The following is a 124,875-nucleotide window of genomic DNA, read 5'->3' as shown; positions in this document are numbered from 1 at the left end:
TATTCTGGCACCCTTCAACACCATATCTTCAAATGTCAAAGATCCTGCTCCATGAAAAAGGATTAGGTTAGGTTTGTTCTGGGTGGGCCAGACAGCAGATGGAAGACCAGTGGGTGGATACTGTAGAGAGACAGATCTGACTCAACATGGAAAAACTGGCAATGGTCACAGCTATTTGACAGTGAAATGGGCAGTCTTAAGAGAAAGAAAGTGACCTTGTCAATGCCCATTAGCCAAGAGTCTGGACAAGAGCTTTATAAGATGATACAGGGAGGATTATGGGGAAGCAGGGTGATGTAATTGTTAGGTAGGAATTCAGGGTCACCAAGATGATGGAGGCAGGGTATAAGAAAAAGGCCGCTAGAGGACAAGACAGGGAGATGAGTCATCATGTCCCTGTTTATAGTGTCCCATTACCATGACAATTTTCGCCACTGGGGACTCATCACCCATGATAACTCCTACCATAGGTGTGATATTCTAAAATAACCAGTGGGAGCAAGTGGGATAAGTTCTTCAATCAGAGCCACATAGGGAAGAGAATGCCTCACAGCTCAGCATATAAAACATGAATTTCCAGATATGAGGCCCTTGAGCCTTTCTCTATCTCTTGCTTGGCCCACTCCACTCTATCTTAGGAAATGCTACTTTCACCTTCACTATCAATAAATCTGGACCTTACCTGCTACTTCTAGATATCTTGATCAATTCTTAGTTCAGGACATTGGACCCCAGCTGGATATCCAATAATAATATAATGAAAAGAGCCTGGGTTCTGGTTTTAAATTTTGACTCTGGCTTATGCTGGCTAGGTGCCCTTGTGTGAGTTTCTTAACCCCTCGACCTCAGTCTATTTACCTAAAATAAATAAATAAATAAATAAGTATGTCTATCTTCTGGGTCACTGTGATATCTTATAACGATGTTAGCACAAATATTTAACAAATGGCATCTATTTTTATCATTATTACTATTTTTGATTATTGCCTTATTAGGATTTTACAAGAACCACTTATATACATGTTTGGCTTAAAGCATACTTTACCAAAGCTCTGGGAGAAAACAATTTAAAGTTGAATATTAGACATCCTTAAAATAGCCCTTAACCATTTCCATTACTTCAACCTCTCATATTGCCTTCTTCTTTCTTTTTTCTTTCCTTCTAGATCACTCCCAGAGCTCTGGATTCTTTTTACTCTCCCAGGTACAGCATTATCCAGTTCTTCTCAACCCCTATCTGCTTTCCACTTTTTTTTTTTTTTTTGAGAGAGAGAGAGAGAATTTTTAATATTTATTTTTTAGTTCTCGGGGGACACAACATCTTTGTTGGTATGTGGTGCTGAGGATCCAACCCCAGCCGTACGCATGCCAGGCGAGCGCGCTACCGCTTGAGCCACATCCCCAGCCCTCTGCTTTCCACTTGAGCATTCAAGGTACCCAGCTGAATATTAACCTGCATGGAAGCACCAAGGCCCAGCAGAAGCCATAAAAGTTATTTTACTAAGATTCTTCCAGAATATAGTCACCTGTTTTATAGTATTTTTTCTTTCCTCCAAAGTTGTATTCTCTGAGCTTCCACCAGATAGAGAATGATTATATAAGAGCACAAATAAGTGGTATGTCAAATCCTCCCCGCCCCCCACCCACACGCAACCACCATTGACTTTTTGCTTCTTTAGGGAAAAGTTTAAGGTCCAGAAGCTGGAGAGAGACTTAAGGGACTCAACTAAGAGGCTATATATTACTTACCTATGTAAATATAAATTTACAACTGTAACAGTGATCCACTTTATGCTTTGAATGTAACCCTTGCTGCTCTGCCACTGCAATTTATTTTTTAAATTATTTTTTAATAATAACATTATTGTATATTTTAGATCTTTATTTCATTTATTTATATTTTTTTATGTGGTGCTGAGGATGAACCCAGTGCCTCACAATGCTAGGCAATAGCTCTACCACTGACCTACAACCACAGCCCCTGCAATTTATTTTTAAAGTGGAGATGTTTCTTTCTCTTCCTCTCTCCCTGCTCCTCCCTAATCTCTCCCTCTCCCTAATCTCAAGGGAAACAGGATTACCTTTCTTCCCCATCCTAGGCAGAGTTATTTGTCTCTGAGTACACACTCACCACAGGAATCAAGTAATCCAGACTTTGGGGATGTACAGAAGATCTCAGAAATGACTATCTTCAAAATCAACAAGTGAATTATAACTCCAACAAAGAACATGTGGAATGTAGCCTTTGAATCACCTCTTTAAAAGCCCCCTGTTCCTGCTGATGGGCAGAATCACAGTCTTTGGGACAGGAGTCCCTGTGTTTCTCTTTTGCTAGCAAAGCAATAAAATTTTTTCCTTTTTCTCAAAACAGTGTCCTTGTAATTGGATTGGCACTAGGAACAAGGACTAAGATTTCAGCAATATAACCATACTCTCAGACTTCTTAAGATTTTTTTTTTTTTTTTTTTTTTTTAGCTAGCCAGACTGTCTAAATTCACTGAGAATTTGTGATCCATATTGGGCCGATTTGACTCAGAAGAGGCGGGGTGGGCTTGGGAATGGAAACAAGTTAGGTTGTATTGCTCTGTCTTTATTACATGCTGGCTTTGTGGGGTTCAGAGAACAAAAGGAGAGAAGAGTCATATTTATTCTCCTGGTCCCTTCCTGCTAGGCCATGGTTTGTGATCCTCTGTGTGGCTCCAGTTCCCTCCCCATGCCCAATGAGCATGTAGTAGAAGTTTTCCTCTATTGCTAATGGGGTGCTTCACCAGCCCTGGCTGCTTAATTCAACCTACATCCCTATAAATAGTTCTTTCATCAAACACTCTTCAGTTTCCCTTTTGAGTGTGCTAATATTTCCTGCCTCAGACTCCTATTTGATACACTAGAAAGATAATTTTCAAAACAAAGGTAAAATCAAGTCTCATGCAGCTATAAAATGAACACCTGCCAAAATTTTTATTTAACACATTAATTTAATGAGAGAACCAGAAAAAAAAAAAAAGGTACAATCAGTTCAAAGGAGAAGTCAAACAATAGCAATACAGAAAGGAATTTGCAAAGGCTACAAAACTGACTTTTCCCTAGGGAATCAAGGAGGGTGGTCGCTCTTTCTGGTAGATTTATTTGCATTGTTATCAGTTATCTCCAATTTACATAGTTATAAAACTGGAAGAGTTATAAACCCTGGAAAGTTTTGCTTTAAGCAATGTTTAGCATTCCACCAAAGGACAGTTTCTTCCTATATACATTTGACTGCTTTCTTGAAGGGGTACAGTCATTCAAGTCATTACCAGTGCCCATGATGTGGAGGCTATCTATTCACCAGGATTTGTTTTAGGGGAAACACAGGTTTTATTTGGAATAAGTACTTTGATATGCTGCTGGAGTGGAAGGAGCAATCCCAGAGGAAGGCTCACAAAGAGCTCTGCAGGAAGCCAGAGGAGGAATTCACTTTGCAGAGCAAAGGGGAGGAAGAGGGGGCAGATTGCTAAGGCTGGTTCAAGCAGTGAGCACTATTTTAACACCCACATTCAGTGGTTTACTAAAAAAAAAAAAAAAAAAATGTAAAATCTTGTGGAGACTGAATCCCTTGTGCCTTTGTGCAAATTGGAGGAAAAAAGCAGACTTTTTTTTTTTTTTCCAGGAAAATTAGAGCCAATTGGGACAGCATTTGTACCTAAGGCGTATAAGTGGGGGTGAGATGGGGAGTATGAAGTAGTAAAGCCCTAAGAATTTTTAGACACAAACAAGTAGATCTCTGGACTTAGACAAATGGGAATTGGTAATGTTAAAAGATAAAACTCAGGTCTGGGGACATACCTCAGTGGTAAAGCACTTGCCTATCATGTGCAAAGCTCTGGGTTTAAATTCCAGTAAAAAAACAAAAACAAAAAACAAAAAAAAAAAAAACTTAGTCACATTAAAAATTTAAAGATCTTGAACAGACAGAAGCAATTCATGCTTTGGGCAACTCTGGTCTGCTCGGGGTTCCTGGTTCCAATGAAGGGGCATGAAGGGAAGGCAAGAAGATGACGCTGGATCAACAGGCTTATCTGGATCATTCCAGTGGAAGGATCTCAGTTGAGGTTATTTTGCAGTCTGCTTGGTTTATATTGGGTTGGGTTTTAGTTTGCTTATGTAGGAACCCAAAGCCCTGGGGCCCCTTACATATAATGACCTCCAATTAATTATTTTAATAGTGATTTGAACTTAAGCCTGAGGGTTAAGAAATCTCCTAGCAAGGTCTGAATTATATATGTGTGCAAGACCAGAATGCACTTCCCCCAAAAGTATAGATTTGTTGAACTGAAGACCAAATGAAAGATCCAAGAGAGCTCTCCACCCTCCCTATATTGATCTAAAAACAGGGCATGGATTTCGAAAGACAAGGTTTCCTACTCTTTCCCAGGAAGAACAAAGGTTAACCATTAAAGCCAACTTTAGATACTTAACAGCCTGGAGATGGTTCCAGAGGAATTTATATCTACAAGTTTCATTAGCCTTTATCTGCCATTCATTTGCTGTCCTACAAGTTGCTGTCTCTAGACTCAAAGTGCTTTTCTTCTGTCACTACAATTCACTGTTCTTTGTTGAAGATGCTGTATAAACTGTCGTTCAAAGTTACCTCTAAAGAACTATTCATTTTCCCAGGGTTTCTCATGTACATGAATTATACATATTAATAAAACATGTTTTTCTTTTATTAATCTGTTCTTTTAACAGGTATCTATTTTAACTAATATTATTTTTTCCCTACATATGCATCGGGTTGTCCAATGTCTAGTTTCAGCAGAGATTTTCCTTTATTTCTTCCATTTCATGTCTTAAGTTCTTAGTTATTTTTCTGGAGTTCATTTGTTCAATAATTTTCTTAGGTCATGCTATGTGCTGGGCAGACACCATGTTAGGCACTTAGGAATCCAGGTCCCTGTTCTCACAAGATTTCTAAGGGGAAGAGACAAATAATAAATACAGTTATTATCTCAGAAAAGTGCCCAACATTACAAAGAGAAGGATACAAAGTCATTGGGTTATTTATTGTGGAAAACTACAAGTTGCTACTTGGGAAAGGAAATATCAAATTACAAAAGCTCACCTCTTTGAGCCAGCCAGAGCTTTACTTCAGTCTTATTGCTGATTTAGAGGAGTCCCTGTAACTAGATCAACAGAACAGGGCTTCTGTGGTCAGCTACCAGGACTGGCACATGGTTCCCTCTGCAGCTGTAATGGCACTCTGCCTCTCATGGGGTATCTTGATGGCATGGCCCACAAGGGTAGCTTAAGACAAATGTCACCTATCTTGTCAAACTCAGACACGACAAAGACTACAGTGTGCCTCCCAATGTTCTTTATCCACACATTGGAGGAGTTAGGAGTTAGGAAATTGCACAGAGGTAGGTAGGATAATATACATTCCCCGGTGGCCCAAGTTATATCCTATTGATTTCACATACCACTTTACACATGATATTAAGGCATCAGCTATTTAAACTTGCCTGGGACATACAAGTAGAAAGTGGCACAGAGGGACTTGAATGAAGACCTGGCTGCAGAGATCCTTGATGCCTGAAATGTGATCCATGGGCCAGCAGCAACCCAGGCCCTGGCACCTGTTAAAATAGGAGGCTCTGAGCCCCATCCCAGATTGCCTAAAAACCAAACTTGCACCTGAACAAGATCCTCAGCTCATTCTTAGCATGTTAAAATCTTAAGGACTGCTCTTTAAATATAAATATATTTTTTAGTCATAGTTGCACACAATACCTTTATTTTATTCATTTTTATGTGGTGCTGAGGATTGAACCCAGGGCTTTGCATGTGCTAGGTGAGTATTCTACGGCTGAGCCACAACCACAACCCCTAAGGACCGTTTTTAACCACTCTGTTGAGACGTCCCAACTACCCTTAGTTTCCTCAGGTAAGAATCCTGAACTTCAGTTCCACCAGCAATTTGGTGACACCTTGGAATCAAACATTCCCCAAGTCTTCCTGGTGGGGGAAAAATTGCATTATATTGCAGTTAACAGGTCTTTGGATCAATGCATTTTGGGATGTGGGAGCTAGACATGCAATTTTTCTATCTGGTCTAACATATATGATGTAACTTAAGTGTGAGATGGGTACTGTGAACATTTCATCTTCTGCCCAGCAAAGGAAATTGCAGCCTGCCTTCCCACTAGAGGAAATCAAGGAACTGAAATTTTTATGAAAATAACTCCAAGAAAATATCCAAAAGAAAAATCTGCTGTTTTAGATTCTTCCATTTCAGGAGGGGGAAAAAATTAAGAAGAATCAGTACATGGCAATGTCTAGATACCTACTTGATGATTGTAACACTATGAGTTACCTGATCCCAATCCACCTGATCATAATCCATATTATGGTCATGGTCTTAAGGGGTGTGTGTCTAACAAAGAAATAATAAGGTCAATCTTGTTCAAACTGACCCATGTTGCTGAGTACCTTAAATATAAAAGTTGGGTCACACTGTGTTGCCTAGGTTGGTTATGAACTCCTGGGCTCAAGATGCTCCTGCCTCAGCCTCCTAAGTGACTAGGACTACAGGCACATGTCACCTTGTGCACCATGGCACCTGTGTTATGGTGTATATTTTTAGCTAGCGGGAAGGCAATTGGGCTTGCATATTGTAATTTCAACTCCTAGTACTAAATCATGGGTTGACATATTGACGAATGAGGAGATAAAGTTCCAATGACAACAAAAATTAACTATATCTGTGAGAGGAGGAAACAGATCTAGATTTCCATGCTCCCTAACATTTTATGATTCTACATCAATATGTAAAAGTAGGTAACATTTAATGAGCACTTCCAAAATGTCTCATTTACTACCTACAAGAACCTATGAAAGAGATTATCAACCATATTTTACAGATGAAGAGAACGGGACCAAAGATTTGAATGACTTCCCCCAGCTTATATCCTAAGAGGTGAAGCTAACATTTTTCCAACACGCTTCATGCTCTTCTGTGTTGTCAATCATGTCTGGACAGCAAAAGCACCTCTAGCTACTTAGCTCCTATTACTGATGCGGTGGGAGAACCACAGAGATGAGGCATGGTGGGCAGAGCCCTTTTAATACACAGGCCATCCAATGATCTAAAGTAGGTCTCATGACTGCACTTTGTGTCATCTGGGAGCTTCAAGCAGTACTAAAGTCTGGGACTTACCCTCCAAGATTCTGATACGGTCAGTGTAGACAGAATTCTGGGCATCAGGACTGGGGGGGGGGGGTAAAAAAATGTTCCTTAGGTGATTCAAATGTGTAGCCCAGGTTGAGAAGGTCTACTTCAAATGTTATGTAAAAAGGAATTTTCTAGGGTCAAGTTTCACCCCAAAAGTGTCAGATTGTCAACTCCCAATTAGAAAATGATCAAACCACATCTCACAATGACAGACCATCTACTTAAATCCACTGGTTATTTGCAAGTTGAATTCTTACCTAAAAGGCTTTAAGATAATTCAAGCACCACACTCTAACCCTATAGTTTTGAGATCTGGGGGAGATGGTTCAGGTTGAATAGTGAGAAATTACCTGATCTCTCCTAACATGGGTCTGTTTCCATGTCCTGGAACAAGCAGCATAACTGAGATGGTGCTGGGCAAGGGCAAAAGATTGAGGCACTTAAGCTTGGCTGACAGCTACAAAAATTGCACTTGACTCCCTCACTCCAGTGTAATCATCAACCATTACCTGGTTAGATTTGCGCTCTGTGGTGCCTGGCCCTCCCTTGCACTGGGCTGGACCAATTTTCTTGCTCTAGTTTTTTTAGTTTATCCTTTGAGGATTTGACCATGCGTGCCTTTATGACTTTCCGACTAAATAAGGTCTTCTGGTTAAACTCTGCAGACACGGCTTCAACTCCTAATAAAGAGCAGTCCCTAGTTCTAACAGCTAGATGAAATGCCTTTCCCAGTCTGGCAAAATCTGAATTTTAAGGTATAAGAGAAAATGCATACTTGACAGCGACCTTGACCTATAAGAACAGGTGTCCCACTAGCTTTGCAATAGCCACTCTTTTGAGGTCATTCTGAAGTTCATTTTCTTCACTTCTTTGAACCTCCCCTTTTCTTCAATAAAAGTGGTCAGCCCCATCCTTTGATCTTGAGGAACTGCCTTTAGTCATTCATTTTATGCTATACAAGCTGCCAAAATTCTTCTGCATGTTTTCTCAGCCCTGAAGATGTACACATGCAGAATCCAATCACCTACAGCATTGTACTTTTCCCTTCTTTAAAACTAAACTCTCATTCCAACTTGGTCCTCCACAGCATCCTTTCATAGGTTAGTGTCTCATTAAGATGTTTTCATTTAAGTAAAAGGCTTGGTCCTATCCCTAAAAATTGTAAGCCATTTTATGGAGGTCCTCTAAATGAAAGGCTCGGGCAAAGAACATATTTTCTAACTATTTTGCCAAACCAGTTCTGGTGACTAATATAATGACATGCCACATCCCACATGCATTCTAGAAAGCAAGTGACTCAAGCCATAAGAACTTTTATTTTTTATGCCATGGTCTCATTACTGAGTAATACCTTATCTTTCACAGCCATAGCCTTTGAAGCAGATCAATCAATGCAAACTTGCCATTTATAGGTATCTTGAACAAACCACTATAAGGCCATTTTCTGTAACTTATAAAAAAAAAAGGAAATTTAAAACATCAAAAACAGTAGTTTCAAGAGGATTTTTAAAAAAACAACCCTCAATCAAATTTACATTGCACTCCTTTGGGTACTAGTATCTTTGGCTGATCTGGGATTATATGGGCTCTTAAGAATAAATATCAAAAACTTTAGTTTGGCTTGATGAAATAAGAAAGGGAATTCAAATTGTCATTTATGAAGTTGTTTCACAATATAATGTTGTGTCATTAAGGAATGAACATTTTCATAAAAAATTTATTTCACACTTTTATACAAATATCCACAGGTATTTTCTAATCATGAAATAATTTTTACAATGATAGTTAGTACAAAAACGTATCAAATGCAAACAGACCAGTGACTTGACTTGAGATGACATTTTTAACAACTATAAATTTAAACACCACAAACATTCTTGTTTTGTTTTTGAACTACCCTCCCACCCTTCTTTTTAGGACATTCACTTTCATAACAATGTTTAAAAACACCGTCAAAATATTGGATTAATATCCTATAAAGCCAATGTGTCTGTTAGGCTCCATGTTATCCAAATAAGAAACTGAGACTTAAAACACTGTTATGATCTGTTTTAGAGAAATTTTTGTAAATAAAACATCATTTATAAAATTTTTATGAATGAAAATTCCAAGTACAACCAGAATAAAGTTCTTAGTATCTTCAGGGTACAATATTTATGAAAAAAAAATTAAAACTCCAAAGCGACAATGGCATATATAGCTGTATTTTGTTCTCTTAAAAGATTGGAACACTGCTTATGCTATCGCCAAATGAATTAGCACCTGTTTGCTCTTGCTCCCCATATAACTTTAACATTTTAAAGCAGAGAATTTTGTTTAAAATTCCACTTTCATATATATTCAATCTCTATTGAATGTCTAGAGTCATAGCTGTCTTTCCTTCCCACCCCAGCCAGCTTTTACAATTAAAAAACAATTTGAAGATCTTGTTAAAATAGTTGCAAAGTCATCTTGGAAATTTAGATAGGGAAGGACACGAAATATAGAACACCGACTCACTAATTAAATGGTTCCAATAACATTTAAAAAGCTTAAAGCCATGATGTTCCATCTGACTGGGTCACCATTTGGGTAGCAGATACTCATTCAGTAGTCTTATATGGATCCACCATAGGCACTCACCGATTAGTTCAAGTCCTGAATATACAGTATTTGCAGCAGTGAGTAAACAAGCCCTAGAGTTCAATGAACAAACTCATTTTCTTCACAAAGTTCCTGAAAGTTATAGCACTAAATTCAGAAAAATCACACAGGGCTCTAAACTAAAAATAATAATAATATCAGGTGTCAGGTAAGAATTAAACATCTTTGTTACATCAAACATCTTGATTGTTTTTTCTTAAACTTTTTGTGTTGGGGAGGGAGAAGCTGTTATGAAGGAGATGTCATAATTTACAGATAAGTTATTAAAACAACTCTCTGGTATATTTTATAAAGGATTATTTTCTTTTTGCAAGAAATAACTTGGGTCAATCAATGATCTCCCATGTTCCAATTCCGATTGTTTAAATCAACCTGAAGGATCTTTGGCCTGTTAGTCAATAACAAAATGGTTTAAAGAAAAAAATAAATATCACATACAAACAAGTATCACTAGCATTCAAGTCTGTTGCACCTGTGTGTTTTAGTGAAAGGGGAGAAGGGAACCTGTGTGCACTTGGTGTGAGCAAGGAGTCACATCTAGGGAATGGACAGAGAGAATAGGATGGCAACATCACCTTCTATTGCACATTTAACTTTAGACAGCACTTGAAACTGAGACACAGCTGCCTTGATGGCAGAGTCTTGTGCTGCAGGACACTTAACTTGCAGGTTCTCTGATCCTACAGGAAGGATGCTCACAGCAGCAGGCTAGGACGGCCATTCTGGTAGCGCAAGTGAATGTGGGTGCTACCAGGAGGATGTTGCCTGAGTGCACCTGGGCAGGCCCGTCCCCAGAGCATGTGGGTCAGTCACACCAAAAACAAAGGCAACCCAGAAAGTTAAATTAAGGCAGTTAAAGAAAGATCCATTCCAACAGTCTTAAATTTGGCTGTGCAAAACAGAAGCCTCAGGCTGTGTAACAATATCCACAGTGAAAACTGTAGGTTCGTACTGTATGTAGTCAGTCTGAAATTAATCCTCAGGTTCTGAACAGGCTCTTAAATCCATTTGTATTTGAGTTGGAAAAAAAAAAACAAACCAAAAAAACAAATAAACCAAAAAGCATTTTGGGTACTGTGAAGCTTTTCTGGTCCCCTAGGAGTAACTTTCATTTTCATTCCACTTTGTGACCCACTGTTTTTTTTCAAGGTTATCATTGTATTTTTCATCTTTGATCTCTCGCTCTTCTTTACGGATCCTTACAGCATGGTATCGGGGAACGCTATCATCGTACCTAGAGCGCTTAAAGAATCCACACTGGAGAAGGGGGAGAGAAAAACAGACACAAATTAATTAGTCTCAAAAAAACCAACTACATCAAATTGGAATAGCCTAAGCTTTCTGTTCATCTGTATCTACCTTTGGATTAAGGGGAAAAAAGACTATCTTCTTTCAAAAAAGCACTGGTAGGTTGAAAAGAAATAATAGCCAGTAAAAATAAGAGAACAGCCCTAAAACTCAAAGAAAAGTCCATTTTTTATCTGGTCTTTTCATTGTACAACAATGTAGGTTTTTTTCCTTTCCTCCATACTGGGAATTGAACCCAAGGGTGCTTTACCCCTGAGCTATATCCCTAGCCTTTAAAAAATTTTTTTGAGATAGTGTATCGTTAAATTGCCCAGATAGGCCTTGAACTTTCGATCCTCCTGCCTCAGCCTCCTGAGTTGCTAGGATTAGAGGCGTGTGCCAGTGCACCCAGCTGTAAGTTATCTTTTGACTAACAATTTAAGAGTTTGTGAAAGCATGCTTCTATTAAAAAAAAATCATAATATTTGTAAAATATCCAAATTTCAGATTACTAAATGACTTGAAAAACAATTTTTTAGAATGATTTTTAATAGACATAAAACAAAAATTATTTCATGCCCTTCTCCCACTAGTTAGATGGAAATCGGGTCACAAATACTTGACAAATATGAAAATATTGTGTTCCAATGGGTCAATTTAAGAGTCTTTTCCTGTCCACTGAGGCTTCAGTACACATCACATTTCTCATTAGCTAGGAGGAATTTTATATCACCTGGATTTGCTGTTGTTTCCAATTAAGATGTTACCACAGTAAATCATGAAGTAATAGTGTCCCGCAATAAAATCAATCGTGTACCACACAGGACTTAAGAAAAGTAATGGAGTTTGAATTTTGGAGCATTCCCTAATTTTTCTTCTTCTTTTGCAAAAAAATAGCATTTACATTCAAATTGGTAATTAATAGATATTTTATTCACTTTAAAAAATTCATTCTGAATATACCTGAATATTTTTTAATCAGATTGAATTTTTAATGCATAAAAATGTTGGGGTTTTTTTTGAAGGTATGTTTTCAAGTTAAAAATGCAGCTTAGAAGGATGAAGAAGATAACTTAGAATGGTTGATTAATGTGTTTATTACATGATGGCAACAGGAATAGAACATTTATGTTGAAGAATGTTATGTTATAAAAATGTCAGGGCAAGACAAAATCATATGCCTATGAACCATGAGGTTTTATTCTAGTCATTTCTACATGGACTTGTTTAGTATTCTGTGCAGAAAAAAGTCAGTGTATTTACCACAAAATGAAACTGTTGCCTGTTCCATTTTTAAAAAGTAAATTAAGGATAAAATGTAAAGTCAAAAGAGCAATGCTGGGAATTCATTGTGACAGTGCCACATGAAGGAATTATAGGAATCATTCTTTCTTTTTGTGTCCATAGAAATGGAAAAAGGAATCACCCACAATTCCTCCTTCCAACCAGAGAAGCAAAACATGAATTAAAAAATTAACTGAGACTCAAGGCGGAATAAAATCTCTATAAGCATGAAACATGGTCAAACTCCATTACAACATATTGAAATAAAAACTACCCACAACTTTTTTGTACTGGAATTTTGTATATAGAAAGTTACTTTGGCAGATGACTATTTTCTGAAGTTGATCATAAAGCCCATAAGGCTGACAGTCGCTCTTTGTTGTAATGGTCTTTGGCCTGAAGGAGATATGCAGGGAAAGGAAGTTGCATGCTTAGGTAGCATAAAATGATTTCCAAGCAACCATAAAAAGCATTCCAAGCCTGCCCCATCATTTCATAGCAAGGAGAACAAAAAGAGGAAACCTCTTTGTCAAGAGAAACACAAAGTTTCCAACATGCAACAGGTTAATTAGGCAGTCAACACAAGCTTATATCCCTGGGAAATTCCAAAACGAACAAGAAATCAGAGATTTCTTATGCACCTTTGAAATTCCGAGTGGGATGCTACACACTGGATTAACAGCACGGGGCAAACTGGGCTACTATGGAGGTCTAAAACCTCCTTTTATGTGTGCAAAGGTTGCGATTTTCTTCATTGCTGTGGGTGATGTTTAACAAGAACACAAAATAACTCACCTGCAAAAAAAGATTCTTTGTGCATTGAAACAAATAAAAAACAAACCTGTGTATTTTCAAGTGACATAAATAAAATAAATCCAAGCAAGGCAAGCCAGTGTGGACATTTGGAAACATCTGTTAATGGAACACACATAGCAAGCTGTTGCTCTTAAAGTTAGCCACCACAACCATAAGCAGGTCCCACAGCTAGCAATTAAAAAAACATTGATCAATTACCAATTACAGAAGTAGATCAATACTATGCATCAGAAGTAAGCCTCTCTTTATCAGATGGCTGAGCATGGATCTCAGCCTTGTGATATGTGGCATCATAATGATCTTTCTTATTTCTCTTGAAGAAACCACACTATAAGGAAGCAAGGTATTTAGTCAATTTTACAGCTTTGTGGATAAGAGAAGAGCTAAACAAAAGAACATCTCAGATTTTAACCTGCTTTCTATTTATGGCCCCTTGCCAGAGACCTGGTTAACCAGAAGTGAGCTGCCACTGCATATATTATTCTGGGACAGCGTTCAACACATGCTATTATTGAGGGTCTCTGGTCAAATGGTTACATGGAGATGCTAATCCACTAATTTTTTTTATTTGTTGACAAAATCCTAAGGACAAAAATCATTCTAAAAAGGAAAAATCTATGCATGTTTGATTGTAGTTTTGGCTGATTTTTTCTCACAGAATAGAATCCAAAAGGGCAAAAGAGTGACTTTTACAGTCTATTGAGACAAAGGTTAGAAACTAAATTCCCTCAGTAAAACTCAGCACAAATCCAAATAAAATATAGACATACTGTACTTTTCTGCCTTTTGCAGTAAATTTTACGGAACAAATTCCATTTACTTAAGACCTTTGGATCTGTGGGGTGAATCGCAATACAAATTCGAATACACTGTCATGAAAGCATGATTGCTATCATTTTCCCAAATTCTGAACCACCACATAACCCTTAAATGGTAGGAATCTGTGTTCCTCAGGTTAGGACACTCTAAGTATAAAAGTATAATTCCACTTTCTACTATAATTTCCTTCATTCAAGAATGGAGAACTTTTTCTGTTTATTTTTATCTAGTTCATAAGGTCATAGAACTGCTCTTTGGAATAAACTTGGCTGAACAAATCTTTCCTGGAAAATTCTGCCAACTAGTGAAAGTAAAAATCTAGATCCATTTTGTATGATATGACAGCTACTAACTACATGTGACTATTCAAATTTAAGTTTAACATTCAGTAATTCTGTCACAATAGCCATATTACAAGTGCTCAATGGCCACATGTGACTCTTGTCTACCATACTGGACAGTGTCATTCCAGAACATTTCCATTACTAAAGAAAGAGGTGTTGGGCACTGTTGAACTAGAATACTTGAGATTTATCTATGACATCCAATGCAATAGACAGTGAACACACCTAGCCAACTTTCAATAAGTACTAGTAGATAGATAACGAGTAGGAAGAATGAATCAGGATCCAAGAGTCCTGGGTCCTGCCTCCAACATATCAACATATTTTTTGGCGGGGGTGCAGGGGAGAGAGGGTATTTGGGGATTGGATTGAATCCAGGGATACTTTACCACTTAGCTACTTCCCCAGTGCTTTTTATTTTTATTTAAATTTTAGACAGTGTCTCATTAAGTTTCTGAGGCTGGCCTTAAACTTGTGATCCTCCTACTGTGGCCTCCCGAGTCTCTGGGATTACAGGTATAGGCCACCACAGCCAGCAGCAACATTCTTAATATCCCTGATCTAAAAAATGAAAGTGAATGGATCAGCCGAAGACTTTTATATTCTAGCAAAATCCTATGCAAAGCAGATAAAAGTAGAACTTCTCTGTTTAAAGTAGAGGTCTCCATCTGCTTAGTTTAGTTGTGCCACCCATGCAGAGGTACAAAACTCAAATTGAAAGACCACTGAACCAGAATCTTTTCGGGCCATAATATTCTATGGCTTTAAAAATAAATAATTTAGTTTCAGAAAGACTATAAAGTAATAAGAATTACTTTCATGTGGGGATTAGAGAAATTATCTGATAGAGTCCCCTTGAGGGTCTGGATACTTCAGAGCTTAAAACAAAAAAACAAAAAAACCCCAATGAAATCACCAAGTCCAATCTGCTTACTAAACAGCTGAGGCAAATCAGAGGCCCAGAGAGGTGAAATTATTTGCCCAGGATTATAATCACAGAGCATGGTCTCTTAACCCTCAACCCACTGCTTTGTCTTAGTGAGGATTAAAGACTGCCAATAAGATCTGCTCTGAAGATTGTCCTTGTGACCTCTTCAAAAAAAAAACATAAGCCCACACCAAACCCAAAATTTAGTTTCTGAGATAATGATAATTGTCATGGCAACTCCTACATGGGCTGGCTGTACTTACTAGAGAAACACACTGCCCGAGGTGTAAACATCAGGGATAAAACTAGCTAAAGCCCCATCAATAGGAGTCTTGGTATGAACTGACAGTGGCATCAATCACATGTTTAGAGCACCTTAGGAAATTATCTTAGGCTGAACCAGGAAATTACTTGGAAGAATAAAGCAAAAGAGAGATGCCTGACATTTGAAAGTAAACAAATCCTTGAAGCCTTGTCAAGGAAAGGAAAAGGAACCCTTTGATTCTAGAAGGTGATTAGTTCAGCCAAAACTCTCCAGAGCAGATGTGTTTAGGAGTCCAGAATATGGGGCATTTTAGAAATGCACTATGCTGCATACATAATGCCACTGTAATAAAAATATTAATATTCTGCAGTAAAACTGATGAATAAAGGACAAAGACTATACATGGCTTTTCTTCATATCATGTCAGGTTTTCTGGTAAATCAATCCTTAAAAACCTTTTCTGGAATCACAGATAAGGCACTAGAGACCTTTGATATTCACTGGGAATAATACAAAATCTATAGGTTGGTTTGTATCCAACTCATATGCCCTTTTCATGATATAGATTGTTTATTGGTGGGGAGAAAGAGGGACAATATCATATGTATCATATATCATATAGTCAAGAGACCAAATTCTAATGGGCATCACATTGAGCCCAGACCTTGCTTATGTTTGATGTAGGCTACGATGACCCCTTTGAGATGGTGCTATTCATTTCATGTTTTATTTTTTTATTAGCTACACATGACATTACAATCATTCATTTCATGTTTTCTATTTGTACTCTAGCTGCAAATGTAACCAACGCCAATGGCTGCCTTGAATTTTTTTTTTTTAAATAAAAGTTGAAACTAGCTGAAATACAAAATTAGATTAATCTTATATCCAATAATTTATCTTAGATCCAGACTTTGATTTTATGTAAAGAAAATGCTAAAGTAGTAAAATTTAAATTTGTTATTTGCCAAATATGCTAAATTATATGCATGAGACAGCAAAATGTATTATTTGAGAATCTTCTTGTGTGCTAGTCATTGTAAAATCCTCTCAAATTTACTATATGTTGGAAAAATTTCATCATAAAATGTTGGGAAAAAAGGAAGCAATGAAAGAGAAAAATAAGCCATACTCTGATATTAATTCACCCTTTTTAAAATGTGAAATAGTTTGTATCATGAAACTCAAATGCTAGATATGACTTACCTTCCATAGTAAAAACACTAATAGAGCAAGCATCAAAATCCCAGCAAGAATAGCCACAAGAATGATCCACCAAGGTACTCCGGAGTACTGAGCTGCAGTTTTTGAGGGAAACACAGTCACACGAACCTACAGTGTATAAAAGAAGCAAACTGTGGGTTAATGCCAGGGGTCTACAGTTCTACTTCTGATTCTGAACATATTTTGAACAACAGTCTATGGACAGATAAGTTGACTTTCTGGTGAAGATCCTTTTTCTTAATGTAGTGGAATCACAGTGCTCCAAGAGATATTCCCTGAAGATCTTTTAACCAGGGACTAGAAAAGGCTGGCCTATGCTCTAACTACTTTGCCAACTTATCTTTTTAAAAAAATGTTTGTTTTTTTTTAAACAAAGGTAGACAAACTAAAATGAACCATCATGTATTCATTGCCCTGTTTTAACAATTATCAATAAACAGCCAATCTTCTTTCAACTATATAACCTAGTATCTTTTTTTTTTTTTTTTGTCTGGCTAGGTACAGAACCTTCCATTTGCTAACACTGAGCTACATCTCCAGATCTTAACTTGGTACCCTTTTGAGAAAGATCACTTTTTTTTTTTTAAAGTACCCAAGACTGAACCCTGGGATGCTTAACCCCTGAGCCACATTCCCAGCCCTTTTAAGAATTTTTTATTTTGAAACCTCGATAAATTGCTGAGGTTGGCTTTGAATTATCTTGGCCTCCCAAGTCCCTTGAATTACAGGTGAACAGGTTCACACTTTCTTTTAGTTACCTTTTGGCAAGGAAAATAAAAGGGCCAGTTTTCACACAATTAACATACAAGCCTCAGATTCTAAAGATATAAAATACAAATAGAGATGGAACTGCATGAATAATAGATAGCATTTTATCTTTTTCCTATGATATTGAAATGAAAGGCCTTATAAACAATACGATTTCCTGAAATGGCTACAAAACTGTGTGAACAAGCTAGACCCTGGATTCATTCTGAAGCAGTTTAAACTCAACTTTTTTTTTTCTTTTTTGTTTTTTGGTAGTACTGTGGATTGAACCCAGGGGAGCTCTACCACTGAGCTACATCCTCAGACCTTTTTATATTTTATTTTGAGACAGGGTCTCGCTAAGTTGCTGAGGCTGGTCTTGCATTTACAATCCTCCTGCCTTAGTTTACGGAGGGCTGCATCACCATACCTGGCTTAATCTCCGAACATTTGAGAGTTGGCAAACACTTATAAAAATAAACAGTGTTTATCCAGAAACCTAAAGAGTTGTTTTTGGCAATTTTGCAACCACTCAGATGCGCTCATTCACATTTGTCCACTCTGTCTAAAGGAAGTCCAGTAGAATCCAAACGGATTTTTGTGATGCCAAGCACGATTTTTCAAAGCCTAGAAAAGACTGTGATTGCTACAATGATTAGAGAGCTGCTGGCTTAAAAGTTTCCAAACTAAGAGACTATAAAGCAAAGGGTAAACAAAATTCCAGGGAGTACTTAACTTGAAAGACATAGGCTTCAACCCTGAATACTGCTTGAACGTGTAATTATGTCTACACTGGGCTACAATATTTCTATAGTGTACTATAACTCATTTTTTAAAACCTCTTCATTAAAGTACTTCTTTTCCCACTTCCACTAGAAAACAGTTCATCAACCTCATGTGACTTACAGAAAATAAGTAAAAAAGTAGAACTGCTTTTAAGCACTTAATAAACAGGAGGTTACATCTAGAGTTTGCAGTCAACAGTCTACAATAGGCATAACACATTCACAAGCTGCCATTTTTCCTGGTGTGCTCTGGATGAATTTTCCCCCAAGCTTCCAGATCCAAGGTCACATCATGGCTCTTATGTCCCCTCCCCTCATCTCTTAGGTGTCCGGCTTTAAGCCCAAACAACCCTTTTTTGAGATTGCTGGGTCCAGGTCAGGGGCATCAATAGAGGGAAGAAAGAAGAAATGGGGATACTTACTTTTACTTATCATATTTTCTGTTATATTTGGCATCCAGGAAGCTTTGATATTCTCTACCTGCTTCCTTAGGAATAAAGTGGAAATACACACACCCTTAACAAACAATCCCTCCTTTCTTAGCCTGCTTCAACAATTCACTCCTGGTTTAATCACCCAGATCATGAAATCCTTGACTCCGTATCTTATTCAATTTTGCTTCTAGGATGCAGCACAGAGAAGGCACATGTGTCCTTAACAGGTGCTTAACTACATGGACTTAATTTAGTATACACTGGTAAGACATACTGGTAAGGCTGTAAGCCGACTACAACAAAATGATGACTTCCACCAGCCTAGGCTGGACCTCATTTAACCTTGCTCCTTAAGTACCTAGCCCAGGGAAGACAGAGTGTGTCCTTGGGGCAAGATGATCACTGGATAGTCTCATTTATAAGAATAAATTCTGATAAATCTGAAGTGGAGAGTGGGGACAGGTCTGTGGCAAGGGCATCAGCCTATGATAATTACATCATAGTGCCTTTAAAACATCCCAGGATGGGAGAAACCATGTCCATCAATGGCTGCTGTCCAATAGGGTTAAACAAGGTAATTTTTGGTTTTGTAGCCTGGGCCGAGATCCAGCAGAATCACTAAGCCCAGGTCTAGCCATTCTTCAAACCAGAACTGGGAGACTTTAAATATTATACAAACAAAACAAAACATTTCTCTGGGTATCAAAGAGTGAAGATTCAAGTCAGGACCTGGGCTAGCTACACATTTAAAGGACAGATGTGATTTGGAACAGGGAAGGTGAGAGGCCAGGTATTGTTAGTTTACTTTGTCAACTGAAGGGATTTTTTGGCATGATAGTCACTCCAGCTGGGAATGGGAAGATGTGGGGAGCTGGCTGCAGGACCAAGTTAAGGGGAAACCAACTATGGGCTATGATCCTCAGCTCTGAGAAATTTTGTTTTGTCACTGTAACTGTTGCTAATGAACAAGGATAGCTTAAGGTAAGTAGAAGTTACTGTAGAGTGTAATGTCTCCAAAAACAACGTCTCCTTTGGTACCATTAAAATGTATGCATTTTCACTAGGGTGACCTACACATGTGAACCTTATCCATAAGGGGAAAGAGCTCAAGCCCTATTGATACTTTACATTCCACATTAGTGAGCAGTGCAAAGACTACACTAGCTTACCAACTGCCAAAATACGTTTGGTGAATTACTCTATAATGTAATGCTCTCAATTCTTATTGAACATCAGAACAAGAAATCACCTGGTGAAGGGATTTTCATATCTTTTATAAGGCTCTCTATTAAAGATACTATCCACTCTTAGTGAATGTTCCTCATATAAGAACTCATCTTATAAAAGGTATATCTCAGGGCTGAGATTGTGGTTCAGTGGTAGAGTACTTGCCTAGCATGTGTGAGTCACTGGGTTTGATCCTCAACACCGCATAAAATAAATAAAATAAAGGTATTGTGTCTATCTACTAAAAAATACATATATATATGTGAAAATTTTATATATATATATATATATAAAAGATATATATCTCAAGGTCTTCTCTAAACTTAAAAGCAAAAAAGGAAATCTAATTCTCATGAAGAATGGAGTACTTATTATTATTATTTATTATTATTAGGTATCAGGGATTGAACCCAGGTGCACTTAACCACTGACCCACATCCCTAGCCCTGTTTTATATTTTATTTAGAGACAGGATCTTGCTAAGTTGCTTAGCTCCTTGATAAGTTGCTGAGGCTGGCTTTGAACTTGGCCTTCTGAGCCACCAGGATTATAGGTGTGCACCACCATGCCTGGCTGGGGGTACTTACTTTTACTTATAATATTTTCTATTATATTTGGCAGCCAGGAAGCTCTGATACTCTCTACCTACCTCCTTAGGAATGAAGTGGAAGGAAATACACACACCCTTAACAAACAATCCCTCCTTCTTTGGCCTGCTTCAACAATTTTCTCCTGGTTCGATCATCCAGATCATGAAATCCTTGACTCTGTATCTTATTCAAGTTTGCTTCTAGCATGCAGCACAGAGAAGGCACGTGTGTCCTTAACAGGTGCTTAACTGCATGGACTTAATTTAATTGTTAATATGGAACCATCTTATCTAGTTCAACTGTGTGATTTTGGCTCTGATTCTGTTATGACAGTACTAATATAAAAATAAAAATGTTTTATTGAAACATCTTGGGTAATAAAGAAAAGGCTTTTTCTTATTACTTTTTAAAATAGCATTAGAATAAAAGCAGTGAGAAATTGTTTTGATGTTAATGTCAAAAAGAAGACCAAATATACCACCTTTTATGCTTATCTCCAAAGAAAATAATCTTCAGATTGGAAAGGAGAGATGAAACCAAGATGAAGATGAAACTGCATCCCATAATAAGTAAGGGAATAAAGAAGGAAGTACAGTCTGACACTTGAATTAAGCTCAAATCTTCAGGCCCCAAAACTGCACCTTAAAATACTAAAGAAAAGTATAGGCATGATATCTGAGCTATTGTATCTCAGAAATCACAGAAAATAGGGGAGATATCAGAAGACTAGAGATGAGAAAAATGTCTCAATTTTCAAAAGAAATAGGCTTTAGATAAAAGAGACTAGTAATCCATTTACAAATCTACCAATTATTCAACAAAGCAGTATCACGCCAAAACTCCACTTCCCATTGGAGTCTTCCAAGTCCCAAGAACAAAATTCCCAAGGCAGTCTCCTCCTCACTCATGACTCACCATCCAGACTGGACACCAGGTCCCCAATTCCATCACCTGGAAGACTCTTGAGACCTGAGACCTGGTCTCCACTCTATTTGCTGGTCATGTGACCTCAGAGGAGGAACAACTTTCCTTCAATTGTTTCTGTTCTGAATTTGAGATATGAGGGCTTAATAGTGACCAAGTGTTACAGAGTCCGAGGACAGGAGCCCTGAAACCATTTATGAGTTTAATCCAGAACTCTTAAGTTACATCCTCCGAGTCTGCAACCTTGTTGTAAAATGAGCACAATGTCTACCTTGGTATTCTTCTGAAGTCTAAACAAATAAAGTATCTGGTACATTATGGACATTTTATTAATGTCAGTCTCTTCCATCTTAAAGTCTTTACCTTTTTCCAGTTTATTAAAACTGGAAGAGTTATTAAACTCTTGTGATTCTTGGAGTTGCTGATTTAGAGTTGCAGGACACTAACAGTTGCCCTTGGTCAAAGATGCAGATGAAAAATTCTCAGGGGGAGTGTGGCTTATCTGAAAAGTCCTTTAGGATGCCTTATTGATGACAAGATGCAAAAAGGTAGACTGGAGCAACTTGCAGAAATAACTGAAACCCAGGGTAACCATACGTCCTGGTGCACCTGTATCAGCCCTGGTTTATACCACTTGTTCCAGTGTCCTGCCCAGTTTAGCATTTTTCCAATATAAATGCATTCTGGTTTGGATGATAAATTATTAGGATATCCACTATATCTCAGAAGCCAGAATGATCAGGGGAGACTCACTAAATTTCAGCTAGCTAAATAACCAAAGCCAGAGCATTTCCATAAGCAAATCTGCAGACAAATACAACAGTGGCAATTCATAATCTTCCGTTTTGGGGGAGTCTTTTGCAAAGCATTCCCATTCATGATTCCCACCCTGGCACGCAGTCATTTATCTGGAGTCCTTATGGATTCTGGACCCTCGACAAGGAACCCCCCTCACTAGTGGTTCACCACAGAGTTCTGTTCCTTGCCCTGTTCAGTATTTCTATTAATTGCCTGAATGAAGACATAGCAGGCATGTTGCTCTTTTGTTTCTTTTTAAATATTTTTAGTTGTCAATGACCTTTATTTTATTTATTTACATGTGGTGCTGAGAATCAAACCTAGTGCCTCACACGTGCTAGGCAAGCGCCCTACCACTGAGCCACAACCCCAGCCTGCCAGTTTTTTTTTTTAATTTTTTTTTTTTTAGTTATACATGGGCACAATATCTTTATTTTGTTTATTTTTTTTATGCTGAGGATCGAACCCAGTGCCTCACATACGTCACTGAGCCATAACCCCAGCCCAGGTTTTTTTTTTTTTGTAGTTGGACACAATACCTTTATTTTATTTATTTATTTTTTATGTGGTGTTGAGTACTGAACCCGGTACCTCGCTTGTCTAGGTGAGCGCTCTACCCCACAACCCCAGTCCTCCTGCTCAGTTCTGAAAGACAGTTTCCAGGGATAGAAAGTTGACACAGCAAATGAGCAAGATTCAAAATTACTTTACAAATTTAAACAATGGACCAGAAGCAAATCACATAAAATGTGAATACACATCTAAAGACGTGCATTTAGATTTGTTTCAAACTGCTCAGAGACAAGCTGCAGGAAACATAACTTGACAACAAATTCTGATGAAACCACCTGGAAATTTCAGAAGACTACAACATAAAAACTGCAGCTGCCAGAAATTCAAATACACTCCTCAGCAAATGTTTGAAAAATCACATTTTAGGCTGGACTGACAGAAGCATGGTATTGAGGTGGTGGGAGGTAAAGGTTCAGGGTAAGCTGAACAGAGTAGACCGCAGCTCAGCTGCCCTGTCCATGTGGGATCACACTGCCAACAAGGGTGGGCCAGGAAGGGGACAGGCCAGGAACCCATCTGGCTGTGTCCTGCATAACTGAAAAAATGGGTGCATGTCTCTGAAACAGAGTAAGAGACGCCTGTCCAAAGAGGCAGGACAGTTGCCTTTAACTATTGGAAAGGCTGTTACATGGCTGGGATACAGAATTTATTCTAGACTTGTTTCAAGGGGCAAAACTAATGCCTTATTTTACAACATTCAGTTTTGGACTCATATGAAGAGGTCTTTGCAAGTAACCACAACTGGCCACAATTGGCACAGGTTCCAAGAAGGGCTGCAGCATGAGGAATGGCTTAAGACTTGGGTTGCTATAGGGCCACAAGTATATCCACCAGCCAAAGCTCTCAAATCTGCCATAGGTCCTGCTCAATGGTGTACCCCAGATTTACTTCAATGATTCTATACAAATACAGGGTGAGGTGGCAGAACCTTAAGATTATCTTGTTTTGGGCTGGGGATGTGGCTCAAGCGGTAGCGGGCTCGCCTGGCATGCGTGCGGCCCGGGTTCGATCCTCAGCACCACATACAAACAAAGATGCTGTGCCCGCCGAAAACTAAAAATAAATATATATATAAAAAAATTCTCTCTCTCTCTCCCCCCTCTTTCTCTAACCCTGGGTAACAGGGTTATAAGGGATAAAAGACCAAAGAACATGACCCCAGGCTGTGGGCTCTAAGCAGGAGTATAGCCGGGAGCATCTTACCTGGGTGCCTGCATTTGGCAGCTTGATATTCTCAGCGGCATCAGTCACATCAATAGAAGCTCGCACAAGAATGTCCAAGTAGTTCAGTTTGGAATATTCCTGATGGGAGACAGTGAACGTTATTAAAAAAGTGACAGATGTCCTAGGTGGTGGCAAATGACTTTCTGGGGACAACCTCATGGCAGGGGTATACCTCCAGAAATGTGCTGTTCCATAACCTTGAGCGCAAAACAAGGGAGGCCTTGCTGTCCAGCCCACGCAGAGGACACCTGATGTTCACACACCTCACGTTCACACTACAGTTCTAGAGCGGGAGGAGGACATGGTCAGAACCCACCATCCAGGAAAGCCCCACCCGCCCCCATCCTCTGTCTTGTGTTCATAGCTCTGGAAAAACACTCACCAGGGTCTGGTATTTTCTTTCAGTAAATAAAGAAAATTTTCTGCTATCATCAATCTGTTTTTCAGCAATTGCCCGTTTTTTTCTTGAGTTTTGAGACTCCTAAAAAGAATTATATCCAAAGTAATTCCGCTTGATGTAGTTCTTTTTCATTACTATGCAAACATCCCAAATAATGCTGAATTCATATAATCAACAATTAATATTCATCCCTCTCCCAAAGTAAAAAACCAGTGTTATGTCCACCCTGACTTCAGTTCACTGATAGATTCATAGGACTATTTAAGTGTTTTATTCTTACTGTGACCTTTACACTCAGGGAAAGAGAAAGATGCTTCCTTTGTCCCTGTGTCCCTACCAAAATGTGAGCAAGTGGCACCAAACCATGAACCTACTGAGATCAGGGATTAGTCCTGTTGCTGTATCCCTGGCACCCAGCTCAGTACCTAACATATGGTAGACAGCACATCTGGAATGACTACATGAAACTCAAGAACAGAAAAAGAAGCAAAAAGACCTATTATATGATCATTTCAGGAAAGATCCTGAAAAACTAAGCCATGTATCAGTTTTTAAAATCAATTTTCCTTATACAGGCTGGGTTTGCTTTATCTAAAATGCTTAAGACCAGAAGTGTTTCAGATTTGGGAGGAGTTTTTTTGGATTTTGGAGCATTTTGGATTTTCAATTTTTGCATTAGGGATATTCAACCTGTAATAAAGAATAGGAATGACGGGGCCATTTTGTTTGATGAGTAAGGGAGCATGCTATCACTAAAAACACTATAACTAAGAACACGGATCACACCCAGTCGCCCAAGAATTTAAAATGAAAGAAACAGGCAGCATTGACAATGCCAATCTTCATCAAGCTGGAACATAAACAGGCTAGTTATAATAGTGTGCAGCAGGAGAGAGAAGGGTAAAGAGGGGCAGGCTTCGATTTAAAAAAAAGGAAAAAGAAGCTTTCCAAGTCATTTGCTAAGGTGCCAATATCTTTGGTGATGAGTTCCTAATGATCCTCCTTGGGGTTATACTGGCTGGTTCACTCCCCAGGAGTATGTCCTAATCCTCCTTATATCTCATTTTTGGGTTGTATTTAAAAAAAAAAAAAAAGTCATTTGTCCCAATAAGCACTGCCTTACACATCATAATGGTAACTGGTCAGCAAAAATGCCTCAGCCTGACTTGGTTTCTAAACTATAAAAGAGAAATTATGACAACCAAAGAAAAGTCAACGTGCCAGAATGCTAGTTTCTTAAGGAGAGTCATGATTTACCCCTAAAAAGTCAGCTTCTTTTATTTACAAACAGGGAGATGTTAGATAAACCCACCAACATACCTTTAGGTTCAGGAGGTTTATTTCACTTTGTGGCTCACACACTATCTTTTCCAATCCTTTGGATTCTACTTTCACCAAATAAAGCAACCATTTGCCATTGCTAATTTCTTTTGGCCACTGAATATTCAAGGTTGCCGTGCCAAGGTTTTTAAGAGGTTTACCTAAATTAATCACCTGTTGGAAAATAATACACATTATCTCAATGAAATCCTTTCAATGTAAAATTAAGTAGCACCTCCTATTGCCAGAGGAAAAAAATGCTAAAATATCTGTCATAACATAATAAGGTTCCAAAAATGGACTATGGATAGAGTGTGCAAAATGCAGATTTGTGCTTAAATATTACTGTGTCAACAGTTGGGGAGAAAAGGTCAAAGAGATTGCTAATTTAATCCAGGATCAACTGTTGTCTACAACAGCATCAGTGGTGTTTATCTGCCATGTCCTCAACAAGCCTAGGGTAAAGCCCTGTGTGCATTTGTGGACTTCTTTCCCAGCCATACCTGAAGGGAGGTCATAAGCACCTCCAGTTTCTGTCTCAATTATTTATGTAAGGCTAAGAGAAACCAGTGGAGAATTCACTCTCTTCATCCTGCCAGGGGTGGGCTCATTCTTGCTATTCCAGACTTTCACCTCAACATTCACTGTGTTTTTAGGAATGTGATTTGAGCCACACAGATAAAAACCCATGTTTGAGTCATGAATGGATTTCATATGTTCATGCAACTGGACATAGAGTCACTGTGATTGCCTACTTTGAAATGGTCCAGAGATAATCATTAGCCTTCCTTATTGGCATATGCCAAATCTACTAAACTTGCCATCACAAAATTGGGCCTTGTAAGACGTAAGCAAACATTAACATTCTTTCAACCATGAGCAATAAGAAAGATGCCCTGATCAGGGAGGAATAAATAAATTATAACATTCTAAAGATGAACTACTTCGAGATTTTTCTTTTTTTGCGGGGAGGGGGATACCAGGGATTGAACCCAGGGTTGTTAAACCAGAGCCACATCCCCAGTCTTTTATTTAATGTCCCCTCAACTTTTTTTTTTAAAAAAAGAGAGAGAGAGAATTTTTTTAATACTTATTTTTCAGTTTTCAGTGGACACAACATCTTTTTTAAATTTTTATGTGGTGCTGAGGATCAAACCCAGCGCCCCTCGCATGCCAGGTGAGCGTGTTACCACTTGAGCCACATCCCTAGCCCCAACTTTTTTTTTTTTGAGACAGGGTCTCACTAAGGTTTTAGGGTCTCGATAAGTTGCTGGAGCTGGTCTTGAACTTGTCCTTCAGTCTCCCAAGTTGCTAGAATTATAGGTATGCGCCACCATGCCCAGCTGAGGTTTTTGTTTTATAGACTCTGGGGAAAATAAAGTTTTACTTTATACCACATATTAAAATTCTCTAGTCAACTCAGGAGGCTGAGGCAGGAGGACTGTAAGTTCAAAACCATCTCAGCAACTTAATTGGGCCCTAAGCAACTCAGCAAGACCTTTTCCCTAAATAAAAAAATATATAAAAGGGCTGAGGATGTGGCTCAGTGGTTAAATGCCCCTGGGTTGAATCCCTTCACCACCATACCTAACAAACAAAAAAAACGAACTCTCTAAAAAGAACTGTACTGTACTGGATTCTGAGCCAAAGGCCTATGGTGAGTGACAGTTGTTTGCCATTCTGGAGGATAAAGTTTTTACTGTAAGCCAGTTTGCTGTTTAAAAACTGGCAAGTTCATTGTTTAACTGAGTATTTATTATTATTTATTAAAATTACCTATTCAAGACCACATCTAGGATATGTTAGTTCTAGTTCAAGAAAAGGCCCAAATGCTCCAACTTACCCTGAATTCATATTCTATCAAACTTCCTACTTCATCTTCAGATTTCATAGCTTGCTCCCCGACAACTGTACCTCCAAAATACACCTGGGAAGGTTTAGCAACTCTGTTAAATTAAAAAACATCAGTTTTAGTAAGGATTGTAAATGGTTCTTTCAAACATTGATTTGTTATGCTAAACACAAACACTTACCCAGAGACCGATAAAAGCAGTTCAATAACCACTTTTGCTTTAGCTGTAATTGAAGCCAAATTATCTTGATTGCTCGTTCTGAAAATGAAAAGGAAACAATAGGGTTTTATTTTAACAGTCAGTTTTCTCATTTCAATTATACTTCTTTTATGGCTTAGATCGGTGCCAATTCATTGACAGCCAGGGTTTTCATAAAATAATTCTGAATGGGAAGGTTGAAATAAACTTACGTCTCCAACTGCAGGTTAATGTCCAGATCTGTGGTGTCAAAGGTGACCTCAGTTGTACTTAAAATCAAGTAAAAAGTAACCTAAAAAAATAAATAGCTATTAACACAGGCCAAGCATATGGGCACTTAAATGGTATTTAGAACTGTAAAATGCAATATGTAAAGGCATCACGTACACTGGAATTTCTTTTAAAAGGATTTCCGAGCTCACAGTCAGCTTGGGAACCATTCTGGTTGGCAACACAACTCAACTGTTTCTCCTGTAACAGAAAAATGCCCCAGGTCACAGCAGGATCCTGTGCCCCATGGTGTTGATTTTTCCCTCTCAGCTAGTCTCAGAAAATACTTACAGGGAAAGCCCTCAGCTCTCTATAAGCAGAATAGGTCAAAGTGTCCGGAAACGTTGCAATGAGTTTGGCTTCGTGGGCATCATCACCATCTTTTGTGGGATCTCTTGGGTTGGAAGGGCTATTTGTCACTGTTATTTCCAAAGCAATATCTTTCTGATCTTTTAAAACTAGCTCTGGTATGCCTTTTTGACTATTAAAAAAACAACGACAAAAAGGAGAAAGTCATCAATACACACACAGTAACTCTCACTTTTCTTTTGTGGTGCTGAAAATGGAACAAACCCAGGCTTATGCATGCTAACCGAGATCTCTACCACCAAATCCCAGCCCCAGCCTTTTAGTAACCTCCCCCTTATTTATTTATTTAGTTGTTGATGGACATTTATTTTATTCAGTTATTTATATGTAGTGCTGAGAATCAAACCCAGTGCCTCACACATTCTAGGCAAGTGCTCTACCACGAACCACAACCCAGCGCCTTAGTAACCCTTTCTTAACAAAAGGCCACCTAGAAGCCAGAGTCACTTTTGCTAGTGCTATAGGGCGATTCTTACATTGGAAGGTAAGAAAATTTGTCTTGATTTCCTTCTCGGGTACAAAATTTATATTCTAGTTTAAGGTTGCTGTTACATACATTGTCGTCTCCACATCCCTCTTTTAAGAAGTGCACCTGTAGGAAAAGAAAGCCAGACAGGCATCTAAAACGGTTCCCATACAATCCATTTGCCTGAGTGCTGACGACCACGGACAGAATTCAAACACACCTTGCTATATAGTCAATTCCTGCTTGGTCCTTTACCAAAACACTGGCCAGGCGGGCGGGCAGGCAGCCTGGAGCAGCAGAATGTGGGCAGTGAGTGGAACCACAGAAAACCTGGCTGAGCCATAGCTGTGTGGCTTGAGGCCAATACCCAACCTTTCAGAATCGAAGTTTTATAATGGGTCCACTGAAGACACTACCACCCTATGTTCTAGCCCATGTGTAGGAAGAATTATCAAAAACAATGATGGTGCCAGCTAACACATCGTTGATATATTTAAACTCAATCCTCATAATAGATCACTGAGGAAGAAAAGGTCCCAGTATCATGAGCTCCGCAGTGGAGATGAAGGAAGAGAGTTTAAGGTTAGGAAGGCAAGTGGCAGGGTTCCTAGCACAGTGTTTGATAATGAACTCAATAATCACACTGCTCCATAATCAGGAAAACTGTCTTTTTTCCTTTATATTTAACAGAACTATGGATCTGGGAATATACACAAGAAATACTGGCTGATAACAAGTAATAACGTCAAAGCACACAAATTATTCAAAAGTATAAGCCCTAGCAAACAGATCCCACCTCATGAGGATCCCATGAAGTGTCCATCGAGCCATATAATGTATATTTTTCTTTCTAAGATGACCGAGGCTGCATTAGGCCCTAAGTGATTACTTCATTGCGAGTACTTCTTTGCCATGCATAATTTTGATATTCCTTGATTTTGATGTTCTAACAGTACTTTGTTTTCTGTCTTACTGTTCCTAATGGTAAAACCCAATGAGTTTTTCTTTCTACACACAGCTACAAGAGAAAAAATCTTCGAACATAAGCTCTTTCAATGCCAGTCTCAAAAAATTTTAGTGGCCCAAAATCATGAAGACAAATACTCTCTGGCCTCAAATTATATTTCACAAGTTTCTCTATTCATTGCTAATTTTGGAAACAAGTCTTCTTTGCATATATTAAAAAAGGATATAAATACAAAGGAGGGGCTTTTAAAAGCCATCCAGGGTTCCATTGCATTTAGCATCATGAAAATGGCAACACTGGCAAAGCCATACTCGGGGAGACTTACATCTGTGTGAGCCATCTTGGGTTCGTTTGAATTCAGGATTGGAAGAACTTCTGGTAGTGAATTCACTCGCCTGCGAGAGCTGGGCTCCTGGATCTCCACGGAAGCAGTTATGGGGATGGGACGCAGTTTGTCTCTGATGTTTTCCTGCAAAGTGCGCAGCGATAAAGCTAACCATGGTGAAAACGCAAGAGGGTAACTCCTCCTAAATGATGACTGTGTGTTGATTAACAGGCTGCTAGATTCAATTTCAAAAAAGCTATGTGTGTGGCCATAAAACCCAACTGCTCCCCTCTGTAAAAGCCAAAGTGACCATCACAGTCCCCACCTGCAGCCAGAGGGTTTCCTCCATGCAAACCCGCTGCTTCTGCCTGTTCAAAGTCAGTTCTTGAGTGTACTTGGGCTCAGTAGCTTGGTTTCGAAACTGAACTCTGGATGACAGCCCAGATTTCCTTCTTTCTTTTTCAGCTTCCAGGGTGCCCACAATTGCTAGAAAAAGTTAACAAAATTACATTAACTTAAAGCATGCTCGTGTACCATCCGGCTGCAAGGGGGTTGACCTCCTTTTAAAATATTTTAATTCCTCATAATGGTTTTTTATCAGTGTCTTTGCTGCTCTCCATATTTCCTGGTCAGATACATTTCAAAGATTTGTGCTGTTTAGAATCAAGCTGTCTTTTCCTTCGCCCTGTTGTCAGCAATGTCTTGAAGTTAAATTTCCATTGGGCCACCTGGGGGAGCTCCAGAATAAGTCAAAAACTTCCTGCAGCAGCGACCAAGAATCAATCACTTGTGGATGGATTTTGGGAACCTACAGAGTACTAAAGATAACCAAACACACCCCAAACTCCCTCAGGACTCTTTCCCTTCAAAGTGTTTGTGCTTCAAGGACCTCGGGCCTTTGCTATTCAAAAAAGATCTCTGGGAAGCAGCATCTCCTGCCAGCTCAACCGGAACCTGCATTTTAACAGCATCCCCAGGTGATCTTATACATATTAAAGTTTAAGAAGTGCTGATAAAGAACAGTTGTCTAAACAAAAAAATAACATGTATTAGACATAAGAGGTCTTGAGAGTCCGATGAGAACTTTCATTTAAAAAAAAAAAAGGAAAAAAAGGATGCTAAGTGATGTTTCTTGCAGAGGCTGCTGGAGGGCCTGTTTGTCAACAAAATGCAAATGGTTTCCAACATCACCAGGACGGCCCGCCCTCTACTAATGGAACTAAGAGGCAAGCCAGGATTTGGATGATCAAAATCTCATTTCTGGACTTCAGAATGCATTCTTCCTCAGGTCATTGGATGTAGCTGCTAACTATGTTTTTCAGGGCTCAGTACTTAAATTACTTAATTCATTAAGCACTCACTAACCACTGGCAGGGAAAGCAAATCACTGGGTGCAAAGGGCTGGGGAAGGAGAAGGCCGCCGAGGGAAACACTCTACCATAGAAAATAAAGGAATGAACAACTGACATTCCAATACTCACGCAAGGCTAGGAGCCATCTTTTTAAAATTTTTTTAAATTTTAACTTTTTGGTAACAGGGATGAAACAGAGGACCTTTGCCCTACCCAGTCCTTTTATTTTTATGAGAAAAAGGTCTTACTATTTTAAATAGCCCAGGCTGGTCTTGAACTTGTGATCTTCCTGCTCAGTCTTCTGAGTTGCTGGGATTACAGGTGTGCATCACAATGCCCAGCATGGAAGAAACCTTTACAAAAGCATCTATTTTAATAGTCTCTTTGGTAGATGAAGAAAAGGAGGCTGGGGTCATGTAGTGAGGGTCAGAGGCATCATCAGCTCTAAGTCTCTAATATAAACACAAGAGATGGCAGCTTTATCTAGCCACTTAGATGCCCAGGTTTCAACTGTCCCTAGACCTCTGCATGGGTCCCATCCCTTCCTCTGCTGGCTGCATTCCCTCCTTTCCCACCATCCCTGGCCTAACCCTACTCCTTCAGATCTCAGACTGGACATCACTTCCTCTGGTTAGTCTGTGCTGGCCTCTCCTACACCACCCAGAGTACTTCCCATGTCTCCAGTCCTGCTGCCCACTACACTGAGGTTGCCCGACTGTCTTCTGCAGCAGGACCAAGCTCACCACTGCATTCCAACAACTAGCAGAACACCCGATAGAAAAATGATCTGCAGAACAGGTGAAGAGGAGTGAGAGGAACTGCCCCCACATCTACACACACAGTGACATTATTCTTATGCTGAAATGATTGATAGCTATTCAGATATGTAAAATCAAAATTTAGAAACACTGATAGTTTTAATAGTCATTTCTGTGTCCATCTGAAAAATTCTTAAATGTCACAGCTGCCAAATGGAAGGCTCCTCCATTTTAGGCCCTCTGTAGCCCTGACACCATCCATTTATCAGTGACCTGCTACCTTCACAATGAACCAGAACAAAGGCTCACATGCCAACTGCCCGCTCTGCAAAAGCACAGGGATGCATTAAAATCATTTATCTACTAAACCCACGCTAACCCTCCCTAGCCCTCTAGATAGTCCACGTCATCTTAAAATCCATTCATGTCACTTTTGCTGACTTTCTGAGGGGGAAGCCAAGTAGAATGCTCATTAAAGTTCAATTATAAATATCTGTATGTATGGGACATTACATCTGAGAGCTACTGCCAAGTTTAATATCCTGGTCAAACAATAAGCTCACATTTTGGGATACTGGGAGAAGATTCTAGATGTATTAAATAATGCAGCTTTGTGCAAGCCCTATTTAGCCGCTTCTAATACTATGGAAGTACAAGCCATGAAAAATAGTGTGCTCTGAATGCCTTCAAAGAAAGAAGTTCCAACATAATGAGACATCAATAAGCACCTGGTTAATGGGACAGTCAAAGCAAACACTTGGCATCAAATGTCGCATTGAAGCTAGGAGAAAGCTTGTGATTTCTCCTATACAAAAGATTAATTTGGAAGAAGGAGGGCTGATAGGTTTCATATTTGTTAGTGAAACAGAATGGCATGAAAAAAATGGCAATCAGCATGGAATAAAAAATGTTTCCCCATTTCCTCTCCCCGTCCAAGAATCGCTTGCTTCTTGTCTCTCGAATCCATGTCAAACAAAGGAAAAAGGCCTATTTTCCAGGAAGTGTAAGAAAAGTAAGTTAAGGTACTGTATTTGGGTAAAATAACACCAACGAGGACGAGAGGATGAGAGATCCAGAGGAGACATGGTGTATGTCGTCCTGTCATTAAAAGCGGTGCAACGAAGGCTGGCTGCCCCAAAGAGCAGAGAGTTCCCCTGCACACTGAGATACACCACACCAAAGCCCTTCTCACAGTTCTGCCAGTTCCCCTTCAGAGACAGGACAGCAGGAGACAGCCCAGTGGAAAGGGAGATGGGGAAACTACCTGGGGATAGATTAAAATCTGGAAGGAAGAAGGCTAACTAGGCCTACAAAAATGAGAAATGGGTCAAGACGGACATTTAAAAACCTACTATAAACAGTATGTTTATTTAAACTGTTACTTCTCATAATTTATTAAATGTTCCTGCTTTCTTACTGGGTGTATTCAATACTGTTACATGAAACGTTTATATGAAGTTAAATAAGAATGAAAAGTACCCCTAAGAATACAGTTGTGACCTGGTGTGGTGGCACACACCTGTAATCCCAGTGACTCAGGAGGCTGAGGCAAAAGGATCACAAGTTTGAGGTCAGCTTTAGCAACTTGGGCCCTAAACAGCTTAGCAAGACCCTATCTCAAAAATAAAAAATAAAGAGGTTGGGGCTGTGGCTCAATGGTAGAACGCTTGCATAGCATGTGTGAGGCACTGGGTTTGAACCTCAGCACCACATAAATAAAATAAAGATATCGTGTCCATCCAACTAAAAAAATGTATTTAAAAAAAATTTTAAAATAAAAAGTAAAAAGGGCTGGGGATGTGGCTTAGAGGTTAAGCACCTCTGGGTTCAACCCCCAGTACCAAGAAAGAAAGCAGTTATGATCTATGTAAGAAGATTTACCACTGTGCACGCTAGTCCCCCAGTGTGGTTATTTTCTTCTATTTCAAAGAACCACCTTAGTTTATATGAATTAAATTCTGGTACATTAGAAGGGACATCTATTTTTTTTTTTTTAGTTGTTAATGACCTTCATTTATTTATTTATATGTGGCACTGAGAATCAAGCCCAGGGCCTCACACATGCTAGGTAAGCGCTCTACCACTAAGCCACAACCTCAGCCCAGGGGACATCTTTTTAAATGAAAAGAGTAATACTTTCAATAACAAAAAGAAGCTTCAAGCTAGGTATGGTGTGACAAGCCTCTAATCCCAGCAGCTTAGGAGGCTGAGGTAGGAGGATCCCAAGTTCAAAGCCAGCCTCAGCAACTTAGAAAAGACCTATGCAACTTAGTGAGACTTTGTCTCTAAATAAAATACAAAAAAGGGCTGGGTAACATTCCATTGTGTATGTATACCAGTTTCTTTATCCATTCATCTATTAAAGAGCATCTAGGTTGGTTCCACAGTTTAGCTATTGTGAACCAATTTGCTATAAACATTGATGTAGCTGTGTCACTACAGTGTGCTAATTTTAAGTTCTTTGGGTATAGACTGAGCAGTGGGATAGCTGGGTCAAATGGTGGTTCCATTCCAAGTTTTCTAAGAAATCTAAATAATGCTTTCCAGATTAGTTGCACCAATTTGCAGTCCCACCAGCAACATATGAGTGTGCCTTTCCCCCACATCCTCACCAACACTTGTATTCTTGATAATTGCCATTCTGCCTGGCATGAGATGAAATCTTAGAGTAGTTTTGACTTGCATTTCTCTAATTACTAGAGATGTTGAACATTTTTTCATATATTTGTTGACTGATTGTATATCTTCTGAGAAGCATCTGTTCAGTTCATAGGTCTATTTATTGATAGGATTGTTTGTGTTTTTTTGGTGTTAGGTTTTTTTAGTTCTTTGTATATCCTAGAGATTAGTGCTCTATCTGATGTGTGTGTGCCACAAATTTCTTCCCAAAATGTAGGCTCTCTCTTTACCTCATTGATTGTTTCTTTTGCTGAGAGGAAGCTTTTTAGTTTGAATCCATCCCATTTATTAATTCTTGATTTTATTTCTTGTGCTTAAGGAGTCTTCTATACGCACGATGGAACATTACTCAGCATTAAAGAAAATAAAATTATGGCATTTGCAGATAAATTGGATGGAGTTGGAGAATACCATGCTAAGTGAAGTAAGACAATCAAAAAAACAAAGACCAAATGTTCTCTCTGATAAGTGGATGCTGATCCATAAGGGGCGGGGTGGGGGGCATCGTAAGAATGGAGGAACTTTGATTGGGCAAAGGGGAGGGAGGGTAGGGGAAGGAATGGGATGGACATCATTCCCCAGTACATTTATGACTGTACATATGGCGCGATGCTACATTGCACACAACCAGAGAAATGAAAAGTTGCATTGCATTGTGTACTATGAATCAAAATGCATTCTGATATCATATATACCTAATTAGAATAAATAAATGAATAAATTTAAAGGGCTAGGGATGTGGCTCAGTGGTTAAGTGCCTCTGGGTTCATTCCCCACTACCAAATAAATAAATAAATAGATAAAATAAAACAACCAAAAACAACAAAAAAAGAGGCTTCAGAGAATTCATTGCTCAAGGCAGGGAAAAAGATGAGAATAGACTGACCCTGTCCTTCCCAAAGCCTCCCTTGGTGGCGTCCATATTACAGAACACTGAGCTGAGACAGAAATTACCTCATTCTTCTTGTCTTTAGAAAAAGAACTCCCCCCAACTCCCTGTGGTACTAGGCATTAAACCTAGGAACTCACAAATGCTAGGCAAGCACTGGGCTATACCCCCAGCCCTTTTTATTTTTATTTTGAGACAGGCTCTTGCAAAATTGCCAAGGCTAGCCTCGAACTTGTGGTCCTCTTGCCTCAGCCTTCCAAGTAGCTGGGATTATAGGTAAGAGCCACCACACTGGCAGAAAAGTATTTTCTTTAAATTCCCATGCCTTTGCCTTGACTCTAAAGCTGAGTCAGGTGGCTCAAAACTTAGGTGGTGTTGTTACTAAAACATACCAGAGAAGACCTTAGCTACTATTGGTATTTTAGAGCATAATTAGCCAGGTCAAATTTGTGGCAAAAATCCTATTTTGGATTACAAAGAAAGGAGGCAGAATACTACAAAGCCTTTATCACATTTTTGGCAGTGGGGAGTGGGTATCAGGAATTGAACTCAGGGGCACTTGACTACTGAGCCACATCCTCAGCCCTATTTTGTGTTTTATTTAGAGACGGGGGCTCACCAAGTTTCTTAGTGCCTCTGTGCTTTTGCCGAGGCTGGCTTTGAACTCGTGATCTTCCTGTCTCAGCCTCCCAAGCTGCTGGGATTACTGTGCCCAGCCCTTTATCACATTTTCATTTGGTTACCATCACTCCAGGCACTGGTGCCTAATAGAGGCATTGCTTTTAACTGATAGAAAATAAAAATTCAGAGGTTAGGGCACTTGCCCTGGACTGTGGGGTCAGGGACACTGCTAAAACTAGAAGCAAGCCTCAGTCTCTTCACCCCTCCCTACCAGCAGGGGCTGCCCTTGGGAATACAACTTGGGTGTCCCAGCCTCAAAGCCCCTGAGAGGAGACCTTGAAGGAGCAACGAAGCCACACCCTGCTCCGGCTCCTTAGCCCCTTTCCACAACCACCACCCACCACCTCACAACCACAAAACCAATTTTCCACATTGCTTTTCAAAGACAGAAACAGAGGAAACCGTTGTGGTAGCAAATAAGTATTTTTCCAAGGCATTCTGTCTCAAACCATCTGCTTTGGAAAATTCAAATGGGGACCAAATGCAGAGTTTTTCCTGCCTCACTGAGCTGCATCCTCTTGATTAAAAGGGGAAACCACAAAAACACTTAATTCTTTAAGCAAGAATTTATGGACCCACTTTCGACAGTGCAGTTTTGTTTTTCTGTGATGTTTGTAGAATTTTCAATCTGGCAGAGAGAGAATATATATTTTTTTAATGTACTAGGTACTTACATATTGAAGGATTATAACCAGCGGGTTTGGCAGTATATTCAAAACAGGCTTTAACCTTGAGGCTGTATGAAATCAAACACGTATTTCTTAAAAGATGTATTGCTGAAGCAGGAAAAAAAAAACAACACTCTTCCCAGCTCTCCAATCCCCCCGCTGCCCACTGATGAGTAAAATGTCATATATTCACTGGACAGATTGCTCTTTTCTTTGCCCAGCATGCCCTTAATCTTCCCTGTGGCTCCCCAGGGCGACAGGGTCACCATAAAGCAGAGGAAACTGAGCCAGGCTTCTTGGAACCTGGAGTAACTCTCACCATATTCCACTTGGCGCCCCGCACGCTGTTTTTTGGCGGAGGTCAATTCTGCTAGGAGTTACTGTGATAGTTTTCGCAATGTTAATCACAGGCCGGGACCTGAAGACAAAGGAGTGAAAAACAGCTCAGCCTTTGTTACCTTGAATATGAGATTCATTCACATAGTACATGGCCTTTTCAGCTGTCCTGGTACATCTTAAAACCCACAGCAGAAATTTGCATTTGTGACTCCCTCATCATCATCAAAGCAATAATTGTTGATATAAATGTATATCACTTGAAGGATACAATATTTAAAATTATACAGTATTTAAAATTTACAAACTTATGAGTAATACATACAACATGTAAGTTTCACAGTCTTGGCACAAATATCATGCCTCTGATATACCCAAACCCCCTAACAGTCTATGGGTTTGTTACAAATATTATCTAATATTAAATATTAAAAAGTTTCAATTAAATGGGAGCTTTTTATGCTTATTGTCCTGTACACTGCTTTGCCTAATTCACTGACATCTTCAAGGTCTCTCAAGGTCTTCTCAAATGTATACACTGAGATCTCATTCATATTTTTCCACAGCTAATGGCTACACTGTGTCAATGCAGTGTTCTTTATTTAATCAGTCCCAATTGGTAGACTTTATTCTTGCTTGGCTTTCTTCTCTGACAAATATCACAGCATAAACTCACACATCCACGTGAGTTCATCTGTAGGATGAATTCCTAGCAGAATTTCTAAGTCAAGGAATATATACATTTAAACATTTTTATTTAAATTTTATTTATTTATTTATTTATTTTTTATTTATTATTGGTCTTTCAAAATATTACATAGTTCTTAATACATCATATTACACGGTTTGATTCAAGTGGGTTATGAACTCCCCCTTTTACCCCGTATACAGATTGCTGAATCACATCAGTTACCCTTCCATTGATTGACATATTGCCTTTCTAGTGTTTGATGTATTCTGCTGTCTGTCCTATTCTCTACTATCCCCCCTCCCCTCCCCTCCCCTTTTCTCTCTCTACCCCTTCTACTGTAAATCATTAAATTTATTTTAACAAACATTTGAAAATTCTACACACATAATTCTACATATGTAAATTCATAAATATATGAAAACTCTATACGGTCCCATGTGATGTTCTGATACATGTATAATGTGAAATGTGTCGATCAGGGTACACATACCGATCTGCTGAAACGTTTACCATTTATTTATGGTGAAAACATTCAAAATCCTTTCTTGTAGCTTTATAAAATATAGCTTAGTTATTTATAGTCAACCTATGGTGCAAGAGCACATGCCAACTCTTTGCTCCTAACTGGAACTTAGTCCTCACTGAGAAACTTCTCCCAATCATCCCTCTCTATTGCTCTCCCCACTCTCCTACTCTCAACTTTCAGGAGATCAATTATTTTAGATTCTACCCAAGTGGAATCATGCAGTATTTGTTTTTCTGTGCCTGGCTTATTTCACTTCACATAACGGTCTCCAGTTCTAACCAGGCAGTCGCAAATGACACGATTTCCCATTTTTTATTGGCTGAATAGTATTCTATTGTATATACTAGCCACATTTTCTTTATCCATTCCATCAGCTGATGACACAGGTTGTTTCCATTTCTTGCTCTTGTGAATAGTGCTGCAATAAACATGGAAGTGCAGATGTCTCTTTGAAATACTGATTTCATTTCCTTTGGATATAGAGCCAATAGTGGGATTGCTAGATCATATTGTAGCTCTTCTTTTGCACACGTGTTTGGTAATGGAGATTGAGCTCAGGGCCTCGCACATGCTAGGCAAGCACTCTGACACTGAACTATAGTCCCAGGCTACCCTTTGTATTTTTATTTTTCGAGACAAGAGTTTTGCTATGTTGTCTAGACTGGCCTCAAACTTGGATCCCCGTCTCAGCCTCCCAAATGTCTGGAACTACAGGTGTACACTACCTCGTCTGGTTATTTTTACTTTAAGGAACGCTCTGTACTGTTTTTCCATGATGGTTACACTAGTTTACACTTCTACCAACAGTGTGCAAGTGTTCCTTTTCCTCCACCTTCTTGCCAGCACCACTTCATTTCTTCTGATTTATGAAAAGCCAAGCCATTCTTACTGGGGTGAGGTAATGTGCATTTTTAATTCTGAGTAATCTTGCCAAAATACCCTTCCACCACATCTTACACCAACATACATCTAAACCTGGGGTGCTGGCAAGGAGTCTATGTATCTGTGAATTTTAGCAATACAGCCAATCCTGAACTTTTTAATCTCCATCTTATAAACATTTGCCCTTCTTTTATCCTTCTCCTGAAAATCCCACCACAACCTTAAGAAGGTATAGTCATACGACTTCCCTAGCCCCACAATAACTCTGAGCAAACACTCGAATCCCTCCACCTATTCCCATCTGTCTTCCCCCTGGAACCCACAAACAGCACTGGGGAATTACACCTTTGTCCTGCTCACTATGTGAAACATCTTTTTTCTCCCTAAGTATTCCTCCCTGCTCAAGACAGTCAAAGAGGTCACCATGAGTCAGAGCTCCATCACCACCACAGGAAATACCAGTCCGTGGTGAGCTTGGAAGATCCTGCTCACCTCCATGGCTCCCTAGCCAGAACTCAGAAGATGTCAATGGATTCAGCAAGGATGATTTTTGTGGGCTTGTGATAAATCTAGCCATCCTGGAGAACAGTGTTTTTATAGGAAAATGGGTTCCAAATCCTAAACAGTGAACTTAAACTTCTGGAATCAATCTATGTTATGGGCTGGATAGGGCATGAGTCCATTCAGGGCAAAGACAGGGACCAGTAAAAGGGAAAATACTGCCTATATTTCCTGTTTCTCCATTTTCCTGTCTCTTTTTTTGTTATATTTAGCTAGCTGTTGGTTTCCAAGACACTAGTTCAATATATTTTTGAGTTTTGAGAGCATATTTAAAAGGCAAAAACTCACACATTTTTTTTCTTACTGTATTTTAAAATCAGTAGCCACAGATGTAGAGTGTTTTACATGTCATAGCATTAAAGCATTAGTGTGGCATAAATTCTAAAATATTTTAACACATTTCTGCCTTAGGCTTACTTTAACTTCTGTTTTTTAAACAGACAACATATAGTTTTGAGGGCACTATACATAAAAGTGAAAAAAAATGTGTCTAACACATAAGGCAAATCTTACTTGGCTGCCTCATGTTTAATCAGTGTTTAAATACCCTGAAGTACTTGTACAATTTAATAGGACTGAGGTTGGGAATATTTAGATACTATACCCTGTTCTCTAAGGACCCAGCCTTAAAAGCTCAAGCAAGTCCTGGGCCTCAGTTTCTTCATTTGAAAAATAAGAGTATTGGTTCTCTTGTTACCAAAGGGTTTTGAAATTTGCTTTTACACTATCTAGGAAGAAAGAAGGAACAAGTTAATAGGGTTTAATCACCAACCTAGTTATGAGGACAGCAAAGTAAGGACGGTAAAATATCAATTACACCTAGACAGAGGCAAATTCTTATCTAAAGTTTGGTTACCTATTTATCGAAAAACACGGTAATGAGATTATTGGCAAAAGTCGTCTAGTGTCTTTGATAGTTGGATACCTCACACTAGAACTTTGAATCACCTTACCTAAAAAGCTTGCTAAAATAGTTGAATGTCATAAACTCTCCCTTTTAAAAATGTTGAATTACCTTAAGGCTAATACCTCCATGAGCAGAGAGAAGCATGCATGTAAAGGCAGCGTCTGTGGACTGCTGCGGAACCCCTCCTGAGCATGTTAACCTGGGGGGACACACAGTGCTACCTGCTCTGCTCTCCAGCATGGTGGATCGCAAGGTCAAGGGGCTCTCAAGACTTCATCACCAAGAACACAAGCCACCATCTATGTAGCCTCCTCTCCCCCATGCTCTTTCCCTCCCAAGTCCCATACAGATCTTCATGTATTTGGTTAACTTTGGTTTCTTCCTCACATCCTCTTCTCCACTTATTTTGATGTCTTGTACTTTTGCCATCTGTAACTCATTTCCATGGTTCTTAAGTTTTCATGAGACAGCTTTCCTAGCTCTTGCTATTTAACCAGAAATTGATTTTTCTTTCACTGCATCAAAACAGTCTCTTCAGAAGCATCCTTGGAGCCCAGTGCAGCATTGCAAACCTCTGAGGCTGAGGCAGGGGGATGGCTTAAGCCCAGGAGTTCAAGACCAGCCTGGGCAACATAATGAAACTCCATCTCAAACAAAAACTGTCCTGGGGTTGGTTTCTAATCTCTGGGGCTTTGAGGGATTATCTTTTAGGTGTGGTGGCTGTGCCTATACCTGGAAATCTTCTGAAAGAATACAGGGCAATGAAAGCATCCCAGTATACAGAGAACACAGCTTTTCTAATTTAAAGTTTTACCATATATTACTGCCCATTTCTCTAAGGTTACTTTTTAAGAAATGAAAACCACTATAATGACAAATAGCTAACAAAACATCCAAATGGTTCATTTTCACTAGCAAAGAAATGCAAATTACATCAAAAGGTGAGATCATTTATCACACTGGCAAAAATTAGGTGCATTATATTCAACACTGGTAAGGCTGTGAGAAAACAGGCCCTCTCCATGAACAGAAACTGTTGCACCTTATCTGAAGGTGTATGTACTAATGCAAAAAATGCTAACCTATATTCCCAGAATTCTATTTCTAGGGATTTTTATTAAAAAACAAAAGTCCATGAACAATGTACTATATATGTATGTATGTATGTGTGTGTATGTGCGCATATTGTTTATAATAAAGATCAGACTATCTAAAATTTTCTATCAACTGAGGATTAATCCACTGCATATGATGGATTAATATTAAGTCATATTACATGTCTGTACATATGTTTGTATTGACAAGGAAAAGTACCCAAAAGACATGACATTTTTACACACCAGAGAAAAGCAGTTGTAATATGGCCTTTGAAGATCCTAAATATACAGAGATACTCAAAACTGCTAAAAGTTGTTTTGTAGAGGATAAGAATACTTATGAACTCACACTTTCTACAATTCTGTTTTAAAATAAGAATCTGCTTTTATAATAAAATTTTTAAAAATATTTTTTTAACAGTGATTCTCAGTAGCAATGAAAACATTGGGGAAAGGAAATTCAAAAGCAGCTAATGGGCACAGTCACAGCCTTTCTGGAGGTAACCTTGGGGAAACTGAGTCAAGTCTTCAAACCTATGAAGTAATTTCACTTTAAGGAGGAGTTTGTCATGGGGAAAAAAATCAAGGGCATGAACATACATAAGCATTGGGACCACTTCTTATAACATGACAGTGGTGGGACTGGGAAGCAATGTCAATGACCAATGACAGTGTGGTTCAATAAATCATCAATCTGGCATGGGAGGCCTCCCAAGCTGTTAATTTCATTTTAGAAAAGTACTCCCTGGTATGGGGAAAGTCCTCTATGCAGCCTGAGTGGACAAAAGCAGGTTACAGGCAATATATACATTATGATCTCAAGTTGGTAAATAAAAATCCCACCAGGAAATAAGACTAAAAGAATATAAATCAAATGTTTGGAGTTCAAGAATGAATAGTGAATTTGTAGGGTATTTTTTTCTTTACTTTTTTTGTACTGTCAAATGTTTTATGTTTTGTTTTTTCATCAAAAGAAAAGGTTTCAAAGGTGTATTTATAGTTCAAAATGAACAGGACTTCACAGAAGTAATTCTATGATGATATTATACCCAGCTCAAAAGAAAAAGGAAATATCTTTAAAATTTATACAAGCTGTTGCCTTTAAGCATGAGTATTACAAATTTCAATTTAAAAGGTCAAAACCTGATATAGAAGAACTTGATTACAGAACATCCTTAACCAAAGTTAAAGAAAACAAACCTGAAAATAGCTACTGAATCTGAGAGGGAACCAACAGCAACATCAGGATAGGAATTTCTATCAAGATCCATATTTCCAGCAATTGAATATCCAAAAGAAGGTGTTGTACCCTCAAGAACCTGAAATACAAAGGACATCAGAATGGATACCAAGCCCCCAAAATGAGCTGATTATCTATGCTTTGAAAAAAGTCATACAAGTTCTTTTTTGAACTGAAGTATGAGTTCACTTATGCTTTATATTAAATTATAAATAAATTACAAATAAACATATAACACTTCATACACTTTATTTCATAAGACTCATGATTTACACAGTATCTCAAAAGATAAAAGAGCAAATTTTTATGTCTATTTTACCATATTAAGTCAATCAGAGCAATGCAAATCACTCCTCCCTTCCTTAATATTTTTTTTAAAAAGAAAAATTCATACTATTACAGACTAGTAAGTAAAACAATTCACTTAAACTTAAATATTACAAGGCCAGAAGTCTTGGGTCAACTTTTTGCTGAGACTCCACTTATAGAAATCCAGGTTACCTGTGTTGGTTTGGTATTTATTCCATTTGCGGATCCATGATAGATAAAAACCTTCCCCAAATCATCATAGGGAGCTCCAACTGCAATATCTGTCAACAACACCATAATTTTACAAACACTCTAGTACAATGTTTTTAAAATAAGAAGACACAAACATTCACTGAAATAACCAAATAATCTACCTATAAATCATTACCATCTCATAATTTGTTATCTACCTGGATAGCCATCTTGATTAATATCTCCAATATTTTTTACTGCAATGCCAAACATAGAATCTTTGGTTCCATTAAGACGAATTGGCTTGACATTATTCCATCTGCCTTGCTGGTTAATGTAGACATACACTGCACCTCCAACTTCTCCATCTCTGTCAAAATACTGTGGGGCTCCAATTACTATATCTTGCCACCTAAGAACATGAGGGGAAAGAACTATGAACCATTGGCTAACAGACCTGTAAGCCTGGGGAGAATACAAGCAGCCCAGTATTAAGGACAAACAAAAAGATAAAATAAGACCTCAAATCAAGATTTATGTAACACCAGTTAAAACATTTTAAAGAAAAATCAAAGTAGCCCATAATAATTACCCCGAGAAAAGTATTGAAGGTAAAAACTCAAAATCACTTCCTCAAGTTACAACAGTTCAGCAGGATTTCCAGCAAAGATCTCACTACTTCACACCTGTCTACCTGGCACCAGTTACCATAGATTATTTACATATTGACTTTGTCACCAGTCCCTATTTTTTGGGTGGTGGTGGGAGGTGCTGGGCATTAAACCCAGGAGCCTGTGAGGGCTCCAATACTGAGCTGCACCCAGGCCACAAATCCCCACCTTCAAGGAGACATTCTGGATGCTCGATGGCCCCTTAGGAAAGCACATGTAGATGTCATTTTCTGAGTTAATTTTTTTTTTCAAGTTTTAATTTTCATGAACCCACGTTTCCAAGACATGAGTAAACACTGAGCATTAAACGTGTAATCCTACACCTTGGGTAGGATAATGATATCTGCTGCCATACAAATGATGAAGATGGGGTGGGATGGTAAAAATCTAGCAGCAGATACAATCTTTACACCCACTAACCTAAAAGGATGGCTGTTCTCAAGAATTACAAAAGGTGGTAAAAGCAGCCACGATTCCCAGCCTAAAATCACCTCCTACTTCCTTACCCGTCTTTGTTGAGGTCCACCACTGCCACATCATAGCCAAATGAAGAGGCCAGACCTTCTCCATCAAATATGTGCTCAGGGAGAAGATGTGCAGACTTCATGTCTCTTTTTAGCAAAACTACAGCTCCACTGTGATTGGCTCTTGGTGCACCAGACACAAAAGTGATCTCATCTTTAGAAACAATACCTTTCCCTGAGTCCAAAGAAAAGCCTAGAAAAACAAAATAGAACCTCTCGAATCAATCCTGTATTTCAGGAAGTATATGGCACTGATAAATTCCATCATTATCTTCTCCTCTGGCTTCCCACCCAGCTCTCCTCCTGACCGTCCTCCAGCTACCATATTTATAATGGGAGTTAGAGAGCTGAGATATTTGACACCAGAACAAAGTACTAGGGCTACTTCTCTGCTTTCTGTGAGTTTTTAAGACTTTTAAAGAAAAGTGCCTATGCTATTTAGCATTTGTATAATTTGAATTATGAAGTATTCGTGTATCTTAAGAATCAGTTCAAATCCTACTTTAATATTAAAACTGATAAAAGGAGAGCAACCCAGATCCATGTTTATCAATCTCCTTGGTAATCAGGCAAGAACAAATGCCAGCATCATTAATAGACCATAGATAGCACTGCATTATTTTGGATGAACTTAATTCTCAGACACAAGCATGCAAACAAAACCATGACTGATGATACACAGTATTTGAGAACCTACTGTGAACAATAGAGGTGAGTAAATTGTCACTGGTATCAATTACATTCTTGCTCAAAGGGCAGAAAACATTGAAATACTGAATTATAAAGCATCAGGTAGGATGTCAGATTACAAAAGCTGAGATTTGCTGGCCAGCAAAAATAAATGGCCATATCAAACTTCTTGAAATTAAGCAAATCTTTCTATATAAGGGTGAGGCAGATGTAGAAAAATATAAGCTCACCCTTCCTGTAGGACTTTATTCCTGAAAAGCTTCACCACTACTGTTGCAGTTCTCAAATTGTGAGTTGAAAAATATGATGAGCCACAAGTTTAGAATAGGGTGATATAATTGAATCCAGCTCTGAAAACCATCTGGCAGCAGAGCCTCAACCAATGGCATGCTTTTTGTGTGTGCTTCACTTGAAATGAAATAGAAAATAAAAAGATTTATGCTCTGTATGGATCAAAAAAATTTTTAAATGACCATGACCAAGACAATTTATTTGTCATCTCAGAGGTCACAAACCTAGGTAGCTATTCATCATCACATCGGGAGATGTGTCAGGCTGCTCCCTGGGAGGCCGTGTTTTATAAACAAACTGATCGGGATCTGTATAGGAAATGCTGGTCAAAAACAGCAGGCCTGTACACATGCACGGGATGGAAGAGATTGAAGAAAAAATCATTATGCTTGGTAACAGGCAGGAGCGCCGCTGCCATTCTGGCTGGCGGATAAGGCTGCTACCATATCCAGTGAGCTACCCTCCCGGCCAGCTCCCCAGACCTCAGGCAGATCACTGTACTCCCACTCTCCTCTTCAACCACAGCTTCACACACAACACACAAATAAAATGGAATAATACCAACTTATTTCTTTCTCAGACATTCATATTGGAAGAAATCCATTCTAAAGGTGGCAAACATGTTTAAGAAAAAACACTTCATATTTTCATATGTTCTGACAGCAACTATGTTTATAAAATCCACAGGCATCTGTCATAAAAGCCCAAAATATTGGTTTCTTGACCAGAACGATTAAAATTAATACTTCTCATTATAAATAATCCCTAAATAATACATGTAAAGAAAGGCTGTTGGTTAACACAACCATAAATAAAATATTGTTTTGTTGCTACTCACCTTGAAGGGCTTTTACCTTGAAAACCCACTTTTAATACTTGAGGCTACAAACCCTTGGACCCCCACCCCCCCAGCTTCCTTCCTGTCCTGCGAGGACACTAGTAGACTATTCACATGACCAGCTGCTCCCCAGCTTCCTCATTGTCAGGAGGATTTCTTGTCTTAGCTGAGGGATTACTTACGTTGTGGCCTTGGGTTAGAAAATTAAGCTCCCTGAGCTACAGTTTCACTCAGCAGTTAAAAAAAAAAAAAAAAAAAAGAAGAAGAAGAAAAAGGGACAGCAATACTTATTCTTAGATATATAAAGCACTGCGTATAGCACACAAGAGGCTTTTAACAAACAGAAAGCATAATTTTCCTCTTCTTTTACACCTTCATAGCAAGTTTTCTTCGGGAAAAGAACGACATATCAAAAGTATTAATTCATAGTGCCATTCATACATACTTATGCCATTAGAACAACTTAGGTATGTCTATTAGCACATTGTTTCAAATTATTTATATACCATACTCTAGGTTTTTTCCCTTATTTTTAACCTTCCATTGTTTCAATAATTTCTCTAGCATCGGGGTACTTTGTCTTTTTTTTTTTTTTTTCAAAATAGGTTACTATTCAGGTTTAGAAGATTTTTTACATTTTTTTCAAGAAATGCGCAGTAATTATTCTTTATGTCAACTCATCCCAAGAATTAAAGCTTTTAAAAGCCTTTGTGTAATTACCATAATGCACAGGAATAATTTAGGACGCCCATTAGTAATGCAAACAAGCCTCAGGAGTTAAGGAATTGGCACTTAGACACAATCCGGTGTCCTCTGAGCTGCTTTTACAGTCCCGCCCACCCTCAGCCCAGAAGGCCTTGTGCACCCGCCAGAGCCCTGTGACATAGGAGCTCCAATCCAGACGCAAGGGCCAACCCCTGAAGAATGGCAATCACAGAGGAAGGACCTGGAGGTCTCGACCTACCACTTATGAGTAACTCTGTAAGTTAGTTCTTAAGAGCATCTCCAGAAAAAGGCCTCAAAGGCAGAGGGAAGGCAGATGGGCCTACTGTGAACACCCAAGCTACATTTTCTCTTGGCCACATGAACGGCCTGCCTCAGGCCACCATTGGTTCAGGAGACAAACTTCAAAGTGAGAGAATGGATGGTTTGAGATGATGGCAAGTTTTTCTCTCCCCTCTTTGAGGGAGCCCAGATCAGAAGGGAAGGTTCCCAGGCAGTCAGGTTACCTACAGATCACCAAGACTTATTAAGCTCCAGCAACTGCAGCCAAGGCCCCTAGCCCCTCCTGTCCTATCTCAGCCTGTAAGGGCAGGGACCCAGAGCCCACTGAAGGAGAATCGCGGTGTCTGAAAAGGTAGGCATGCCACCTACACTCATTCCTACCTAAATAACTGTTAGCAGGAACAGGAACGAGACTTTCATCATGGTCAGTCTCTCCACCAACTTCATAAGGCCCATCTTCAAAGATGTTCATGTCAAAAAAAGTGTTATTCTTTTGCTCTACTCGAACAATCCCTAAAGGAATGAAATGGTGAAACAACAACAAAAAGAATGAAGATGAAACAAAATAAAACAATGATTCCTAATAAACACCCCTAATGTTATCAGAGAGAACAGGAAGAAAATTTAGAGGAAGAAAAGGAAAAGGAGAGACATGACCTTAAAGGTTGTTAGACATGTTCATGTAAATTTTTATGTGAATGAAATCTGTTCTAGTAATTGGAAAAATGCCCCATGCATTTTAATGAACCATCTTGATAATGCCATGAAATTAGATGAAAAATGTAATGTTCATACTTAGTCAACAAAAATCTACAGAAAACTAATTTTTTAATGATATGAACTTGATATGATATTTTATGTTCTCTATAATCCTAAATGAATTTTGCTTTTCTATAATGTAAAAGTATAATACATTGGATCATTTCTTTATATTGCTTGAACTGAAATTTCATCCAAGAAATTCTTGTAGTTATTATAAAGTTTTCATACAGTAAATACACGACTTTTTAAAAAATGCCAATATTTTAAATCAGAATGGATAAGATATATTTACCATGAGTTAAAATACATAATTGGCAGGTGTTTTCACTGTTTTGTTTGTTCGATGGTCCTAGGGATTGAACCCAGGGCTTCATACATAGTAGGCAAGTGCTCTACGTTGGAGAAACATTCCCATCTCTTCTTGCTAAAATAAAACTATTTCTAAATCCAACGTGTCATTTCAATTAGGTCAAAGCAACCTGATGATTTGTCTCATGAAAGACTCTTTTTGGGGGCATGGTGGGCACAGGAAATTACTCTCCAAGGTTACAATGACAGACACACAGAGGACATGTACTCAAGCATCACTTGCGATTGTAATTAAAACTTGGAAAATTTTTTTTAATGGAAAAGGGAAATTTTTTCTAAGGTTTTCTTAACTGTAAAAATGTTACACAATTTTAAATAAATTTCTCAAAAAAAAGTTTAATGTCCGAATCAGATGCATCATGCTTTTTAAAAATATATATATAGCAATTTTCTATAGTGGCTTAATTTGTTCAGAGAGGTTAAACTATCACAGGAAGTGACCAGGTATATCCACTCAGAAAATGTGGGTATTTTCATCTTTTCCTACCAGTGTCTCCTTTTACTCCTTATAATAAACAATATCACTAAACAACTCACAACTTTTATTAGTAAAACAAGGTCGTCTGAAACAATGTATAATGAAAGAAATGTTCCTATTTTCAAACTGTTATTGGTATCCACCACTTGATTCTTTTCAGTTTTCACATCACTTAAAATGAAAACTAGTTTCATGAAACAGACAAATATAAAACAATAAAAGTGACTTACGTTAACTACTTAAACTAATGTAGCATACTAACTAGAAGAGGGAAAAATGTAAACAGACATTTTCATTATTCATTCTTAATCATATTAGACATTTCAACATCCTAATCCTTTTTTATAATACCTAAATGCCTTATAACACATTTTAACTTGAAATGTACTAAATGTGATGCACATTATAGGAATTATACAGACATTCTAATATCCGTTTCTGTAAATACAAACACCATACCTTTCCAGTTATAAGTACCCGGGGCTCCAAACACAATGTAATGAAAGTCTTTAGTAAAAGTAGCTGCTACACCTTGCTGGCAAGAACCAAACTTTTCATGACCTCTTAATCGGCCATCACAAAAACTCCAGTCTCCTCCATCCATATCATCTTCAATCTTAAGATTCTGACTCAGGACATAACACCTCCCAAAGATGTCTCGAGACTCCTGCTTTGTGTTAACATGTTGCCTTTTTTCATATCGATGAGCACATGTCTGCAAACACATGGAATAAAGTAGCTCATTCATGTCTATAGACCTTATTTTAGAAAAAAAACAAGTTGAAAAAACTGTCAATAATAAAGAGGTCAATTCTAAATAGGATGATTAAACATGTCCTCTTCCTAGGATCATATTCCAAATCAGCAAATCTTCCCCAAAATGGTACTAAAGAGTCTATTAACAAAAATAGAAGAAGGACGATTTCTGCTTATTCTCACTCAGAATAATGCTTCAATCCAAATATTGAATGCCAGTGTATCCACAGGCAATTTGTCTGTAAATTTACTTGTCACATAAACAAAGAGAAACACTTTCCTGCTTCATTTTCTTAACTTAATTGGCTTTTAGTGACTAAGAAACTTCTACATCAGTGTGAAAATAATTACATTCTGGAAGAAAGAAATCATGGACTTGTTTTCAAAAGAATCAAGCAAACACAGCTAGAACAAAGATATTTTCTTTTTACCTAGACTACTTCCTTCTAATAAGTCCTAATTTACACTCTGCATTCTGAGATTATTTCTGGATGTGTGTCTATTTTAAAAAGGCAGAGAGAATTATCTTACCAGAAGAGATGAAATAATCTCTATAATCCTTACAGGGCATTTTACATAACATAATCTGGGTATCTGAAAAATATTTTAAAATACCCAAAACAATTTCCCATAATGTACCCCTTAACTATAAAAATTCAGTGTTCATTAAAATGTTCATTTTTCTCATTTTCTATATAAATTTTGTTATAGCAATCATATTTTGAAAGTAAGACAAAAAGATCTTCATATCCTAACGTGGAAGCAGTTCCAAAGCCACCTAGCATAATCCATCTAACAACTTTCTTTTCTTTGCTACAACTTCTATTGGAAGAAGTTCAATGTTAATGGCTTGGAAATAAGATGTCCTCCAAAAGCTCCTATATTAATGCAGGAGATGAAATGACTGGATTATGAGAGCTGCATCCTAATTAATGGATCACTCCATTTGATGGATTAATGATTTGAAAGAATTACTCGGTGGTTACTATAGGCACATGGAATGTAACTAGAGGATGGGGGCATTCCTTGGGGGTTATATATTTTGTCCGTGGCTCCTCCACTTCTCTCTCAGCTTCCCACCACCATGAGCTGAGCAGTTCTCTCTGCCACGTACTTCCCTCATGATGTTCTGCCTCACCTGGGACCCAAAGCAATGGAGTCAATTATGGACTGAACCTCTGAAATCATGAGCCAAAATAAACTTCCTCCTCTAAGGAACTTCCTCCTTGTTCTTGTCAAGTATAACACGTAACTGAATAGCACATTCAGAATAAACAAGAGTTTAAAATTACCTGATATTACTTTTCAAGATCATTTCCACATTTTTTATAACTTATCTATAAAAACTAGCATGTTCCTACGACAGAAGCCACTTCTAGTTTTGTTTTGCTTTTTTGTTTACGACCATCTAGAGTTTTAGGAATACTTAGTAAAGGTTAATTGATAAGTTCTTTGAATCTGAAAGTTTGTATGACTTTGATCAAAGCGCATCAGGAAGCACAGGGAAAATGATGGTTGGTTTCTTCTTGAAATCACTTCCTGCTATAATATAGGAAGTTTGCTATAATGTGCATCTCCAGAGGTAGGGGCTCTGCCTGTGTTTTCCACTGCTGTAAGCCCAGCGCTATCACATAGCAGGCATTACGGCACTGGAATTAACCATTTCTTGGCACTTACCACCACTTTGCCCCCTGGACCTTGACTCTGGACAGTGACCCCCATCCATTGATCTTCCTTGCTTTCTGAGGTAGGGTCAGCTGTGGGATGCAAGACAGGTTATATAGACTCAGATTATAAAATAACAGATGAAAAAAAATACAAGAAACTGTTTCCAAATTGCCTTAACTCCAAGTCTAGCTACTCAGTAAATTTAGTCAATACAGAAAAATGATTTTTTCATCTCAAGAAAACAGAGAAATAGTTATTGGTAAGAATGTATCATAAGCTTCTATAGATAGGGGCATAGCTCAGTGGCAAAGTACAAGCCTGGTAATGCATAGGCTTGTACTTTGATCCCCCACACTGCAAAAAATAATAAAAATAAAAATTTTATACATAAAAGACATCTCTCTATACAATGGTGATGGCCCATTTTACCCAACAATCCCCTTTGCCCTCCCTTGAAACCCAAGGCCCTGCATATAGAAAAGTTTTGAAAATAGCATGGCTAAGGAGTAGCCCTAAAAGCAATAATGTAAACTCCAGTCTCCAAAGTCCTGTCCCATTCAAACAAAAAATCAGTACTTCTCTATGTACTCCTCATTTTTACAAAATAGCATGAATTATCCTTTTCTTTACTAGAGACAGAGATAAGGCACCGGATTCACTCACAATTGATAAGTGATATCTTTCACCAGTACCAAAAAGAGAGAGAGGTACTTTTTTAGCCAGAAAAAAGAAAAAGCACAAATACCACCATGTTGTCATTTCAGCATCAACTCAAACCCACATGGTATGACCCTATATCCAGATTTCTGCCTCTTTCAATGAGAAACAAGACAGGCACAACCTTTAATCCTACATCATTACAAAAAAATATAAAAACTAGACAACTTTACATAGAAAGAAAAGTGCCAAAATGTTAAAGAGTATACTAAATACTGAGGTTATCAGTATCTCTTGGTTTTTTGCTTTAGATGTCTATGTATTTTACAAGTTTTTCTATTATTAGGATCTATTTTTTAATCAGTAAAAGAAAACACCAAATGCTATTCCTATAAGATAAAGAACATAAACATGAATCTATATATTCATTTAGAATGAGAACATTAAATTAGGTTTGGCAGGAGCATCTCAGTACACTGGCTCTGCTCAACCAGTTAAATTAAATGTTAACATGGTCTACATGATGGCAGCTTCTAGACACCCAGAATCCTCAAAAACAAGTCTCCGAGAGTGTAAGACATATTTTACCCATGTTAGTCAGCCCTCAGAGTGGTCTGATATTTAAAATAATCTTTTTCAGGGCTGGGGATGTAGCTTACTGGCAGAGTGCTTACCTGGTATATGTGAGACCCTGGGTTACATTTCCAGCACCACAAAAAAATAAAAAATTTGAGTCTTTTTCCCAAATATTTTCAACAACAAGTGACAACTTTTGGCTTCTTGGGTACAAGATATACACAATGAATTTTCTTCACTGTTATGAATTTAGTTTTCCAACAGCCTCCTGCAGAACCTCAATATAGCACTAGGTGGCAATGGCAATACACCGTTAAGAGTTAAGGAACCAGGATTAGAAGAGGCAGCAAAAATGCCTCATCCCAGTGTGAGCCAGAAAGTAAATATTTTCAGGGCAAATAAAAAAGTCAGGACCAGAGGTCCTCTCTGCAAGAATAAATGCTTGCATCCTCTCCTTTCCTCCTCATGAAAAGAGCAAGTAGGGTGCTGGGCTGGCCAAATGAATACCAAGCGAGGGTAGAAGAACCCACCATCGTTATCAAATTCAATCCGAGTGCAAGGTCCTCGGGAGGTGATGTCACAGCTGTACAGGCCTCCGGTCCTGTTGGCCCTCTGCAGCGGAAGGGCTTCTGCCCGAGGTGCTCCCACCAGCAACCTGGTGATGAAACAGAATTTGAGGACCTCAACTGAATACACATTTAACAATTCAATATGTCAGAACGCAGAGCTATTGGGATTATTCTTTGTCAGGGGCTCCATGAATTCTCAGCCAGAGAGAGGAACAAAAGCAGAGCCCTGGTTCATACAGCACAAATACAGACAACACAGTAAGGCAAAGGAAGAGGGATCTCAAAACAAAGGGGAAATAAGCCTGTCTGTCACAGGGTCGGTAACTCCTGCCAGGTACGATTCTGGTATTTAGGACACTTTTCAAGAATATGACCTCTGCACTTGATCCAAGGATGGCATAGGCAACTCGACAGAACAATCCACACCAGCAACCCATTTAATAAGCAATGATATGTCAATCCTGACCCTGTGCCTTTTTGAAGTACTTTTCAATGGTAAAGTACTAGACTGTGACTAGACTCTAGACCTTTATATACTGACTTTGCCTAAGATACAACTCTTTTGCAGCCTTGGCCTCTTTTCAATTTTTTTCCCTTCCCCAGCTCTCCTGGGGTGCGATTAACAAATAGAAACTGCATTTATTTAAGGTGCAAACTTGATATCCTCCTAAGTAACTTATTGCACTCTCATCTTCCCATAGGAGCTCCTCCACCACCATTGGTTCTCCCACAAAGGATTAGGGATGAATTGGGGAGTGCCAGGAGGAGAGAGATTCCTTCTCCTGTCTACCTGTGTTCCTATTAAGAGGGCCCTTAAGGGCTGGGGATGTGGCTCAAGCGGTAGCGTGCTCGCCTGGCATGGGTGCGGCCCGGATTCGATCCTCAGCACCACATACAAACAAAGATGTTGTGTCTGCCGAAAACTAAAAAAATAAATATTAAAATTCTCTCTCTCTGAAAAAAAAAGAGGGCCCTTAATTGAAACCCACAATCCTTAAAACTTTACTATTTCACAGCCAGAAGGTTCTTCACTCACCATTGGTTTATAATCTTTGGGGTCTGCTGGACTAATGGAACAACTAGAAGAATAAATAGAAAGAAAACACACCCGACTAGATAGAAACCAAGGACTGAAAGTTCTGTAAATAAGGCTGGATCTGAGAAAGAGCTGGGAACAAAAATGTACAAACAACAAACCCTCAGAACAGAAAGCAAGCCACTCCTGGCCTTCAAGAGGCCCACAAACTCAGGTGCAAAAGAAAAACAAAACCCAATCCAAACCCAATAAAGGACTTGATGTGTTTTTGTTTTGTTTTGTTTTGTTTTGTTTTGTTTTTTTTAAACTGATACAATGCAGCTGGTGCAGCAGGAGGCAAGTACACTTGGAAACCCAGGCTGAGGGTGGGGGTGCATCCTGCCTGCCTAGGGAGGCTCAGTGAGGAGACCCAGGGCTGCCCTTCCTCCCACATCCCAGCCTCTACCTCTAAGCCATCCCTTTTTGAAAGAATGAAAGAATACACATCAAGGTACAGAAATGAAGCAGAAACTGAAGTGCCCTTGGTGCTGAAAACCTCTCACTGGAGGGTGGAAACAAGGATGGGCTGCCAAGGTCTGCTGAGGTCCACCCTACATCTATCCCACTCATGTTGCTCCTGACCCGCAAGTTTGGTCAATGGCACATGTGGGGATGGAACCTGTGCCAGATCGGAACTCGGTAAGCAAGGGGATGGCACATTGGCTCTGGAAGCCCTGATTTTACAGAGGGAGAAACGGAGGTCTGGTGGGAGGTTCATCACTCTGCCTGTATGATCTCACAGCTACTTGGCAGACTTCGACAAAATTACCTGAGGCAAAGTCTCCATTCCTTTAGAATGCTTCCTAGGACACAAATCTCAGGATTTTAAGGAGTTCACAACCAGTTGAGAGGGCACAATTTATACCAATGAAACCCTGAAACAAGAACTCTTCCGTATATTGACAGATTTAAGACTAAACCCTGACAAGTTGAGGGAAGGAAGAATCAGCATTACTGCAACCAGAGGGGTAAAGGTAACCAACTGCCAGCAGGAGGCTATAAAAAAGCAGCCCAGGAGGCCCAATGTTTTTACTGTGTCTTCTCTAGCAACTTCCTCTTCTTTCCCACACCCAAGGAGGGGCCTAAGCTACCTAAGGCAGGCAGGAGGCTGGTTATTTCCATTCACCCCATTTGCTTATTCATTCACTCACTCATTCAACAAACACTCACCAAGAGCCCTCAGGTTGAATAAGGAATGGCATCCACCCCTCAAACTCTTGGTCTGGGGAAGCTGGATCCATATATAGGACCCTAAACCACAGGAAGGTAGAGGACATAATAGAGTGCTGCCCCACAAACACCTGCCTGGGAGGAAGAGTGTCACCAAGAGATGACAGCAGAGCTGCAGGTGGCCAGGTGAGGAGCACAGCACAGCAAAGGATGTAAGGGAAAGCACTAGAAGAAACAGAGAAGTGGGACACAGTGGCATGACAAGACTGGGGTGGGGATGGGCAGCCTGGTGGGCAGAACTCTGGCCCAGGGGAGAAGGGTCAGAGGGTGAACAGCAGAGCCCCAGGCTTCCACTATCTCTCTTTCTGGTGCCCTGCGAGGAACAAAGGATCTGAGGCTTCCTGCAATTTCAAAAGCTGTGGAGGTCAAAAGCTGCTTCAAGGTAGAGTCCTTCAGGGCTTCCTCTGGCCCTTTTCTCCTTGGAACCTCTAACCCTCAACATGTTCCCTCTACCCTGGAGGCCAACATGTATGTATGGAGCAGCACAGGCATCTAACTCGAATGCACAGGCTGGATTCAGGGGCTATAGTGAGAAGAGTTCCCATGTACCAGTGCCAAGCTCTTGCAGACAGGTCCTCCCATTTTACATGTGGAGGCTCCTGCAGATGAAAGTATAGGATACAGAAGGAAGCATCAGGGCGGTTTGGGGGATAGAGACAACAAATTCAAAAAGACAACTCTACAAAATAGGGCAATGTATCTATGGGGAATGAGGTTAGCTGTCAAAGTCCAGACACATCCTCACCCCACCTTCATGCAGTCTACCCGGGGTGCAGGAGGACAGGTGCTTCACCGCCCTTGGCAAATCCCCCGGTGGTCGTAGGAGGAAGAGTGGATGTGGATGGCAGAGGGCACCCTGCTCTGATGCAACCCTTGCCAAGGGACCACTGCACTGACCAGGTAGAATCTGAGTCATAGGAAAGCGAGGCCACAACATGATGGAAGAACATGGTAACCCCAACCATGCTCAGCAAGTGGTAGGGCCTTAATCCCCGAAGCTGCCCTTTCTGGCTCAGAAAATAAACAAGGGCTCTTAATTGTGCTTGGAACCAGCCTTAAATGCTGGTCACTGTCCATTAGCTAAAGCTATATCTGGCAGGAATAAGAAAATAAGCAAAAAATAGAGCTGTGTCTAAACAATGACACCAGGGAACATACCACTCACTTGCTACTCTAAGTCGTTTAGGACCTGGGTGCTGGTCTAGGCTGTTCAGCATAGCTCACTCCTGAAACAGCAGAGTGCAGGTACAGAAGGGACAGCCCACCAGAATGGGACTCTCAGCCCATGCCAAAATGCCATATCAGCTCACATCCCAGCTTTCTTCCCTCTCCATCCAGTACCCTTTGATGCCAAGTGCTGGGCCCCAGGCTGCCCAAATAGTTCACTGTGAGAACCAGGTGCTCTCTGGGTACCACCAGGATGCCCGGCAACTCTCCTGGGACCATCCTGTTCAGAACATTCTCTTAGGCAGCCACACTCATTACTGACCCTTCCAGAGCAGAGGGAGGAAGTCAGAGCTAGTACCAGCTCTACATTCAGAGCAACAGGCCCAAGGGATGTGAGTCACACCTTTGTAGGGAAGTGGTGGAAGTTAACAAAATAGCAACCAACAAGTCTATTCCCATACCAGGTCACAGAAGAAAATTTATAAAAACGAAGCTCTAACATCTGGGTTTGAACGAAGATCATTTCAGACACCAAAAGGAATAGGAAAAATCACTTTCCAGGTTGCTTTCAATACAGCTAAGGGACCATCGCCCCTACCAAAGCTGTGCTGAAATAAAAAGTGCCTAGGGATTTCAACATATAGGAAATCCACATAAAAGGAAAAGACTCAGAATTTGCAAAACCATAATGCCATCTTTAAAGGTAAGAAATAAATCTAGAAAATAAAATTCACCAAAGTCTAACTATACCCGTATGACAGTAAGCGATAGGTATGATACGAATTCAAGTATTTGGGATCTTGATTAGAAGTCTTGGCACAAAGGTTCAGGACCCATCACACCATGCTATTAACAGTGTTATTTCAAAATCTTCAAGTAAGCCAGCCTTCTGTTCATATATTCAAATCCTCTCCCAAGGAGAGCTGAATTACTTTTGCCCACCTACTTCAATCATTAGTTCTAAACACTGGGGCACTTTTAAAAAGTCAAAGGACAATAGCATCTTTACTTTATTGTCTTTGGCAGTAATTCATTTCCTCAAGGATTAAAGATTCTGCCTCTAGCTATGCAACTTTGTCCCAGGAAATGTGAAATATCACTTCATTAGAACAAGGACACTATTATTGCATAATCTGAAACACAGCCACCTTAGTTCATCTAAATTATGACCTGAAAAATTAGAAGATGGCATTACTGTGGTAATCTCTCACATGAAACCCATCTTCAGACTCAGTATTTAATATCTGGTAAAGTAATAAACATCAATTATAAGAACTAAAAAATAAAGAACTTTTGGTGGAAAGCAACAGATTCCAAACTCATTATCTGAAGCTCTACTCTCTAGGTGAATCTCATTTTTTTATTGTGAACTTAATTCTTTTTAACTCTAGATTATGTTTATTTCTTGATTTATCAGTTTTAGGCAATAACAGTTTGCCCCACAAAATGAGAATGGAAGAACTTTCGTACACTCAATTCTATTTGCTACTCTAATTTTTAAATACTTAAACTTCTATCTTCCCTTCAACATTTTTTAACCTCAGGATACCATTTTATTTACTTACAATTTTATGTCGTTCCAAAAAAAAATGTATATTTTTAAATTTGGAGGCCAAAAAGAATATACATTTCCTTCACTTCATGTTCTTTAGCCCTTCAACATTTAACAAAAAACACCACTCCCCAGTTGGGATGTCAAAGCTATCAGCATTTTGACCCTTTCCTCTATACTTTCCTCTCGGTTTCTCCAAGTCCTACCATCTGTCAGCTCTCCTTTTACACACCATGAGAGCTATCACTACTTGTACCTTCCAACCACAATCATCTACTTTTACATAGCCAGTTAAGTATTATTCAGTGTTGAACCAAATTATCCAGATTATCCTCTTTCCATCTAAGGCCAGTATTGCACACCCCTGATCTCAACATCCTATCAACTGCTTGGTGTCCTTCACCTTTGGACCATGACTTCTCCTTTTCTTGGTGTTTCTCATTGCTTTTCTTTTTTTCTACATTGTTTGCCTTTACTCAAGCCTCTATCCTCTTTCTGCTCCCAATCACACCTTGTATTAAATTGAGACCTCATCTTAACCCTCTCAGAGTCTTGGGACCTTCTGTTATGACCTAAGACAGATTGGCCTTCAAAGTCTGCTATATAAAATGAAGCTAAAGCACCTTCCCTGCTATCCAGGGGTAATTTGCTTTGACCTGGGTCCCATGTTTTCCTCTTGTTTGTTTTAAATATCATCTTGATAGTATATGATAAGTAAACCAAATCTTTTTTTTTGGGGGGGGGGTGGCAGAGCTGGGGATGGAATCCAGAGCCTTGTACTTGCTAGCTAGGCAAGTGTTCTACCACTGAGCTGCACTCTCAGCTCTAACCCTTTATTCTCCTTCACCTCCAGGTTGAGAGTTTGGGTGTAGCCATCATGGAGGAAGACACTTCTCCAGAACCCTGATGATTCTATTCTGGCATCCAGTGTGGCCAGTGAAATTTCTGCTGCTTGGCATTCCTTTGAGGGCAACTTTCCCACTTTACCCCAGGTGTCCTGGACAGCTTGACAGTGGTGAGCCTTTATTCACATATTTCCCACTGCAGACCGAGGACATTAATTTCTAGGAAACACCTGTTAGTGTGTATGAATCATGTCAGGCATTACATTTTCTCTGTCCTTTTTCTGGAACCTCTGTTAATTAGCTAGGTGTTGAACCTCCTGGGGTAACCTACTTTATGTCTCACCGTCCACCCCTCTGTGGCTTTGATAATTTTCAGCTTTATTTTCTAATATTTCTAGTGAAAACTTAAACTTCATCAGTCATATTTATAAACTATAAAAGCTCCTTTGTTCTGATTGAGCCTTTACATGAAAAATCCTATTACTTGTGTGCATTCAACATATTCTCTAAATTCTGAGCATTTTGAAAATTCTCCTGAAGTTTTGTGATCCTGGGCCGTTTCTTTGAGCTTTTCCATTGGTTTCTCTGGCCACACTGCATGTATGCTGCTAGGTCTCATCGTATGCCTGATAGTCCTTATTTGTTTGGCTGTTGAACACAAAGCTCCATTTCTGACTAGGTCTCACCCCAAACAGGAATTCTGAAAGGGAGTCATGGGTGGGGCCTGTAGACTCCAGGGATTCACTGCAAGCAGCAGGTCATCAGGCTATGCACCAACCCTCAAATGCCAGAGGGAGGCTTTATTCTCCCAGTGCCATCACCCACACGAGAGGCCCTAGTATTGGGCAGGGGTGTGGGATGGGGGGGGGGTGTTGAGTGGCTTTGCTTTGTTGTTTTTTCAGTGTCAAGGGTTGGCGTTTCCTACCTCTAAAAGAATTCATTCTTTTTGTGCACTGTAATTAAATTTAACCTTTATAAAACCTACACATCAACCCCACCCCCCACCCCCACCCCACCCCCCAAAAAAAACTGCTGTAGGCTTTTGTGGCTAGGATGTTAAATGACAGCAGTTTCTACTCTGCTGAGGTGGATGATATCGACTGTTGTCCTGGCCTCCAGACCCACTCCTTGTCCCCAGCCCCTGCCTCACAGGATGACTGGGGAGGGGGAACATCCAAGAGCCAGCCATCTCCCTCTCTTCCCCAGGCACCATGGGCTCCAGACTGCGTTTCCTTCCCCTTGAGGTCATCTGCCAGATCCCATCTGCTTTCTGCCTTTTGGTGATCTCTCAGATCCTGGAAGTAAACCTGGACACCCAGGGTGCCATCTGGGTCCTTTCTCGAAGGAAATTCAGTCATTTTTCAAAGGAATCTGAGGAACCAGAGTTCCACCCAGCCTCGTTTCCCTATCTCTTATCACTACTCATCTTTCATACTCTACTTAATGCCACAAATGTATGCCTAGATGAATGAAATGGGGGGAAAAAATCCCAAAAAAAGGTTTTTTGCCAACTTATACACTATACTTCTATGAATGAAGATAAAACAGTCAATTGACAACATTTGATCATTTAATTTATACAAACATTTAAAATCATTGTATTAAATATTTTTAAATAATTTTATTCATCTCAATTTCATTCAAACTCTAACTTCTTTGCTATTCCTTTGTCAAAAAAAATATTTAACCCAGTTTTCCTGAGCATTTTAAAATTTATAACATCTAAGACTTATAATTATGGTGTCAAATCCCATTTGGATGTGACTCTCCTTTAAATCAACTTCAATGTATTTCAATTTAAAATATTTTAATACCAATCTCTATAGGCACCCATATTAATTAAAACTGACCAAGGTACTTTTAGGCTAATGTGTTTATAACAAACAGAACTTGGTCATTTGAAATAAAGTAAGCAAGAGAGAAGCTCCCCTAAGAATGCTTTTGTGAAGCCTCAAACATAAGAAGCAATAATTTGGGTGTAAAAAATAAATATAAATGAATATAAAATGTAAATAAAATATAGTCAGAGGTATGGGAAAAAAATACCTCTTTGAGACCACAATATGATAAAGCTCTCCAATGCTATGGACAGGCATGTAAAGAAGGGTACCTGGGCCAATCCTTCTCTTTCTGGGGATCCTGGGCACTTCTGCATAAAACCCACACTTTACTGAGCCATTTTTGGTCATCGGACTGTCAAATGAAATGGTCACTACTTCCAGGCCTTAGCTGGACTGATTCCCCTAGACAGCCCTTGGTCTGAAAGCTCAGTGCTCACCCCACACCTTTTCTTTCATTCAAAAATGTTGCAGGTTGGAAGATAAATGATATGGTCGCCCCATCCTCATGCACAAAGCTGGCTGAGGAACATGATTGACATAGCAGACCAATTCCACAGCGAGTCCTGCTCAAAGGTGCATCTATATGGTTGTGTCTGGCAGTGGCGACACTGGCGCTGATGAGTTCTGGCTGGGAGACCAGTGGTCAGTCTCCACATGATCAGATTACCAAGGGCAGGCAGCCTGTCTTGTCACCAAAGGTCCACTGGCCTTATAAACTCCCCGCCACACACACATTGACTCTCCAGGAGCCCACTGAGAGAAGTACTGTCCCTCTTCCAGAGGAAGAGACTGTGCTTTGTTCTCCAAGGACCAGTGGGTTACTGAATGTCCTCACCCTGCCACTACTCCCTGGCCACTACTACCTTTTGGTCATTTCTCTAAGTATAAACAAGTTGGACTAAGCTCTAGTTTTCCTCTCAGGAGTTAAGACTTCTTTTTCAGGGAAAAGTCACTGCCAGTCACAACTGCCTTGCTGTGTTCCACTGCTGGGTTTCGCGTGCAGACATGAACTCCCACCCTTGCGGGCCCCCTGGGTGGGTCGGGTTGTGAGGCTTCTAGACTGAGGCTCCTTGAGAACACACGTCTTGCTGCTTTTACCCATGAGCTCATCCAAGCAGGGTCAGGAACATGGAAGGCCCTCAGAAAGTATCTACTAAGGAATGATCACAGGTCAACCACCTCGAGGGTGTAATTTGCAAAGGTACTCTCCACGCCAATAGCAAGGAAAGTACCAGAGGCTTTATGACCAAGTGATCTGGTATAACAGCAATCTATGCCATGAGTTGTGGAGCTGGGCAGTATGTTAATTTTCTATTGCTTCTGGAACAAGTCACCACAAACTTAGTGGGTTAAAACACACACCAACTTATCTCACAGTTCCTTAGGTCAGAAGTCCACCCATAGGTCTCTGGGGCTAAAAAATCAAGGTTCATCGGAGCTGAAGGTTTGAGAACAACCTGTTTCCTTGTCCTCCCCAGCCTCAAACCTGCCCTGTTCCTTGCCACGTGGTCCCCTCCATCTGCCAAGCCAGCAGCACAGCAGCTTCAAATTTCTCTTGCCTCCAGTTTCCACATTATGAAGACCCTTCAGACTGCGTCCAGCCTACCTGGAGAATTCGGGATGATTTCCCTAATGAAAAGTCAACTAATTAGCAGCCTTAATCCCCTGTCCTTGTCTTTCACCAGAAGGTCACCTCCATGGGGTCAGAGGTTACATCTGTTCTGTTCACTGTACTGTTTAACCTAACATTCACAGGCTTGGCAGGTCAGGACATAGATTTCTCTGTGAGCATCGTTCTGCCCTACCACAGTAGGACATCTAACAGTATCTCTTATTCACATTAGACTCTGCTCACATACCAAGAACTCAGAATTTGATGATGGCCTTGGTAAACAGGTTTTAGGTTACATACTCTCAAGGGCAAACTCTGGGTTGACCCACCCTCTCACTCATCACACTGGGCTTTCTTCACTCTCCTCCAGCTGACTCAGGACCTTTGCACAGGCTCTTTTCTCCCATGGAATCCTCCCATCACCCTCCAGGTTTCTGCTTAAAATGTTCCTATGCCTTTCTGGCCAAGCCCCGCCTCTTACTTCTTATTTATCTTTCCTTCCTCATAATGACCACAGGTGGCCATTTTCCCCTGTCCTTGTCCCTCACCAGAAGGTCACCTCCATGGGGTCAGAGGTTACACCTGTTGTGTTCACTGTTGTTTTCCCAGGACCCAGGTCAGTGTCTGACACTTAAAGGACATTCAATGAGTAATGAGCCAAGCAGGTTATACACTTAAAAGAAAGTCCAGTTTTAATCATTTCAACCCAGCATATTTAACCCATTAGGTCTGAAGTTTTCAATTCTATGACTATTTCAACAAAATTGACAGATGCATTAAAATAGGTTGGAAATCATAACCTAGAGTTTATAATAATATTATAATAAATTATTATAATTATTGTAATGTCATTATACCATCATATGTTACATAAAATCAAACTATATTTAATTTTTTTTTCAGTGTTCCACATCTGGGATAAGGTGACAAAATGGATTAGAACTTTAAATTTTCCAGTGTTTCTAAAAATAGATCTCTACAAGCAGAGGAAAATGGGCAGAACTTCCCGCCAATACCCTGCCCCTTATCCTTGGCCCAATACCAGCGAGCAAGAGACTCCTTCAAAGATTCTTGTATGTCCTTAAAAATTATTTTCCATCTGTACTGTGATTTTTAAAAATTTCACATTTATAGTTAATATAGTATTGTTTGAAACAAAAAGTTTTGCCTGCAAATCTTTGAGTAAAGGTGACCCAGAAATGCCAGCTGCCAGTTTGAGAGCACGACTTTTCCATGTTCCATGTGCTCATTCATTCAGAAATATTGTCCAAGCTTCTTACCAAATGCCTGCTCTGCACTAGCTGTGACCCACTAGCCAGTGTCTCTAATTTCCAACGATGTCTACTAATAAGTATATTTGAAAGACATAGAGAAATGAATATCTCAAAATTGAATGCTTAGAAACATTTTCATTTTGCAGCAGTTTGCCCTGAAATGTACACATTATGTGGAAAACCAAGAGAGGGCTGAGAGGTTTCCCAAGGCAGCTCTGAGTAAGGCAAATGCCCTCACCTATAACTCACCAGCTACAGCCAACACCAAAATGAGCCCAAGAGAAGGGTTTAAGAGAAAGCTGAAGAAATGTCAATTTGTCAAATGAAACTTGAAATTTATTTCTGGTTTTAAACTGGCAGTCTTTTTAAAAAATATTTATATTTTAGTTTGAGGTGGACACAATATCTTTTATTTTTATGTGGTGTTGAGGATCCAACTCAGCACCCCACGCATGCCAGGTGAGCGCGCTACTGCTTGAGCCACATCCCCACCCCTCAACTGGCAGTCTTAATGTGTTTTGTTTCTTTTTGCAGTGCTTGGGGTCAAAACCAGGGCCTCATGCATGCTGGGCAAGTGCTCTCCCACAGCACCCCAGTCCCCAGTCCCTTAACGTTTTTGTCTTTACTGGACCCATTTTGGCGTCTCCACTTGAACACACACAGATGAGAAAATACAACAGAAGTACCACGTGAAGCTAGCCCAGTGACACTATAGCCTCCACACTAATATCACTACTCTGGGCCCCAGCCACTCTCCATCAGACAGAATACCTGAATGACACATCCAGCCTCCAATTCCTCCCTCAACTCAGGCACCACCTCCAGCAGCAAAGCCTGCCATTCACGCCTCCCATGTCACTGTCTGCACTATAAATGGGTTTGGCATCCCCTTGGCAGAATTGCTACCTATCCACCCCCACTGATCTCCATTCTTGATCTCATTTGAGCTCTGAATTTTACAGAAAAATAGGGATGATGGTTCAGAGAGGGCCTCACAGGTCACATATCAACTATGAGCCTGCATTTGAGACCTCTGAAGGCCTTATCAATAAACCACCTGGAAAGAAGAAATGGACAGCTGAAGGGCGCTAGACAAAGAAATAGCTGTATTCTACCTTTCTCCACCAACTTAAATTCCAAAACCAAATTTCATTACAACATTTAAGTGGAATCCCCAGAATGTCACATTCCTTCATGGCCTTAATATATATAGTCACCCAGCTAAAAATGGAGGGAGGAAAAGACACTAGACAAGATAGCACATAGCCTTAAGTACCACGTGATTTCAAAAATATGTGGGATGGCAGGAGGGTGGGATCACTGCTCTGGTGTCTAATTTTATGAGTGGAAAATGTTAAGACTGTTAGGAGTTTGCTGCAGTTCAGAGGAATGGAGGGGTCACCCTGAGGTGAAACCCAAAACACACTGGGCCAATGCAAACCTGGTTAAAGCTGGCAATGAGAATGTGCACCAGAGGCGCCTCTTGGCTGTTGGCACTTCAAATGCTAACACGAGGGCCTTTCTAACCTTTTGGGAAATGTCTGGTTGCCTGTCCATTCTTCAGCTGTGGCCACTGTAATCATTCCACAAGAGGAGATTTAAACTGGGGGCTCACCTTCCTTATTTAAAAGAAGAGAGGTCTAAGGGTCTGTCTCTGTGGCTTCCTGTATCTAGTTTGGCTTTGTCCCTCTAATCTGATGCAGCTAGGAACTGGACTGGAGAGTTAGAGGACAGACAGCAAGGCTGATGCACACTTCAGGTCGAGCCTGGCAGACTGACCCTCACCTTCGCTGGCTGCTCCTCTTCCGTCGCATCTTAGCCCCTTTCCTAGTTCCATTCTGTGGCTGGAAACACCCATTCACCAGTGACTTTCAAAACATCTCTTTTCAACCCAAACTGCATCCCGACCTTCACATTCAAACACTCCATTGCCCACTAGATGTCTGCACTTAGCATTCCACACCTCGTATAGTATGCCAGGCCCCACCCCGTGATTCCCACACACCATCTGCCCAGGTGCTCAGGCCAGAAATCCAGCACCGCCCTCGGTTCCCCACTTCCCCCCACCGCCCACAGCCCTAGCATCAATGCTTCCATGGGTTCTACCTGCACATTTGTCTGAATCTGACCACTATCCAGTGGCTTCTCCGCTATAGCAAGTGTCTGAGCCTCCACCAGGTCCCACCTGGACAGGTCTGTCTGCTTCCTCTCCTGTGCCACCCTCACATCCCCCCTAAGACAACCCTCCACAGAGCAGATGCTATTCTTCCTGTAGCTCAGGTCACGTCAGTCACTGCTCTGGTTACCGTCCCCCAGTGGCTTCCCACAGGCATCGGCCCTTGGGGAGCTGCTCATCTGCCTCTCTAGCCTCATCATCCTCAGGTGTGCACTCTGGCCACACAGGCCTCCCATCCTTTTGAGCATACTAGCCACATTCCCATCCTTCCTTGTGGCTGCTTCCTTCAGCTCAGAGCACTCTTGCCTTGGGTCTATGTGTGAGATACCTCCTATGTCTCCCTGAGGGCTAACCCAACCACCCCCTCCTCAAAGATGCTCCTCCTGATGAGCCCTTCCTGGAGAGCTAAAAGCTCTCCCCAGATCTGCCCCACATTCACACTAGCACTCTTCCCTCCTCCACTAGGGTGCTACTAGCTCTATGGGTGCAGGTGCCCTTGTCCCCTGAAAACAGCATACCCTTGGCCTTCTACAGATGGGACAAACGCAACTCTAGGAAGGCACTATTCATTCATCACAGGGTCTTTCTTGGCAAGGGAGGCTGCAAACCCAAGCAGTGCACAAACTACTCACACTCACAGGACATTCTATAATTACAGAGTCCTCCAGATATATTTTTCCAAGTATGTCTCAGCAGTTGGAGAGAAGAAGCTGAGGCTCAGACGTTCCCTGACAGGGGCAGACCTTCAGGGCCCAGCACCCTTCCCTGAGGGGCTGTGGCATCCTCTTCCCAGGTCAACTGGAGCCATCCCTGCATCACCAGGCCACCGCCCCGTCACTACCCTATGCTGCCTCTACTCCTCACTTCCTAAGCGAGCCAGGGCCAAGGCGCCTCTGCTCATGTGTTTCCTGCCAGCCCACCCCACCTCTAAGAGCCTGCTCATCTGCAATTCCCAAGCTTCAACTGCAGGCTGTACCTACCAACCTGCCTTGAAGACCCCAGCTCCAGTTTCACCCTCTCCCAAGTGAGCTTCCCTGGCAGGCATTTCTCCCACCTCCACTTAACATGGATACAAACTCCTTGAAGGCAAGAATCTGGGCCTAGTTTGTAACCTGGAGGGTGTTTGGCCAAGAAAGACCAAAACTTTATCTAACTACACCAACTGGCTGATCCAGTTGGGCAAGTAGGAGCTAAAACTCACAGCGGAACAAAAATGTTCACCTCCAAGCTTGGAGTTTTCATGTTTATATAGAAAGTTGATTACAAGAGTAAGATTCCCATTTTCAATGAAGTACAACCTCATGTTCAAAAAACTAAATTTCTAATACTTTCCAAGAAACCCCCTACCAAGATAAACATACCCTTCCTGAAAATTAGGGTAAATAAGATATTAAGAAACTATTGACAGCCATCATCTCCTACGCTCTAATTCTGCCATGAGTTCATTAAATAGACAGTACTACCACTACCCATTTTACAAATTCAGAGAGGATAACTAATTTGCCCAAGGTCACACAGCAGGGAAGTGACAACACAGGAATTGTGCCCAGCACCCTTGGCTCCCATAATCTTGTACTACTGTAGCCCTATTCTGCCTTTCTGCTTGGTTATAAACATCACTAGAGAACCCTGATTAACCATTTTTTTAAAAGTATTTATTTACAAGAGGTCGTTCATAATTAAAACCTAGTAAATGCTTTATGATATATGCCACAGGAGCCCAAAGAATTACTTGTAGCCTTTAGCTGTATCATAAGATCAGTAATTTTGTCCTGGCCTTCCCAAAATTTCACAAGAGCCTTTTCTTCCCGTCTCCTTGACAGAGCATGCTGGAACTAAACTCAGGTTCCAGTGGCTACAAAACTTGTGATGTTTGTGCCTGCGGGTTCTAGTTCTTGCCTGACTCAATGCACCTTCCCATAGGTGTGTCCCTGACTAAGAGCACAGGAGCTCGTGCATAAAGGAGCCTCCACAGTAGAACCTGTTTTGATTACCCACAACATTCGACTCCTGCAGCTCAGAAATCATTACTATGTGCTGGGGTTGGGGGTGGGGGTAAAATCGCAACCATTGAGTTCAGCTACCTAAATAGAGTGCCAACAGAAGTGGTGAGATCAACAGAACCAAGAGGAGACGGGAAAGGAAACCTGCTTCTATCCCTGGGATCGAGTTTTGGTGTGACCTTAGTTTACCAACACTGATCTCCTAACAAGAAGTTTAAAAAATCTCCAGAAAAAGAAATACCATTAGCACTGACAAGGTAAAATCACAACAGCCACTGGCCTGTAATTTAGATGGCCACTTCAACAAAAATTTATAAAGTACAGGTTTAAAATCTATAATCAGTTCATTTAAAAAACATGAGGGGCTGGAGTTGTGGCTCAGTGGTAGAGCACTTGCCTGGCATGCGTGAGTCCCTCGGATCCTTAACACAGCATAAATAAAATAAAATAGATGCATTTATGACAAAATATTTTAAAAACAACAACCAAAAAACCCCCACTGTTAGCTCTAACGGGTTTTGAGCTGATTGAGCAACGCATACCTGTAAGAAAGAATTACAATTAAAATGTTGCTGTCTATAATAGTAAGAAAAGGAAAAAGACCCAAGTTCTGCTGAATGGCTCCAAGCAACCCTATTCTTTCACTTTCATAAAGTCCCTGCCACACCTTATCAAATGTGGCACTTAACCATTTCCTGTGCCTCTAAATTAACAGATACCTGACTTTTCAGTTGCCAAATCACACTTGTCCACAGGAGGCCAATCTCTAGTGAATTTTCCTTTCGAGGGAACAAGTCTAAGAAGCTGTCTACACTGGACTGAGCCCACCTTCTCGTTGCTTGTAGTAGTAGCTTGGGAAATTTCTGTTTCAGAGAATAAAGATTATTTTATAATTAGTCATCATTCTTAATTTTGTATTCACATATGTAGTGATCAAGCAGGTTTTTATATGCCAAGTATACAACCATCAATATTATAAAGATCCGTTTCTTTTTTTTTTTTTTTTTGTAGTTATAGATGGACAGAATGCCTTTATTTTCATGTGGTACTAAGGATCGAACCCAGTGCCTCACACATGCTAGGCAAGCGCTCTGCCACTGAGCCACAGCCTCAGCCTAAGACCCATTTCTTAAAAGCTGTTATCAAATAGCTCATAGCTCATTTGCAAAAGAAAACATGACTTAAGTTTTATCATTTTTCAAAAATATTTTTTTAATTAAAATCAGGAAGAGAAAAGGTATGTTTAACAAGTATATACCTGGTAGGTCGCCATTTCCATTTTATTATTCCAGTAACTTAGGAAATCCAAAATTTTCAGTGTTTTCAAAAGGAAATTAATACGATCACATAGTTTATTTTCTAAATGAGATAACTGAAACAACAGACTTAGTAGCTGTGCCAGGGCTGCTGGCTGTTACCCAATATCAGTTCTCTCCTTTTTCCATAGTAAAGGACTTATAAGCTGGGCATAAGGCCACCCCAAAAAGGGGCCTCATCCCAGCCTCCCCTTCCAGCTGGACATGCCAGACAACTTGATCCTGCTGAATGGGATGCATGACAAGGTGTCCCAGTGCTGCTTCAAAGAATCTTCCTTAAAAGGTGGTGCACATGTGCCTTTGGCTAGACCCTTTTCTTTTCATGAACTATCTAGAATGTAGATGCTGCCATCTTGGATGATGAAGTTGAAGCTCTAATGGTGGAGCAACAAGACAGTGGGTCCTGGGTCCAAACACCTCAGACCAGCTCCAGCTACTCATTTTTATAGACCAGGAAGACAAAAGCAAAGTACAAAACAAAAAGCAAAACCAAAAGAGGTCTTTCAGCTTTTTAAGTTAGATTTATAAACAGAATACTGTGAACAAGAAAAGAAAGCAACTTGAACAGTGTATAGATTCACAGAAACCAAGTTCTGAGGCTAAATATTTACAGTGTTTACTACTGTATGCCTACACTTAGATTTTTAGAAACTATTTAGGAACCAGTATGGCTGGATAACCAATTAATCAGTATTGATAGTGGCTGTAGCTCTGGAGCTATGGTCCAGAGGCTCACAATTGTAGGAGGGCATTTCCCTTTTAGTTGCTGGGTTGTGGGAGACATATATGGTGGTAGAGGCAGGGGTTCCTGTGACAAGGAGGGTATGACAATGGGAAAGGATGCACAAGCAGTTTGGGGGCAAAGCTATTTACTGACAAAGTATTTCCATATTTTAGCAACTACTACTAGTTCACTGGGACATACTGGATTAGTCCTCCTTTGGCCTGTTCTTACTAGGATAATATGGTACTTTCTTATATTGACTACTATACAGAAAGCTTATGCCTTCTTATCCGCCTAGTAACAGCTTGGCAGGCCAAAACTGTAATCAGAAATACCAAGGGAGTTTCAAGACAACTGGATGGGTTCAAGTCCCAGCTATACCCACTGTTTTTTCAATATGGATTATCTGAAATCATTCAATCTAAATTTTCTCATGGGGTGTTGCAAGGATCAAAGGAAATAATGCCAAATAACTTTGGAAACTCTTAACACAGTGAGGAGGCACTGTATGTGACTTTATGCATTACTACAAGCCACTCCAAATTTAAGAGTATAGGTAGGACATAAACAGTGAAGCCATCAGAAACTCAAAAGCTTGGGCAACTCCTGTTGTCAAAAAGATTCTCCCAACCCCACTGGTAGAGTGGCCAGTGGTAACAACAGATGGCTAGGAAACAGTTTGTGACAGAGAGAAATGAGAGCAGTTACTCCTCCAGAATCAGCACAGTTGTTAGAAAAATGACTCTGGGCACTCCATGGCACCAGGAAGTGACCCTGTACTTAAGGTGAAATGTTTGAGGTACAAAGTTCTTCACTGCAGCACTGCTTTTAACAGCTAAGGATTAGAAATTGCCAGAACATCCAAACTGGTTAAAATAATCACTATTCGTCCTTTAAATGTTAGGCATTTAAGGAAGCAGCTGGACACAGCAGCATGCACCTGTAATCCCAGTGACTTAGGAAGCCAAGATAGGAGGATTGCAAGTTCCAGGCCAGCCTGGGCAACTTTAATGAGCTCCTCTCTCAAAGTAAGGTTTAAAAAACAAGAAAGTAGGGGCTGGGTATGTAGCTCAGTGGTAAAGCATTTGCCTACCATGCACAAGGCCCTGGGTGGAATTCCTAGTAGTGCAAAGAAAAAGGAATAAGAAAAAAAAGCACTAGGGAAGCTATTTACAACATAGAACAAGTTCTAAAATATGACAAGAGAAAAAAAATAAGGTGAAGAATATGCCTGGCATGCTACCATACAGGTAGAAAATGTATACGCATATATCTGCTTATAAATATATGGGCAATATTTGCCCGTTTGCTATTGCTACACCAAAATGCCTGAAGCTGGATACTTATAAAAAAGAGGTTTACTTAGTTCAGTTTAAAAGGCTAAAAGTCCAATGAGGCAGCCGCTTTCGTTTGGCCTCTGATAAAGCTCATGACTAATGACATCACAGTGATGGGGTGCATGCAGTCCTGAAGAGATCACGTGGTGAGATGGGAGCCAGAGAGAGTCAGGGGCCAGGCTCACTTGTTTTATAACAATTCATCCCAAGGGAACATATATGTTGTGTGTGTGTGTGTGTGTGTGTGTGTGTGTGTATTTTTGGTGGTGCTGGGGACTGAACCTAGGGCCTTTATATGCTAGCCCTTGAGAACTTTATTAATCCCTTCAGAAGGTTGACCTAATGACCTCCCACTGGCCCCCCTACCAGGCCCCACCATCTCTCAATATCACTACACTGAAGATCAAGCCTTCCACACATGAACCTTTGGGGAACAACCCACATCCAACCCACAGCAGGAACCTCTGAAGGGATTCACAACAAACTGGTAAAACAATGGCTGCCTCCAGAAAGAATACAAACCAAGCGTGGGAGGAGGACTTCCACCCTAACTCCTGGTGGCTTTTAAATCTGTATCATACATCACTTATTTACAATTTTTAAAAATGGTATCAGTCAATGGACACTGGATGCAATGGAAGTCTCACCAAGAAAATGACATACAGTTGCAGAGGTAAAAATCAGTGGCCAGAAGTCATGAAGTAAACCTCATGGTTGCACAACACATGCTCATACTTGCTATCTTTGTGCAGCCAGTTTCAGGCAAAAAGTGGGAAAAAAAAAAAAAGATAGTCCATTCAAGAGGTATGACAACCCACCTAACGTGCGTAAACACACCTACTGTGCACCACCACTGTGCTGACAACCTGGGCATGACAATGAAGTGCAAATCCAAGGCAGAGGTTGGACGAGGAAAGGAAGTGCAAGTAGCTGAGAAAGTAGACAAGCTTTCCAAAAGAGTGAAGTGCAGTGTGAAATGTAGTGCCATCAACGAAATCTGTGGCACTGACAGCATTCTAGGGAACATCTCCACTACAGAAAAATATCCAACATGAACTCCTCACCCCCATATCCTCCTTTTGGAAGGGAATGAATTAGTCCAGTTCTGGGGAGTTCCAATATTGGAAGCTAAAATATGGAAAGTACTGCTTCTAAATAGCTGTGGGGTCCTTCATCTTGGATGCCCAACCTGCCTACATCGGTCACTTCCCGCAGGGAGGAGCTGGGTTTACCCAGCAGAGTGAGTCACAGCCTGAGTCAGGAACCTCGCCTTTCATGGACTCTAAAGCGGTGAATGAGAGGTGTGGAGCAAACCAAGGCTCCTCGTTCATAAAGGTAAGAGTGGGTGGAGAATATGGGGAACACACAGCTGCTTCTGCCTTTGTGGTCCTAAGGCAAATCCAGGCCTAGTTCCTAACTGAGAGATAATTATCTCACAGCTCTCTAGGATGAGAGATCAGACAAGTTTGGAGGGATTTGGACAGATCTGCTTAAGCTCCTGGTGACATTTTATACAAATAAACACAGATTAGGTGGACCCCTGCATAGGAATGAAGCTGAGTCAAGGGCCTGAGTGGGAAACCAAATGGAAAAAACTGTGGACATGAAGGGGATTGTGGAAGTAGCCATCCAGAGCAGTGAATGGCTATGACAAATCCTAGGTTGCTCTTTTTTTTGGTACTGGGGATTGAACCCAGAGGCACTTAATCATTGAGCCACATCCCCAGCCCTTTTTTTGTATTTTACTTAGAGACAGGGTCTCACTGAGTTGCTTAGCACCTCACTAAATTGCTGAGGCTGGCTTTGAACTCGCGATCCTCCTGCCTCAGTCTCCAGAGCCACTTGGATTACAGGCATGTGCCTCCATGCCCAGCAGCTGCTGTTTCTTAATCTATCTTTCTAGATCATTCCCTGGCTTCCTTCCCAACATATGCAGGTGGTAAATAATTTCAATAGTAAAGAAATTCAGAAAAGTTTCACTGGGCAGTGGAACTAAAATATGCCCAACTCTCTTGGTACACATGAGAATATCTGTGTCTTGGGTTTTGATTTCTTTTAAAGCATGTTTTTATTTTGAAGATGACAGGTGTCCAGTTCTATGTTATTATTCTACACAATAGGCCAACAAGGATCAACCAGACCCAAGTCCCTGCCTTCAGAGGCCTCAAAATCCAAAACTCTCAGTAAACTTCTATCGGATGCTTTCAAATGACTTTAAGAAAATTTCATGATGAAAACATGTGTAAGAACAAAGGACCTATTAAACTCATCAACAGGATCTGAGCAAAAGAGAAATATCTTTGGAATAATCAATGACTTGAAGGTCAGAAAAGGAATTAAAAAAATATAAACCTGCTCCGAGTAATAGATTAACATGGCTCCAAAGGAAGTAGGGTGGGGGTAGGGCTGGTGAACAAGGAAAGTATTTGCAAGACAAGCTAAAGATGGCCTTACCACCAAGGGACAGCTGTTAGTGCAATTGGTGTTCCCTGAACAAACAGGCACTTCCTTTTGAACTTCGACCCCTAAATGTGCCATTGTCACATCAAACCCAGGGTCAGCTTTCAGTATGTGACTAGAGTCGCTCTATTTCATTTTAAAGCTACCAAGAGTTAGGAAGAAGTAGTAGCAACATGTAAGAAACATGTTGGCCAGGCTTTTTAGCCACTGCAATTTCCTCTTCAACACAATTAAAAACTTATTAAGACAACATCCTTTGGTTTCTCAAAAGACACTGGTGAAGCACCCCCAGAATCCCACAGATGGAATTCAGCACAACTATTTCATTCAACTAGCAGCAGTCCTTCATCAACCTAGAAAAACACATTGAACTGACACTGAATTTCAACTTCTACCATATATCTGATAAACTTAATTCCATTGCCTCTAGTCTGCATTAGGATATAGCATCAGATGATAGATAATTTACCACAATTCTATGCTTAGTTCAAGTCTGGCCCATCAGTATCTTATGGTGGTCATCATTCCTCAGCACTACAGAACAAGTTTAAGAAGTACAGGAGTGCTTCAGTATGAATATGTTTAACACTACTCAACTGTACACTTAGGAGTGGTAACAATAATAATTTTCATAGTTTACCACAATTTTTTTAAAAAAAATGTATCAGGGTGTAAAGGTGGTTAGCCTAGTTCCTATCATCTAGAAGTCTTTAATGTATTTGAGGAATTAAATCAACTCAAAGAGCTCTCCTCTTAGAGGCTCTCAAACCAACAGGGATCTTTTCCATCAGGCAGAAATTTACAGAGAGCCTTCCACAGGTAAGGGGTTTGGCTGGGCCAAGAGGGCAAACAGGTGCTGCGGTAGGTGCAAACACCTGTATATGCGCACAGGCTGACTTCTGTTGACTTGAGGAATTCTGAGACAGCTGGAAAAAAAGTACTATAATCATTTAGAGGGCCTCCAATTATCAGGGGTAAGGGCAATAATGGCTGCATATTTGCTCTCTCTATCTTAGGCCACTATGTGGAAGACATTTAAAAATAAAGATATTGTTCATGAAGGGCAAGGTTATGAAGCCTAGGTTTCATTCTAAGAATTGGCTGATTTACTGACAGGTGCAAGTATGTGGCAGAGCATTAGGATAGGCTGGGTATCAGATAGCTAGGATTCAAGTTGTATATTGCCACTAACTTGCTGTCCCTAGACATCTTGGTGTCAGTCTTCCTTTCATAGGTTGGACTGGCTAGTGCTTCTCACACATTTTCACTCAATGAAATTTTCTCAAACGTTCCACTCAATGATGGAGGGAGACGGGTGTATATGGTGGCATAGCACAAAGTGACCACCTTGAAATGTCTGTAAAACCCCATGTTTCATATTAAAACTTACATATCTTTCCTCCTACACTCAAATGATGTAGACTTTAAAAAAACAAGAACACTAACCACCACGTCACCTCAGGAAGATGTTCCACATTTGATTTGTGGCACACCCAGGGGAATGGATGCTGACATCCTGATTATTCATATTCTTATATCACTTCAAAGATATTCCATTTCCTTTCAGATTCATATTTACCTCAAGTCCATACCACACATCTTGAATGAAGAGATTGAAAACTGACAGTCATTTAGAACCCCTAATGCTGACTTGGTCTCATTTTCCACACCCCGGAGACTCAGTAAGGCCATAGGTCATTTTTACTGACTCAATGCACTGACCATTGGACTAGGATCACAAAGACAGTCAACTGAGTCAGCGGGCACAGGAAGCAAAGACTAGGCTTTCCTGCCATGGAATTCTAGCATTCACTTCTACCCTGTCTATCACACGTCCACCACTCAATACTCTGGTATCCACCCCCTCTGCAGGACACTTGGAGACTGCACCAGTCAAGACAGTTCCAAACTCTGGAGCTGCTGCTACACGGGAAAAGATTTTGCCGTACCTCAAACAAGCCTTGGAAGAACGTCACACAACAAAATGCTGCAGTTCTCTGTAGCTCAAATATAGTTTAAGGAAATGGAGTCTGCCAAACAATTTTAACACATTGCCATTTTCTCCTCCTCCAAGTCCCACATTTCCCCTTCCTCTCCTCAAGTAAACAATGGCATGGCTCCCATCTGCCTGTGAACTGCCCCAACTCCAACTGCAGCCCCCCACCATAGGAAAACTTAACCTTTGACCTGACCACCAAAGGGTAATCTCTGCTATCCACCAGACAGTAAAGATAAGAGCTACAAAACTGCCCGCATGTGAGAGAACAACATTCCTATTTTAAGAAAGAACTCACAACTTTTACTGCACAACCTTTGAGGCAGGGTGACCAGCATCTCCATTTTAGTGATGAGGACAAGTCAACAGAATGTCATATGAATAGAAGGTGAGGGAGCTGGGTTTCAAGTCCACAGCCAACAGTCTCTAGGACTAAGTTGTTAGTCCTGTGAGGCCAACTTCTGTGCAAGTATCTAGTAACTTATGGCTAGCGACCTAAGAGAAATCAGAAGCAACCAAAGAAATTCACACCCTCCCCCCAGGATGCCTACCTCCCTACCTGCACCTGCACCTTAACATGCCTTCCTTTCTCAGACCGTGATCAGCTACCCATGTTCCAAGACCCAGGCTAACTGCCCCACTTGCAATTCTACCCTTCCTACATTCATTTTTCCTTCTCTACTGAATCATCCTCAATGAACCAGCTTACTGGGACTCTCTCCCATCTTGGCCCCATTTTCCCTCCAGCTTCTTGGCTCTGCTCTCCTCCCCAGCAAACTTGAGAGTTCCTACTCTGTCTACAGTCCTTCCTCTCCTGTCTCTCACAAACCTACTCCAGTTGGCAATGTTCCTGTGCTCCTCCTCAGTAAGCTTAGGAGTCATTTGACGCTAGTGACCCATGCTCCCCATCTGAAACCCCTGCATCAGGTGGCTTCCAGGACAGTACTTCTACTCTTCCCACCTTGCTGGAGCTGGCTGCCCTCCTCTCCCTAACTCCCGCATGGAGAAGCCCCAGGGTGCAGTCCTTAGCCTGCATTTGGTGATCTTGGTGATCTCATTTAGTTCGACATTCTAAATAAAACCGACAAGCCCTTATTATTTTTTTATTTGTTGTGTTTTGATATCAAAGCCCTTATTTTTGTCCTTAACCCACCCTTTCCACCTGAACTTCAGCCTCGTTCAACTGCCCATCAATAACTCCACTTGAGTGTCTACCATCTCAAATCCAGTGTGTCAAAATCAATACTCCTACTCTTCCCCCAAAATCTATCCTTCTCATCACCCTCCCTAAACCATAATACAACTTCATCCTTCCAGCTACTCAGGCCAAAACCTTGGACACCTTCTTTTCTGTTCTCTACCTCTCACACCTCCATGGAGACCATGGGAAATCCCATTGATTCTACTTTCAAAACATCCAGAATCCAACCGCTTACTATCATCACTACTACTACCTTGGTCCCAACCACTATCCCCTGTCACCTGTCATTACAGAATCCCCTTAATCACCATCACTACTTCTTTCCTTGCTCAGTCCATCCTCATTGTAGCAGCCAGAGAAATCCAAGTCAGAAAGTGTCATACTCTTCTCAGAACCTGACAATGGCTTCCCATCTCTTTTTGACCCACCAGGCCCTGCAGAGTCTACTCTCAAGGAGACTCCTCATTTTCCTGACATGCCAGGCATGCATGCTGCTCTCTCAAGGCCCTTGTACTCTCTGTTCTGCCAAGAATGCTCTTCCCGCAAAGGTCTTCCCTGGCTCTCCCATTGCCAGCCACTCCCCACCCACTACTGTTAGGGTCTGTAAACAAGTCAAGATAGCGCCTGGCATTTTGCCAGAGGGAGTGGTTTGTGAAGTAACGCCAGCCAGCCATTAAGTGTGGAGATTCCTTATTGGTTGACTGCTGTATCAAGTTTATGTTAATTAAGATAAGCTGTGTGGAATGTATATATACCGCTCCTGTCCTACAATAAATGGCTCCCCTCCTGCTTTATCAATGTACACAAGTTGCTCATCACCCTCTGGTTATTTTGCTGCAGCCGGACTGCGGCACCCTACTCCCTTCTCTTCCTTTATTATTTATTGCCATCTAAATTCTGCACTTATTACTTTGTTGTCTTCTCGGTCAGAACCTACATAGGGATTTTATTGTGTTTGCTGTTGTACCTCTAGAGCATGCTCAGTGATATCTGTTCATCTGTGAGATAACTATTTCTACAGGGAGCGGGGAAGCTGGCTATGGTTTCTCTGGCAAATCTAGAGCACAGTCCCTTCAAAGTCTTCACTTCTCTCTCAGGTTCAAATAGGAATAAAACTCCCTATGTCTTTTAGATTGAAATGGAAAACAAATATAAATCAATACACATGCACACACCAAAAAATGAGCTTACAGAGACCAGTTTCTTATTCTAAGTTATAGAAAAACCGTGTGACAGCTCCTGGATGCTTCCAAGCTTTTGGTGGGGGCAGGAATCACCATCTGCCAAAGCTCACCTCTTGGGATCATTCTCTAGGAAGGGTCCCTAGAAAGCCTCTCCATACACTTACAAGCCCTTTCTCAGTCCTCAGTAGCAGCCCTAGCAAGCATTAGAAAGTTCTTGTCTTTCTAAATTGGTTTATCTGATGAAGTATTGAAGTGGCCTTACCTTGTCCTAGACATTAAAATGTTTCTCTGATCCCTAAAGTCCCCTCCTGCCTTTGCATCTACTTCAGCAGATCTCCTTCATCCTTCCCCAATACCTAGTCCTTGAGCATCTAGAAGAGCCCAGCACAGTCCAGACTGATCTCTGCATTTCAAATTCATGTAAGGCCTCTTTATCACTCTGGTTGTTATATTTTGGATCATAAATGTCCTCCAAAGGCACATACACCAAAGGCTTGATCACCAGCCTGTGGCACCATTAGGAGGTGGTAGAACCTAGTGAAAAGAAGTTAGTCACTGGTGTCCCTGAAAGTGGTACTGGGATCCTCATCCCTGCCTCTCCCTGTTTTCTGTTCACCATGAGGTGAGCAACTTTGCTTTACCATGTGCTCCCTGCCATGGTGTTCTGCCTCACCACAGGACTTTAAAAAAAAAAAAAATTCATGTAGCCAACTGATCACAGACTGAAACCTTCCCTCCTTTTAAGTAAGTTGGTTTTCTCAGGTATCTTGTCACAGCAATAGAAAGCTGATTAATACAATCAATCTTAAAGTCTGTTAAGTTCTCAGCTTCTTTCCAACTATTGTCTTAGGTTGGCTCCTGGGCCTAGTATCACTAGCAGTCACAAGTCAGTGACATTTACCTAGAATTATGTCTCTGAATGTCCATCTGATCATATCTGAACTTCTTTAAACTTTCCCTCACTTGCAAACTCAGGTTGATTTGTGTTACAGCAACGCTCGATTCCTTAAGCACTATACACAGATCTCTATAGCTCACCTCCTCTTCAGGTCTTCCATATCTTTTTCCTACCTATCTCTAATCTCTCTAGTGTCTTGGAGATTTCTCAACATTTCCATTCCACTACTTTGATGTTTCAATATCTTTGTTCTGAAAAAACAAGCAACCACACTGCCAACAGAAGGGAGGTCTGGCCACTATCCGACAGACACATGGCAGGAACAGGCCGAGGAAAGACTTTTCCCTCTCCTCATTACGGAGAAAGGGGGACAGGATGGCCCCCTCATTCCACACCTCTGCCTATAATTCTATTGGATCCTTTAGTTCATTTTATATCACGGTACTTTCCAGGACCACAGAAAAGGAACTCTTTGATCAACAGCAGCATGACCCAAAAAGGGTTTGATCTGCAAGGACCGAGTGGGTATTTGGTTCATTTTAGACCCAGAGTAAGATGTCACTGTTTATTACATTTTAGACCCAGAGTAAGATGTCACTGTTTATTACATTTCCATGACGCCCTCATTATGAGTCTGCTTTTCAAAATGAAGAAACCAGAGTGACCTTGATATCACTAAGCAAAGCAAACAGGCCTTGAGTAAACAGGCATTACCCTATGCTTCATTTTCTCCTTATATCACAAACCAATGTGCCCCTTCCTAATTATTCCAAGGTTTATTTTTGTCTCTATATATACTCCCAGGGTTAGAAAGCCTGTTTCTCCAAAAGTTTTTTTCTTATACTATATCTGACATGGCTTTTCATAAAAAGTGAGCTTCAGACTATATGACATGCAACATAATCTACCTAGTTGGCAAGTAAACATGCAGATACTCGTGGCTTCACATCACTTTGTTTTCTCCCCTGTGTGTGACTGCTTTTAGTGTCACTTCTCCTCTACCTCAAAATTCAGAACAGTCTTCTTTAGCATTCAATTGGGTTTAGAGACTCAAAGGTTTTTTTAAATGGTCTTTTTGCCAATTTGGGAATCAATGACGTGACAGCAGCAACCAACACTGAACTCCAGCATGAATGTAAGGTGGGCAGGAGGTGTGGGGGGGGTCTGCTCCCACTCCAGCCCATGGAAGGTGGTATTCTATAAACTTGTCAACCTCAGGATTTTGATGTGCTGATTTGGGACTGTCTCGCCTCCTTTATCTAAACAGAAAAGCCAGATAGCAATAGATCAGATAGTGGTCATTCCACCCTGTTATTAGGCTGACAGGAGTCTGGTGAAGGGCCCATCTGCCTGCCTCGATTCAGGACAAATTAACAATTAGCCTCTGACATCAGTTCCAAGAGACCACTGTTTACAATTCTCAATGCCAGTTTAACAAACCAACCTAAGAAAAAAAAACTACTTCTACAATTTGACCAAGTATTATCCAACCATAGGCAGTTTCCCCGTCAATAATCAGATCTATTTCCATGCAAGCTCCTTCCTACCACACATCAATGCCAAGCAAAAGATGAAGGAAAATAAATCATCAACCCTGCCCTGAGTAATAGGCAAATGACCTAGCCTCCCAAGGATAAGGATGGGCATGTTTTCAGAGCCAGAGGTCTGAGGAGTCCTGGAAAGCAGACTGCCCAACCCACCCTCAGAGGGTATTCCAGGCTCTGGGCCCAGGGAGTCTCGTCATGCCTGGGCACCCAACGGCCCATTCATCACCTCTGAAAACTGAAACCTCCCTGGGATTTATTTACTGCTTGGTAGCTACAGAAGACTATAGGGTATAGTTCTTCTGAAATGTACCTTCCAACATATGGTAACTGAATTAAAGAAAAGGAAAACGTACACTTAACTAGTATAAAAATCAAACCCCCAAAAGGGAAAGCACATCTAGTGCACAGGCGGGCAGCATGGGAGATGTGGATAGAAGAACTGGCCACATCCCCTGTATGACCTGGTGTCCACATTTCTTTAACTGAACAAAGGGGCAGGCCAGAACTAGTCTAAGGATGATTATCCTTACTTTATAGCCCAGGAAAGGGAGGCATGAAGAGGTTAGGTAACTGTATCGTGTCATAGCTAGCAAATGGCAGAACCAGAGTTGGCCCTGCTGGCCCTAGACTCAGTTCTTACCCATTACACTATGTGCTGCCTTCTGCATAAAGGTGACTGTAAACTTACACTGCAGGAACAGAATCCTGGAGCACACTTTGGAGCAGATCTGGGCTGAGAGAATCCCACCTTTCATAACAAGAGTCCCCAAGTAGCAACCCTGATGACATTTAAGAATCCCTAAGGATCCTTCCAGACATAAAGTTATTAATTATAGAGTTGTACCCAAATCCAAAAGGGGAAAATAGGCAACGGTGGGGGGGGGTGCATTGGCCCCTTACAATTTCCTATAGTACTCAATCTTTACCATCCTCCCAAGAGGCTGGTGGGAGTGTCACACAGGCCTCCAGACCCCCATTCTGTAGCTCTTAGGACCCCCACCAAGGGGTGAGCAGCCTCTCCCCTATTCCATCTAAAGAATTAAATATATCTAAGATTCCCTTGCTATCCTTGAGTAATTAAACTGTTCACTATCACTTTACAAGTGCCCTAACGTGCTTATTCCCATTTGACCCCCAACCTAGTCAAGCTCCTTTCAGGACTTCGATGCTCCAGCCATGCTTCTCTAGCTAGACTCCTTGTAACCAACAACCTGGCATCCTGAACACCCACTGTAGTGCAGGTCAACCTGTGTCTCTGGGGTTAAGTTCTAAAGTCTGCCTCTAGGGCAAAAGCCTAGTAAAAAAAAAAAAAAAAAAAAAAAAAAAGAAAAAGAAATCATTCACGAAAATCCCTGAGCTGGGACATGGGCCCTTAAACTCAACCAGCAAGAACTCTTGTGTGACTTCGCATTACAGCTATAGCCTCCATTTCCCTCGGCACAGCGGGTCACCAAGGCCTGAGCAGGGAAGGGCAAAGGGTTAAATAAAGGGACTTCTCCCTCTCTTTACCCTCAGCAGAAGAGTTGATTTTGCAAGTTAAATTGAGTGTATGATACGACTTCATGGTACTTGCAAGGCACAGGCTAGGTGCTATCAGGCAAAGAAATGAGATAAGATCCCTGCCCTCACATAAGCTGTAATCCAGATGGGAGAGAGGAGACCATCCCTGAAGATGAAGGACAATAGTCAAACATCATAACTGTCAGTTACATTGCTATCAATAGTCACAGGAAGAAGTTGCTGTGGGGTAGGACAGGTTCTTGAGATTTGATTAGATTCTTTCTTTAGATGGGCCGACTCAGCACTCACCAGTGTTTCAGGCACAACTGGCCTATCATCCAAGCATATGATGGTATTTTGTTTCGTCTCCAGTGTCCCTCTTAGAAATACCACAGAATTCACTGGCCATGTAAGATGTTAGGTCAAGGTCCTTGGGGAATCTTGTACCACAGTTTCAATACTCCGATTATAAAAAACAAATTAAATCTCAACATAGTGTTAGGCTTAAACAGTCTATACTCTAGATGAACTGCTTCATTGTAATAGAGAATCTTATTCTGTGACCCTTGAACCTGACTTTCCCAGCAAATTATTCATACCACACAAATACTTTGACCCTTTCTTCCAAACCTGTCATTACCTGGATGGTCTCACACCAGTCTGTTAAAATTAAACCCACCTATTTCTGCTTGTTTGCAGATTCTTAAGACTTCCTCCAAGTCTTCTTGCCCATTTTGGATTTTTCTCTGCTCTCAGGACTCAAGGTGACCCAGCAACACCTGAAAGATGGCCCTGTGCCACATGGCACTCTTGAAGAATGAATGAATGCAAGGAAGCAAGTGCTTAGGTACACATCCTGGACACAGTCTGATCCCTGGCTAGCAAGTCGCACTCCAGTGCACTTTTTCAGAAGTAAGGTCCTAAAACTTGATCCATGGCCAGTTGGAATAAGGGTCAATAGGAAGAGAGTCCAGGCACCAACATTTAAATAGACAACCCTGACCCATATGGGAAGCAGTTTAATAAATCAACACAATATAGTACATTTCCAAAACTCAAAAGCTTGCCAACTTCTCCAGGTCTAAAGGATATTTCTGATTTTTCCTTTTAGAGAGGGCATGAGCATGAGTCAGAAATACCAACTTCAAATCCAGATCCGTTAAGATTCTGTGTAAACAGCTGTGAGACTTTGGAAACGTCTTCACAACTTGCAACTTCTAGTTTTTTCATCTGTAAAGGGAGTCAGACTAGATAATATTTAGTTAAGAAAATATGATTTAAATGCTAGGACATTGCAGGTCTGAGTAAATCTAAGAACATCATGGAGTCATAAAAATAGTGATGGTGGGCCTGGAAAGCTTCTAGAACATAGTGATCAGAGAGAAGAAAGTGAGACTTAGGAGCCATTCAAAAAATCACTGACACTTCATTCTCCTTCTAGGTCCTGCCCTATGGTCATACAGACCCATCTCTCCAGAAGGGCTGGGGAATGATTCATAGGATGCATACACCCACAGTCCTCACCTCCACATACCTTCCACCTTTCTGGATGACTCAACTTTAACTACCTAAGAGAAATTAGAGTCCAAAGCACTCAGACCTTGACCTCAGTCACTTCAGATGACCAGCTAATAATCATCTTTCGGAATCTGAAACTTCTGGAGGAAGTTTTACACCATTCCCTTAAGTCCGATGACTCCCAGAGCTTTAAGAACATCCAATGTGTTTAAGGGCTTTAAGACACAGTATTATTCTGTCATAGAATCTTAACTAGTGTTAAAGATATTACTAAATATTTAGGTGGCATTGTAGAAAATTTAAACCATGAAAATCTATAATGGGTTTTCTATAACAGAATATTTATCTAATATTCCCACACATATGTGATATTTTACTTCTATCTCAAAGTCATTTGTTCATTAAATTTACTTTTGTTATGAGTCTAATTACAATTCATTGATGTAACTGATTTAAGTTTCATAAATGTGATTGAGAATTTAAGATAGGAATCAACCAGACCAACAACCACCTTTGGCTTTACTATTTGGCAGTAATATAGTCACAGAATATCAGAATACCTATGCAATACCTGACACACAGTAACTAAGAACACAGATACTGCTTTTAAATTTATCATTAACACCTACCATTTGGTCAGCAAGTATCCTTGCTGAGGAGGCACTGAGTACTCTGCATGTCCCTTTAATCCTCTCAACAACCCTATTAAACAGTGTATCTCCTTTATTATATCTTTATTTTATAGATAAAGAAACTAAAGTTCAAAGTAAATGAACATTTACTAAATGGCCAAGAAGGGACACTCTCCACCAGTTTCCTGAAATATTCCTATTCATCTTTTCCACGGAGTTTAGGAAACCTGACCAGTTGTTTTAATCTCACTGGCTCTATTATCCACATCCTTGTTACTAGGGACAAGGGATGTGATACGGGATGCATATGCTGGTTCTCCTGGGAGGACCACTGCTACTCCTGAAGCTGGAGTACTCTAGGAAAGTGTGGGGCAACACCAGTCACAAACCACTGTCACCTAACAGTGTGGTTACTGCCTCTGGGCTCCAGAGAAAGACACAGTCCCCTTAAGGTGGCCCTTTTCCCATCTGATGGTCTGACCAGCTACTCCCCTCAGTAAGCCCTAAAGAAAAGCATTTCTATTAGAAGGCCTCAAGCCCAGTCACAAGCTTCTTACCCTGGGGAAGGCCTGCAGCAGGTCTAATACCAGAGAAGCCCAGCAGGAGTGACAAGTTAGAGCAGGCATGTTGCTCACCTTCATGACAAGAGATTCCTGGCTAAAGGCACACTGTGCAAATCTCCATCCCAAGGACAACTCTTGCCCCAGTGCTTCCCCTTCACATGTGCTTGGACAAGTACGCCCAAAAAGCCAGAATGCCAAGGGGAACGCATTCCCTCTGCTGGCCCACAGACACTTGTGCACTAACAAGTTCAAATCATGTGGGTGAAAACACAGCTACACACAGTATTCTAAGACACTAAATGTCATCCATTAACTGAATTAGCAGAAACCACCTTTCATTTCAGATTTACAGCTTAACAATTTCTTCTATGAGAAAGCAGAGTATAAGCAGCTGGCCAGGCCTGCAAACTCAGACCACCTGGCTGCAGACGCCCCTCCCTCAGCTAGTGTCTCTGCTTCACCTAGCAGGTGCTGTCAGAAAAAAAAAAAAAAAATGACTTTTAGATGCGGATGTACACAACGTTCCAAATTCCAACGATATTAACCAATGAAATCAATGTTCCCACCAGCTCCAAAGTCCCAAAAGAGGGACAGTAAAATATCCTTCATGCTGTGGCTGCACTTTGCTTTCTCCGGTCTGTTGGTCCTGGAAGGACCTGGGTTCAACTAAAGGCCTGGGTGGGGAGGGGGTCCTTTTGTTGTTAGAGTCTGTTTTTCCGTAGCACGGATCAAGAATGCAGCCCCACAGCGATTAAGGAGGCTTAGCTCCAGAATACCCTCTTGGGTCTAAAGAGATCATGTGGGAACCAAATAGTTTTTAAAAGAAAGGGAGAGGCAAAGAGCACCCGTCTCCACTTTCTCCTCTGAAGAGCACAGCCCTGGTGGGGGGTTGTCACTTCCGAACCTTGTTTGCTAAGTCTCAGCTCAAGATCAGACATTTTGCTTTTAGCCCCTTGGCTGAGCCTGCCCAGTGCAGGGGAGCAGCGGCCGAACAATTGATTAGGGGACCAGGCGGGGGCTAGGCACACCACTCAGAGAAACTTACTTTCTTAACTTATCTAGTTCTGTGAACAGGTGCTTGGTTAATTCCACCTTCCAAAAGGGGGTGGGGAGCGAGTAAAAGTATCCCCTCTAGGAGCGTACGCCCTGAGGGTAAAGTCACCCAAGACACTAAGGAAAGTGTCTTCCCAACTTCCGCGGAGCGCGCGAGTTCGCCCGGGGACCTGGTGTCCTGTGAGTTTGGGAAAGGCCTGGAACGTCGCTCCAGCAGCCCCGAGGCAGCGATGCTATGACCCTGCCTCCCACCCCCTTCACCAAACACACAACACGTGAAGCTCAGAAAGCGTGCCACCTGCTGGGGTTCCAACAAACAGGCCCGGAGGGAAGAACCGGCAGAAAGTACTAAGTTTTCTTTTTTAAAAGTAAACTCTCCCGGGGCCCCGGGTGTAGTCAGCCGAGGTCCGACCTCAGGTTCTCCTCCTCCGAGGGCTGCACAGGGGAGGCACCAGCGCGAGGTGCGCAGCGGGGCGTGAGGGCGGTGGGCGCGGCTTACTCGCGACCCCCGGACCCGCTGAACCGTGGGGCCTGAGGAGTCCCGGGAAGGGTAGGGGTAGAGCCGGCCGGCGGGCTGCCGACAGGCGGGAACAGGGCGCGCCCTCGCCCCTCCTCGCGCGGGCCCGCGCCCCGGTGGGGGTGGGAAGAGTCGGGGAACTCACAGCCGCTTGTCCTCTGGCTGTAGCTGCCAGTGCATGGCCAACGAGAAGCCGAAGAGGCTCCCGCGATCCCCAGATTTCCGGATCACATTGTCCTCGCGGGTGTCCAAGTTGAAGGCTGCGCCGAGCCGGGGCAGGAGCCCCGCCGACAGGTAGAGCAGGCACAGCTGCCCGGCGGCCGCCATGGGCGGGCGCACGGAGAGGGGAGCAGGGACCTGCTGCGGCCGCCGTGCGCTCCGGGCCGGGTCTGAGGCTGCCTGCCGTGCTGCAGCGGCCACGGCCACCTTCGCCTCCTCTCGCCACTTCGCCCGGCCCCACCCCCGGGCCGGGTCGCGCTCTATGTCCTGCCGCTCCCCCTCACCGGCAGCTCCGGGACCGCTGAATGAGCTCCTTGTTCTCTGGAGACTAGCAAGCGTTTTATCAAGTGACGAGGACGCCGGCCCCGCCCCTCCCCACCCCGCTGGCCCCTCCTCGCGCTCCCTGGGCCGGGCCAAGCCGCCGGCACCTTCCCGACCGCCCCGGCTGTAGAGCGCCAGGCTCCTCGCCCTCTCCCGCCGCCCTTCACCTGCCCGGAAGCAGCGATGCGGGAGACTTGGAGGGAGCTCCGGGCCGAGACGCCCATCCGGCCGCCCCCTCTGGAGAGAAGCTCTTGAGTTGTGGTTGTGCGGTGCAGGGCTGAGCGAGAAGGATGTTACTACCTGTCAGTAAAGATAAGTGCAGGCGGTGCGCCGGCCTCTTTGCCCTAAGCAGCCTGTTATTGAAGCTGTGGGCCCACGTGCAAATGCACACTACAGTCATTCATTCTCTAAGGGCTCACGGAGTGTTTAACGTGTCCTAACACTTGAAGACTGGAGCTGCATACTTTTTGGCTCTTGGAATACCTAACCGTCAAAAATGATGATAGTACACACACTGTGATAGTGCTATACAATTTACAAAGCACAGCCCTTACCTCATTTAATCCTAACAATCCTATTACGTGGTCATTTTCTTTTTGCAAATGAGAAAACCGAAGTTTAGCTTTGCCCAGATCACCCAAGGATCTAGAAGTCACCCTGAAGTCAAAAATTTCAAACTTGGTTTCCAAGTGTTCTGATGCTCGGAAGAAACCCCTCACCCATAAAGGATGAGTGTTTCAAAGTGGCGCTTAGTAGCTCAGGCCTTGCCCCCTCTCGATAGCCCTAAATTCCTGGTCTACTTAGGGGAAAAACTTCCAGACCAAGAGGCAGTTAGTTCTGAGGTCAATGTGGGTGGCCTGAAGGCCCCTGCCTCCAGGGCATAGGGTGTAGCCTCTCTGGGGGACTTAATTCATCAATGATTCAAAACCAGGGGAGAGAGAATTTAATTCAGGTGTATTCTGAACTTGGATGAGAAAAAAAATTTACTTTTAAATTTTTCACCAACATCTGAGATTTAGCATTTCCTTCGATTAGGAATGTAGGCAACAAACCACCGTGGTAGAAGAATAAGTATCAATAACCTAGTCACCGGTAGAAACTAAGTTTTTTACTTGACATTACAGTTGTTACAAGTATTAAAATAGTTATTAGAACCCTCAGATCTTTCTTATATGTCAAAAAAGAAGTTTACATATTGCTATAGCACAATTTTTAAAAACATTTTGCTAACTGTATTACAATATGATTGGTTTCCTTTGTGAATCCATGTATTTTATTTTGTGTCTGAAACCTTCCAAGAGAGGTCCATTGTTAATAGCAACCTTCCAAAAGGGCCTGTGACATGAAAAGGTTGAGAAGTGCTGATCTGAAGGCTCTTGGAATGTCCTCATTGGAACCTAACATTCTTGCATTGGAAACAGAAAGCAGGGCACAGTCCCAGGGGAAGAGCTAGAGCTGTGTGCAGTCTTCCTCACCTCAAGAATGTGGACCAAGGAACAGCCTGAATCACTCAGAAAAACTGTGTGAACACCATCAAGGGTCCCCACAGGTGGTAGCAGCTGCTAGAGTGAGTCCCTCAGTAAATGTGTACGCCTTCCTTGCCAATCAGTAACTCCAGGCAAATATAGTCCAAAGTGGGATATGGTGGCTTTAAATCCAGTGGATTATCTTGGAAATCACACTGTTTTAACAAATGCTGATAAGGTTGAGAAACTACTAGAAATGATCATCTAGTAAATTAGGGAATATCTGCAGTATAATTTTTCATGTTAGTTGCAGGTTAGCCTTTCTTCTTCATGATAAACATGCTATTGCAGAGAGAGGGTCTATGCTATTATGGTTGAGTATAGTGAACCTCACAGCAGGGTGTTACTCAGTCTGAAACCAGCAACATGGCTGCAGTGGTAACTGAAATAGATCTGATCTGGTTGATAGAAAACTGTTGCCTTTAGCTCCTCAAGTGCAATAGCTCCTACCCTGCTCACTTTCCTAGGACTCACTTTCCTAGGACTCAACCCTTAAGGGCTCCTTCTGATTGTGTATACCCATGTCATATCAGCAGTTAACTACTCTAAAAATTATCCCTATCTTCTAAGAGTAATTCTGTGAAGTATTCATCACTTCCTTCCTAAGATGTATTTGATAAATGATGTATGAATGGCCAGAGTTATCTACTTGATTTCAAACACTGATTCTGCTCAAATTGAAATTCTAACATTAAATTTAAATATCATAAACATTTAGTGCTACTGAATCAAATGATGCTAGGCAGAAAGTATGCCTATGGGCCATCACACGTGAAAACCTTAGCAGCCATAGGCCTACGCTCTAAGGATCTCCTGCCCAAGATTGCCATACATACCTGAAGGTGAGTCAAACTCTCAGACTCCTAATGTAATCTTTTTGAAGATAGTCATCTCTTCCTATCACAATCAAGTTTTGTGACTCAGTTGTTATTTCCATGACAAAGCTGACTTGGGTATTTTACAAAAGTGTATTATAAAAGAGATATTTAGAAGTTGTTCAGGATCCACCAAGGATGTGTCAGTCTCTGGGGCCAGAAATGGAGGAATTGAAATCCCTAAAAATTTTGAGGTTAAAAACCTGGGCAGGGAGATACAAGTTTTAAAGGAAAAAAGAAAGCTGAAACTCAAAGATACTTGTCTGTAACCAAAGGGAGAAAGATAGCTGGATGAAGAAGGCGTGCTAGCCATATAGGACATGGAGTGGTGTGTGTGTGTGTACACACATGCATACATGGCTATAGAAAACAAGATGTGGTTTGGTGAGGTAGTGGTGCATTCCTATAATCTCTGCGGCCCTAGAAGCTGAAGCAGGAGGATCGAAAGTTCAAAGTCAGCCTTGGCAACTTAATGAGGCCCTAAGTAACTAAGCAAGACCCTGTCTCAAAATAAAAAATCAAAAGGGCTGAGGATGTGGCTCAGTATTAAGCAACCTTGAGTTCAATCTCCAGTACTGGGGGGAAAAGAAGAAAAGAAGATGTGCCCATTGCAAGAAAGTGCCACAAAAATCCAGTTAACTGACAAAAATGTCTTTTTAATAAAAAGTAATTATAAAACCAAAGGAATCTAAATATACAGTTATACAATCACAGGAAAAAAACTTTTTTTTTTTTTTTTAAAGGCAGTGAAAGCTAGGGATGTGGCTCAGTGGTAGAGCACTTACCTAGCACACTGGAGGCTCTGGGTTGGAGCCCCAGCACAAGTTGCGGGAGGTGCATAAAAAGCAGTAAAAGCTATGAATTGAGGCATTTGCTCAGATGAAAGCTTTGGAATTCTTGTTTTGCCAGTATACTTTTTGAAAGAAAATTATCTTCTATATTTTACCTTCAGTAGGGAAACTTGCAAATAATTTTAAAATATTGGTCATTCTTGGAGAAGGCTGACAAATCCATGTCATACCTGATATAGTTTCCATTTTGTTTTGCTCTCAGGTTCACTGTTATTTGGACTTCATCATCATCAATAGCAGAGCATATCATATTTGTTGCTTTTAGGCAACATAGAAAGATGTACTGAGTTTCTATGAAACATCTCTTATTCTCCCACAGTTATATTATACAGTTTTACATATCCCTGGAGCCTTTCAGTGAGAGGCCACATGTCAGTAAATAGTTTCACATAGGGTTTTACATATCAATGACAGATTTTTTTGTTTGTTTCAGAGTTTTCCCACATTGCTCTTTTATTTGCCCCTTAAATAAGTGTTCAGGAGTTTCTCTTCTACACTGAACCTTAATGCTTTTATTTTTTTAAAAAAAAAAAGAAAGAAAAGGTGACATTTATGTGCTCTAAGTAACAGCACATTTTATAGGGGGCAAACCTTCCTTTGGTTTGTATCAGGAGAAACCAAACTACCAGCTGTCCCTTATTTTAACACCCAGATCTATTTTAAAGTAAATTGCATTTGAATGTTTCTAATTCACTCACAATGAGCTCATTAAAATGTAGAGTGTTTCACCTCGCCATTTTAGGTGGGATTCTTTTTTCCAGTTTGTTTTGAGGGAATTTTGCTAAGCCAGGAAGCCACATTTGGCCAGCCAGAAATAAATTCAAACCTTAAATCCATCAAGTTAAATTTAAAATTGGGCTCCCAAGGATGGGGTAAAATCTCCACCTGGCAAATTTGGTTTTCCATCCCAGCCATCATTAGAAACAAATATGAAGATTGTTTATATGTATCATGTACCACCCAGAATGTACTCTTGAAAGGCCAAACATGTAGTCTACATTTTTAAAGTAAATTATTTAAGGAAAACATTTAGTTGCTTTCTATTTAAAAAAAAAAAAAGTTCTTCTATAAAAACTAAAAGACAAGCTGATTTTGAATTAAGTCTTAAACCAGTGTATATCAGTTCAGGTCAAGGCAAGCACTGGAGGAGAGTAGCTTAGCTCATCCACTTGCCAGCTGAGGACCAGAGCAAGTTACCCTACTTCTTTAGGACTCAGTGTTCTAGTCTGTTAAATGGCCAGAATCCTTACCTCACCAGGTTGTGAGAGGATTCAATGAGATGATGTGTGTGAGGTCTGTAGCACAGTATCTACTATTAAATATGTGCTAAATGAAATAGCAGCCGTGAAAAAAAGAGTAAAGCACATACTAGAAAATGAAACAAGACAGCTTCAGGTAATGGGAATTAAACATAGGAAGAGAGAATATGTGAGTCACTTGTGCCCTGCATTCACTTGGTCTAAATGGTCAGGATAAACCATTCCTCTGGTTATATCTTGGCAAATAGTTCCTGTTGAGTCACAGTTTCTCAGCCCCTGAGGTTTGGGTAGCAGCACCTTCGTGTTTCACTCAGGTTCTGAACATCTTCTCTCTCTTGCCAGTGTTTTGAGAAGCAGCCAGGAATCCCCACTCAGTCTCATAACTTCAGAAGAGACAGTTTAGAGGGCAGCCAGCTAGGAGGCCTGGTGGGAGAAAGAGTTGAAAACAGAGAGGGACATTTCCAAACACAACCTTGTCTTCTTCTTTTCACAATCCGTTCAGCCAGGAGGAGAATTCATGCTATGAAGGATCCAAAATCACAGCCAACAAAACCATTGTTATTTTGTTTGGAGCTTTATCTTAAAAACATCTTGCTACTGATATTAAAGCAGCCTATACTACTTAGAATAAATTGACAGGATGAATAAGAACATGCTACTGGATAGTGAAACAAGACATTGAACTTTAAAATTTCTTCAGAATGTTAGAATCCAGAAAGCAAGTCATTTGCACATGAATACCTAAGGATTCACTATAGGTGTTGAAGAGATTTCTTCTATTGGTACATTAACAAAACATCTGAAGGCAATGCAATAAATTCTACACTGTGAACTGGATAGAACAAATAACAAAATAGAAAAAGAATGCAGAAATGTAGACCACTGAATAGCTGAGAATGTCCCTATAACAATGACTTGGCTATCCCAGACCACATGACCAAAGTGAAGGGCCAAACATTTCTTTATACACAAAGTTGTTTCTAGACATTTCCTGGTGACAGAAGAGAGAAATGGGCCCCTGATACTTACATCACATTTCAGTTTCAAAAATCTACAGGAACTCTAAATTGGCTGCATCTCCATAAGGCAAAGACATTGTCCTCATTTCATGTCTGGAGACACTAAAACAGGGAATTTTCATAAGACAGCTTGCCAGTGTCTCTGACCAAATTAAGATTCAGGATTTCCCGACTTCTGATTTCATAACCCAGACCACTCCTTCAGACCCCTCTGAAGCCTTGGCAAACAAATAGTCCACTGAGACCAAATTTCCTTCTTCCCAAACAAGGAATTGTAGCCGTTCACAAAGTGTGATCTTGATCTCATGTGTTTTCTGGCAGGAAAAAGCAACCAGCAACATTTTGTCGGTTGGGTTGGGATGTTCAGAGGTAAACACATGCTACTTGCTTTTCCTGCTTAGAGAAGGTTGGAAAGCTTGGGAAGCCGAGCCAGGGATACTTGTGTCCCTCTCCAGTCTGAGGAACCAAAGGAAATTTTTAAAGCCTTGGACTCTCCTTGGAAAGAGCCTCTACCCAACTGCTCCAGAAGTTTACTTTCCCAAAGTAGCCAACCACCCCTAGTTGCTGTTGGTTACAGAAACAGTTGGGTAAATGCCACATGGGTTGGAAAAGGAGGGAAGAGTGTATGGGACACAGTCATCTCTTTGATTTTGAAGAACTTTTAGAATTTCCTAATTTACGCTCTGTAAATAACCAAACTACATTTATTTCTCTAAAACTTTATATGCTGGTTACAGTGACCTAACGATGCCTTCAGTGTTTATAAACAGTTTTAATCTGTATTGGGGGTTACTAGGGATTAAACCCAGAGGTGCTTTACCACTGAGCTCCCCTCCCCCGCGTCTTTTTTATTTTTTTCATTTTGAGATAGAGTCTCACTAAGTTGCTACCCAGATTTATCATTCTCACAGAAACGGAAAACCCCTGTATCAAGGCCAATTAGCAAAGCACAATTTGGGACTCGAGGTCTTATATGTTATAATCTACCAATAATTCAAAGATATCTAGGAAAAAGTTTCGTGGAGCATACAATATGGAATTGAAATTCTTAGTTCGGACATCTGGATGAGGTTGGAGGGAGCATGTGTTATGGTTTGAATGTGAGGTGTCCTCCAAAAGCTCATGTGTGAGACAATGCAAGAAGGTTCATAGAAGAAATGATTGGTTTATGAAAGCTTTAAACCAATTGCCAAATTAATCCCCTGATGGGTTTAACTGAAGGCCGGTAGGGTGCATGCGGCTAGAGGAGGTAGTCATTAGGGGCATGTCTTTTGGGTATATGTTTTGTATCTGGCAAATGGAGTCTCTCTGCTTTCTGATCACCATGTGAGTTGCCTCCCTCTGCCACACTCTTCCTTCATGATGTTCAGCCTCATCCAAGGAATGGAGCCTGCTGTCTATAGACTGAGACCTCTGAAACTGTGTAAGCCCTTAAAATAAACTTTTCCTACAGTTGTTCTGGTTGGGTTTTTTATTCACAGCAAAGAAAAAGCTGATTAAAACTGTGGAAAGGGCAAGCTATTGGAGAGGGAGCCATTCGGTTGCAAATCCAGAATTCCTTTCAGCAAAACAGCAGAGTTCTGGGAGGACTGATTTCCCTCAATTGGAAATGTATTTGTTTTAGTTTTTGGTCTGCTGTCCCAAGGTGCACACAAAGCTGCCACCTTCAGTGTGACTCATCCTTTTGCCACCAAGTAAAGGCAAGACAAGGAGACATGAAGTAGGAAAGAAATGGTTCAAATGATAGACTCCCCTAACCATCCATCCCCTCACTGCTTACCCCGCCCAGCAGTAAATAACTGGGTGCGTCTCTGCACCCTATCCTTTCACCATTTCAATAGCAAGAAGTCTAGATGGCAAGAAGCTCAATGTCAGGTAGGCTTTTTCAGGAAGAGGCTCCTGGGAGAAAGTATACATTGAATATTAGAACAAGATGGCTAAGGCTTATGAAGCTGAAAATACTAGAGTATCAAATAACATATGACAATGTTAAATAAAATAAAGTCACATCTTTTATTGCAACGAAAACAAAACAACTGAAGGAAATAGGCATCTGTTCGTACTTGCAATGATGATATGATGTGGTTGAAAGCCACAACTAGAGTTTACACAGATCCTGAAGACCTGTCTGGTGAGTTATTCAGTGTGGCTACTGTGACAAGATGGCAGACCATGAAGCAAAAAGGGAACAGGCGGCCAACATGTGAGTCCCGGAATTCAACATTTAGATTCAACTATTTTACAAGAACATTAATTTTCTCTGTGATTTATTCAAGGTCAATAGTAAAATTTGTAACCAAGAGGTATCCACTTGAAAGTTGTATAATTACTCTCAGTCATATATTCTCTTTAGTGGATCTCTCCAGTGTTAGCATACTAGGATCAAAAGCCACACTGAAAGGAGAGGGCACCAACCAAACCAAACCTAAAGTTTATTTATGTTCTAAGAAAAACCAAAACCAAACCTGGCAAGGACTATACCATTTCTGATTAAATAATATGACTTTTTCATTTGGGGTGAGATAAAAGTTTTTTGAGAATTTTCTTCTGGTTTTTTTTTTTTTTTTTTTTTTTTTTCCCATTACTGGGCAAGAGATTTAAAAATGACTTCTAACACTGAATTCTTTTTCTCATGTTATAAGAAAGTATTTGAGGCAGATTCAGGATGGCTACAGATGTTTTTTACATTCCTTTCATTGAAAGGTAGTGTCTGCCTTTGAATCTGAACTGGCCTTGATGACTTTCTTGACCAATTGAAGTCCGTAAATGTGACATTCTGAGACTTTCAAGGCTAAAACATAAGAAGCCTTGCAGCTTATTCCTGGGCCTCTAGGGACACTCATTCTTGGATCCTGAACCACTACTTTAGAAGTCCAACTTCTATGGTGGAACGGTGAAAACCCATGGAGAGGAAGGGGTGCTGCAGTTCAGCCCAGCCTGCCAGCTGTTCATGCCACGATGAAAGTTATTTTAGGTCCCAGGAACATTCCCAGCCATCAGTTAGATACCACTGAGTCACTTCAGCTGACGCTGCATAGAAGAGAGGAATCACTTGGTCAAACCCTACCTGAATCCCAGATCCACAGAACTGTGTGGTATTAATAAAGTGATTAACTGCTTCAGGGCAGTTTGTGATGGAACAGTGGATAAACAAAAGAGAAGAGGTACAAAGTTTCCATGAGGGACTCCTCTGCTGATGGGTAGTAGCCGGCCACCTCCTCTGCCATTTTTACAATGGCAGTAAATATACCATGCTAGCTATGGCTGACAAAGCTATTGAATCTTTTTGACTCATTTTGAGAAATGACATCAGTTGGAGTGATGATGTCATGGCTCTGTGACTAATTCCCAAACACTTAATAATAGTTCTGAAGCATGTGCCAGTGGGGTAGGTTTTATTCACTTTGCCACAGCTTCTAGTTTAGGGTGGGCGGGGAAGATCCAGACACAAAAGCAACTCCATCTGTTTGTGTAGTTGGTGATGAATTCCACAGATCCACACAGTGCTCCCTGACCCACTTTATCTTTATTTTAAAGAGTCTCTTCTAGTACTTAGTGGCATCTAGTACTTAGTGTTCAACATGCCCATGATCACAAAGAATTTTAAAATGGCACTGAAGCATCTCTATAGTAAGCAGGAGGGCAAATCCTAAAGTGTCATTTCAACACTGAGCCCAAGGATCCCAGCACAAGGGAGGCTTTAAAAACTTAAATGATCCCCATCAAAGTCTCTTAGCCTCCCTGTTCATTAAAGGTTTTGTGTGTTTTTCTCCCTCTCTGGCTCTAGTTTCATTTTGTGAAAAGGTTCGCTGCCTTATGTGCCATGAGCAGACAAGCTTATCGAATGAACTGTAAATCTAATCAGTTTGGCACAGGGGTTTCATGAGAGCCATGTAAACAATAGCCGGAGTTGTGTTAAGCTTCAGTGACTCCAACTGATTCCCAGTTTGGTTCATTTGTGCAGAACAGTCGGAGATACAAAGCCAAGCCCGTTAATTTCCAAAGAGCAATTCTAACCCAGGAATGAGCTGTTGATCCCCAGGAGGTTTTCGATCCAAGCTCTAACTTCAGGGTTTTATTTACAGCATAAGGTATGTCTCTGAGTTACTGAATTTCCTTCCATTTCCCCAATATTCTGTATTTCTATGGAGATCCTGGCAACTCTTGTTGAAATTGGAATCCTGTAGAGAAATGAGCGGTGAACTCCAAATTCCTAAGGCCTCTATAACAGTGATCAAAATATAGTTGTGGATCATCTACCCAAGAATTTTTCTTTTTCTTAACAAGGTGTGCCCCAGGTTATTTCTGAAAAATGGACTTAGTTTCAGTTCTATTTCTCATTTACATATTTTTACAGAAACACTTTTTTTTCCCCCCAGTGTTCGGGTTGAACCCGCAGCCTTGTGCATGCTAGGCAAGCACTCTGCCACTGAGCTCCACCTCTCCACCTGAAACACATTCATTTTAAAATGTTCATTTCACTTTCAAGTTTGCAAAGTTTAGGTAGTTGTAGCACTGAAGTCACACCAGTTTTCAATCTCCTAAATTGTACATGTTTAGTCTCCAGATGGAAAAATGAATATTCACCACAGCTCCATTAGGAATGCCAATTCCCCATCACTCCCTGGCACTGGCCAATGCAGTTATAATAGTGTGTTAATTTAAGACATTTTCTGGTCCTCCGAGCCTTGTATTTGCATACCAGCTGAAACTGCAAGTGGAAGTGAATGGAGCTGATGATATTTGCTTTATCCCAATTTTTCTGTGAGAAGGAGAAAAGCACTTGTGTTTGAAATAAGCAGATGTAAAAACACTTCTCACTAATCAAAATGTTTACCAGCACTTATGAGAGACTGCCTGTGTAGAGGCAGTGAACCTGATATATATACTTACTGAGAGAAGCATATTTATTGTGACAGACCTAGGAGTAGAACTTTTGCGGCTTCGTTAAGATGACCACTAGCAACAGCACATTTCATTGTTTAGGAGGCTTTGGGTAGTTCATTAACTTGAATCCAAGAGCTCATGTTGTATCTATTTCAGCACAGACTTTCTTTTTTGGAGGTGGGGATGGTACTGGGGATTGAACTCAGGGGCACTCTGCTACTGAGCCACATTCCCAACCCTATTTTGTATTTAGAGACAGGGACTCACTGAGTTGCTTAGCACCTCACTTTTGCTGAGACTGCCTTTGAACTCACAGTCCTCCTGCCTCAGCCTCCTGAACTGTTATGAAGTAATATATATGAAAATGACAAAATTACCAATGCAGTTCTGTAGAGAGCTTGACATAACAAGCCATCTAATTTCTTTGAGTAATAAAATTATGGCCACATAGATGATTAGAAAGTGACACAGAAAATCCATCTGTATTTGTTCAGTTAAGCTCACTGTGACTATAAAGTTTACAGAATCCCACCTGAATCTAGCTTAAGCTATATAATTGTTATTAAACAAAAGGTTATAAAATCAATTATAAAAACAAAAACTAACATTTGTTGTGGATACTGTTCAAAACATTTTTCCTTTATTAAATCTTTTAATCTTCACAGCAGCTTGTCCCTTAAATACTCTCAGTGGTCCCATTTTGTACACGAGAAAAGTGAGGAGCAGCAGGGATGTGTAAGTCCCCAAGTCACACAGCTCAGAAGTGTTAAAACCAAGATTTGACGAGAAGTAGGTTGGCTCCAGAGTCTATGTGCATGAACCCCACACCATCTGCTCCCAAGAACATGTGACTCTTTAAGTTACTAATAAAGAACCAGTGTTAATCTTTGACTTTATTTTGGTATGCCTTAATGTTAAGGCTAATGGGTTGAACTCAAAGGTAGTAGCATTCCACTGGCAGTGTCCACAGGGTATGCTTTTTTGGTTTTGGTACAAGGGATTGAACTCAGGGGCACTTAACCGCTGAGCTGCATTCCGAGCCCTTTTTTGTATTTTTTTGAGAGACAGGGTATTACTGAGTTTCTTAGGGTCTGGCTAAGTTGCTGAGGCTGGCTTTGAACTCTTGATCCTCCTGCCTCAGCTTCCCAAGCCGCTGGGATTACAGGCAAGTGCCACCATGCCTGACCACCCGGAATGCTTTGAAGGAAGTTCCATGGGGTTCATTCTTATTATCTATTTAATATTAGCATGTATTAAGTGGGTTAAAATATTAGAGAATGTACCCCCAATTTTAATAAGTTTAGTGAAATTATTAATATTCTGTAATATAATGAAAATTCAAACTCTCAGAAAATGGGGAGAACAGTTCTACAAAAATTATTCAGTTCATTTATGATGCACCAGAGATGTTATTGATCACAGTGCCTAATCTGTCACTTCAGGCTGCATATTCTTTGAATGATGACCTCACATGTCCAGCTAGATGAGGACATGAGTGAACACCTGACCTGAGCATACTGGGTCATCCTTGGGTCATAGTCATTCCACATACTGGAGTCAAAAACTGAGCTGGGGGGCTGGGGTTGTAGCTCAATGGTAGAGTGCTTGCCTCACATATATGAGTCACTGGGTTCAATTCTTAGCATCACATATAAATAAATGAATAAAATAAAGGTCCATCAACAACGAAAAAAATATATATTTTGAAAAAACGCTGAGCTGGTTCAAGATTGCTCTTAAAACAAGCCCCATGGCCTAAGATAACTCAGGAGGGTCTTTGTTCCTTGCAAACAGAAAAGTCCAATCCAAAACTCAGATCAATGAAAACCCATTTACTTTTGGGCAGAATCCCTATGCTTCCAATTAAATTAGGGAAATATTGATGAGCAAAAAGAAAAAGAAAAATCATCTCAAATTAAGAACAATTTACCTATATGAAAGCATTGCTGAAAAAATAGATACAATACTGCTCTACATGTGAAGGAATGTATTCTATAAATAATTATCTTCAAAGAGCTGCCTATGTTTTTCTGCTTTTAAAAAATCAGATATTTTGCCAGGCATGGGGCCTACACCTGTAATCTCAGCAACTCGGGAGGTTGAGACAGGAAGATCACATGTTCAAAGCCAGCTTGGCAACTTAGTGAGACCCTGTCTCAAAATAAAAAAAAGTGAGAGCCGGGCATGTAGGTCAGTGGTGGAGCACCCCAGGATTCAATCTCCAGTACCAGGGGAAAAAATGAGATCTTCCTTGAGCACACAGCGTCATTTTAGCTACCCCTTTAAAAAGAGATACAGAACTCCTGGCAAGGGTTCTAATAATAATCAAAATTATTAAAGTATGTCATACTGTCATAGCTAGAGGAACCGGTGCCATGTGATCAGAGAGAAGAAAGCTAAGGCACGACATTTTTACTGTCTCTAAGAACATGGAAAGTTTTAAATCACAATAATCTTCTGTGTTCATAGAAGTAGGAATAAGCTTTGATCAAAGCTTTTCTGTCAAACATAAGGAAGAATCTGTGGCCAGTATGCAGAACACGGCCAAGGACTGTCTAGCCCTGGAAGCCTTCAAGAAGAAATTTAGAAAACACCTGGAAGTTGAATTGTTGACATATACGGCTCCGTGGCATCTTTGGACCTGAGCTGCAAATAGAAACACACAATGCTCATCCGTGGCTGCCATTAGAGTCATGAGTCAGATTTGAAGGAAGAAATAGAGTAGAGAAGAAAAAGGAAGAAAAAGCCAGCAAGGCAGGGCAGTATGTTCAAAGAAGTTGTCAAGTTCATAGTCACCTTTTAGATGATGTCTGAAGGTCACTCTGAGCTTTCTCTTTGCACTCTATAATATAAGGGAGGTACTGGGTTCAATTCTCAGCATCACATATAAATAAATGAATAAAATAAAGGTCAAATCATATCCCTGCTTCAAAGTAACTTCAAAGGGGCTGAGGGTACAGCTCCATGGTAAAGCATTTGCCTAGCATATGCAAGGCCCTGGGTTCAATCCCTTGTACCACAAGAGTCCAGACCCCCTTGGGGATCGCTTAAACACTTGAGGGAGTCAGGCCAAGACTGACTCAACAACTCACTTCAGGAGCCCACCTGGTAGTTCCCATGTGGCCCCCAGAGAGTGAAAATAATTTGGCTTGAAGAATATCCATTACAGTTCCACCCTGTACCTTCTGTACAGCTCTGTCCCTGAGCAAGGTTGTAATTTAAAGGAAAATGAGTGATGTGGTCCTTATTTCTAAGGCACTGTGCCAATGAAGAGTAGCTTAAAGCCCCCTTGTTTGCATGCTGAGCATTGAGGGTGAAATCTTCACCCCTGTCCATGTGTGTTTCAGGAGAAACCTCGAACACACCCCAGCTCTCAGTTCTCTACTTCCATCCACACAGAGCAGGCTGGGCTGACTTGTCTCTGATTGACATATCACAGTGCAAATGACATTGGATACAGACACATGACTTCGTATCTAAAAGAGTTGCTGTGTTTTTTAAAAGTCAGGCTTTTTTTTAAAAAAAAAAAAAAGGATGAGAAAGGAAGTGTACGGTACTCACAACTCAAACTTTCAGAGTAGGGACCACTTAGAGGTACAAAGGTTTTTGCTATAAGAGAGATCACACAGGTATATAGTTGAGGAAAGTGAGACCCATAAAAGAGAAGGAGGAGACCCAGGACCAGATTGTGAATCTCCCTCAACTCAGCAAGTATTTCCCCAAGAAACCCAATTAGAGTGAAAGTAGCATGGTCTTCTCAACGATAGCCCAACAGTCTAGGATCCATAGAGTCTGTACAGGCACATGGCCATGGATGTGTCTGCCCAGAAACCGTAAGGCTCAAGAGCAAACCCGTGGCAGAGGTGAGGTGATTCCATGGCCGTGTCCTGGTGCCATCCTTCCACTGAGGCCAGGTGCTTTGCTTTAGTAGGGAACAGAAGTCACTAGTCACTGCCACCCAGGCTGCATACACAGGCTGACAATCTGCTCAGTTACACACACTACATCTCAACCCAGGAGTTTGGATGAGAAACAAACAGCAAAAAACACCCCTCTTGGCAGGGTGTAGTGGTGCATACCTGTTATCCCAGTGGTTCAGGAGCCTGAGGCAGGAGGATAATGAGTTCAAAGCCAGCCCAGTGAGACCCTGTCTCTAAATAAAATACAAAAAAAGGGCTGGGGATGTGGCTCAGTGGCTGAATGCCTCTGGGTTTAAACCCCATGCCAAAAAATAAAGAGAGAGAGAGAGAGAGAGAGAGAGAGAGAGAGAGAGAGAGAGAGAATGAATATGCCTCCTGCTCATAGGGAGAGGTCTACACTGTGTCAGCCTAGTTCTACAAGTTCCTCCTAAAGGCAGTCCGCTCAGATGATCTTATTCTAATATGCTTTGAATCACATTGACTCACAGAATATGAATAGGAATCCAGTTTGATTTTCATAAGTGGATGAAGTTATTCTAAATAAACTATGTTTTTAAAAAGTTAAAGTATGAGTCACATGCACATTATTAAACAAAGAAACTTAGACAATAGAAGGGTATAAAACAGAAAGTGACATTTTCCACCCTGTCCGATACCACTCCCTTGAGATAATCATTGTTAACAGTTTGGTTTACATCCTCCCTTTTGTGCATGTAGGAACTTGTTTATAAGCATTTGACTTTCAGACTTTGACTAATGTTAAAAAGCTCCTTATAAAAGATCATAAGTCAGACTCCCTCTTAATAATGTATTAAACCCTTCCCTGGGGATCCTAAAAGTAAAAAATAATAATACAGGTACAGGCTGATTGTATAAGTGCCTGGCTTGGTTTGGGCAGGTTACCCCAAATATGCAAACACATCAAATTTGGTCATTTAAAAATAGGACTCCAGCTCTTACTACAGGTACTAATAAGAACTTTAGAGCTAAAATCATTTTCTAATGCTATTCTGCCAAGTTGCCAAAAAGCCTCAACTTAGGAAAGCTGTATTTAACTGGTTTTTTTTTAAATTTAATACTCCTTATGAATCTCCTTGGCACAATCTCTCTGGTGTTTTGCATTCTCTGGTGATTTCTCTTGGTTGCAATAGTAACTATGGCTAGGGTAATGTTTTCTTGATAATTGGGGAGGTGGCTTGAACTTGGTCTGATCCAAAGGCACGTTCTCTCCAACCTCCCTATGACTAAGTCAAGTTCACGCCCAGATATCTGAGAGCTGTGTCTCCACATGCCACAGTTGAGGCAATGTAACCTCAGGTGCTATTTATCTGAAGGGCTCCCCAGGCTGCTGAGCACCTGGCAGCTGTTCAAGGAGGGACATCTGTACTTGGGAAAGGAGCTCAGCTTCCTATGGTAAGCATCCACCCCTTGCAGGCCTATAATTAGAAGGGGATAACACCTTGCAGCCTGACTGGCTCTCATGGTCTCAGACACTAGTTTCTTCTCAGTCTCTTGTAGCTAAATAGGACATATGGGGTGAGGCACAGGAGGTGTGGATTTAACACAAGTCCCAGGTAAGGCCCTCTGCATTGTGACCAACAACACCTGTGCACCCAGAAGAAGAAAGGAAAGGCCTGAATGATTGTCAGCAAGCTGAAGACTCCAAGATGTGGGTGATTACCCCTAATGCTCCCTCTCAGGCATGACTGCGACCTCTAAGCTAAATGTCACCATCACTTTCCCTGTGCCCCTGAAATACTTATCTGCCTCAACATATGCATTTGCAGTACAGGGTTAGCAGTCCCCATGTTAGCTGGTTAGTTGGTTCATGCCCAAGATTGATGCTGAAATACACAGTCTGTTATCCTGGAATTTAAGAAAAACAACTACTACATGCAATAATCTAGGGCAATGTTTCTCAAACTGAGATTCATAAGTTCTGAAAGATTTTTTTTTAATTTGGAAATTTTCTTTGAATTATGATAGAAGAAAAGTAATATAAGAGTGTTCTGGATCATCAGGATGAACAATTTGTAAGCGAATACTGCAAATACTCATTATTTGCATTTGTGTTTCGAAGAGAACTGGTGCTGAACCTTCAAGGCTATGTTCTACACAGCATTCTATGCCAGACAATGTACGGAACAGATCAGACAATCAACACAGTTGGTCACTGGACAGAAACAGAAATATAAGAATTAAAAAATAACAGCAGTGACAACAATAAAACCTCAAGTAAAGGTTCATCATATTCAACATCAAAAGAATCCAGTCACAGCACAATGTGAAACAATCAAACACATCTTCCTGTTGTGAATCCCAATACCAGCAATTCAGTTTCCGTAGAACACCTCCTACTACAGTTTAAAGTGTTGCTCATCAGTTCCCCATTAACTCCTGCTGACCCATAGTGGTGGCAGTGTTGCCTCCTTTGGGGGAAAAGGAAAGGGTATGTGAACATGACTCATGATCTCAAATACACAATTACATAAGTAAAGTATTTATTTCATGCCTCAGTATGTTATTTAAATTTTTAGGTAATGTGCTTCTTTTGGTCTGCAAAGGAAAGACACATTCAGTAAAGAATTCAGGTATAGTTTTGGGTAAATATTTGCAGATCACATTTTATGATAGTCTGCTATTCAGGAAAGATATTCCTCTATAGGACTTTTTAAAAAAAAAAAAAAAAAACCTTTCAGAATATTGACAGGTAAGACCATGATTCCTTGAGATGTGGACTGGATGGTGGTCCCACTCAGAGGCCCTAAGACCAGTGGAAATTAAAAGCCTTAAACTTTTTATTAAACCTATCAGCAAACTAAGAATGTGATCACATAAAGAAAATAGTTGACCAAGTTTTTTTGTTGTTGTTGTTGTCCCAATTATGAGATGTACATTCTTCCTCCTTCTAAGAATGTTGATGTAGGAATGTGAAGATGCCAGAGGAGCTATGCTCAGATGGTCACTGTAAGTGTCCTTCATCTATGTGTTGTGGAATTTCAGATTACTTACTGATAGTATTTTTTAGTAAGAATGTGTTAAAATTACAGCAATCTTTTACAAAGATTGTGCAGTTCTCTACTCATTGAGTTATGCCTGGTCCTAAGTGTAGGCCAGTTAAATAAGTTTCCTAAGTATTTTTCCAGTGTTCAATCTCACACATTGTATCCCTTGGAAATTTCCTTCCACTCTGAAGAATGAATAGAAGAGGCTACATATATTGCTGCCTTATCCTTAAGATTTCACTATGTTTATGTCAAAAGTTATGTAAAATTATTAAAATCTATGAAAGACTAAAATAAATAAATAAAATTGTTGCCAATTTGAATTTTGCTGATTTTTTAGATTATGGATATTTAATTGGTAAGTATATTTTGGCATTATATTTGTTTGAATCAAAGACAAAATATATAACCAATAGTATGAAACTAGTTTTGTATTTGTATTTAAGTATTGCTATTTTAACAAAATAATTTGAGTCATTATTTGGGTTAATCAGAATTTTTTCCATCAAAAGCAATCTATAAATTGATCAAATTTGAGAAAGATGAAATGAAGGCATTTGCTGGGACTAGGATTTATCAAATAGAAACTTTCATTTTTTAAAAAAATATTTTTTTTAGTTGTTGATGGACCTTTATTTTATTTACTTATATGTGGTTGAGGATCAATCCCAGGGCCTCACACATGCTGGGCAAGCACTCTACCACTGAGCTACAACCCCAGCCCCAAAACTTTCATTCTTAAGGTAGCTACTATAATGGGATTTTCTCGGTAATCTTCACTCTTTTTTTCTTTTTTAAATAGATAAAGCCTTTCTAGGTTGCCTAGGCTGGCCCTGAACTCCTGAATAACTAGAACTAGCAGCATGTGCCATTGTGTCTCTAATACAGCTCATCAGGAACTTTCCAGCAGAGATTTAAAGTAGATGGATCTTCCTAATATTATTCAAACTTTTCTTTTTAAAAATACACTTTTTTCATATATTAATTTACTTGTGCATCAAATATTGAACCCTTACTATTTTCCAGGTGATTTATTAGGGGTAGCATCCTATTAATCAATTAATCAATTTCTATAATAATGCCATACTGTTTTTTTTTTTTAATTTGTTTTAGTTTTCTTTTCTTTGTGTGTGTGTGTGTGTGTGTGTGTGTGCGTGCGAGCCAATACCAGGGTTGAACCTAGGACACTTAGCCGCTGAGCCACATCTCCACCTCTTTTTATTTTTATTTTTATATTGAGATAGGGTATGGCTAAGTTGCTGAGGCCTGCTTTGAACTTACAATGCCCCTGTCTCAACCTCCTGAGCTGCTGGGATTATAAAATATTTTAAAATGTATCATAAAGTTATTTTGTTTTAATCAATTTTAAAACTTGGGAAAGTCCAATATCATCAATCTACTTTGTCAGGATTTTCCTAGATACTTGTATGTAGATTTTTTTCAGACATTCATTAGAACACTTTTGTCCAATTCTTTCTAAAATTTTATTGGCATTTTAATTAGGATAGTGTTAAAAATCAGCTCAATTTGGAGGGTTGACTTAATAACTCATAATATTGCATCTTTACTAGTGAAAAAAATCTTTTCCATGTATTCAAATCCTTTTACATTTCTCAAAAATAAAACAAACTGAATAATCAGTGAGCAGATTATTAGTGTTTTCCCCTAAATGTAGATTTCAGCATATTTTTATTGCTGTCTTACGGTTTTAACTGCTGTTAAAAAATACAGGTGGCTTATAAACAGCAGACATTTATTTCTCAGTGTTCTAGAAACCAGGAAATGTAAGAGCAAGGCACTAGAAGATTCAGTGTCTGGAGAGGACTTGCCTAGCAACCGCTCCTCACAGACAGCGTCTTGCTGTGTCTTCACATGGTAGAAGAGGTTAGCTAGCCTTCTGGGGTTCCTTTTGTAAGGGTACTGTCTTGGTCACTTTTCGTGATTGTGACCAAAATTCCTGACAAGAGCAACTCAGAGGAGAAAAGATTATTTGAGGCCCAGAGTTCCAGAGGTTCAGTCCATGGTCAGCCACTCCATCTCTCTGGGCCCAAGGTGAAGTTGAGGGTCAATGGCTGCAGGGCACAGTGGAGAAAAGCTGGTCTGCTCAGGGTGGCCAAGAGGTGGAGAGGGAGGAGAAGGGGTTAGGACGACCCATTCTTCTAGGGCACACCCCAGTTACCCACTTCTTCCAGTCAGGACAAGCCTGCCTACAGTCACTACCCAGTTAGTCCATTCAAACTAGGATAGACCGATTAGGTCACAGCTCTAATAATCTAATCATTTTACCTCTTAATATTCCTGTATTAACACAGGAGCTTTGGGGGACACCCCAAATCCAAACCATAACAGGCACTAATCCCATTCATAAGATCGGAACTCTCATGATCCAAAGCATTCTCCTAACACCATCAAGTTGGGGATTAGATTTCAATGGATGAACCATGGGGAGGGAGGAGGCAGACAGAGTCAGACCATAGCACTGTGGGGGTTTTTTGTTTGTTTTTTGTGATGCTGGGGATCAAACCCATGCTAACCAAGTGCCCTACTACTGAGGACACTGTACATTTTATGGTGTATATGTATCTTACTTTGGATGGGATCTCTATTATTATATTTATCTTATTGCTTGCATATAGGTACGGTATTGACTTACATAATGATTTTGCAACTCATCTCTCTGAAAGCTTATTAGTTCTGATAATCAAATTTTTTTACTTGACTACCACTAATAGCAGATGCCATTTTAAATGATGTCATTAATTGAAAATTTAACTCTCTTTTTTGGTGACATTTGCAATCAATTCCTTAATGTAGTGTTTGCTGAAATATAAATAAGTTTGGAGATACAATTTTATTAATAAAATTGACCTTCTGGGATGACGTGCCATTCATGTTTCCCAGGATATTTGTCTGCTTTAACATAGTTTTTTTTGGTTGCTTCCCTTGGTTTAGATAATAGTCTTCTAATTTTTAAATAAGAATTATTTTTATCTCCTTTAAATATTTGCATCTCATAAAATAATATTTTGTTGTAAAATAGCAATGTAACAATTCCTAATCTTTACCTTATATTTAATCGAATGCCTTACATTAACTTTTAATTTAGTGATAACATCAAACAATAGCCTGCTGTTGCCTATTTCCAAACAGTGACAGGTCAGAAGCAAAAATCCGGTTTCTAATCTGCTGTGCTTGTGCCACATCTAACTTTGGTTTTTAAGCACCAGAATTTTGGCATTTTTGTTCTGCTTGCTCACTGCTTTGGCCCAAGGAAATGAGTTGGATGAGTGCCTTTCTTTTTTTCTTCAGAGATGCCATAGATTAATTTTAAAGACTTTCTTTCATCTACATAACAGAGTGAGTTCAGATAGCCTTTTAAGCTATTATCTGCAGTTAAGAACTTTGTGCTGGAGAGTCATACCAGTTCTACAAAAGGGGTCTGTTAGGAACACTGAACAATGAGAGTTTGACATTTTTCTCCTTCTGCCTCCAGAAAAGAACCAAAGAAACTATTTTATTGCATTTATGTATTTCACAAAGGAATGTGAGGTTATATTTATATGCCAGCAAACTTCATGGAAATGACACAACGGCAGAGCTCATTCAAGGGACACTCTTATGAATACCTCATTCCCACTGAGTTGCTTGAAGGGAATCAGTAGTTGATTATTCCATGTGTTCTACGAGGTGTTCAAACTGCATACTTGTTGAAATGAAAGAAAAAGGAGCAGCGCTGACTTAGGATGAAACATCCTTATTTTGTAGAAGCAGAGCAAGGAGGAGGGGGACAATAGAAAATAGGCTGCAGTGCATCTTGAGTTTTCGATGAGAGAAGGCTATATGTACACAAATATTTTAAATAAAATTTGAATTTTAAAAAATGATTTTTGCTCTTTCACGTTAACGCTTCTCGGTTACATTAGGTTTTTTTTTTCTATTTCCTCTCTTCATTGATTTTGTGTGAGCCTGCATGTATGCACATTCTTTGAATATAAATTGCTTTCATTAAAAACCACCTGAGCCAGAGAGCTTGCCCTGGCTCAGGAAATTCAGTTCTCAGTTTAGCAGGGTGAAGATTTAGTGAAAGGATTTCACATCCTGGTTGCCCTTCCCAAGGAGCTGTGAGTTTTCCAGGACAATCTCTTCTTTGAACCCAACATGAAAACACATTAGTGCTCTTTTTGGAACAAAGAAATATACATAGGAAATAAAGACATTGTTTTATCAAAACCTCATCTTGGGTTGTGACGCAAGCTGGCTGGGAATGAAAGTGTCCCTTTCCAAGAGGAAAGTGGCTCCGATCTGTTTTCTCCATATTTAAAAATCCTGCTAAACCCGATTGGAATTGTAAAAACCTGGAGGTAGGCGTTCTGCTTCTCTCCTGCCTGGAGCGCCTGATCTTCCCTCATTTGTCTGGCACATACCACCCTCCTGTGAGTGTGAATCAAATGCAGGGTCACCGTGGCTTGCTTTGTGCCTCTTTATCTGCATTGCATCAGACATGTTATTAATCAGATTTATTGAAGCTGATTCAACCTCATTCTAGGATGAGGAGGAGCGTTGTTCTCAGAACCTGAGCTGTTCAGAACACAGTTTGAAGACAGCAGCAACCCCTGTCTAGCAGCCTGGGCATTCTGTCTACATTGTGGTTTGACATACATGGTATGTTTGTGGTGGCCCTCAAGCATGACACTATGTGTCAGTTAACAGCTGCTTTCTGCCCAGAACAATCCCCTTCCACCCAAAGACTCATCAAGGGTTTGCAGGGACTAGGCCCGTTGCATTCCAGTGCCTCTGGAAATCTTTCTAGTACCTCCTTTCAGGGCTTTCTCTAGTTTTCTTTCTAGAATCTTCTTGGAATCCTTTTCTAGCTCTCTGCCTCCCAGTGTAGACTTGATGGAGCCCCATACTCATTTTTGGATCCTTGCTCCAATCCATTCATTTACATTACCAATCTGATGGGTGATGCGCTGGGATCCTCCAAAATGGCCTAATAAAACACATCTCATGATCTAATAGGGCTGTGGAACACCCAGGGTGTCCACATTGTGTTCATTGTCTCCAGGTTTGTTCTCTTCCTTCTGTCAAGAGTAACAGAAGTCTAAAAGTGCTACTTAATTGTCTGCCTGAGGACATTTAAGGAATATTCAAACGAAGTTTTGACAAAAATCACATGAATTTTGTTCATACTAACTTAGGCAAGCACTTCAGGAGATATAAACAAAAGGTTAAAATTTTTAGTTAATGCATGCTTATAATCCCAGCTACTCTGGAGTCTGAGGCAGGAGGACTGCAAGTTTGAGGTTAGCCTCAGCAATTTAGCTAGACCCTGTCTCACAATACAAAGTAAGAAGGGCGGGGCTGGGGCTGTAGCTCAGTGGCAGAGCATTTGCCTAGCATGTGTGAGGCACTGGATTTGATCCTCAGCACCACGTTAAAAAAAAAAAAAAACAAATAAAATAAAGTTATGTTGTTCATCTACAACTACAAAAATAAAATTTTTAAAATAAATATTAAATAAATAAATAAAAAGGGCTGACTGGAGATGTAGCTCACTAGTAGAACACTCCTGGCTCTAATCTCCAGTGTATGGGGTGGGGAGGATTTAAAGAGAGATAGATTTACAAATATTTTCTACACTTATTTAGCACCTACTGTATATGCCAAGCATTGACTAGGTGTCAGATAATAGAAATGAATAAAAGTACAGTCAGTTACCACAAGAAATTTTACATTGTAATAGGAGAAATGAGAGAGAAACACCATAGTAATGGTGTACTAATAGAAGTGCATGCTGGGAACATCAGGGACCTAAGAGCTGAGCCGAGGGGTGGGACATTCCTCAAACATTCATCAAAGTCTACTATGTTCCAGACACTAGGAAGAGAGTTGAAAGACAGTCCCTGGTTTTAAGGAGCGCCCTGGTTACTAGGTGAGCGAGATAAATAAACAAGTGCATACAAAACATTGGGATGCACACAAATAGGGATATATGAAAGCGTCAGTGGAATTCAGAAGGGCTCCAAGCACAGGTGATAGTTGACTGCCCAATCCAACCTGACTCCAGCAGTCCACATTGGCACCATAAGTGGCTGTACTGGCTGATTTTGAAAGAATTCTGTCCTTAGCCTAATCTGGATAACCACGGAGCTTCCTGGAGGAAGTGAGGCCTGATTAGACACACAGAGGACAAGTAGAAATTGACCTGGCAAAGGCATTCCAGACAGAAATAACAGCACAGACAAGTGCTCATGAAGTTTCCTTAATGCAACACCCCAGTGAGGCCACTTGCAGGGGGTGTAGCAGAAGCAAGCCTGGTGAAAGGAGGCAGCTGCTTATTGAAACCAGCTCAAAGTCATCAGATGTGACATGGGAAGATGGTCAAGACCCAGAACCACACACACACACACTTGACATTGTTGTTAGTAACCAGAAGCCTAGATACGCCCCACACAGTGAACACCAACTATGGCACTAAGGATGGAAAGGAAGAGACTAATAAATAAAGAAAAGCAAGTCAGGGAGAAAGGGTGGGAAATAAAAAAAATAGCCTTAGAAAAGGCCTGAAAACATTTCCCAAAGGGGTAAAATAAGAGTCAAAGCATAAAACTGCTCTGATAATAATCTAATGAGTGACTTGAGTGAGAATGAATTACAGGAACTGAATGCAAAATGAAAATTAAATGAAAAATAAGCAAATGTGAAATGCAGGGTAATGTGCCATGTAACATGTAGTGAGCACCCAATGTTCTGCTTGCCCAGGGCTCACCCCCACTCTTCAGTGAGGGAGCCTCCCTTTCCTGTGGGGGCACAGGCCATGCAATACAGGTGGATCTGACCATTCCTTACCCATCCTGTGCCATAGGTATGGAAAGATGACCCAGGCCCAGCTCAAGTCTCCCATTGCCTTGGGCCCTAGTGATGTGTTCACAGGGAGCATTTGATCTGGACTCCACCAGTCAGCCTCAGGACTCTACCAGAGTCTCAGGACTTTCCCAATGCAGTTAACATCAAGATGTTCTTCCTCACCTGGGGTTGATGAGCAGGCTGCATGTGCGTCCTGCGACACTCAAAACCATCTGTAGCAATGAAAGATTAGGTCTCCCCATTCTGGGGAGAAGCTGCTATCCATTCTGGGACATCTTGTAACTTGAGCTAATTCACATTTTTGCTTGAGCTAGTTTGAGTTGGATTCTGTCACTTGAAACCCAGAAGGTCCTGATTAATTAAAAAAAAAAAACAAAACTTTTAGTCACCAAAATAATGGTTTTAGGTAACCAGCATTCTACCAAGATACTAAGAACTTCACTAAATTGCTAGATGCTACCTGGACTGAACTCTCACAAATGGAAATACTGGATGACAGAGTTAGATAGCATTCGCAGAAAGCACTTGGTTTTGATTTTTTAAAGAATTTCTGGTACAAGACGTTCATACTAACAAAAAGCCCTGTAATAAGGTATCTCCCAGGAATATTTTGCCTGTGCCAGGAACACCATCAAATTTATTCCTTCTTTCCACAAACATTTATTGAGCAGGTACAGGCCAGGCTGTGTGCTTAGTGCTCTGGAGAAATAGTCAAGCCACATCCCTGCAGAGAGAACCTCACAGTCCTGGGGGAAACAAGTGTGAACAGATATGATAATGGAAGAGAGCTGTGATCCAGGAAGAGTAAGGTGCTGAGGGAGCCTGATGGTGGGCAAAGAGTTGCCTTCCATGAGAAGTGGAAGCAATCCCTCTATGTGGGTGGAGAATAGATCTGCAGACACAGTCACCTTCCATACTCCAATTAAACACATTAATTGGTGGAGAAGTTTCTCTCAAACTGTGAGACATCTCCACACTTAAGAGTGGAAGAAAGGTATCCTGTGCTTGTTGAGTTCTGGCCCTGTACCAGGCACTGTCATGTGAACTGTGTTAACTCAAAGACAAACAAACAAACAAACAAACAAATGGATGTGGGTGCCTAGATGTCTCCTTGTACTATGTAAACTCCAGGGTCTCCATCTGCTCTCAGCCCATCAAGAAGACAATTTAGCAACTAGACCTAAACTGACTAAGGTGTGATTCAATCATGGCTGACTCAGACAAAATGTAAGGGGGCATCAAAATTATCAGAAAGCAAGATAATATTTTATTACGAAATATCAACATTTTAAATGAAGACAGGAATGGGTCCAGCCCTGCATGCAAGTGATTCTGCCTCACCCTCATTTGGGCCCTGCTTCCGAGAGCTCTATGCACTTCATAAGGGTTGTGATTTCCTATCTTTCTGTCCATAAATAGCATAACAATCCTTAAAACACGCAAGTCTTTTGTGCTCATATTTGAGGATACCAGGGTAATATGAGTCCAGAAACGATGGTGAATCCCTGTAGAAAGGAGAAGGAGACCCACAAGAGACCCACCTATGTGGAGAGTAGTAATTTGAATCATGGTCTTTCTGACTCTCTGGTGGCTGCATTTTCATTGGGAACTTCCTGAGCAAAGGTGAAGTTTTAGATAGCCCAGTTGCTATGGTGACACGGGCCAAAGGAGGCTATGTGCAAAGGTGCACAGCTGTATTAGTTGGGACCTTGAGTTCAGGCCCCAGCTCCTAAGAACAGAGAATTCTGAGCATAACAATATAACCCTAAGGTTGCTCCAGTCCTGCGTCCGTCAGATTGCCTGCTTTACCAAAACTTTACCACAAATAACCTTTTGATGAAACCTATATCATAAACGTGCTGAGCTAGCTCTGGGTCAGTCAGACTCCATATAGAGGTTGGCTACCCACCTGGCCCCAGCTTTTTCTCTTTATGTGTGTCTGTTTGTCTTTTCTTCAGCCCCCCTCACCCCTTTTCTGGTTTTCTTCCCTGAATTACTGACTGCAGCTGAAAGAAATGAGATGATCATGGCACATCCATACCCAACCAAGACTTGGAGGGAGATGGAAGGGCTACCATAAGACCCTGTTCTCACTTCTGAGATGGGGACAGTGGGTGGGTAGATGGTGAGGGGATGCCTGCTCTGGAAAAAGATCTCTGTCACCCAACCACTTGAATTGCTAAGAACACTACTATACCCTCTCAATCTCTGAAGGAATTAGCCAAATCTCCTCAGGATTTTGAAGACATCATTAAATAGTGAAATGTATGTTATTTTCTCTCTTGCTATGTTTGAATGTTTGTCTCCCAAACTCAGGTTGAAATTTAATTGCCATTGTAACCATATTAAGAAATGGGACCATTACAGATGACTAGAATAATGCTGTTATTTTGGGAGTGGGTTCTTTATAAAATGCTGTTACCATGGGAGTGGCCCCCCTTTTCTGTTATTCTGTCTTATCCTCTTTCCCCCCTGCCACCGTGTGATGCCTATTGTCATATTGTGTCTGAAGAAGGTCCTTGCTAGATTCAGCCCCATGACCCTGGGCTTGCCAGACTCCAGAACTGTGAGCCAACGTGTTTCTGTTCATTATAAACTACCCAGTCTGTTAACAGCAGCACAAACAGACCAAGATACCTTCTCTTCTCCATCCTTTAATCCAGCTTCATTTTAGAGGAGCTTTTGGGCCCAGCATCATAGTTAATCATTCTCACCAGACTTCATGGAAAGCAAAGGAAATGAAGCAGAGTGAAAAGGAGAACTAATGGCTACCAAGCTCAGAGATAGGCCACAGAAGAGAGATTGGGCAGGAAGACCTGGGATCTACCCGTGTCTTGCTCCTAAGCTACTGATTTTTCCATTTACAAATTGAAGATTCTATTTCTCACCTTGCTATATCAAGGAATTATTGAAGAATGAAGACTACAAAACAAAAAGTGCTTTGGAAAAAAATTATACTATATATTCAGCTAGAGAATTTTTCACACATTATTTTTTATTTGCATTTGATTTAACGAAAGTGTGAGGGAGTTCTTAACATTAACTATGATTTGTATTGGATGCCACTTCCTTATCTACATTAACATAATAAAAATAGCTACCATTCCTGTGCTACACACTATATCAGGTATATATGTTATCTCATTTAAAGACACAGTTTTGTTTTAATTAATAGAGTTCAAAAAAAGTTAAAGAGAATTTCTACATATTCTACTTACTAAGGGGCTAATTTTTCATTTATTTAACAAGTACTTATAAATGGATCATGAACATATAGGCTTTTTTTACTTCTATATATTTAAGGCATCAAAGGATTACTTCATCTTAGGAGACCTTGGAGTCTTATGTGCAAGACAGAACACAGATTTAACCAATAATTTGACTATACTGACAGCACAGTCTCTAAGAGTCGAATGTGTTCCCCCTACTGACAACTTAACACTGTGCAGTTCTTTGTACTTTTACTCTTCGTGGTCTCATTTTTTTCTGGAAGATCATCAAAAATCTGTGATATAATTCATGTAAAGCAGTCATTCAAATAACATTTAGTCAACACCTACAATGTGTTAAGAACTCTGTGCTATTGGTTGCTGACTACAGTGATCAATAAGGCCTTACCCTTCAGATGGTTGTTAAATGATGAAGAAGCACACAAAGACAGGTGGTCCTCGACTTACGATGGGGCTAATGTCCTGATAAACCCATCATAAGCTCAAGTCAGTAAAGATTTAATATACTTAACCTACTGGACATCATAGCTTAGCTCACCCTAGCTTAGTGTGCTCAGAATACTTAGAGTAGCCTACAGTTGGACAAACTCATCTAACACAAAGCCCATTTTATAATAAAGAATTTGATGTCTCATATAATTTATTGAATACTATATTAAAAGTGAGAAACAGAACAGTTGTATGGGTACGCTTTCACACTATCATAGAGTTGAAAATTTTAAGTTGAACTATTTTAAGTCCAGGGCCATCTATGATTAAAAAATACATGGCAACAGGGAGGTACACACAAATACTGTGGGAAATACAAACCATGGATTGTAACATTCTAAGAATGAAAAAAGTAGAAACTTGCCTCAATAGAACATTGAGGGGTCTCAGCCTATCAACAGAAAGATCTGCAATCAAATAAGAAAGAACCCTGGAAGATGGTGTTTGGACACATTGCCAGGAAACATGGATTATCACACTCTTGAGATGTCCCTGTTAGCCCTGGCATGCAGTCCTTTAGAGTCAGATGATATGTCAGTCACTGAGGCATCTGATTTCAGAGCCAGCTGGGAAGAATTGGCTGGACCCCGCCTCTACGGAGTGGCCTGGGACACAGTGCTTGGGGCAGCTATCCCTTGCTATTTACCCATGTCCCTGTTAGCCCCTGCAGTGGGCAGCCTTTGACTTGATTGATCCACCCCGTCCCTACACCCCTGTCTTTCCCAGGTGTGATGGGAGAATCCACTTCAGGATTACTCTGAACCTGGAGGAAGGAGGGAGAGAGAGAGCACAACAGAAATTCACAATTGAGCTAGAAAAAATGAATTCTCTGTTTCATTAAGCCAAAGGGGATCCATTTAAATATACCAAGCCTACATCTAGGAGGCAACAATTTCTTTCCAATTAGTCTTTTATATCTGCCACGTCTCCATGAAATAAAAGAGTTGACATCCTTGAACATTCAAGTTACCTGAAAATCACCCCCTACCATTCTTGCCAATAATTATAATTAGTTTCCCACATGTTATTTGAAGGTTACCGACCTTAGTTAATGAATAATTTGCTGAATTGTAAAAATGTTGCTAGAATGGACATTAGATATACAGTCATGAGAAATCTGAGGCCCAGACAAATGAACTGAATTGGCAGAGGTCACAAGCAAGTTAGTAGCAGAATAAAATCTTGAGGACTACAGCCAGGCGTGGACTCCTCACAGAGGGCATTTGACAGAAGGTATCTTATATATGTCACCTCTCTCACCCATGCAAAATATTGAGGAAGAATGAGAGTGCTTGCATTTGTGAAAGATTTTCTCCATGTTAATGAGCTTTTAGGTCCATTTTTTTTTTTCCTGGCAAGGTCCATGTCTGTTTGACCATCAGTTCAATTTCTTATTGTGCATAAGATTCTTTGAGCTCAGGGAGAACTACCCCGAGGCTCACCCTGAGAGCTCTACACCCACTCCCCAGGACTCTGCACACACCCACAATGGAAGGTCCTCTTAGAAGCCTCCCAGGGCACATCCCCTTGAGGGAAGGGGAGAAGATACCACCCAGAGAGCTCCGTGAAGCTCCGCCAACTCCAATGTGCATCTGTTCCCAGGCGCTGGCAGAGACTATCATTGGAATTTAACAAAAAGGCTACAGAATAATTACTATTGCTCTGGGGCTGACAGCTGTTAAGGACTTGTGAGGGAGTGTCAGTTTTCCACAGGCAACTGCATTTCTGAGAAAAGGGCCTGAACTTGGACCAAAAGGAAAAAAAAAAGAAAGAAAGAAACTAGCAGTTATTTCTATTTCAAGAGAACAAGCTGTTAAAACTAAAGTGGGAAGAGAGTTCACAAACTCCTTGATACCCAACTGCTGGCACGTTCCATCCACTCTTGACTAATAAGTGGGTCTGAACTATCAAATAAGCACTTGATGAACTTTTCCCCTCCTCCAAAACACACTGAGAACTTAGCAAACACTGCCTTAGGCACTTGAAACCTAAAGCCTTCTTGACTTTCCCAGTCAAGGTGGGAGTTGGGAAGATTTAAGTTTGAAAGATAAGGCCAGTTGATGGTGACACAGGCTGGGATACCTATTAGTCTCCTGTATCTGGGAATGCCAGGAAATGCAGGTACTGTGGCTGGCATGTTGGAGGAAATAAAAGAGGCAGCCAATATCATTCCTACACTTAAAGAGCAAGAACTAGCACTTTGGAAGCAAAGCCCTAAACAAAACTGAGCACTACACATAATTCAGAGATGGAATCTCATGGCACAGAGTATAGGGAGTAGAGGTCACTGAAGGCTGGAGCATTGTCCTAGGTCTTCCTCTTCAGGCCCTCATTTGGTGCTGTCCTCTTAGAAGCTGGATGCAGTCTTCCTCTTAGTCTGCCTTTTCTCCTAGATAAGTGGTTCCTGAGAACCCATTTTAGACCTCCTTATGAGATGCTGATGGACAACAAATTCAAATCACCTTAATCCAGCAGGATTTTCATCTTGGCAGCACATTAGAATCACCAGGGGACCTTTAAAGCCAACCTGGTACCCAAATCCTATCCAAGACCAGTTGAATCAGAATCCCTAGATGAGGGTTCCCAGCATCAGATCCTAATGGCAACCTGGTTGAGAAGTTCTAGATTAAGCAATAAAGGGTAATTTTCCTCACAGAGGAAAAGCACAAGAAAGGCCAGAACTTTGCATACAGTCAACATCCTCTGTTCCACCTCTTCCACGTATCTGCTGCATCTTAGACCAATCCCTTCAAGAGATGGGAATCCTGTGGCTGTGGATCACACTTTAGCAAGTAGAGAGGACAGAGCTTTCCTTCTCTGTTCCATATTGAGGTCCCCTATCCATCATTGAAAAAAAGGCAAAAATGCTGATTGGCTTCCCCAGAGGAATGTGACACCCTTGGCTTGTATTGACATATTATCATTGGTCCAACTTAGTTCTTGATTAGATCTCAACCCTGGTGAGGGGTGCTGGGGAGTCTAAAGTAGAACCTTCAAAGTGTGGTTCATGAATCAACAGTTTAGGGGTTACCTAAAAGTTGAATAGAAATTCAAATGTGTACTGTGATAATTAATGTGAAGTGGCGATTTGACTGGATTAAGAGATGCCTAAAATTAAGAGGCTTCTGGGTGTGTCAATGAGGGTCTTTCTAGAATAATTGGCATGTGGGACAGCAAACTGAGGCAGAGACCCACCCTAAGTGCAGACAGCACAGTCCAACGGCCTGAATAGAACACAAGTTGGAAGAAGCAGTAGGCTTAAACTCAATTCTCATTGAGCGGGTTCTTTGATTGTTTCTGCGTTCACCTGAGGAATGCAGACTCTGATCAGTGACTCTCCAGGGAGTTTCCAGGCCTTTGGTCCAGAACTGGGGCTACATCATTGATCCCTCTTGTTCTGAGGCTACAACTTCTCAAACTGAGCAGAGACTGGTTCTTCCAGCTCTCCAGCCTGCCACTGTGGGACTATTTAGCTTTGGGCACGTAAGCCAATCTAATAAAGACCCTTTTGATAATCGTGTGTGTGTGTGTGTGTGTGTGTGTGTGTGTCTGTGTGTGTGTGTGTGTGTGTAATATAACACACATACACACATATCCTGTTAATTCTGTTCCTCTAGAGAACCCTGATTCATGCACATCTTAAAATATTTTTATATATTATTTTAAAAATTTTTTTAATTTTTAGAAAAGCTCCATTATTGTTTTCTCTGATTGATGAAAATTTAGGACTCCTTTCAATAGGTATCATGGCAAAGCCTCAGAAGAAGGATAACGCCATTCTTCCATTTCTTCTGACAGCAGAGTACCAACACCAGGTTGAGAGAGCCTGGTTGGCAAGAAACCCAATCAAACTCCCCACACTAGTCATGTTTCTCCTTCTCTAAACCTGGCTCAGATTGGGCTATGGATCGGGTCTGTGATTTTTCTGCAGGAGCTGATATAGAAGAGGATGTGGTGATCCAGGCCAAGTAGGGTCCAGCAGCTGGTGCTTATCAGCCACACCCCGCCATCCACAGATGTGTCCACACTGACCTTCCTGGCTGAGGATGTGTGGGAACTCAGAGCTTCCCATGGGAATGGATGACAGAGCAAGGAAGCGGGAAGGTTGATGTAGGTGTGATGGCATCTGGCCAGTTGCCTCAGTACAGACCCTCAGCATCTCCCTGGTCAGCCTGGCATCAGGATTTGTTTATGAAACCCGGAAACACAGGGGGAAGTGTAAACATATAATCTAAGTGCCTGGTCACTCTGTTTGCTCAGCAATGCTCTGGTCCTTCCTGGAGGATATCATTTCAAGTTCAGTGTCCTCTCCTAGTCACAAGTCCCACCTTGTGTTAAGACAGTCAGCCAGTGTTCTTCCTTCACCTCTTCCTTTCCCATTCCAAGAGGAAAAGGGAGATATTATAGACATTCCATAAATACTAGATAAAGAAATAAAATAGACACAACAAATTTTTTATTTAGTTAGTTTTGCATTTTTTGGAGGAAAGAGTTGTGCTTTGTATTCCTCTGCTTTGATGAATAATAGCATCCCTTATGGGAAACTATATAGAATTTTTGTATAACAAATTTCTTCATTTGTGCTTAGGTCTCTCCTGCACTTCTACCCTCCACAAATAAGAAATCATCTATATATTTGTACCACTTTTGAAAAGTGCCACTTTTTAATTCTCCCTCATGTGGGCTTTAGAAAAAGCCTGCCCTTTGGCCTTAATGACTCCTTACCAGCAATGTCTATACAATGTGAAGATCATTTTCCTGTTATTTGTTTCATCTCAAGAATAAGCATATTACTATCCCCTAATTCTAGATCAGAATTAGAACTTGAAAAGGCATTCCTGGAGAGCTGGCCTAACTTTAGTTGCATTTGATGGAGAAGGTCCCAGAGAAGGAAAAAAAAAAAAAAAAAGTCACGCAACTACTTAGAGGCAGTGTTCTAAGCAGACCAGGAATTTCCTAAGTTTCAATCCAGTACTTGATGCCCATTGACGGCTCTGCTCTCAGCCCTCCCCTCATGGGCTATGGTGCTGCCACTTTCCTGGGACCAAAATCAAGCCTATTTAAGGGCATCATAAGTGGTCAGTTCAGTGGCTCTTCCTCTCCTGGGGCTGTGGATGAGAAGACACCATGCCAGTGGCCAGATCCATGCTACCCAAAGTTATAGTCCATTTATTTCTGTCTCCTTTACCCATTCAAACAGCCCTGGAGAGGATTTAGCTCAAACTTTCCAAAGTAACTTCCCATTGGGCTGAGACCAAGCCTGTGCAGCTTCAGGCCAAGGAATATTGAGTTTATGAGCCACTAAAAATAGTTAGTTACAACAGAAACTCCCTCCTACTTCTGCCATTTTCCCTGCTGGCTATACAGATACACGGGCAGACTCCCCAGTGATGAAGGGTGGAAAAAGGCAGCCCACACTCCAAGCTATGTTGGGAAATAAGTTTAAGAAAGAGCAGTGCCACTTCAGGAATGAGTCTGACCCCAATATCACAACTGGAAAGTATAGAAGCCCCATCATTGCAATCTCTAGGCCTGAATTCTTCTTCTCACAGCCAAAGAAGGCAGAGGCAACGGTAGTGGTAGAACTCCCAGCCAGACTGGCAAACCCATTGTAGGCCTCTGCTCATAGGCAGCCTCTCATCACTTTTGGGAATGGAAATCAGGTTTAATCATGGTGTCTGTTCAAGAACATTCTAGAACAGGTCCAACAGGTTGGGCTGGTTGTCCCCACTAGCCCTTGTCTTCTTCCTCGACAAAGTGTACTCGGCCACTTTGAAGGATCTGGTTTACTTTAGAAGGTTTGGAAAATAACCAAGGTAAGTGTTTTCTTAGGGTCCTGTCAAAATTAAACCTGTAGTATGAGTTTTCTAATATGTAACAAAAATATATTTGCTATAATCTAAAACCTAAACTTTATAATAGGTAGTTAGTTAGGTAGAGCTATTTTTCTTTAATACCTTTTATTTATTTATTTATTTATTTTTATGGGGTGCTGAAAATCAAACCCAGTGCCTCACACATGCTAGGAAAGCACTGTGCCATGGAGCTACAACCCCATCCCCTGGGTGGAGCTATTTTTAAGTTATAAAATCATGTGGTTGAAATGTAGCCATTTTGAGGTCCACCCCCCAACATATCTCCCTGTCTTCAGTCTTCCAATCATAATACCTATAGTGGGTGATCCAATTATAACTACAGCCCTTTCCCCATGCCCTCCCCAATTTTAAATTAGTCAATCACACAGATTGTAACCTTGAACTCCTCCTATCAGAGCAAGGGGCAGTGTGCTGCCTTAGAGATACAAACCTGGGCAGAATTCCCACCCAGGGTGCTTGCTTGCCAGATTTTCTTTGGTAGCACACCCTTCTGCAGGAGTAAAATTTGCCTTGCCAAGTAACTTTTTGAGTACGTGTCTTATTTCTTGCAAAACCCTGATATTTCTAACAGTCCCAACATTCCCGGTTTCCTGCCAGCCACGTACCAAGAATCCCTGAACCACCCCGACTGAAGTAAGGACTATCACTTATAGGCTAGTGGTATTCTAGTTGTCCACTGGGCCTGAATGGCATGGGATGAAGTTATGGAATCTCGCCAAGAATGGGGATCCACCCAAGTGCTTAAGAAAAAGCAATTGTATGTTGGGTTAGTCTTGAAGCAAATGACTTTCAGGGCCCCCAGGCTATATAGACATGCCACAAAACATCTGAAATTGCAAAGGAACAAGGAATAATGAAGATCTGAAGAGAAGACATATCTTTTCACCCTCTGTGCCCAGAAAGATGAGTGGGGCCCCACGTGATTCTCAGGATTCGGGTTTCCCCTAAAGGAATAATTTTAAGTTGTGCTGAGCATCATCTGTGCGTTTCTCATATTTCTATTCTATTTTATACATAACTGCACTGCACAACAACCCACCAAAAGATAGCTTTGTGCTCCCAGTTGGGAGAAAACCAGAGCTTTCCTTTTCTGGCCTTTTAATGTTTCAACAGCTCTTTAGAAGAAAGAAAGTCATCCTTATTCCTAATCTAAATTCCTTGTGCTGGGATTTAAATCCATTTCTCCTAGTTTGGTTCTTGATAATGATAGGAAACACCTGGAGCCCTTCCTGTGTTTATTGCACATGTTGACTAGGGTGTTCTGCTTTATTCTTTTTTATCTTCTTATCCATCTCTTCTGAGTCCTTTCCCAATTCTTCACCTCCATGATGAAGTCCTGAAGTAGCCACAATACTGGGAATGGGCTATACTACCCATAATATGGAAATTTCCATGGGCAATATCTCATTTTGTAGAATTTCTACTTAGTAGATGAGAAAATTTAGGGATTGAAGTGAATTGCTCAGGGTCATAAACTCTAGCCTTCTGATTCTCAATGTGGGGCTCTCTTCATGACATCGTCTCACCTTTTAAGACCTGGTAGACAAGGTCTCTGTCCATCTAGACCCAATCCCCTCCCCCTGTTCCTCCTCTACACCCTATTCACACTTGTGTTAGAGCACACCAAACATTCCACTCCACTAGTTTTTTCTTCTCGGAGGGCAAAGACCCCCTTTACTAATCTTGGATTCCTCCTGCCTTACAGAGTGGCTTAGTTCTTTGTAGGTAGGTGCTCAACCAATATTAGGTAGAATAAAGGAATAATAGATGAGGGAGTAGAGGAATGACAAAGCATCATAGGGAAGCATAAAGATGGCATTTATGCCATCAAATCTACCACTTTTAGGCAAATAGACATAATTAAATAAAGGTACAATTATACGACTGCTTTATGGCATTAAATGAAGCCTTCTGCCTTAATAATTTTGTACAGTAAGTTTTACTACACATAGTATATCTTATAGCATTAAACATTCTAATTATAAGCATGTATTGCTGTGTTTATAAACTATCACAAATGTATTACACTGAAAAAGGGGAATAGGCAGTGTGTCAGTTATTTGTCACTGTGACCAAAATACCTGACAATAACAACTTTTAGACTACTCATGCTAAATATTAAATCAACTGCTGAAGTAACTTCAAATCCAGGAAAAATTTTTTTCATGTTCATGATAGTCTTATTCTCCATGGTGAAATTATTCTCCCCCCTTTTTTATCCAGAACCTTTCTAAACCCTGGATGTCTAAATCTATCACTGTGTACTTGTAAACTATTTATTGCTTACATTGATGGGTCATATTTTTATTCCTAACTTTCCACAGAAAAGTGACATAGGATAAGCCAGTTTGACATTTACAGAAAGTTGCCATCACTGTTTATCCCAGATAACAGTATATTAGAAAGCCCACCTCTGCTTAGAGAATGGCCAAGCTTTTAACATCCTATGGCTAAGGAGATATTTCAATTTAAATACTCAATACTAAATATTGGAGCAACAGTTCACATCTGAAAAAATTTTTTAAAAATATATTTATTTTTTAGCTTTTTTAGGTGGGCACAATATCTTTATTTTATTTTTATGTGGCGCTGAGGATCGAACCCAGTGCCTCACGCATGCCAGATGAGCACACTACCACTTAAGCCACATCCCTAACCCCAGAAAACATGGTTTTAATCCAAGGATTCATTTGACTGGGAAATTTATGAACCCAGTGACATACTATAAAATGGTCACATTTTCTGCTTGGGGCGTAAACTTTGCAATCAGTTGCATAGTCGTGTATAATTAACAAATTAGGAGACAGCAATGAATCAATAACAGTGTCTTCTCATCATTAAAGTTCCCCCCAACTAAGACTTAAAATATTTAAGTTTTCTTCCTATTTTTATTCACTGTGGAAATTGAAAGGAAATAGTAGTGTTGATGTTATTGCTAAAGTACCATTATAGGAAAAGAAAAGCACAGGCTGAGTAATTGTTTATATAATTATTTATGGACTTATCTAAGATTAGATTTTTTTTAGGTCCTCTAAAGGAGAAGGGAAGTGGTTGTTTCCTGGACACAAAAATTGCTTTGTCACAATCAACAATTTGAAGACCATAATATGTAGTAAAGAACTTGATTATTTCTCCACCAGAAAAGATAGCTCCTTGTCTTTTTGTCACTTTGTCACTGTGAGACCATGAACTGAGCTCCAAGATCTTGATAAGCCCCCATCTCCCTTGGGGCAGCCATCGTGGTACTCAACAGCACGTAAGGGGAGGGAACTTCTGGTGTTTCCAATTCTGGCAGAAACCTCAGCACTTGATTTAAACAAATTAGACCTCAGTCTTGATGGCGCTCAGCAACCTAGAAAATTGATAAGTAAATGTGGCCTACAATAAAACACACGTCGGGG

General features: G+C 40.7%; 1 protein-coding gene across 2 annotated transcripts; it reads right to left on the bottom strand.

Moving 5' to 3' along the window:
• Positions 1-10,343: 10,343 nt before the first annotated feature.
• Itga6 (integrin subunit alpha 6) lies at positions 10,344-87,640 on the bottom strand. 2 transcript variants are annotated; one of them, XM_026389534.2, is made up of 26 exons: positions 87,276-87,640; positions 53,871-53,995; positions 52,117-52,196; positions 50,143-50,398; positions 48,456-48,587; positions 45,233-45,443; positions 44,274-44,467; positions 44,056-44,144; positions 43,515-43,633; positions 37,634-37,732; positions 37,321-37,382; positions 30,613-30,773; positions 30,288-30,431; positions 29,006-29,121; positions 28,452-28,641; positions 28,278-28,361; positions 28,103-28,182; positions 27,873-27,950; positions 27,683-27,785; positions 25,840-26,013; positions 24,502-24,600; positions 24,292-24,402; positions 24,099-24,197; positions 16,800-16,925; positions 13,436-13,565; positions 11,020-11,107 (listed from the first exon to the last, which is right to left on the bottom strand). In XM_026389534.2, the coding sequence occupies exons 1-25, from the start codon at positions 87,455-87,457 to the stop codon at positions 13,458-13,460; spliced, it is 3,222 nt and encodes a 1,073-aa protein (XP_026245319.1). In that variant the 5' UTR covers positions 87,458-87,640; the 3' UTR covers positions 11,020-11,107; positions 13,436-13,457. The 2 variants fall into 2 exon arrangements, with proteins under 2 accessions (XP_026245318.1, XP_026245319.1); XM_026389533.2 differs by lacking the exon at positions 13,436-13,565 and having other exon boundaries at positions 10,344-11,107.
• Positions 87,641-124,875: the final 37,235 nt, after the last annotated feature.

Source organism: Urocitellus parryii, chromosome 1 (assembly GCF_045843805.1).
Source record: "Urocitellus parryii isolate mUroPar1 chromosome 1, mUroPar1.hap1, whole genome shotgun sequence".
Taxonomy (NCBI): Eukaryota; Metazoa; Chordata; class Mammalia; order Rodentia; family Sciuridae; genus Urocitellus; species Urocitellus parryii.
This window is presented reverse-complemented; position numbering and strand designations above follow the sequence as displayed.

What these genes read in the sequence shown, in the direction of transcription:
- Itga6 (XM_026389533.2), bottom strand. Translation starts at nt 87,457, where the DNA reads ATGGCGGCCGCCGGGCAGCTGTGCCTGCTCTACCTGTCGGCGGGGCTC. An exon ending in AGGAAACCCTCTGGCTGCAG is followed by an intron (nt 30,432 to 30,612) that starts GTGGGGACTGTG and finishes CGCACTTTGCAG; the next exon opens with GAAAACATCAGAGACAAACT. An exon ending in CTTTTAAAAGAAATTCCAGT is followed by an intron (nt 28,183 to 28,277) that starts GTACGTGATGCC and finishes TTATTTTTTTAG; the next exon opens with GTTACTTTTTACTTGATTTT.